The 107,815-nt window shown below is 43.3% G+C and overlaps 9 protein-coding genes and 1 non-coding gene across 12 annotated transcripts; 5 read left to right on the top strand and 5 right to left on the bottom strand.

Moving 5' to 3' along the window:
• Window positions 1–4,536: 4,536 nt before the first annotated feature.
• Window positions 4,537–19,147, top strand: LOC106604697 (matrix metalloproteinase-17). The gene is made up of 12 exons (XM_014199618.3): window positions 4,537–4,615; window positions 7,636–7,999; window positions 8,533–8,665; window positions 8,856–9,009; window positions 9,109–9,217; window positions 9,351–9,528; window positions 9,816–9,992; window positions 10,089–10,185; window positions 10,343–10,416; window positions 10,732–10,881; window positions 17,940–18,200; window positions 18,673–19,147. The coding sequence occupies exons 2-12, from the start codon at window positions 7,841–7,843 to the stop codon at window positions 19,041–19,043; spliced, it is 1,863 nt and encodes a 620-aa protein (XP_014055093.1). The 5' UTR covers window positions 4,537–4,615; window positions 7,636–7,840; the 3' UTR covers window positions 19,044–19,147.
• A 651-nt stretch (window positions 19,148–19,798) lies between these two features.
• LOC106604696 (saxitoxin and tetrodotoxin-binding protein 2) lies at window positions 19,799–21,651 on the top strand. Its single transcript, XM_014199617.3, has 6 exons — window positions 19,799–20,051; window positions 20,304–20,446; window positions 20,588–20,652; window positions 20,749–20,859; window positions 21,099–21,203; window positions 21,531–21,651. The coding sequence occupies exons 1-6, from the start codon at window positions 19,935–19,937 to the stop codon at window positions 21,599–21,601; spliced, it is 612 nt and encodes a 203-aa protein (XP_014055092.3). The 5' UTR covers window positions 19,799–19,934; the 3' UTR covers window positions 21,602–21,651.
• A 1,965-nt stretch (window positions 21,652–23,616) lies between these two features.
• LOC106604694 (alpha-1,3-mannosyl-glycoprotein 4-beta-N-acetylglucosaminyltransferase B) lies at window positions 23,617–48,266 on the top strand. Its single transcript, XM_082975163.1, has 15 exons — window positions 23,617–23,957; window positions 31,633–31,791; window positions 34,551–34,682; window positions 34,975–35,108; window positions 38,029–38,075; window positions 38,238–38,351; window positions 38,512–38,587; window positions 38,683–38,797; window positions 39,533–39,663; window positions 39,823–39,930; window positions 40,128–40,321; window positions 41,449–41,527; window positions 46,301–46,376; window positions 46,796–46,908; window positions 47,493–48,266. The coding sequence occupies exons 1-15, from the start codon at window positions 23,873–23,875 to the stop codon at window positions 47,508–47,510; spliced, it is 1,581 nt and encodes a 526-aa protein (XP_082831289.1). The 5' UTR covers window positions 23,617–23,872; the 3' UTR covers window positions 47,511–48,266.
• An 887-nt stretch (window positions 48,267–49,153) lies between these two features.
• On the bottom strand, window positions 49,154–51,861 carry LOC106604695 (short coiled-coil protein B). Its single transcript, XM_014199616.3, has 4 exons — window positions 51,711–51,861; window positions 50,471–50,542; window positions 50,298–50,378; window positions 49,154–50,201 (listed from the first exon to the last, which is right to left on the bottom strand). The coding sequence occupies exons 2-4, from the start codon at window positions 50,487–50,489 to the stop codon at window positions 50,059–50,061; spliced, it is 243 nt and encodes an 80-aa protein (XP_014055091.1). The 5' UTR covers window positions 50,490–50,542; window positions 51,711–51,861; the 3' UTR covers window positions 49,154–50,058.
• A 425-nt stretch (window positions 51,862–52,286) lies between these two features.
• On the bottom strand, window positions 52,287–53,282 carry mgst2 (microsomal glutathione S-transferase 2). Its single transcript, NM_001141459.1, is given in 5 exon segments — window positions 52,287–52,514; window positions 52,613–52,694; window positions 52,786–52,856; window positions 52,944–53,043; window positions 53,200–53,282. Coding segments are annotated over 5 exon segments (441 nt in total). The 5' UTR covers window positions 53,261–53,282; the 3' UTR covers window positions 52,287–52,387.
• Window positions 53,283–59,068: 5,786 nt separating this feature from the next.
• setd7 (SET domain containing 7, histone lysine methyltransferase) lies at window positions 59,069–67,766 on the top strand. Its single transcript, XM_014199612.3, has 8 exons — window positions 59,069–59,237; window positions 60,746–60,875; window positions 60,992–61,193; window positions 61,364–61,553; window positions 61,646–61,727; window positions 63,297–63,414; window positions 65,724–65,881; window positions 66,469–67,766. The coding sequence occupies exons 1-8, from the start codon at window positions 59,126–59,128 to the stop codon at window positions 66,656–66,658; spliced, it is 1,182 nt and encodes a 393-aa protein (XP_014055087.1). The 5' UTR covers window positions 59,069–59,125; the 3' UTR covers window positions 66,659–67,766.
• Window positions 67,767–68,035: 269 nt separating this feature from the next.
• Window positions 68,036–73,637, top strand: zgc:113425 (uncharacterized). 2 transcript variants are annotated; one of them, XM_014199611.3, is made up of 6 exons: window positions 68,036–68,416; window positions 68,556–68,615; window positions 68,774–68,905; window positions 72,583–72,729; window positions 72,861–72,921; window positions 73,065–73,637. In XM_014199611.3, exons 1-6 carry the CDS (start codon window positions 68,252–68,254, stop codon window positions 73,166–73,168), a joined length of 669 nt encoding a protein of 222 aa, XP_014055086.1. In that variant the 5' UTR covers window positions 68,036–68,251; the 3' UTR covers window positions 73,169–73,637. The 2 variants fall into 2 exon arrangements, with proteins under 2 accessions (XP_014055086.1, XP_014055085.1); XM_014199610.3 differs by having other exon boundaries at window positions 68,037–68,416; window positions 73,062–73,637.
• A 1,717-nt stretch (window positions 73,638–75,354) lies between these two features.
• On the bottom strand, window positions 75,355–76,899 carry rab33b (RAB33B, member RAS oncogene family). The gene is made up of 2 exons (NM_001146637.1): window positions 76,414–76,899; window positions 75,355–76,015 (listed from the first exon to the last, which is right to left on the bottom strand). The coding sequence occupies exons 1-2, from the start codon at window positions 76,642–76,644 to the stop codon at window positions 75,515–75,517; spliced, it is 732 nt and encodes a 243-aa protein (NP_001140109.1). The 5' UTR covers window positions 76,645–76,899; the 3' UTR covers window positions 75,355–75,514.
• A 5,966-nt stretch (window positions 76,900–82,865) lies between these two features.
• LOC106604691 (N-alpha-acetyltransferase 15, NatA auxiliary subunit) lies at window positions 82,866–96,562 on the bottom strand. Of its 2 annotated transcripts, none has more exons than XM_014199608.3 (20): window positions 96,055–96,562; window positions 91,062–91,146; window positions 90,733–90,837; window positions 90,187–90,344; window positions 89,978–90,112; window positions 89,572–89,725; window positions 89,343–89,462; window positions 89,070–89,165; window positions 88,809–88,915; window positions 88,623–88,695; window positions 88,377–88,546; window positions 88,105–88,257; window positions 87,879–88,007; window positions 87,391–87,604; window positions 87,050–87,243; window positions 86,699–86,807; window positions 86,507–86,605; window positions 84,900–85,100; window positions 84,684–84,781; window positions 82,866–84,020 (listed from the first exon to the last, which is right to left on the bottom strand). In XM_014199608.3, the coding sequence occupies exons 1-20, from the start codon at window positions 96,106–96,108 to the stop codon at window positions 83,811–83,813; spliced, it is 2,664 nt and encodes an 887-aa protein (XP_014055083.1). In that variant the 5' UTR covers window positions 96,109–96,562; the 3' UTR covers window positions 82,866–83,810. The 2 variants fall into 2 exon arrangements, with proteins under 2 accessions (XP_014055083.1, XP_014055084.1); XM_014199609.3 differs by having other exon boundaries at window positions 84,957–85,100; window positions 96,055–96,558.
• On the bottom strand, window positions 86,879–87,014 carry LOC123743265 (small nucleolar RNA SNORA18). Its single transcript, XR_006770073.1, has one exon. It is a non-coding gene; the product is annotated as a small nucleolar RNA SNORA18 (small nucleolar RNA).
• Window positions 96,563–107,815: the final 11,253 nt, after the last annotated feature.

Here is a 107,815-nt window from a genome sequence, read left to right as displayed (position 1 = left end):
GGAGTTGGCCTCACTTGATGCCAGTTACTGTAAGTCTAATGCCAGTTGTCCTAGACATGATATCAGTCTTTTTCAGCACTGAGTTTCCAGACTGTTTGCCAGTGTACCATACTAGTTTTACTTTAATTTAATTAAAGAGCCTCTACAGTGAAAAATGAAATCAATCAGATTGTGTCAGTTGATGATCTGGTGATTTCAACAACCTTCCCAACCCTGTTCTTGTCATTTGAGCATACTGGCATCATGCAATGAACACCTTCTAGAACTATAGGTATGTGACAGCATGTTACAATTAGCGCAGTGAGATCTTTAATTTTTTTAATTAAGATTATTATTATTAAAAAATGTTTTGTCATAATGGCACCGAAGGAGATGGCCGCCGTTTTTTTACGATCCCATAACCAATTGTGCTATTGTTCACGTTATTTGTAAGTTATTTTGTACATAATGTTTCTACCACCGTGTCTTATGACCGAAAACAGCTTCTTGATATCAGGGCAGCGATTACTCACCCCGTACTGGAGGAATTCTTCTTCTTCAACGAGTCGGACGGGAGGGATTTACTCCAGACACCCGACAAGGCCCACATCCCCGTTATTCGTAGGAGGAAAAGATGGAGATATCGTGGACGACGGTCCGGGTGCCTTGCAAGGATTCGTCGCCGAGAGGGTAATCTACCTTTACCATCGGTCCAATTAGCCAACATACAATCAATCAATAAAAAAATAGACGAACTACGAGCACGTTTATCCTACCAACGGGACATTAAAAACTGTAATATCTTATGTTTCACTGAGTCGTGGCTGAACGACGACATGATTAACATACAGCTGGCGGGTTTAAGCTTTTTTGGCAGGATAGAACAGTGATCTCTGGTAAGACAAGGGGCGGAGGGCCTATGTATATTTGTAAACAACAGCTGTTGCACGAAATCCAAGGAAGTCTCCAGGTTTTGCTCGCCTGAGGTAGAGTATCTCATGATAAGCTGTAGAACACAGTATTTACCAAGAGAGTTTACATCTATATTTTTCATAGCTGTCTATATACCACCACAGACCAATGCTGGCACTAAGACTGCACTCAATGAGCTGTATACCAGGACGTGTACTCTGAGCATGCCCTGACCAACTGGCCATTAGCAAACAGAAAAAACGCTCCATTACTTCTATGCTTGCTTCGAGGCAAGTAACACTGAAACATGCATGAGAGGACCAGCTGTTCCGGACGACTGTGTGATCACGCTCTCCGTAGCCGATGTGAGTAAGACCTTTAAGCAGGTCAACATTCACAAGGCCGCAGGGCCAGACGGATTACCAGGACGTGTACTCTGAGCATGCCCTGACCAACTGGCAAGTGTCTTCACTGACATTTTCAACCTGTCCCTGGCTGTGTCTGTAATACCAACATGAAGTGCTTTGAAAGGCTGGTCATGGCTCACATCAACAGAAACCCTAGACTCACTCCAATTTGCATACAGCCCCAACAGATCCACAGATGATGCAATCTCTATTGCACTCAACACTGCCCTTTCCCACCTGGACAAAAGGAACGCCTATTTGAGAATGATATTCATTGACTACAGCTCAGCGTTCAACACCATAGTGCCCTCAAAGCTAATCACTAAGTTAAGGACCCTGAGACTAAACACCTCCCTCTGCAAGTGGATCCTGGACTTCCTGATGGGCCACCCCCAGGTGGTAAGGGTAGGGAACAACACATCCGCCACGCTGATCCTCAACACAGGGGCCCCTCAGGGGTGCATGCTCAGTCCCCTCCTGTACTCCCTGTTCACTCATGACTGCATGGCTAGGCACGACTCCAACACCATCATCAAGTTTGCCAATGATACAACAGTGGTAGGTCTGATCACCGACAACGATGAAACAGCCTATAGGGAGGAGGTCATTATTGTGGACTACAGGAAAAGGAGGACCGAGCACGCCCCCATTCTCATCGACGGGGCTGTAGTGGAACAGGTTGAGAGCTTCAAGTTCCTTGGTGTCCACATCACCAACAAAATATCATGGTCCAAACACACTAAGACAGTCGTGAAGAGGGCACGACAAAGCCTATTCCCCCTCAGGTGACTGAAAAGATTTGGCATGGGTCCTCAGATCCTCAAAAGGTTCTACAGCTGCACCATTGAGAGCATCCTGACTGGTTGCATCATGGTATGGCAACTGCTCATCCTCTGACTGCAAGGCACTACAGAGGGTAGTGCGTATGGCCCAGTACATCACTGGGGCCAAGCTTCCTGCCATCCAGGACCTCTATATCAGGCGGTGTTAGAGGAAGGCCCTAGAAATTGTCAAAGACTCCAGCCACCCTAGTCATAGACTGTTCTCTCTGGTACCGCACGGCAAGCGGTACCGGAGCGCTAAGTCGAGGTCCAAAAGGCTTCTTAATAGCTTCTACCCCAAGCCATAAGACTCCTGAACAACTAATCAAAGGGCTACCCAGACCCCTCTTTTACGCTGCTGCTACTCTCTGTTTATAATCTATACATAGTCACTTTAACTCTACCTACATGTACATATTACCTCAATTACCTCGACTAACCGGTGCCCCCGCACCTTGGCTCTGTACCAGTACCGCATGTATATAGCTTCGCTTGTTATTTTTCTGCTGCTGTTTAATTATTTGTTACTTTTATTTTCTATTTTCTACTCATCTATTTTTTACTTAACACTTATTTTTATTTTTGTAAAGCATTGTTGGTTAAGGGCTTGTAAATAAGCATTTCACTGTAAGGCCTTCTACACCTGTTGTATTCGGCGCATGTGACAAATACAATTTGATCTGAACTCATGTATCCTCCATGTTCGATAGTGTAAAAAAACAGGACATCTGAAAGATGTCAGTTGTGAGGTATGCTACATGTTGAGTGAAAAACAAAAACTACATGCAATGCTGAGTGCCCAAAAAGTGTCTCAGTTGCCTAGGGAGCCACAAGTTCAGCCCCACAATTGGGGCATTCGCAGATTCCCAGACACACAACCCCATTCACACATTAAACCTTATACCCCCTTGCCTGTTTCAGGGGTCCAAAAATACAGCCTCCATGAATTGACCATCTCCCCCTTCAGCACATCACCTTTGACCCCGCCCAACCACCACATACACCTATGGTCGGCCCCGTTGTCAAGACAGCAGGGTGAACTATTTTACTATATTTTTTTAGTTTGGCAGCCAACTCTATAGATTAAAGGAATTTGAATATTGTCAGTGGAGTTAAACCACAGACTAATGGGGTGACGTTGGGGATGTTGTGTTGAGTGGTTGAGGTTCAGAATGAGGGGTTTAAACAAAGAGTGGTGGTGATAATTTTGCTGTTCGATCTGCATTTTATCCCTTTTTGTCTCTGCTTTGACAGGTTATGGTAAAAAATCAGGGGGATCAAGTTTCCTTGTAAAAAAAAGGAAGTCCTATCTATGCATGTTTTTTCCATCATACCTTTTCCCATGAGATAGAGAGAATGAATGAGAAAGAGAGAGACGGTGCATCTCTACTGGTGCATCTGGAAAAGTACTCTGTTCTCTAGCCGTCCTCTCCTGCATTGTCACTTAGATTTGCTTACTTTCGTCTACTTTGTAGCTCAGTTGGTAGAGCATGGTGCTTGTAATGCCACGGTAGTGGGTTTGATTCCTGGAACACCCATATGCGTGCATGCATGACTGTAAGTCGCTTTGGATAAAAGCGTCTGGTATATATTATTTCTCTCTTACTGTTTGGTGATTGTCTTTGGAATTGTCTGTCTTAATCAGTATTATTTCCAGAAGGAGGTCAGTTGGCTTCAATAATACCCCTGTAGAGGGCAAGAGAGAGTGAGTGAGAGAGAAATAGAGAGACAGAGAGCCAACGAGCGAAATAGAGAGCTAGATCTGTTCAAATCTTTGTCTTTAATTTTTTTAATCCTGTCGTTAAGAGGATTTCAGCAAAATGTTACTAACCCCCCCCCCCACACACACAGTCAAACATGTGGACACACACACACACACACACACACACACACACACACACACACACACACACACACACACACACACACACACACACACACACACACACACACACACACAATCTACGCTGCCTCATTCTCACTAATCCAACAGGGAGAGGCTTTAGTTACACATACAATACATTTTTATACGCAGTGCCAAACATGTTTCTGAGCCTAATTGTTTTATTTTAAAAACATGGATTCATTCAGAATGTGGTTTTCATATTGAACTTGCTATAGGCTACGTAGGAACTTCTCACCATTGATTAGGAGCTGAACAGTTGGAAAGCACTGGCAGCCATATGGTGTGAGTGAGTGATAGAGAGAGCAAGGGAAACTGTCAATCTTCTTACGGGATGGAAAGAGGCTTTATCTCCATTGATACACACCACACGTACAAACACACGCACGCAGATTTTGATGTAGGGGTGGTGGGGGCTGTATAGAGGAAACTATTGTGAGAGCTCAGAAACATGAAGGGGGGGGGGGGGGGGGGGTCGGGTTAGCATGAGGGATGAGAGAGGGACACATCTGCTCAGATTGAGTGCGAGTGAGAGAACAGAGAGTGCGAGAGATCAGCGAAAGAAGGACATAAAAGTCAGGGAAGAAGAGCTGGTAAGCATAGGATAAACTGCATTTTATCTTGTTTTGTCTAATGCTGCTCTGTCAATCATTAACTGTCATATGTGTGTACACACTTTGTTTCTGTGTATGCACTAGTTTGTTATGTTTCCAGTATCGGTGTACAGATGTATTTAGCTTTAACTGGTATTATATGTTTCGCACCCTCTCTTCATTGGTAGATTAGCAGTATGTATATTAGCACGTACAGTATATTCTTTTTAGCTAATGTGTTTCTCTGCCATATTGTCTGACAGAGGGTGTTAGAACCATTTGTGCGTGATGCACATGCACTGAACCAGATGTTGGGTCCAGGTCCAGAGTGCGTGTTTAGAACCCAACATAATTAAAGAATCCATTCATTAACAACAATTGAGCCTCACTGCACTTTCATGACTCAACCATCACATGCCACCCTCTTACTGTACCCCTCCCTTATTTTCTTATTTTCTTTCTTTTTTTCTTTCTGTACAGCCTACCTTCTCTCTGTATTTCTCTCTCTCATCCCTTTATTATCTCCCTTCATCCTTGAAACAAAGGCCGAAACACCACAGCTTTTATTTCCTCCCTTTCTCCTTCTATCTGTCCCTTGAGAAAAGGACTGAACCCCCATTCCACTTTGTCTCATTACTTTACAACTGTCCTCCACCATCCCTATATCCCTCCATCCATCCCTCCCTCTTTGCCCCCCTTCTTTACTAAATGACAACAGCTAATTTAATTAAAGCACCACATTCTTCTCAGCCCCCCTTACACCCACCCCCATCCCATCCACTTTCCCTCTGCATTTAAATCCAGTGTCTTATTGTACACACTAACACAACCCTCCCCTACTTATTTTATGTTAAATGTTCTTCCATCTCCTGATTAGCTATTTCTTGATTCATCTGCCTATTGAACATGTACAGTTAAAGTCGGAAGTTTACATGCACTTAGGTTGGAGTCATTATAACTCGTTTTTCAACCACTCCACAAATTTCTTCATGACACAAGAAATGTTTCCAACAATTGTTTACAGACAGATTATTTCACTTATAATTCACTGTATCACAATTCCAGCGGGTCAGAAGTTTACATACACTAAGTTGACTGTGCCTTTAAACAGCTTGGAAAATTCCAGAAAATTCCAGAAAATTCTGTCATGGCTTTAGAAGCTTCTGATAGGCTAATTGACATAATTTGAGTCAATTGGAGGTGTACCTGTGGACATATTTCAAGGCCTACCTTCAAACTCAATGCCTCTTTGCTTGACATCATGGGGAAATCAAAAGAAATCAGCCAAGACCTCAGAAAAACAATTGTAGACCTCCACAAGTCTGGTTCATCCTTGGGAGCAATTTCCAAACGCCTGAAGGTACCATGTTCCTCTGTACAAACAATAGTACGCAAGTATAAACACCATGGGACCACGCAGCCGTCATACCGCTCAGGAAGGAGATGCCTTCTGTCTCCTAGAGATGAACGTACTTTGGTGCGAAAGTGCAAATCAATCCCAGAACAACAGCAAAGGACCTTGTGAATATGCTGGAGGAAACAGGTACAAAGTATCTATAGCCACAGTAAAACGAGTCCTATATCGACATAACCTGAAAGGCCGCTCAGCAAGGAAGAAGCCACTGCTCCAAAACCGCCATAAAAAAACAGACTACTGTTTGCAACTGCACATGGGGACAAAGATCATACTTTTTGGAGAAATGTCCTCTGTTCTGATGAAACAAAAATAGAACTGTTTGGCCATAATGACCATCGTTATGTTTGGAGGAAAAAGGGGGAGGCTTGCAAGCCGAAGAACACCATCCCAACCGTGAAGCATGGTGGTGGCAGCATCATGTTGTGGGGGTGCTTTGCTGCAGGAGGGACTGGTGCACTTCACAAAATGATGGCATCATGAGGTAGGAAAATTATGTGGATATATTGAAGCAACCTCTCAAGACATCAGTCAGGAAGTTAAAGCTTGGTCGCAAATGGGTCTTCCAAATGGACAATGACCCCAAGCATACTTCTAAAGTTGTGGCAAAATGGCTTAAGGACAACAAAGTCAAGGTATTGGAGTGGCCATCACAAAGCCCTGACCTCAATCCTATAGAAAATTGTTGGCAGAACTGAAAAAGTGTGTGTGTGTGTGTGTGTGTGTGTGTGTGTGTGTGTGTGTGTGTGTGTGTGTGTGTGTGTGTGTGTGTGTGTGTGTGTGTGTGTGTGTGTGTGTGTGTGTGTGTGTGTGTGTGTGTGTGTGTGTGTGTGTGTGTGTGAGGAAGGAGGCCTAAAAACCTGACTCAGTTACACCAGCTCTGTCCGGAGGAATGGGCCAAAATTCACCCAACTGATTGTGGGAATCTTGTGGAAGGCTACCCAAAACATTTCACCCAAGTTAAACAATTTAAAGGCAATGCTACCAAATACTAATTGAGTGTATGTAAACTTCTGACCCACTGGGAATGTGATTAAATAAATAAAAGCTCAAATAAATCATTCTCTCTACTGTTATTCTGACATTTCACATTCTTAAAATAAAGTGGTGATCCTAACTGACCTAAGACAGGGAATTTTTAGGATTAAAGGTCAGGAATTGTGAAAAACTGAGTTTAAATGTATTTGGCTAAGGTGTATGTAAACATCTGACTTCAACTGTATGTAGCCTCCATCTCCTGACTATCTTCATTGACATTTTCATTCATCATTATTTTCAGTATAGTATTTTATCTTTGCATTATTTAGGCTACATATTTCAATTTTCTCAATGATAATGGAGATTTACTCACTTTTATGCTGAGTAAAAAACTAGGCTATACAGGTTTGTTGCGATACAGTGCTGGGCTATTATGATAATGTATATACCTCTGCATGTTTAAAGGATTTGCGACATATAGTGCAAAGGCCAAGCTTTGTAAAGCCATTTAAAGACTTTAACATAAAGTGTGTAATGTAATGACAGCATGATCAGAGATAGCATGAAAGTTTTCGTTGGCAACAACAGCAGAAAACTAACATGTAAACCGGTGCTCTCCCATCTCCAGAGCGTTTTACCAGCAGTGTCAATACGTCCCGAGAAGCACTGGTCCTGTCACAGCTTATCTTCACTCCTCACATCAACTCGACCATGAAGGACGGATGACACTTCGGAGACCCGGACCCCTCGTCTGGATGAACTGACCTAAGGCGATAAATGTTCACTCCAATTTTGTTTTGCGAGTTTCATTGGAATATGCGAGCGCCAGCGGGATGAAGGCAGCAGCGTGGAGTTTTCTCCTGCTGTGCGCGTGCACGCAAACCGTGTCCGTGGCCGGGGTCCAAGGCTCGACAGTTGCCCCAACGAATACAACAGCATCCACCTCCTCTGCTCCTGTTACCCCCACTGACGACCAAAGCACTGGACTGGTGGTGAGGAAAAATGCGGAGGCGTATAATACCCTACGGCTATTTTATTATTCATCCAGCATGGATTATTTATTTCAGCAAGTTGCTATCATTTATGATGGCCTTTGAAGTGAAAATAGTTTACAAAAAAAGAGTGAAATAGTGAAGAGAAAAAAATATGAATACAAATTCACTACCAAAGTGATAAATCATATGCCCTTATCTGATTTTGTATCATACATTTTTTCACTTGACATCGTTGCCTGCAAGGCCAGAGTGTTGAGCAAGCCTATATGTTTTATTGTGAAACTGGGCTCGCATGGACATGGAGATGTACCTTCACAGGATTAGTCTAGATACTGTACATAGACACACTTTGAGGAGCAGTCAAACTCTGATTTTCACTTATCTAATCTTCACTTAGCTTAGTGATCTCTTTACCCTCTCAAAACGTCCACTTCAGCTACTCTACATATGTCTCGAAGCAGCACAAATAACGTTTTAGGACTGACCTACTATAATGCCTCTCAATGCAATGCCTCTGTTTCCTGTCCCAGGATTGGCTGACCAGGTATGGCTACCTCCCGCCCTCAGACCCCTCTACTGGACAGCTACAGGCCTGGACAGCTGTCACTCATGCTGTTAGAGCCATGCAGAGGTTCGCAGGCCTCGAGGATACAGGAGTTGCAGGTGAGAAAATAGACATAGGGTTGGGAAAATTAGGTTGATTATATCCATCCTCTCTGTGTTGCTCTCTCTCTCACACCTCCGTCTCTGTCTCTTTTTCTCTCCCTCTCTCTCTCTCTCCCCCTCTCCCTCTCTCCTTCACTCCTGTGTTACTGACCTATTGTTGACCTCCTCTCTCTCTGTCCTCTCTCAGATGAGGAGACACTTGCTCTGATGCGAGCCCCACGATGTTCACTGCCAGATGAAGGGGAGGAGCCAAAACCACTGGCCAATCAGCTCCAGGAGGGGCAGAGCCTGAGGAGAAAGAGGGCTGTGACCACATGGACACGAAGGAACATCAACTGGAGGTTCATTAGACTACTGCTCACTATTCCTCCTTCATCTCTGTATCTCACTAATCAACCCATTGTCACTTTCACTCTCAATACCTCTCTAATTCTCCTTAGGTTGCGTTCATACCCCACCTCCTCCTCCCTCTCCCGTGAGACGATTCGCTCCCTGGTGTTTTACGCCCTGAGGGTGTGGGCTGACCCAACCCCACTGGAGTTCCACGAGGTCAGTCTCTTTCCCTGGGTGTGTTAGTTGAATAGAAAGATTACCCTCTCTCTCTCTCTCTCTCTCTCTCTCTCTCTCTCTCTCTCTCTCTCTCTCTCTCTCTGACCTCACTTCCTGTTTCTCCTGTTACCAGGTGGGAGGCTCAGAAGGGGCAGACATGCAGGTGGACTTCCTCCACGGTTTCCATGGTGACGGATACCCCTTCGATGGGGCAGGGGGAGCTGTTGGCCACGCCTTTTTCCCCTCTGACCCTGCTAGAGCGGGCGGAGTACACCTGGATGCTGAGGAGGAGTGGGCGTTCCGCCAGCCAGGTGAGTGACAACAAAAAGACCCAGAGACAGCAGAGAGAGGTACTGGGGGATTCAAGGGCCCGATTCCAAATCAAACAGTAGATCTGAAAGTTAAGGATAGGTAATCGTATTACACTGATAGCCCTCTGGTAAGGTAGGTGGAATTTAAGTTTGAGTCTCCACTGAGGTTCACAATAGAAATGGGTTTAGATGTAAGTTTTCAATTTGGAGAATGTTATGGATGCAGTCAACACACTACTAACAACCGCCCTAACCTGAACCAACCCCCATCCCCCGCATCACCCCAGCCTCTGAGGGTACTGACCTGTTCACGGTCCTGGTGCATGAGTTTGGCCATGCCCTGGGTTTGTCCCACTCGTCTGCCAGGCGCTCTGTGATGAGACCCTACTACCAGAGCCCCGTAGGAGATCCTCTACACTACCGCCTGGGCCCCCACGACCTGGAGCACATCACCAGGCTCTACGGTCAGTCACTGTGTGTGTGTGCGTGTGTGTGTGTGTCTGTGTGTGTGTACATGTGTGTGTGTGATTGGTTCTGAAACGACGGTGTTGTGTTTGCAGGTAATAGAAATCATCTCATGGTCACAGACGTTCCCCGGTTGGCTCCTGAACCTCAGCTGCGGCATCGCGACAGGCACGGACACCGACACAGACACAGGTACTGACACTTCAGACACAAGGACACAGACAGGGAAACAAAAGAGGAGAAGGGTTAGCCACTCAACAAATAATACTCTCTCGGCCTTCCCTCCCTCCATCCCTCCCTCCCTCCATTTCACTCCTGCCCTCTCTGCTGCTCGCTCCTTCTCTTTCAGACATTCTGTAGACCGCTGTAACACTAGCTTTGATGCAGTGGCCAACATTAGGGGAGAGACGTTCTTCTTTAAAGGTGAGTGTGGTGTAGGTAGGCTGCCTGTTGGTTGGGTTCTGCTGTGACTATTGTCCCCAGGTTCCCTCATTATTCTACTGGCATCATCGCCCCCCGGTGGATATATCCACGATTACAGGGCTGTGTGCTGAACTCCTCTCTGTCTCACCTCTTTTCATCTTTCCTTCACCCCATCGTCCTTTCTCTCGTTCCACCTTTCCTACTGTGCCTTCCTCCTCTCTGTTCCTCACCTCGCTCCCGCCCTCCTTCACCTTCTACATTTTTTTTCTTCCCTTTCTCATCTGTCACCTCCTGACCAACCTCCCTCTCTGGCAGGGCTGAGTATGTGGCGGGTCAGTACTGGGGGGCTGGTGTCGGGCCGGGGGGCCTCGGTGAGGAGGCTGTGGGGGGGTCTGCCCCCTAACCTGCCCCCTCTGCAGGCTGTGTTGGAGAGACACTCGGACCACGCCATCATCTTCATCACTGGTAGGTAACCTCTGACCCCAGCCACCCCACACACTAGACCTCCACACAGATAGCTCTGGGTAGAAGTTGCCCTAAGCCACAGATCTAGGATCAGTATTCCATCCCCGACTCCTAACCTTAACCATTTAGAAGGGAAATTATAAACTGACCTTAGATTAGTCTGATTCTTCTACTCCACATAGCATCACAATGCATCAGTGACACATTATGAACAGAGGAGAATTAGTGCTACTCAACTGACTAAACTGTTAAAGTTTCTCGATTGCTTGAAAACATTAAATACATTACACAAAATCAACTACCTCCATCAAAACATACAGCCTGTTATGTCATGAAAAGTTATTCATTGAAAAGTCTACACCTGCATTGCTTGCAGTTTGGGGTTTTAGGCTGGGTTTCTGTACAGCACTTTGAGATATCAGCTGATGTAAGAAGGGCTTTATAAATACTTTTGATTGATTATTTCAAACAATCGTTGCACAATGGCCCAATAAATACTGACTACAACACATCCTAACATGTTTTTTTTTTACATGGAAAGTGACTGAGAACACATTCTCATTTACAGCAATGACTTGGGGAATAGTTACAGAGGAGAGGAGGATGAATGAGCCAATTGTAAACTGGGGATGATTAAGTGAACATGATTTTGAGGGCCAGATTGGGAATTTAGCCAGGACACCAGGGTTAACACCCCTACTCTTATGATAAGTGCCATGGGATCTTTAGTGACCACAGAGAGTCCAGACACCCATTTAACATCCCATCCGAAAGATACCACCCTACACAGGGCAATGTCCCCAATCAATGCCCCGGGGGATTGGGATATTTTTTTAATCCAGAGGAAACAGTGCCTCCTACTGGCCCTCCAACACCACTTCCAGCAGCATCTGATATCCCATTCAGGGACTGACCAGGACCAACCCTGCTTAGCTTCAGATGCAAGCCAGCAGTGGGTCACAGGGTGGTATGCTGCTGGCCAGTGGTTAACCCTCTTTTGTAGGTCTGTGACATTGGTTGATACTATAATTATAGTATGCACCATAAAAGGTAAGTAAACATATTATCACAGCATGGGCTGTATTCTTTTTTCCTAAAAAGGATTTTACCAAAGATGACCAACTGTAAAGTAGATGCAGGGAGTCAGGAAACAAGTGCAGTTAGTGAATTTAATTACGAAGAACATGGAACGATACAAAACAAAGGAAGCGTTAAACATGGAAACATAAACAATACTGCCTGAGGGGTGAATACGATGGAGTGCTTGATAAAGGGTGAGTAATCAGGGGAGTGATGAAGTCCAGGTGTGTCTGATGATAAAGCACAGAAATGTGTAATGATGGGTTGCCAGGACCGGTGGTTAGTAGACCGGCGACGTCGAGTGTTGGAGAGGGGGAGTAGTAGAAACAAAGTAGAAACAATGTCACTCAAGAACATGAATATCCAGAAACAAACAGCTTTATTTTACCTTTTTTCATTTTAACTGAGAGCTGAACTATCTTGCTTTATGGGCCCCTTTACCGCTCCTTTGTCCTTGCCCTCAGCCTCTTACTTGGTCCATGCTTGCATTCAGCTACTCAGAGGTAACCTCTTTAATACATGAATAAGGACTGATTGCAGATTGAACAATTGTGCAAAGAAGGTTTGCACCCGTGCAGAAGAGGTGCACATTCATGGGAGTAATTTGTATCAGCTGTGACCAAATGTTTTAATTTTTGACCAAATGTTTGTCATTATTTACTGAACTGAGTTTTGCGTCTTTTGTAGAGAGTTGTGTTTGTGTTTACTGTTTTGCAAAAATGTGCTTAGCTTTTGCAATGTGAAAGCAATGAGAAATGACTTACTGGAGAATACTGTTGTGCTCATTAGGTTATGATGGAGATCAAATCAAATGTTTCTTTATTTTATTTCGTTTTATTTTTTGATTTCACCTTTATTTAACCAGGTAGGCTAGTTGAGAACAAGTTCTCATTTACAACTGCGACCTGGCCAAGATAAAGCAAAGCAGTGTGTCACAAACAACAACACAGAGTTACACATGGAATAAACAAACATACAGTCAATAATACAATAGAAAAAGTCTATGTACAGTGTGTGCAAATGAGGTAGGATAAGGGAGGTAAGGCAATAACCTGTTATGGATAGGGGGCAGTATTTTCACGGCCGGATAAAAAACGTACCCGATTTAATCTGTTTATTACTCCTGCCCAGAAACTAGAATATGCATATAATTGTTTGATTTGGATAGAAAACACCCTAGTTTCTAAAACTGTTTGAATGGTGTCTGTGAGTATAACAGAACTCATATGGCAGGCCAAAACCTGAGAAGATTCCAAACAGGAAGTGCCCTCTCTGACCATTTCTTGGCCTTCTTTATTCTCTTTATTGAAAACAGAGGATCTCTGCTGTAACGTGACACTTTCTAAGGCTCCCATAGGCTCTCAGAAGGCGCCAGAACGTTGAATGATGACTTTGCAGTCCATGGCTGAAAAACAGTAGCGCATTTGGATAGTGGTCGATCTGAGAACAATGAGACGGGCGCGCGGTGTACGTGAAGAGTCCATTTAACTTTTTTAGTCTTTGAACGAAAACAACGACTCCCGGTCGGAATATTATCGCTATTTTACGAGAAAAATCGCATAAAAATTGATTTTAAACAGCGTTTGACATGCTTCGAAGTACGGTAATGGAATATTTTGAATTTTTTTGTCACGATATGAGCCGGCGCGTCACCCTTCGTTATCCTTCGGATAGTGTCTTGAACGCACGAACAAAACACCGCTATTTGGATATAACTATGGATTATTTGGAACCAAACCAACATTTGTTGTTGAAGTAGAAGTCCTGGGAGTGCATTCCGACGAAGAACAGCAAAGGTAATCCAATTTTTCTTATAGTAAATCTGAGTTTGGTGAGTACCAAACTTGGTGGGTGTCAAAATAGCTAGCCTGTGATGGCCGGGCTATCTACGCAGAATATTGCAAAATGTGCTTTCACCGAAAAGCTATTTTAAAATCGGACACCGCGATTGCATAAAGGAGTTCTGTATCTATAATTCTTAAAATAATTGTTATGTTTTTTGTGAACGTTTATCGTGAGTAATTTAGTAAATTCACCGGAAGTGTTCGGTGGGAATGCTAGTTCTGAACGTCACATACTAATGTAAAAAGCTGGTTTTTGATATAAATATGAACTTGATTGAACAAAACATGCATCTATTGTATAACATAATGTCCTAGGAGTGTCATCTGATGAAGATCATCAAAGGTTAGTGCTGCATTTAGCTGTGGTTTTCGTTTTTGTGACATTATATGCTAGCTTGAAAAATGGGTGTCTGATTATTTCTGGCTGGGTACTCTCCTGACATAATCTAATGTTTTGCTTTCCTTGTAAAGCCTTTTTGAAATCAGACAGTGTGGTTAGATAAAGGAGAGTCTTGTCTTTAAAATGTTGTAAAATAGTCATATGTTTGAAAAATTTCGGAAGTTTCGGAGGTTTTCGGATTTTCGAGGAGTTTGTATTTCGCGCCACGCCCTATCATTGGATATTGGAGCGGTGTTCCGCTAGCGGAACGTCTAGATGTAAGAAGATAAATAGGCCATGGTGTCGAAATAATTACAATATAGCAATTAAACACTGGAGTGATAGATGTGCAGAAGATGAGTGTCCAAGTAGAGATACTCGGGTGCAAAGGAGCAAAATAAATAACAGTATGGGAATGAGGTAGTTGGATGGGCTATGTACAGGTGCAGTGATCTGTGAGCTGCTCTGACAGCTGGTGCTTAAAGTTAGGGAGAGAGATATGAGTCTCCAGCTTCAGTGATTTTTGCAGTTCGTTCCAGTCATTGGCAGCAGAGAATGGGAAGGAAAGGCGGCCAAAGGAGGAATTGGCCTTGGGGGTGACCAGTGAAATATCCTGTTAGGGCTAGGGGGCAGTATTGACACGGCTGGATAAAAAACATACCCGATTTAATCTGGTTACCACTCCTACCCAGTAACTAGAATATGCATATACTTATTACATATGGATAGAAAACACCCTAAAGTTTCTAAAACTGTTTGAATGGTGTCTGTGAGTATAACAGAACTCAAATGGCAGGTCAAAACCTGAGAGATTCCTTTACAGGAAGTGGCCTGTCTGACCATTTCTTGAACTTCTTTTCCATCTCTATCTTTTACTAAGGATCTCTGCTCTAACGTGATACTTCCCACGTCGTCCATAGGCGCTCAGAGCCCGGGAAAAAACAGAATGTCGTCATTCCAGCCCCAGGCTGAAACACATTATCGCCTTTCTCAAGTGGCCGATCAAGGGACTCTGGGCTTATGCGCGTGACCCGACCACCCCCGCCTTTGTGATTTTTTCCTCTGTTTGCCGAAAAGGAGATTCCCTGTCGGAATATTATCGCTTTTCTACGAGAAAAATGGCGTAAAAATTGATTTTAAACAGCGGTTGACATGCTTCGAAGTACGGTAATGGAATATTTAGAATTTTATTGTCACGAATTGCGCCATGCGCGCGACACTTCTTTACCATTTCGGATAGTGTCTGGAACGCACGAACAAAACGCCGCTATTCGGATATAACGATGGATTATTTTGGACCAAACCAACATTTGTTATTGAAGTAGCAGTCCTGGGTGTGCATTCTGACGAAGACAACAAAAGGTAATGAAACTTTTATAATAGTAAATATGATTATGGTGAGTGCTAAACTTGCCGGGTGTCTAAATAGCGAGCCCGTGATGCCTGGGCTATGTACTTAGAATATTGCAAAATGTGCTTTCACCAAAAAGCTATTTTAAAATCGGACATATCGAGTGCATAGAGGAGGTCTGTATCTATAATTCTTAAAATAATTGTTATGCTTTTTGTGAACGTTTATCGTGAGTAATTTAGTAAAATGTTAGCGAATTCCCCGGAAGTTTGCGGGGGGTATGCTAGTTCTGAACGTCACATGCTAATGTAAAAAGCTGGTTTTTGATGTAAATATGAACTTGATTGAACAAAACATGCATGTATTGTATAACATAATGTCCTAGGGTTGTCATCTGATGAAGATCATCAAAGGTGAGTGCTGCATTTAGCTGTCTTCTGGGTTTTGGTGACATTATATGCTGGCTTGAAAAATGGGTGTCTGATTATTTCTGGCTTGGTACTCTGCTGACATAATCTAATGTTTTGCTTTCATTGTAAAGCCTTTTTGAAATCGGACAGTGTGGTTAGATTAATGAGAGTCTTGTCTTTAAATAGCTGTAAAATAGTCATATGTTTGAGAAATTGAAGTAATAGGATTTTTAAGGTTTTGAAAATCGCGCCACAGGCTGCAAGTGGCTGTTACGTAGGTGGGACGAATTCGTCCCACCTAGCCCAGAGAGGATATACCTGCTGGAGCGCGTGCTACGGGTGAGTGCTGCTATGGTGACAGTGAGCTGAGATAAGGAGGAGCTTTACCTAGCAAAGTCTTGCAGATGATCTGGAGCCAGTGGGTTTGGCGACGAATATGAAGCGAGGGCCAGCCAACGAGAGCATACAGGTCGCAGTGGTGGGTAGTATATGGGGTTTGGTGACAAAACGGATGGCACTGTGATAGACTGCATCCAATTTGCTGAGTAGAGTGTTGGAGGCTATTTTGTAAATGACATCACCGAAGTCAAGGATCGGTAGGATAGTCAGTTTTACGAGGGTATGTTTGGCAGCATGAGTGAAGGCTGCTTTGTTGCGAAATAGGAAGCGATTCTAGATTTGATTTTGGATTGGAGATGCTTAATGTGAGTCTGGAAGGAGAGTTTACAGTCTAGCCAGACACCTAGGTATTTGTAGTTGTCCACATATTCTAAGTCAGAACCGTCCAGAGTAGTGATGCTGGACGGGCGGGCAGGTGCGGGGAGCAATCGGTTAAAGAGCATGCATTTAGTTTTACTTGCATTTAAGAGCAGTTGGAGGCCACTGAAGGAATGGAGGTTAGTTAACACAGTGTCCAAAGAAGGAAGTATACAGAATGGTGTCATCTGCGTAGAGGTGGCTCAGAGAATCACCAGCAGCAAGAGCGACATCATTGATGTATACAGAGAAGAGAGTCGGCCCGAGAATTGAACCCTGTGGCACCCCCATAGAGACTGCCAGAGGTCCGGACAACAGGCCCTCCGATTTGACACACTGAACTCTATCTGAGAAGTAGTTGGTGAACCAGGCGAGGCAGTCATTTGAGAAACCAAGGCTGTTGAGTCTGCGCCGAATACAATAGGTGTAGACCTTAGTCACAGTGAAATGCTTACTTATGAGCCCCTAACCAACAATGCAGTTAAAATATATATGAGTAAGAATAAGAAATAGAAGTAACAAAAGAGAGCAGCATTAAAATAACTATAGCGAGACTATACACAGGGCCGTACCGGTACAGAGACAATGTGTGGGGGCACTGGTTAGTTGAGGTAATATGTACATGTAGGTAGAGTTATTAAAGTGACTATGCATAGATGTTAACAACAGAGAGTAGCAGCGGTGTAAAATAGGGTAGGGGGGGGTCAATGCAAATGGTCTGGGTAGCCATTTGATTAGATGTTCAGGAGTCTTATGGCTTGGGGGTAGAAGCTGTTCAGAAGCCTCTTGGATCTAAACTTGGCACTCCGGTACCGCTTGCCGTGCGGTAGCAAAGAGAACAGTCTATGATTAGGGTGGCTGGAGTCTTTGACATTTTTTAGGGCCTTTGACACCGCCTGGTGTAGAGGTCCTGGATGGTCAGGTCTCTGACCTTTTCCCTATAGGCTGTCTCGTTGTTGTCGGTGATCAGGCCTACCACTGTTGTGTCATCGGCAAACTTAATGATCGTGTTGGAGTCATGCCTGGCCATGCAGGACTGAGCACGACACCCCTGAGGGGCCCCTGTGTTGAGGTTCAGCGTGGGGGATGTGTTGTCATTAAAAGTGTCTTAGCAATCTAGAAAAACGAACATGATTCTAGTTTCTCTCTCCGCCCATATTCATATAACCTTATGAATTGTAAACCAAACCTGAAGCTTGAGAAGACTCTTTATTGCCTCTTTCTGTTTTGTGTTTTAGAATCCCAGTTTTGGCTGTTCAATGACCTCTCTCTCCAGGAGGGCTACCCCCGCCCCCTCTCAGCGCTGAGGAAAGGGGGCGAGACAGAGGGAAAGGGAGGAGAGGAAGGAGAGGAGGAGCAGGGCCTGATGTGGGACCCAGAGGAAGGACCAATGTGGGGGGACATTGGAAAAGGGGAAGCAGGAGGAGAGGAAGAAGAGAGTGAGACCTGGACCGAGCTCATCAGAGGAGGAGTGAACGGGATTACGACAGAGAGAGACGGTGAGTGTGAGAGAGAGAGAGAGAGAGAGATGAATGAGGAAAACAGAGACTGTGAGATTCTATGAGACTGACTGTGAAAGATTATGTGAGACACCTCACAATACCTCACAATACTGTACATGTGTGAATGTATGTAAAAAAATTATATATTTTTTTATTAGGCCCCATGCTATATCACTTCCAGACATGGGTTCAAATACATGTGTATTTGAGTATTTATTTGATGTATATTTTAGTATTTTCAAATGCACAGCCCAAACAAGTACTTTTATTTTAATATTTTAATGGTTATTTGTAAAAACCAAATAGTATACCAAAATGTATTTCAAAGTATTTCAAAATACTTATTTCAAATACTATTTTGAAATACCTGGTTTGTATTTGAGTCAGTGTATTAATAAAGGTTATCAGAATACTTGTTTTGAAATGTATTGAAAAGTAATTGAAATACCAGGTCTGATCCCTTCCTCAGGCTCCATCTACCTCTTCAAAGAAGATTCATATTGGAAGTTCCCCTACCCAGCCTCTGTCCCAGAGGTAGGATACCCTCGATCCCTGGCCACCGATTGGTTGGACTGCCCTCACCCCTCCGCACCTGTCCTAGACAACTTCTCTCGCTCTCTGTCTCCCCCTACTGGACGACAGGAGCTCCGCGAGAGGGGGAAGGAGGAGAGGGGGGGAGAAGAGAGGGGAGGCCAGAGCGGCCATGGCCTAGACACAGACAGAGAGGGACAGCAGCACTGGCCCTGCACTTGCCTGAATGGAGCAAAAGTTAGCAGCGTGAGCATGACTTCGTTCATATGTGCCCTGCTGTTGACTCTCCTCTCCCTGATAACTGTGTGATGTTAGGCTACGTCCCAATACTCTCGACGGCGTCCTCATCTCACCCCCTTCTACCCCATGGCTACGTCCCAATACTCAACAATGGCCTCCCCCTTTCTCTCCCCCCCCCCCCCCCCCCCCCCCATTCCCTCCAGGTTGTGGCTGCTGTTGTCTATGGTGCTAGGCCCTTTCTCACCTTCCACTATGACAAAGTTTGCCATGCACCCTTACAATCCATTCCACATACCTACCCTTAGGGCTGTGATATATGGGTTGGGTTAGGAGAAGGTGGGAATTTGGGACACAACCAAGAAGTCCCTACACCCCAAAGGAGGAATGTTTGTCCTGGACATTTCAGATGAATTATGAACAGTTATCTGCTGCTGGTCTACCTCTTTGTCTGTCTGTGAAATGTATCCCTTAGCACCTTGTTGTACAGCCTACACTTGATGATTTCAGAACATTTTATCTGACCAAATAAAATAAAACAACTCTGTTGCCTTCAGTTTTCATTGTTAAACCATAAACGCAGATGACTCATTTATATTTTGATACTAATAGCAATAAACGTCACCATTAGGTTCGTAGTCACCGTCAAAATGTGCCTCTTGGGGTGCTGCCCTATAAGTCCTTGACCAAACCAAACAAACTATAAATAATTAATAGTTGTAGAGGTCCAGTGGTTTAATCTTGCTGTCACTGGGGCAGTTTTGGAATTTCCCTGCACCCTAGCATTCAACCACATGCCGATTTGGGTAACTTCAGTATTACGTAACTTGGGGAGAAACATTATTTTAATACACTCTACATCTTACCTCTGTATAAATTGGTGTTTCAGCTCATTGACAACCAAGGCTTCATTCTTGCTAAGAACTTACTTCTCTGAAGGCTCAGTTTACCTTGATCTACACGATGTGTGTCCTCTACTTGGCCCCTCTCCTTGCTCTGTTGTCAGTGGGAACAGCAGTACCGGCACCAAAGGATTGTGGACATCTGGTGAAACTGCTCGCACCGGAAGACCAACATAATGTGAGTACATCGCCTATCTATAGAGTGGACCTCAATAGAGGCCCACAGTGGTATTGGGGTATGTTAGAAATAGTGATGATTTCCAATATGTGAACTGTGTTCTATTGACTCTAATGGAATTTAAAAGGCATTTGACTCCAACTTATAGGCAGAATAGATCCTCTGCCCTCAAGCACTATGCTTCACAGACAAATAGTGCTATAAAACGGAAATGTGTGAAATTAAATAACAGACAAATACATTTTCCCACAGGTCTTTGGGAAGTGGATCTTCATCGAGGGTTTCTCGGACCATGAGATGTTCAACGCAATATTGAGAAAGACCAACAGCTCATGGATTGAAATCCTTCCCACTTCACACACCGAGACGGTCCTTTTGAACCAGGGAAACTTGATGTAAGTGATAGTAACTCTCTACAGCCTTGTCTCTAACCACTTGTCATGTGTCGTTAGACACAGTTGCTATGCTATGTGAATAGACATTCTACAGCTCTAAGAAAAATATCTTTCTAATGATTATCTCATTTCCTCTGCCAGTGATGGAAAATGTCTTGGCTCCTCTGTCAACATGACCTTTTCCAAAAACATTTTGCAAATCTCACGTAAGTCAAACATTATTGACTGGCAGGCCATCCATGATCTGATAGAAAAAATGCTGTTAAATTACTGTGAGTTACTGTGTTTTTTTTCATACATAGAGAATAATGTAACTTCCACTGTACGCTTCCTACTATCCTGCCCTGACTGTCTCGTCATGGACTTCAATAGCACCATGGACGAAGTGCACATCCGATCTCTCTATATCTTTGGTAGGTGTGTGTGTGTGTGTGTGTGTGTGTGTGTGGTGTGTGTGTGTGTGTGTGTGTGTGTGTGTGTGTGTGTGTGTGTGTGTGTGTGTGTGTGTGTGTGTGTGTGTGTGTGTGTGTGTGGTGTGTGTGTGTTTTAGATCCCTCCAATGGCCAGAACCAACATTTACCCAACAAAAATGTGGAAACCTTGGTCAATCAAGTCATGGAATCAACCAGTTTCTTTCTTCTTCTATTTCCAGGGAAGACCAGCACACTGCTGGAGGCAGAGCTGAAACAGTTCCGGAAGCAAGCAGAATGCCTCCAGTATCCTCAGCCTGCACAGTATTCCTATGATGGAGTTACAGGTCATTATTAACCTACTCATCAAAAGAACACCAGGCAACATTTAGTATTATGGTGGTAGGGTTGAAGAAAAATATCTAAAAAAGATATACTGTATATTTAAAATAATATATATATTTACCAAAAAATATATATAGGGGATTGGAAATTATGCAGACAATTACATTGATAGAAGCCACATTCTCTCTGCAATATTAAAGCTTAAAAAAAGGTTAGTATTCATTTATGTTGTCATTCATCAGTTTAGAATAGATCCCTGTTGGCTGAGTCCTGTGTTAATTTAAACCTTGTCCAAGTTCTCATTAACGTCTCCTCTCTCCTCTCTGCAGAGTTTTGCGCTGAGAAAAAGGAGAGCTCACACATTGTTGCGTCACAAGATGAAAAGGATGGTTCACAGTGATATGGCTACTGAGGATGGAATGGTTGCATTAATAAAATGGTGTACTCTCATACTGACTGCTTGTTTTGAAATGCATCGTCATCCATAAACACACTAAAGCACGCACACAAACAGGCAGACACACACTCCCTGTTCTACCTCCTTAAATATGTAATATATCATCAGGGACCAGGGTGAACAACACCGGACTCATCACACTTTCCTGAGGAGTACCATTGTCAACTTCAAACCACATTGACAATTCTGACCCCACCCTCACCCATATGACTCGATCAAACAGGAAGTCCATGATCCAGTTATACAGACGTCCCCCAATGAACGCCAGGGTTGGTCATTTACCTGTCTTATATCAGCTCACTTGTGCTGAGGTGGTAGGGCTGGAAGTATTCAAGGTGTGTCCTTAAAAACCAATGTACCAATTTCAATCAGCACTACTGGTGATATTAAAGACGCACCAAAAGCTGGTCTCAGTGTCACCTCTGACCATAGAGGGCCCTCGGGGTTCTCTATGGTGTAATAGGTCAGAGCGTGACTAGGGGGGGTTTCTAGTTATTATAGTTCTATGTTGGTGTGTGAGTATGGTTCCCAATTGGAGGCAGCTGAATATCGTTGCCTCTAATTGGGGATCATACTTAGTGTGTCCCTTTTTCCCACCTGCGTGGTGGGATATTGTTTGTATGATTGCCTATGTGCACTACGTATTGCACGTTCGTTAATTCTTAGTTTTTTTGAAGTTTCAAGTAATAAATATGTGGAACTCTACTCACGCTGCGCCTTGGTCCTATTATTTATATAACGATCGTGACACTCAGTGGTAACGCAATAGGTTATGGCATCGACTTTGCCAGCAGAGGCGCACAGTATCCTAATCAGTAGCCTATAACCAATACTCGATTAAAATATCACACGCAGCAACAACAAAAAAAGCCAACAGACAGTTTTTTTCTTTATATTGAACATTATTTTTCTCCATGCAGCTTGTGTGGACTCATTGGGCCTACGTGTTTGTTATAACTAGGCCTATTGTAGGACTGTATACTATTCAGTACATGAATAGGACAAACACCCATGCGCATCTCCAAGGCATTCTTAACTCAAATACTTCTGCTAAGTATCAGAACTCAGGATAAGACCCAGATGCAGACAGCTAGAATCACAGATGTTTATTGACTGAAACAGGGGGCAGGCAAAAGACAGGTGGAGGGTAGGCCGAGGTCCGTAATCCTTGGCAGAGTCAGTAAGGCACAGAATGGCAGGCAGGCTCGGGGGCAGGCAGAGGTTCGTAATCGGGTCAGAGTCAGGCAGGTACAGAACGGCAGGCAGGCTCGGGATCAGGGCAGGCAGAATGGTCAGAACCGGGGAAACTAGGAAACAGAAACTTGAGAAAATAGGAAGACTGGAAAGCACACTGGTAAGACAAGACGAACTGGCAAGAGACAAACAGCGAACACAGGTATAAATGCACAGGGGATAATGGGGAAGATGGGCGACACCTGGAGGGGGGTGGAGACAAGCACAAAGACAGATGAAACCGATCAGGGTGTGACACTAGGTTGAACTCAAATTCAAATCGAGAGACTGAAAAATAGCTTCTATCTCAAGGCTATCAGACTGTAAAACAGCCATCACTAACACAGAGAGGCTGCTGCCTACAAACAGACTTGAAATCATTGGCCACTTTAATAAATTATCACTAATTATCACTTAATAACGCCACTTTAACAATGTTTACATATCTTGCATTACTCATCCCATATGTATATACTCTATTTCATACCATCTATTCCATCCCTTTACTTAGATTTGTGTGTATTAGGTAGTTGTTGTGGAATTGATAGATTACTTGTTAGATATTGCTGCACTGTCGGAACTACATGTCCAAGCATTTCGCTACACTCGCAATAACATCTGCTAACCATGTGTATGTGACCAATCGAATTTGATTTGATTTTGAAATCACGCAGTTCAACAATTGCCCAATAGGTGGGGTTGAGACCGCGCTGAGACAGGCGCACCTCAACTGTCGCATCACCTTTTCAAGGAAATGTTGTAGGCTAACCAGGGGTTGTCATGTATGTCAATCTATTTTATGAAGAGATAAGGAAGTGACTTTCAGGCTTTTCATCATAGGATGTCCTTGGCGCTGTCATGGAGTAAACGCGAGAAGAACCTGAGTGGACTATCACCTGTGAATTAATTTGAACGGCAGCACTGTTTTCAGCATAAACCGAAGTCAGACGGAAGTTTTCTATTGACAGTTGGAGAGATGAGATGAGGCTCACCCATATAAAACTTGGATGTATTCTGGCTTGTGCTTTTCTCTCTCTAACCTGGTTTACCGCTCATAATGGAAATGGTAAGGTGTCGCACGTCACACTATTCTGTTTACATTATGATGTATTAGGCTACAAACTTTTTTCAAAAGGTAAAACCTTGTACATTACTGAATTCACTTTTCTATTGTTTTCAAATGGTAATACTGGAAGCTAAATACGTGATAAATTTAAAATTATAAACTGAGTGGTTCGAGCCCTGAATGCTGAATAGTTGACAGCCGTGGTACGACAAAACATTTATTTTTACTGCTCCAATTACGTTGGTAACCAGTTGTGGTATATGGCCAATATACCACGGCTAAGGGCTGTGTCCAGGCACTCCGCGATGCATTGTGCATAAGAACAGTCCTTAGGCGTGGTATTTCGGCCATATACCACACCCCCTCATGTTTTATTTCTTAATTATACAATGGGTGGGTCTAATCCGAATGCTGATTGGTTAAAACTGCATTCCAGCCGGTGTCTATTCCACAAGTTACCACTGGCTAAAGCTATGAAGTTGAAATGCCTATTTACTCTGTTCCATCTGACTGCGCAATCCGCTGTCTCATCAGCCCAGCTAGGCAATATAAAGAGCATCTAGACATTATCTCACATTTCTTTTAGACTAACATTTAGTTAACAACAGCAGAGATTAATATAAACCTTGCTGTCAGTCTCTCTGGACATTTGCAACATTGTTTCAATATTCAAATTCGATCTCCAGGATGAGCCTGATAGGCAGGCAGCGTTTCTTAGCCAATCGAAATCATAAATTGTCTGGCATCATTTTTATGGATAAATACAAAGAAATGTAAATTGAAAAAAGGTCAAACGAAAGAAGTGCAGCTAGTTTGCAGTCTTTTCAGCTTCAGTTTGAAGTGATTGTGTTAGCTGTGTTGTTGGCTAGCTCCTCTGAAAACAGTGTCCTGACGAGTGAGCACATTTTCTATGCCAAGAAAAATTGCCCCTCATCAAATCAAATTTTATCGGTCCCATACATGTGTTTAGCAGATGTTATTGCGGGTGTAGCGAAATGCTAGTGCTTCTAGTTCCGACAGTGCAGCAATTTCTAACAAGTAATATCTAACAATTTCACAACAATTATCTAATACACACAAATCTAAGTAAAGGAATGTAATTAAGAATATATAAATACATGGATGAGCAATGTCAGAGTGGCATAGACTAAGATACAGTAGAATAGTATAGAATACAGTATATACATATTAGAAGAGTAATGCAGGATATGTAAACATTATTAAAGTGAATAGTGTTCTATTATTAAAGTGGCCAGAGATTTCAAGTCTGTGTATGTAGGCAGAAGCCTCTCTGTGCTAGTGATGGCTATTTAACAGTCTGATGGCCTTGAGATAGAAGCTGTTTTTCAGTCTCTCGGTCCCAGCTTTGATGCACCTGTACTGACCTCGTCTTCTGGATGATAGCGGGGTGAACAGGCAGTGGCTCGGGTGATTGTTGTCCCTTGATGATCTTTTTGGCCTTCCTGTGACATCGGGTGCTGTAGGTGTCCTGGAGGGCAGGTAATTTGCCCCCGGTGATGTGTTGTGCAGACCACACCCCTCTCTGGAGAGTCCTGCGGTTGTGGGCAGTGCAGTTGCCATACCAGGCGGGATACAGCCCGACAGGATGCTCTCAATTGTGCATCTGTAAAAGTCTGTGAGGGTTTTAGGTGACAAGCCAAATTTCTTTCTTTCCACCTTCTCCACTGCTGTCTCGTCGATGGGGGGGGGGGGGGGGGGGGGGGGTGCTCCCTCTGCTATTTCCTGAAGTCAATGATCATCTCCTTTGTTTTGTTTACGTTGAGTGAGAGGTTATTTTCCTGACATCACACTCCCAGAGCCCTAGCTCATTGTTATGGATGTATCCAAATAAATGTCACTAGAAAACAGCTAAAACTAATGCAAAATCAGCTACTTTGCTGTTATTCTCGCTGGACTTTTTGACGTGACTGTAAGTTAGCCGTCGTTGGCTTGTTAACAAGCAAGGGATAAGAACGTTGCCAGCCAGTATGAGACTGAATGACTGGGTCGCTTCTCTGGCAACCAAACCAATAGAACGAACGACCAGCCGGCTTGAGTAGCAACCCTAGATTTTTGTCGGGACTATATCTTGTGGAAGGATGAAATAGTATGAATAAATAACATTTTTATGAAAATATGTAAATCATTATTTGAATGTTGGTAAGCCATTGTATGAAAGTGATAATGCCCTCGAAGCCGTTGTTTGGAGGATATATTGGCACGGTTTGCCAATATAACAACACCCGTGCCAATATATCCACCAAACACCGGCTTCTCGGGCATTATCACTTAATTGTAAATTGGGTCGTTCAAGTCCTCAATGCTGATTGGCTGACAGCCATGGTAAATCAGAACGTATACCACGGGTATGACAAAACATTTATTTTTACCACTCTAATTACCTTGGTATCCAGTTTATAATAGCAATAAGGCACCTTGGGTAGTTTGTGGTATATGGCCAATATACCGCGGCTAAGTGCTGTGTCCCGGCACTCCTTATTGCGTTGTGCATAAGAACAGCCCTTAGCCGTGGTATATTAGCCATATACCACACCTCCTCGGGCCTTATTGCTTAGTTATATTGAATCATATAGGTCTACCTAGAATTTGAATGGTTCTCATCTAGATGTATTGCCATGATTCTGCAACACCAGGCGCCGCGTTTATAAACATTGTATAAGTACAAAATATACCCCAAAATGTGCGTGCGCAAGTTTTAATGCAAAAGTTGGCATTTATTTAAAAATATATTTTGATGTGAGAATGTGCTCACCACCCTGCAAACCTTAGACCATGTATAAGCACATCTGTTAGTGATTGTAATAATTTTTGTATTGCAAGCTGGCAAGTAAATAAAAAAATAAATAAAAAAACGAAAAACATATATTAACAATGCAGCCATTAGTGAGAAAAGCGACACTCTGTTTTTTATTTTTGGAATATAAAATAATTAGACATAGGAATCTTTTTTTCTATTTTATTTTCATAACCAATGCAGAATATATTCTCACCTTTTCTGGCCATGATATTCCCCAAGGACCCATACAACAAATAACCATGCACATCTCTCATTTAATTGGACCTAGTAGCCTGGTACAGTGCCTTGCGAAAGTATTCGGCCCCCTTGAACTTTTCGACCTTTTGCCACATTTCAGGCTTCAAACATAAAGATATAAAACTGTATTTTTTTGTGAAGAATCAACAACAAGTGGGACACAATCATGAAGTGGGACGAAATTTATTGGATATTTCAAACTTTTTTAACAAATAAAAAACTGAAAAATTGGGCGTGCAAAATTATTCAGCCCCTTTACTTTCAGTGCAGCAAACTCTCTCCAGAAGTTCAGTGAGGATCTCTGAATGATTCAATGTTGACCTAAATGACTAATGATGATAAATAGAAATCCACCTGTGTGTAATCAAGTCTCCGTATAAATGCACCTGCTCTGTGATAGTCTCAGAGGTCCGTTTAAAGCGCAGAGAGCATCATGAAGAACAAGGAACACACCAGGCAGGTCCGAGATACTGTTGTGGAGAAGTTTAAAGCCGGATTTGGATACAAAAATATTTCCCAAGCTTTAAACATCTCAAGGAGCACTGTGCAAGCGATAATATTGAAATGGAAGGAGTATCAGACCACTGCAAATCTACGAAGACCCGGCCGTCCCTCTAAACTTTCAGCTCATACAAGGAGAAGACTGATCAGAGATGCAAACAAGAGGCCCATGATCACTCTGGATGAACTGCAGAGATCTACAGCTGAGGTGGGAGACTCTGTCCATAGGACAACAATCAGTCGTATACTGTACAAATCTGGCCTTTATGGAAGAGTGGCAAGAAGAAAGCCATTTCTTAAAGATATCCATAAAAAGTGTCATTTAAAGTTTGCCACTAGCCACCTGGGAGACACACCAAACATGTGGAAGAAGGTGCTCTGGTCAGATGAAACCAAAATCGAACTTTTTGGCAACAATGCAAAACGTTATGTTTGGCGTAAAAGCAACACAGCCCATCACCCTGAACACACCATCCCCACTGTCAAACATGGTGGTGGCAGCATCATGGTTTGGGCCTGCTTTTCTTCAGCAGGGGCAGGGAAGATGGTTAAAATTGATGGGAAGATGGATGGAGCCAAATACAGGACCATTCTGGAAGAAAACCTGATGGAGTCTGCAAAAGACCTGAGACTGGGACGGAGATTTGTCTTCCAACAAGACAATGATCCAAAACATAAAGCAAAATCTACAATGGAATGGTTCACAAATAAACATATCCAGGTGTTAGAATGGCCAAGTCAAAGTCCAGACCTGAATCCAATCGAGAATCTGTGGAAAGAACTGAAAACTGCTGTTCACAAACGCTCTCCATCCAACCTCACTGAGCTCGAGCTGTTTTGCAAGGAGGAATGGGCAAAAATGTCAGTCTCTCGATGTGCAAAACTGATAGAGACATACCCCAAGCGACTTACAGCTGTAATCGCAGCAAAAGGTGGCGCTACAAAGTATTAATTTAAGGGGGCTGAATAATTTTGCACGGCCAATTTTTCAGTTTTTTATTTGTTAAAAAAGTTTGAAATATCCAATAAATTTCGTCCCACTTCATGATTGTGTCCCACTTGTTGTTGATTCTTCACAAAAAATTACAGTTTTATATCTTTATGTTTGAAGCCTGAAATGTGGCAAAAGGTCGAAAAGTTCAAGGGGGCCGAATACTTTCACAAGGCACTGTAAATAGATAGGCTATATGTATTTCAAGTTTTGCAATATCATAGGCAGCAGGGTTTATAATACCGGTATAACAGTCTAATTTAAGAGCTGATATATTATATGTATCAAGCAAACTATTTACCAAGAGAGTTTTCATCTAGATTTTTCCTAGTTGTCTATTTACCACCACAAACCGATGCTGGCACTAAGACCGCATTCAACAAGCTGTAAAGGCCATAAGCAAACAAGAAAATGCACATCCAGAGGCGGCGCGTCTCTTGGCCGGTGATTTTAATGCAGGGAAACTGAAATCCGTTACCAGTATTTCACCTGTGCAACTAGAGGCGACAAAATTATAGATCACCTTTACTCCACACACAGAAATGCATACAAGGCTCTCCCTTTGGCAAATCTGACCATAGCTTTATCCTCCTGATTCCAGTTTACAAGCAACAACTCAAAAAGGAAGTACCAGTGACGGAAGTGGTCCGATGATGTTAAGCTACAGGACTGTTATGTTCCGGGATTCATCCGGTAACATTGAGGCGTTTGCCACATCATTCACCGGCTTCTTTCATAAGTGCTTTGACGACGTCTTCCCCACAGTGACCATACGTTTATATCCCAACAAGAAGCCATGGATTACAGGCTATATCCACACTGAGCTATTGGCTAAAACTGCAGCTTTCAAGGAGTGGACACTTATGCGGAAGCTTAGAAGGAATCCCTCTACGACCTCCGACAAGCCATCAAACAGGCAAAGTGGCAATACAGGACAAAGGTGGACTCCTACTACACCGGCTCTGACACTCGGTGGATGTGCGCAAGTGAAATGCCTTGTATGCTCGCTTCAAGGCAAGCAACACTGAACCATTGTTTACGAGGACGCATACTTGCATGCGCTGACCAGCTGGAAAGTGTCTTCACTGACCTTTTCAACCTCTCCCTGACCCAGTCTGTAATACCTACGTGTTTCAAGCAGACCACCATAGTCCCTGTGCCCAAGATAACCTGTCTAAATGACTATCGCCCAATAGCACTCACATCTGTAGCCATAAAATGCTTTGAAAGGCTGGTCACAGCTCACATCAACACCATCATCTCAGACACCCTGAACCCACTCCAATTTGCATAACACCCCAACAGATCCACAGATGACACAATCTCCATTGCTCGCCTCACTGCCCTCTCCCACTTGGACAAGAGGAACACTTATGTGAGAATGTTGTTCATCGACTACAGCTCTGCGTTCAACACCATAGTGCCCTCCAAGCTCATCACTAAGCTCAGGACTTTGGGACTGAACACCTCCCTCGGCAGCTGGATCCTGGACTTCTTTACGGGCCTCCCCGATGTGGTGAGGGTAGGCAGCAACACATCTTCCACGTTGACCCTCAACGGGGGCCCCTCAGAGGTGTGTGTTTAGTCCCCTTCTGTACACCCTGTTCACCCATGACTGCGTGGCTGCGCACAACTCCAACACCATCATTAAATTTGCTGACGGCACAACGGTTGTAGGCCTGATCACTGACAATGATGAGACGGCCTATAGGGAGGAATTTAGTGATGTGGCAGTGTGGTGCCAGGACAACAAATGCTCCCTCAACGTCAGCAAGACAAAGGAGCTGATTGTGGACTACAGGAAATGGAGGTCCGAGCACAACCCTATCCACATCGACAGGGCTGTAGTGGAGCGGGTAGAGAGCTTCAAGTTCCCCCGTGTCCACATCACTTAGAAATGAACATGGTCCATACAACACAGTCATGAAGAAGGCACGACAAATTCTTCTTCCCCCTCTGGGCTGAAATAAATTGGCATGGGCCCTCAGATCCTTTTGACTGGCTGCATCACCGCTTGTTATGGCAACTGCAAGGCACCCGACCGTAAGGCGCTACAGAGGGTAGTGCGTACGGCCCAGTACATCACTGGTGCCTGAGCTCCCTGCCATCCAGGACATCTATACCAGGTGGTGTCAAAGGAAGGCACTAAAAATTGTCAAAGACTCCAGCCATCCAAGTCAGACTTTTCTCGCTGCCACCACATGGCAAGTGGTACTGATGCACCAAGTCTGGAACCAACAGGACCCTGAACAGCTTCTACCCCCAAGCCATCAGACTGCTAAATAGTTAACCAAATAGCTGCCTGAATTTGCACTAACTCTTTAGACTCATCACATATGCTGCTGCTACTGTTTATTATCAACCCTGTTGCCTAGTCACTTTACTCCTACCTATATGTAAATATCTACCTCAATTACCTCTTACCCATACACATCGACCCGGTCCTTGAACCATGTGTACTGTATAGCCAAGTTATCGTTACTCATTGTGTATTTATTCCTTGTGTTATTATTTCTCCATTATTTTTCTATTTCTCTCTGCATTGTTGGGAAGGACCTGTAAGTTAGCATTTGACTGTTAGTCTACACCTGTTGTTTACGAAGCATGTGACATACAATTTCACAGATTTTGATTCAATGACTTAAAAACCACTAGCGTGTGAGTTCCTTGTTGTCTGGGGAACACCATTCCTTTTCTGCTTCAGACAAGTAACCCAGTAACTAAAACACAGGGTTTGTTCTTTGAGGAACTATTTGGTATGAATGGGGTTGTCATGGAAATCACAGCAGTGGAACGGGACTATGGGAAGATTAGCCTATACCTTTTGCTGTCCTGCACCCAACTACTCAATATATTTGCAAATGTAATGTCAATGGAGCTTTTTCAAATACATACTTTCAAACATTGACTTGTAACTGTTATACTCTCTCTATCTCTTCTTATCTCTTTCTGTCACGCAACTGTATGGGTGCGTGTGTGTGTGTGTGTGTGTGTGTGTGTGTGTGTGTGTGTGTGTGTGTGTGTGTGTGTGTGTGTGTGTGTGTGTGTGTGTGTGTGTGTGTGTGTGTGTGTGTGTGTGTGTGTGTGTGTGCCTGTCGGTATGTGTACACGCGTGTGTGTATGTGTAGATGAGGATGAACCCCCCCACCACCCAGATATGATCCAGCTGTATGAACGTCTGCTGGCTGCAGAGTTCAGGGGGGAGCTGCTGTCCAGGGAGCTCAGCAGTGTTCTGACCAGCCTGAGGAACCTCACCACACCTAACAAGTCCTCCACTAATACCCCAGGTGAGGGGACAGAGTTATCATGTTATCATCAGTGTACAGTCGCATCGCAGGTGATAGTACAGCCATTCCACCGGGCACGCACAGGTTGAATCAACGTTGTTTCCACGTCATTTTAATTAAATGACGTTGAACCAACAGAATATACAGTACCAGGCAAAAGTTTGGACACACCTACTCATTCCATGGTTTTTCTTTATATTTACTATTTTCTACATTGTAGAATAATAGTGAAGACATCAAAACTATGAAATAACACATATGAAATCATGTAGTAACCAAAAAAGTGTTAAAGAAATCAAATTTCTTTTTAGATTCTTCTTGCCATTTTCTCAACCAGCTTTTTTATGTATTTATTTTGTTTTTTATTTAACCTTTTATTTAATTACGGAAGTCAGTTAAGAACAAATTCTTATTTACAATGACGGCCTACCAAAAGGCAAAAGGCCTCCTGCGGGGACGGGGGCCTGGGATTCAAAAAATAAATACAACAATTTAACAAGGCAGCAACACATGACAACACAGCATGGTAGAAACACAACATGACAACAACATGGTAGCAACACAACATGGTAGCAGCACAAAAACATGGTACAAACATTATTGGGCAAAGTCAACAGAACAAAGGTCAAGAAGGTGGAGACAACAATACATCATACAAAGCAGCCACCACTGTCAGTAAGAGTGTCCATGATTGAGTCTTTGAATGAAGAGATTGAGATAAAACTGTCCAGTTTGAGTGCTCGTTGCAGCTCGTTCCAGTCGCTAGCTGCAGCGAACTGAAAATACGAGCGACCCAGAGATGTGTGTGCTTTGGGGAACTTTAACAGAATGTGACTGGCAGAACGGGTGTTGTATGTGGAGAATGAGGGCTGCATTAGATATCTCAGATAGGCGGGAGTGAGACCTAAGAGGGTTTTATAAATAAGCATCATCCAGTGGGTCTTGCGACGGGTATACAGAGATTACCAGTTTACAGAGGAGTATAGAGTGCAGTGATGTGTCCTATAAGGAGCATTGGTGGCAAATCTGATGGCCGAATGGTAAAGAATATCTAGCCTCTCGAGAGCACCCTTACCTGCCGATCTATAAATTATATCTCCGTAATCTAGCATGGGTAGGATGGTCATCTGAATCAGGGTTAGTTTGGCAGCTGGGGTGAAAGAGGAGCGATTACGATAGAGGAAACCAAGTCTAGATTTAATATGTGCTGAGAGAAGGACAGTGCATCCTCTAGCCATCCCAAGTACTTGTATGTGGTGACTACCTGAAGCTCTAAACCCTCAGAGGTAGCAATAACACCTGTGGGAAGAGGGGCATTCCTCTTACCAAACCACATGACCTTTATTTTGGAGGTGTTCAGAACAAGGTTAAGGGTAGAGAAAGCTTGTTGGACACTAAGAAAGCTTTGTTGTAGAGCATTTAACACAAAATCAGGGGAGGGGCCAGCTGAGTATAAGACTGTATCATCTGCATATAAATGGATGAGAGAGCTTCCTACTGCCTGAGCTATGTTGTTGATGTAAATTGAGAAGAGCATGGGGCCTAGGATTGAGCCTTGGGGTACTCCCTTGGTGACAGGCAGTGGCTGAGACAGCAGATTTTCTGACTTTATACACTGCACTCTTTGAGAGGGGTAGTTAGCAAACCAGGCCAAAGACCCCTCAGACACCAATACTCCTTAGCCGGCCCACAAGAATTGAATGGTTCATGCGGTAGTCACCTGGAATGCATTTCAATTAGCAGGTGTGCCTTGTTAAAAGTTAAATTGTGGAATTTCTTTTCTTCTTGAGCCAGTCAGTTGTGTTGTGACAAAGTAGGGTTGGTATACAGAAGATGGCCCTATTTTGTAAAAGGCCATATTATGGCAAGAACAGCTCAAATAAGCTAAGAGAAACAACAGTCCCTCATTACTTTTAGACATGAAGGTCAGTCAATCCGGAAAATTTCAAGAACTTTGAAGGTTTCTTCAAGTGCAGTCACATAAAGCAAGAAGCGCTATGATGAAGCTGGCTTTCATGAGGACCGCCACAGGAAAGGAAGACCGGGTTATCAAATTTGACCACAATGTCTGACCCAATGCCTCTCACGTTGGGGGTCTTTTAAAGACCATACGTGGGGGATATTTAGGTCAGTGTCAAAAATATACCAGTGCTTTCTGATAATGTTCTTAAATATATTCCCCAATGGTGAATTCCAAGAGCTCTTCCTGAGTCCCTGTATAGATCAGGAAAATATCATCCAAATATATCCGAATGAGGAGAATATTGGGGAGAAATGGGTTACGGTCTGGATTCAGCACCACCTGTACCACAAGCATTCCTAGATACAGGTTAGCATAATTAGGAGCCATAGTGCTCCCCATCGCTGTCCCTTTGGTCTGGAAGAAAAAGTCTCCTCTGAAGAGAAAATAGTTGGAGGTTAGTACCAGTTCAGTCCACAATACAATTGGTGCGAGGGAGAGCATTAAGGGGACGTTCATTAAGGTAGAACTTGAGGGCCTTAGATCTTAATGGATACATGCTTTTGATCAATGATGGTATCTTCCCGATTTCTCGTTGTCTCTCTCTCTCTCTCACCCCCTCTCTCACCCCCTCTCGCTGAACTTTTGAGAAGTCAAGATAAAACTGTAAGCAGTGTCAACAAAGCTAAATGAATTACCTCTCTCCACACTAAGTACTGCTGTAATATAAAGGATTGATTGTTTTATGTCTGACCGTTACTTGTGTGTTTGGTTTGGTTTCTGGTGGCATGGAGTGTAGAAGGACTGATAAAGAGAAATCTCAGTCTGCTGTCCTCCAGACTGCCCAACGCCTACCTCTACCTGCCCCACCTACGGGACCACCCAGACAGCCTGATTCCTAACGTGGTCCTGGGACAAGGCCGAACTGGAGGTGAGCGACGAGTCATGTAAAAATGTCTCTGGGTAAACGTGTCCTCTTTGACAAACCAGAGGGCTGTTAAAGTGAAAGGCTACAAAGCTTGGTGTGGTTTGCTAGTGTCAGTCTGTACTGTAGCCCGCAGCCTGTAACCCCTATCCTGCCACCTCACCCACCCTGCACAGTGTTGACTTTATTCCAGTGAATAGTTTACTTTAGTGTGTGTGTGTGTGTGTGTGTGTGTGTGTGTGTGTGTGTGTGTGTGTGTGTGTGTGTGTGTGTGTGTGCGTGTGTGTGTGTGTGTCAGTGTCCCTGGTATTGGGGATCCCTACAGTGAAGCGTCAGAAGCAGAGCTACCTGGTTAGCACCCTGAACTCCCTCCTCTACGACCTTTCACCTTCTGAACGGAACGACACCGTCATCATCATCTTTGTTGCCGAGGTAACCTGCTCAGATACCCTGATAGGGGCGTATAGAAACACATGGGATGGTCTTAGCCAATCAAACTGCTTTTAAAACAAAACACTTGACAGTAACAGTAGGCCCACATCATGTCACTTAAAGTGTCTTTTTTAGATGGGAATCATAAAAATAATTTACTTTTTAGATGGGGTAATGTAGCTTGAGGTGGGAAGACTACGGTCTGGTCTCTGCCTCGGGTCAAATCGACCTATTGTTATTAACGCAGAGTATCGACTGATTATGATGAAAAAAATGTAGTGATTCATTTTCAAGGAAAGACCTGCTAAACCTGTTGTGTGACTGTGCCTTTCAGAGGCCTAGGTACAGTATGTATGTTATAACACTACACACCTAAACTACAGGAATGGACGAGCACATTACGAGAAATGCCTGTTCTAGATTTCCAGTTAAGTAACTCATTCTAAAGACCTCAGATCAAACTATATAGCCCAAAACCATATGTCTATCTAAGCACATGGCTCTTATATAGCCCTCAAATTCAAATTTGTACTTTGAAGCCCGTTGCAGTGCTTTTTTCCATTATTTTTCTAATCAGGGACTGATTTAGACTTGGCACACCAATTCATTACCAGGTTGAACGGAAGACCAGCAGTAGTCTGGAACTCGTAGGGTAGGATTTGAATACTTCTGGTATATAGTATGCGCAAAAAATAAATAAGAGTCTTGCTAGCCAGGACACATTCATTTTCACAATTTCACTAAAATCATTCAAATCAATAAATCATAGCACGTTTTTGGGCTCATTCAGTAGTTTTTGCCTGATTTAGGTCTAATCATGTTGAAAAATATTGTTAATAGTACCATTTATATTCCTAAAACACAAGTAGAAAAGTCTACTGTTGCTGCTTCCTGTCGTCATGTATTTTTGTATGTTAAAACACCCATTTTTAATGTCCAAGTTTATAATCAATATTTTGAAATAAGTGATATGATGATATGTTGAAGACGGATACATACAAATTACTCCCTATACACACCTGTCACACTTGTGTTCAGATTGCTTGTATTTTGCTAAATTAGTACCATAACTGCCCAGGCATCGACATTTACCATGAGGTCACTCCAGACTGAAATCTACTGTAATCAATAGCGTGCGCAGATTTAATCTCTCACATCGATATTGTATGGAAATCAATGGAACCAGGACAATTCGCTGCCGTTTCATGTGTCATTGGCCATCTTCTGAAAGACAAACCACAACGAAGTTGCGTATACTACATAAACAGTATATACCTGTCGATACATAAACCTGTAGTAGCCATTTGTCAACTCATGTCCTTGTGGGACAGTGTTTACAGTAGATATGGCCAATACGAAAAAGGACACACTTTTGACTGGATAATTTTTAACAAATCATCTCTCCACAGGAAGTTCTAAATAGTGACAGGGATTGGCTCTCATTTGAGTGATAGCTTGACTGTCAAATCCATGTATTTGTTTGTGGCTAGTGGCTTTTATAAAGAGAGCACCCGAATTTCCCTTGCCATTTTAAAAAAACGTTTATTTAACTAGGCAAGTCAGTTAAAAACAAATTCTTATTTTCAATGACAGCCTTGGAACAGTGGGTTAACTGCCTTGTTCAAGGGCAGAACGACAGCTTTGTACATTGTCAGCTCGGGGATTCGAACTTGCAACCTTTCGGTTACTAGCCCAATGCTCTAACCACTAGGCTACCCTGCTGCCCCTTTTGAGCTAAGTCCTGTGATGGACAGGTGTGTATGATAAAATCAACAGTACCAAACCAAAGATATGAATCTGTTTTAATGCAATCAATTTACTGTGCCTTTAGAAAGTATTTTCATACCCCTTGAATTTTTTACATTTTGTTGTGTTACATCCTGAATTTAAAATGGATTCATTTCAGATTCTGTGTCACTGGCCTAGACACAATTTAATTAAAAATGAAAAGCTGAAATGTCTTCAGTCAATAAGTATTCAACCCTTTTGTTATGGCAAGTCTAAATATGGTCAGGAGTACAAATTGCTTAACAAGTCACATAATAAGTTGCATGGCCTCACTCTGTGGATTAATAGTGTTTAACATTAAGTTTTAAATGACTACCTCATCTCTGTACCGCACACATACAATTATCTTTAAGGTCCTTCAGTCGTGCAGTGAATTTCAAACATGGATTCAACCACAAAGACCAGGGAGGTTTTCCAATGCCTTGCAAAGTAGAGCACCAATTGTTAGATGGGTGATTAAAAATGTAAAAAAGCAGACATTGAGTTTCCCTTTGAGCATGGTGAAGTTATTAATAACACTTTGGATGATGTATCAATACACCCAGTCACTACAAAGATACAGGCGTCCTTCCTAACACAGTTGCCAGCGAGGAAGAAAACCTCTCATGGATTTCACCATAAGGCCAATGGTGACTGTGATTGGAGAAAACTGAGGATGGATAACCAACATTGTAGTTACTCCACGATACTAACCTAAATGAGTGAAAAGGAGGAAGCCTGTACAGAATCAAAATATTCCAAAGCATGCATCCTGTTTGCAATAAGGCACTAAAGTAAAACTGCAAACCATTGATTCTACTGCACACACCCCTCTAGTAACATTACCTCATGTTTCATCTACATTGATTCTAATGCACACACACACACCCCTCTAGTAACATTACCTCATGTTTCATCTACATTGATTCTACTGCACACACACACCCCTCTAGTAACATTACCTCATGTTTCATCTACACTGATTCTACTGCACACACACACCCCTCTAGTAACATTACCTCATGTTTCATCTACATTGATTCTACTGCACACACACACCCCTCTAGTAACATTACCTCATGTTTCAGGTTTGCTTTCACTGGATTCCCCCTTCTCTCATTTATTCCCCCTTCTCTCTGTATCTTTATTTCAGACGGATGCAGAATACGTCAACAGTGTAGCAGAACTCCTAGAGAAGAAGTGAGAAGTTTTGGTAGTTTGTGATTGTAATTTGACTGTTGTTGGCTATGTTTTGTACTTTAAAAATGTTTTGCTGTGTTTTTTGTAGTTTGACTGTGTTTTGTAGTTGGTCTGTTTCTTCACGGTGTTTTGTAGTTTACCTGTGGTTGTGTGTGGCTGTAGTTTTCCTAAGGATGTGCACTCAGGCCTGTTGGAGGTAGTGTCCCCTTCTCAGTACTTCTACCCCAACTTCAGCAGACTCAGGGAAACCTTCGGAGACTCCAAGGAGAGAGTCAAGTGAGAAACGGACTCATGCACAACCCAACACAGTCCAACACATACAGACACGTGGTCTTACAATCATGGAAAAAAAAATAAAAATGAAATCGAAGTCTAACACGTCACATCATGTGCACCTGCAGTAAGTGGTTTGGGTTGTGGTTGTGGTTGTTTTCAGATGGCGCACAAAGCAGAACTTGGATTATAGCTTCCTGATGCTCTACGCCCAGGAGAAGGGAACCTATTATGTACAGGTGGGGTCAGAGTTCCATCTCTCTGATTGGCCAGTCAGTCTGAAATCATATTAATTTATTAACACATCCTCATAAAAAAAAAATTGTGTTGTCAGTTGGAGGATGACATCGTGGCTAATCCTGGTTACTCTCAGACCATGAAAACATACGTCAGAAAGCTGGCCACCGATGACTGGATGTTCCTGGAGTTCTCTCAGCTCGGCTTCATCGGTGAGTCTATGCTCTTCTGTGAAAGTGTCTGTTCTCAGGGCTTCTGGAAAAGGAGGGCGTAGTTAGTAGTAAGGCAACTGTGGGAACTAAAGCAGATGAACACACAATTTATTTATTACCTTTATTTAATGAGGGAAGTTACTGAGAAAAACACACACTAACAGATGGGAGTATGTACACGTGTATGTGGATAAAATACACTCATGACTCTCCTTTCCGGGACAGATACAAGGCCCTCTCTTCGGCAAATCAGGTCACACACACCACCTGCTCCTCCCCACTTATAGGCAGAAACTTAATCAGGAAACACCCATGGTAAGGACTGTTCATCGTTGGTCTGACCAATCGGAATCTATGCTTCAAGACCGTTTTGATCACGCGGACTGGGAAGTGTACCGGGTCACCTCTGGGAATAGTATTGACGTATACACTGACTTAGTGACCGGGTTCATCAGGAAGTGCATAGAGGATGTTGTTCCTACTGTGACCATTATAACTTGGATAGATGACAGCATGTTCCTACTGTGACGATTAGAACAAAAACAGTGGATAGATGGCAGCATTCACACAAAACATTAAAAACCGCGAATCACCGCTTTTAACCACTGCAAGGTGACTGGGAACATGGACTTGTACAAACAGACCGGCTATGACCTCACTTTGGTTATTCTCCTCACAATGTCTTAAGTCATTTTACTTTATTTATTGTGTGTGTGTGTTTTATATCTTTATCAGGCAAGATGTTCCGAGCCCGTGATCTACCAATGATAGCAGAATTCTTTCTGATGTTCTACAAAGACAAGCCCATTGATTGGCTGTTGGACCACATCCTGTGGGTGAAGGCTTGTAACCCAGAAAAAGATGCTGTGAGTTGTGCACAACAAAAGAAAGTATTTTGCTCAAGAGAATAAAATGAAAGGGATTATAAAATGTAGAGTCCAAACTCGTCAAACTTCAGTTTGTGAGTGAACTATTCCTTTATTCAATTGACAGTTGATGGGTTTTCCATATTTTGTCCCGTCCAGAAAGACTGCAACCTGCAGAAGGGCCTGCTCAAGCTGAGATATAAACCCTCTCTGTTTCAACATGTAGGCCTTCACTCCTCTCTGCCTGGGAAGCTACAGAAACTGAAAGTAAGCACTTTCTCCCTCTCTCTCTCTCTCTGAACCCTTCTCTCTCTCTCTCTCTCTCTCTCTCTCTCTCTCTCTCTCCGCGCTCTCTCTCTCTCTCTCCCCCTCCCTCCCTCTTGTTCTACCCCCTCTCTGGTGTGTGTTTGTGCAGGATAAAGACATATAGTGGAAGTTATAATTAAAGTGTCTGTTTTGTCCAGGATAAGGACTTTGGAAAGGTGCCACTGTTCACTGCCCACACTAACCCTCCTGCAAGGCTGAGCAGTAGTCTGAAGCACTACCAGCAGCACACCCTGGAGAGGGCCTACAAGGGCGAGGACTTCTTCTGGGGCTTGACCCCTACCGCCAAGGACTTCATACTGCTCAGCTTCCCACAGCCACGCACTGTCACCCGGTCAGTAGACACCACAGGTCCACAGGTTGCCGGTGACACCTCAATTGGGGAGGACGGGCTCATAATAATGGCTGGAATGGTATCGAACAAATGAAACATGTTTTCCATGTGGTTGATATCACTCCGTTCCAGCCATTATTATGAGCTATCCTCCCCTCCGCAGCCTCCTGTGTTGGACACACACACACACACACACACACACACACACACACCCCCCCCGGAATTAGAACTCCAACCACAGGTCACATTTGAAATATTGCCTACTTGACGCTGACTCCAGTTCCATCTGTGTACCTGCTTGTATAAAGGTTGTTGAACAGACTTTGTGGGTTGTCACTGTGGTTTCCCACTTGTCACAGTCATTATCAACATGGAATCCAGATGGTCATGTTTGCCCTGCCCTAATACCACAGAGCAATGTTGTTTCCTAACCCTCTAGACTAACACGTTTGGCCGTGTGTGATCGTCATCAACACACTGTGATTAGACACACAGTGAGTATCTTCATGAGCATGTTCAAAGGCAGCAGCATACCACCCTGTATCCCAGCGCTGGCTTGCTTCTGAAGCTAAGCAGGGTTGGTCCTGGTCAGTCCCTGGATGGGAGACCTGATGCTGCTGGAAGTGGTGTTGGAAGGCCAGTAAGAGGTACCCTTTCCTCTGGTCTAAAAAAAAAAGAATCCCAGGGCAGTGATGGGAGACATTGCCCTGTGTAGGGTGCTGTCTTTTGGATGGGATGTTAAATGGGTGTCTGGACTCTCTGTGGTCACTAAAGATTCCATGGCACTTATCATAAGAGTAGGGGTGTTAACCCTGGTGTCCTGGCTAAATTCCCAATCTGGCTCTCAAAATCATGTTCACTTAATCATCCCCAGTTTACAATGGCTCATTCATCTCCCCTGTAACTATTCCCCAGGTTGTTGCCGTAAATGAGAATGTGTTCTCAGTTAATTTACCTGGTAAAATAAGGGATAAATAAAACAATAGAGATTAAGGTAATGACTTGACATTTAAAAGGGGCGACTTAGCGTAAAGCTCTCCACTTCATTGTGATGATTTAAAGCATGAGAGGGATATTCTCCGTTGGCCAAACCAACTGGTAATAAATAGGTGATTCTGTCTCTCCAGGTACCTGTTTCGCAGTGGAAACATCGAGAGCAACGGAGACCAGTTTTATAACACCACCGTGGCGGTGCTCCCTAGTGATGTGAGTGCCACGGAGGTCACACTAACTGCCAACAGTGTTTGTGTGTGTGCGCGAGTGTGTGTCATGGAGCTGGTCTAAGAGACTCTGGCTCCCAGATGTTAGGTCCTGGAGACTAAGTAACAAGGTGATGGGAAACGCCAACCACAACATGCTATCTGCTAACACGCTGATGGCCTGTGTGTGTAAACGGAATATCCAGGTGAACAAAAAGGAGAGCAGTCATTGATAAAATTCAGTACGACACTCCCAGAACAGAAGCATAGAAAATGTCTAAGAGCCTCTTGGAGACAGGCCCTTTATATCCTAATCAGACTGTACCAGAATGTTCTGTAAACATCAGCCCGGGAGGCTGCTACAGAATCACACAGTGTTCATAGTGTCATCAATAGAATAATAATCAGTGTGTCCTTAGTGCCTTCAGTAGCTCTGATGTCAATCACTACCCACAGATATGAGAACAAACCATAACGCTCAGTAACTAGTCTAGGCACCGTCAACCCACACACAAACAGTGTCACAAATAGAGCATAGGAAATCATGTATAAAAGTGCTAAGCACTGTGTTAATTACTCTTAACTGAATGTGAACTTTATTCATCTTAAATATTCCCATTAGTAATCTTAATGTAAACCTATGCAATCGCCGTATGCCTTTGGAGGGCAATATACACTAATGCTAGTAGATACAGGTTGTGTCACAAAGGGCTAGGGTTATATTGGATTTGTTCCATAGACCTCTGTTCACATTGTGGTTGTGTGGCTATTTCAGTTGAAAGTATGCTAATTCAATGACTGTACTCCCTAGAACTTTGTCTTTCTTAATGGTTGTTTTCCATAGAACTATGCAATTGTTGCAGATCTAGTCCATATTTCAGTGATTATGGACATTGATTTTGCATTCTCAAGCTCTGCTGAATGTGATCTGAGATAGTGAAGAAAATACATTGTAACCAATGTTCCCTCTAATCTTTTTCAGCACCGAGCAAATTTCAGGTCTGCTCAGCGCAAATGTGAAAATTGTGAAAATTCAGTGCAACATCCAGCGCGCGTTTACTATGAACACTGAGGCTCTACCCGCTTTAAGTTAGTTTTAACAGTTGTCAAGTAGGCTACTGTGACTATTTGATCATAATGTAGGCCTATCAGAGTGGCCTACCATCAAAAACAATTTGTTCTACAATTTTAACATGGAAATAGCTGTTCGATCATTCAGCCTACAGTAGTGGCTAATGTGTGGTGTTCAATGTAGGCCTACATTCAATGAGACTTAAAAAAAAACATGCAGGTCTTGACATCCTTCAGACAAGGTGACTGAACATGTTGTTGTGTTGTTTGATGCAAGAAACCACTTTACAAAATAAAATGCATTATTATTCCCATAGCATTATTACAGAGAATCAGAGAAATTATGCTACCCTCTGCCTATTGGCTTATTCAAGCCTGTTTGAAAATACAACACTGCCCCTTTAAGACCAAAAAAACGCTCTTTATCTGACTCGCTTTTCAAAGATGTCTAGAAATGTACACGTTTTGGGCACTAGTAGAAAGCAGTTACTCCCCTATTGCTGACTACAAATTATCTATAACTGGGCTAATAACTCACTAACTATCAAAGGATATGAACAAAATGTGCACGACCGCTCATGCTGTAAACACAGTCCAGTTCAAAGTAAATGGCACAGATCCATTTATGGCAATGGTCTAATTGCATATAGGCCTACTGCAACTCTGATTTGTTTATTCCACACCGGTCTGTGTAGAGTACAGGCTGAGTAGTGCGTGTCAATGCAATAGAATCCTACTCCGATGTGTTCTGCCTATAACAAAATCTTTTGAATAGTTAGGTTTGTTTCGGTATGTTACATTGAAAGTGGCTAATATTGCGTTGATTCGATCACAATTGCCACAGTAAAAGGAAACATTAATAGTGTTAACAGGGAAAACTCTAGAACATTGGTCACCAACCTTTTCTGAGTCAAGATCACTTTGAATAAAAATGCAAGCTGAGATCTACCGCTCTTTTTTTTAACATTACTTAAAAAAATATAAGCCTATGCAGCATTATCCGTACAGTAGCAATGAGGTTTGTGCAGTAAGCTTTAGGCACAATACATTATCACCGCATATTGGCTTTGCTTGAATTGTCCTGCCAATGCATTGTTGTTCGGGACATTTAAAAAAATATATATTTCAAAACTTAAGGTAGGCTACAGTATATGATCACACTGGTAATAGATTTGTTGTTGTATTACTTGTGAAGCACAGCTGAGTGAGCATACATTTAAATAATTTGCTTTTTATTTTAATGTGCTGATGGTGCCTCAATCTGATGGTCAGTCTCAGCGGAGGTAGAGAGCAGCAGACTGAGGGTTCGGCTCTCAACATTCCTCCGCTCTCCCTTTCCTCCACTGACACTGACCAAAAAGGGACACTGTCTTCCAGCTGATGGCAAAACTCGAGTCACACCGCATTATTTCTGCCTCATGCACAAATTCATGTTGTTACTAATAATAACAACGCTAATAATAACTAATAATAACAACAACGCAAGCCTATAGGTACACTTTCCTATTCATTTATTACTGCTGCAGTGCTTGTTGTAGCGCTGAGTGGAAATAGCAAGAACACTCATTTTATGGCTTATAAAAGTGTTAACTAGAAATTGTTGACAGTGCTGAGTAAGAACTTAAACATGAACTCAGTCATAAAAACAGCATCTCTTAGCTGTGTTCGTTGACAGTCTCTCTCTAGTCAGGGTTTAAAACGTTTTGAAATCTCACTGTATCAACTTTACTGTAGCTTTCTTTTATGCCTGCTACGTTACTGCAGACAGACATAGTCATCTGAGCCATCCGATTGGCCAGAGGTACAGTGCCTTGCAAAAGTATTCATCCCCCTTGCCGTTTTTCCTATTTTGCTGCATTCAACCAGTAATTTAAATTGATTTTTATTTGGATTTCATATGATGGACATACACAAAATAGTCCAAATTGGTGAAGTGAAATTTAAAAAATAACTTGTTTCAAAAAATTCAAAAAGGAAAGGTGGTGCGTGCATATGTATTCACCCCCTTTGCTATGAAGCCCCTAAATAAGATCTGGTGCAACCAATTACCTTCAGAAGTCACATAATTAGTTAAATAAAGTCCACCTGTGTGCAATCTAAGTGTCACATGATCTGTCACATGATCTCAGTACATATACACCTGTTCTGAAAGGCCCCAGAGTCTGCAACACCACTAAGCAAGCGGCACCATGAAGACCAAGGAGCTCTCCAAGTCAGGGACAAAGTTGTGGAGAAGTACAGATCAGGGTTGGGTTATAAAAAAATATCAGAAACTTTGAACATCCCACAGAGCACCATTAAATCCATTATTAAAAAATGGAAAGAATATGGCACCACAACAAACCTGCCAAGAGAGGACCGCCCACCAAAACCGGGTAAGGAGGGCATTAATCAGAGAGGCAACAAAGAGACCAAAGATAACCCCGAAGGAGCTGCAAAGCTCCTCAGCGGAGATTGGAGTATCTGTCCATAAGACCACTTTAAGCCGTACACTCCACCGAGCTGGGCTTTATGGAAGAGTGGCCAGAGAAAAGCCATTGCTTAAAGAAAAAAATAAGCAAACACGTTTGGTGTTCGCCAAATATATGAAGGTACTCTGGTCAGATAATACTAAAATTGAGCTCTTTGGCCATCAAGGAAAATGCTATGTCTGGCGCAAACCTGACCCCTCTCATCACCCCGAGAACCTTATCCCTATGGGGATGTTTTTCATCAGCAGGGACTGGGAAACTGGTCAGAATTGAAGGAATGATGGATGACGCTAAATACAGGGAAATTCTTGAGGAAAACCCTTCCAAAGATTTGAGACTGGGACGGAGGTTCACCTTCCATCAGGACAATGACCCTAAGCATACTGCTAAAGCAACACTCAAGTGGTTTAAGGGGAAACATTTAAATGTCTTGGAATGGCCTAGTCAAAGCCCAGACCTCAGTCCAATTGAGAATCTGTGGTATGACTTAAAGATTGCTGTACACCAGCGGAACCCATCCAACTTGAAGGAGCTGGAGCAGTTTTGCTTGAAGAATGGTCAAAAATCCCAGTGGCTGGATTTGCCAAGCTAATAAAGACATACCCCAAGAGACTTGCAGCTGTAATTGCTGCAAAAGGTGTCTCTACAAAGTATTGACTTTTGGGGGGGGTGAATAGTTAAGCACGCTCAAGTTCTCAGTTTTTTTGTCTTATTTCTTTTTTGTTTCACATAAATAGAACAAAGTGGAGGGGGGATCTGTACACCCCCCCCCCCCCTTTTTTTTTTTTTAATTCCAGGTTGTAAGGCAACAAAATATGAAAAATACCAAGGGGGTGAATACTTTCGCAAGCCACTAACTCAATAGTGCACTTGATTTGCTTTCTGGGCCCACCGGGAAGGCAGAGTTCAGACACATGAAATAGTTCAAAATGGAAACAGTTTGCCTACCTGGTGCGCAGGGCAGCTGAATCGGGTGCACCTATCACCAACAGCCCGAGACGAAAAAAACAAAATAAGAACATAAGGCTTTATCGTTGAGTTTTTTACAGAATTGTTTGTCGATCGACCGGTTGGTGACCACTGCTCTTGAAAGTTGAGTGAAGTTCAATCTCGTGCTTCTCTCTGTGGGCTGATAGTCTCGAGGGAACTGTGCAGCAATCTCTGGGCTACTGCAAGCGTGCGCAGTTTAGAGGGAACATTTATTATAACATGGTGTAACATGTGTTTTTCCTCTCCAGAGCTCAGTGAGAGACAGACTGGTGGGTGGCCAGTCTCCTCAATACAAAGGATCTTATGGAGGCTTCATAGTGATTGGTACATGAGTTTCAATATTCTATATCATTACTAGAACAGGAGTTTTTACTGAACATATGACGTGACCAGGAAAAACTATTTAGGGACCAGAATAAGGGGAAAAACTCCCATCTCATATTATTACCCAAACACATGTCAGAGGCAGACACAGCTCCATCAAAGTGTTGTTCTGTGTATCAGGATGATTCTGAATCATAGAAATACAATGGCTAGAATGATCACTCCCCTTCAAGTCAAGGTACCATGATGTGTGGATCAGCAGCCATAATGAGTGTACCAACGGGCTATGTCCCACTGTGGGCTGTTTTGTACATGACTGGTTATACTGTTATAATATACTGTATATTCTGCCAGGTTGTTCAGAATAATGCTACATTCAGGTAACTGATATGTTTTAAATGTTTGAGTCATGTTTGTAGGTTGTTTTGTGGATGGAGTGGCTGAGGGACAGATAGACGCACAGATGCAGCCCATCTCTGCATTACGTCTACTGGTACATAGCGACTCTGACATGTGGGTCCTGCTCAGCGAGGTGAGCTGTGTGGTGTGTGTGTGTGTCTGTGTGTATGTCTGTGCTCGTGCGTGTGAGGAAGTGACAGGAAATAGTTGTTTTATTAGTCAGTCTCAATGATTGAATAGATGTAACGGTGTTTTGAAACCGCTTCTAGGTGCTCCACTGAAAGAGGAAGAGGACTTGTTTCACTAGAAAAACATGTCACATTCCTACCTAGTTCCCTCTCTAAACTTAGAGGCGACTCTGTGAACTTATTCACAATAACAATAAGTGTCCTTGGTACCTTCAGTAGCTCTGACGTCAACCGCTATCAACAGATATGAGAACAAACCATTACATTCAGTAACTAGTCTAGTGACCACCCGTACACAAATGAGTGTCACCAGTAGAGCATGGGAAATCACGTGTATTACAGAATGGGAAAACATAAATATGTTAAGCATTCATTATGTTCATTAGTAATAACTTGGGGGGGATTAGGGATGCGTACAAGAGTGTGTCTGTACTTATGTAATGAGTGATGACAGTTTGAATTGAACACACTGCAGGATTACATCAGCTAAGGTTTGGTTAACGCTCATGCTTCTCTCTCTGTCTGTCAGATATTTATTCAACTTTAAGGGAGAAACTTTGGAGGGCATGCGCTGCTCGCCTGTAACTCCACACCTGGATGAACAGTGACCTCTATTGGACATAGACAGTCAATGCAGTTCCTCCAATCACCTCACCTGCTACTGTATGGAAGCACACACACACACACACACACACTGTGGATGTTCTCTTTATGCACAACGGAGAATTGTTCAACCTTTGACTATAATGTGAATCTGGAGGAGAAAGTATGTTTTTCTGTTGCTAAATGAGTTTGTCAATCAACTTGAGCACTTCTACATTTGTGGAAGACTTTATACTGGGCACCAGCTTTCAGCTGTGGCTTTAGTCTCAGTTCTCTAGAGGGAAAACATGATTAACATGTACAGGGCTATGATAGTGTAAGAACGATAGGTTTAGTGAGAGGTGAATGGATTGATACCCTCGGTGAGTAATGGATGCAATGTACTGTGTTGTGTGTAAGAAAAAATATGGACCGATGCAATTGTTTGTATTAGTGTATTATTGACACTGTTTGAGCAAGTGTGCGTGAGTTCATGTCTCTGGCCAAAATGCTGTAGATCAGGTTCATTCCTCAAGTAGCTTTTTTGCCATGTGGATTTCTATGTAAATCTTCTGTTGTGTTTCTGGTACTGAACTGCTAGTTTCAATGGGGATCACTGGAGAGCAGCCACTCCACATGTATATACAGTACATATGTGTTACTATGTGCTGTAAATAAAGAACAAACATGAAAGCATTCTTGAATGTGTATAACAATTGAACTGCTTGGCAAATTCAATTTTTTTCCCAACCCTTACAGTAGATAGAAAACACAGGTTACCTCTACTCTCTACAAACAAGAACATTGTCTGACATTACAGTACTTATATTCACAGATGTGACCAAGTTGATGAGTAGCATTTGCTCAGTCAGGTCACTGCTAATGTTCCCCAGCAGGGGGCACTACTACTGCACAAGTCTAGCAGCTGGGTCAACTCAACAATCACTTCTATGGAGAATATATGGGGAGATTCTTAATTGGGTTTTCCTCTCCTCCGGATTTGAAAACACATCCCAGTTAGCCGGTGGGAGAATACATCCGTGTATCATCGGCTGGAGGAGGCAATCAAGGAGAAGGGCAAACTCCTCCTTTCGCCTTTTAACGAAGACACTCCTACATACGGCGACCACTAATCAGTTTCCATCTCACGGAGGACTGAGGATTCAAGGAGGACAGACTTGTTCCAAATTGAGAATCTCCCAGAGAAATTCCTCTTATCCAATTCAATGGATTGACCTTAAAAAGGGAATGACCTTCAATCTAAGGATTTGTATGTCAACTGAATATCAGGCTACAACAGGCCCCAGCAGAGTGTGCCAGAATTTGAAATATAATGTTAACTATAAGAACATGTTCCAGATTGTTGTGAGATACTAAGCCTTGTTAGCTGCTGACGTACAATACCTTTACATTTCAACAGATAGATTTACAGCATGACCTCACAATGAGATGCAGAATGTCAAAACTCAAAAGGTGGCTGTGCCTCATTTGTCCATCCGGGCACCCTTAGAGCCCCTGTGGAAGGGTGGAAGATGGAGATATAGTTTAGTGAGAGAGGACTATGAAGAGACTACACCAGGGGAGAGGAATACCACCACAGACACTCAATCAAAAGGGCAAATAAAAACGTTTTATTAAAACAAATGTATTTGAAAAGAGCAACATAACGGTCAAATGTACACATCGGCGACGCAATGCAAACACGGCAGGTTTAGGGTGACTTCCTCTGGATCACAAATGCAATGAATTAACTTTATCCACCAGTGACACATATTAGCAAGCCCCAAATGATTAATTCAATTACAATATATATGAGATAATACAAGGGCTGAGTTCTGCTTTAAGAAATTGTTTGAGGAAAACTTGGGCATTGGAGAGAAGTAATCATCATTGCAATTGAGCATAGATCTAAAACCATAGTCTAATAATATTGATGACTAACAATATTAAAACATGACAATCTAAATTAAATGATTTAGCCTTAGGGTTTGAAAATTTCAGTAAATTTCAGTAAAATTCCCTGGTTTTCCAGAAAAAGATTAAGCAGGAAATCTGGGAATACTCCAACCGGAATTAATGGAAAACCTGAGAATTTGGGGAAAGTTAACAGAATTTTGCAACCCAAACTACAAGGCAATCTGAAATGATACAGTTCCCTTGTCTCTTCCTCCAGGTGAGGTTATGTGTAGTAACAGATAATAAACGTATACACCACAAAATAACATCATTTCGGATACAACAACTGTGCAACAATGACAGAAATACTGTAACAAATACAAAAGGGAAAAAGTAACCCAACATAAAAATTGAAAATTGAGCTTCATTGAAAAAATCTTAAAGGTGGCAAAGTGAGGGAAGGGTCTAGGGTTGTCATGATGACAAAGGCATAAACTGTACCAGCTGTAGTTCGGGGGCAGTTATGGAGTGGTATATGGGTTATGAGGGATTTGGTTGAAGGTAGAGGGGGCCAGGGGAGGTGGGTTGGTTGGGGGGGGGGGTTCCTAGTTGGTCTCTTACTTTCGTTTGCTCTTGGTGTCAGTGGTCTGGAACACGCTGGAGGCAGACATGAGGTTCTCGATATACTGACCCAAAACCTGGTTCTCAGACTTCAACTTCAGGTTCTCCTCCTTCACTGCGTCCACACGCGACGACAGGTCTGACAATGACAACAATGATTTTCAAGGAACTGCAATAACTAACATTATTTACTGCTGCTTTCGCCCGTCTGTCTGCACACATCCAGCTGTCTCACCTTCTAGAGTGTGCTGAAGCTCCAACACCTGGTTTATAAGCCTTGTCTTTTCTTCCAGCTCAGCCTGATTCTCCATGTCACCTACAAACACACACACACAGTGAATTTATTTGCAAACACGTCCACAGGAATCACATGCTGCTGGCATTGCACATTTCCCAGAAGTCTCTTACCGTCCCCATCGGAGCTCATGGCGAAGTACTCGTCTTCCTTTTTGGAATGCAGGGCTGCGACTTACAAGGACACTGGAAGTGGACAACAAAAAATGTGAAGGAATGGGACGCAAGGCAAGGGTCAATGACCCCATGACTGACCTCTTCAACTCTATTATGTAGTTCAGAAAAGTAGAGGTTTGTGACAACATGGCGCCTGCATGTGTGGTTTGATTAATAACAGTTTTAGGATTGATTGACTTGCTGTAAATGATTCAATACAATCAATTCAACAGTCTCTACTGGTAGGCCTGCATTTGATGGCACTGTTCCCCCACTGCTCTGTTCAATTTGCCAGCCAAGTGGTACACTTCCACTTGTGATTAAGTTAGTTGTAGGCAACATTTCAACATTTCCCTTCAGCGGCTTTAAAGGGGCAATCTTGGGATTGCTACATCAATTTGGGGATTTTAAAATGTAATGATATAGCTATACCCTTTAACTATTGGACGGTCAGTCCTTGCATTACATTTACATTTTAGTAATTTAGCAGATGCTCTTATCCAGAGTGAGTGCATACATTGATGCTTCTTTCGTACTGGTCCCCATGAGAATCGAACCCTCAACCCCAGTGTTGCAAGAGCCATGCTCTACCAACTGTGCCAATGATATCATGGATGGACAGTCCTTGCATAGCTCCGTCTCTGAATATGAGAGTGGTTACATTTAACCAGCCTCATCCCTCAGCTGTTTACCAAAACAGTGGCGGGGACATGATTTGTTGTTGTTTGAACTGCAGATGTCTCCTTTAATTTCTTTACATAATATACACTTGCTGCCTACAAGACTATTAACGTTACCCTATTATTACCCTAGCTTTGAACAGAGAACGAGATATCTAGGTAACGTTAACTTAGCAAGAATAGTAGCTAGCTAGCGTTAGCTAAAGAATGGTCTTTCGTCTACACGCAATCACAAAAAGCTAATTTAGAAACACTTGTCCACCCAAATGTGTTATGCTACCGGTAATGTTATAAATCATGTTCCTCTACCAGCGTCCAGGCTAAGCATCAAAGTTAGCCACGTTACCAGGCTAGCTAGCCGGTTAGATAATCTTATTAGCTACGCCGACAGAGGCCAGCTGGCGAAACAATAACAAACCCTGACATACCTCTCTTATTTGCTACCCAGAACAATACTTTCTACAAAACTATTAAAACAGCACAAGTCGACATTGACACAAAATATGTTACTTACTTACCCTCAAAGACCAAGAAAATTATTGAATGTTGTTCTGAAATGGAAAATGACAGGTAAAATACAACAATCCTGTTCAATGTGTCTAGCACCTCATTCGTGTGATGACGTGCAACGTGTGTCCGCTGGGGGATGACGTAAGACTGATTATTAAAACCAGAGCATAATTGAGCTACAGTAGATACTAATGTCTTTGCATTTTGTTGTTACAAAGTTACGCTTCGAACACACCAACAGTGTAATTGCGCACAATAAATAGTATGCAGCATCATCTGGATATGTATGCAACAAAAGTTCAACATTCACCTTCTGCTACCATTTCTGTCAAGCGGTCTTCGCATACAGTTTGAGCATACTTCGATAAATCCAATGTATGCACCACACCGAATGCACTGAAACTGCCTCTGCAATGCAATGGTGCAAGGCAAACGCAGCGTTTCATTGGAAATGAATGTGATTCTGGTGTACCAAAATGCCATAACACTGTCGGTGTGTTCGAAGCGTTATAATATTTGCTATTGCTCTGCTTTGACTAGACAGTTTGACACAGACTGGAAAAAGCATGGTCAAACACTTTTTTGTAAAATATTTGATTTTATTTAGGAGTTTCACAATTATATAGCACAAAACAGAAATGTCACCACCATGGCATTTTCCCCATCCATTTGTTAATATTCATTGCTAATGTGTTACCATCATAGAAACTATTTTGTAAAAGTATTCAAGGAAAATACCATGAAGAATACCGATGGTGCTGAGCACAGACAAGCAGAATAAGGCACCCAAAGTCAGGTAAAACCCAGGCAACCTAGAAATACAAAGAAAGCTGCATTAGAGTCCAGTTCACATATTCATTAACAGGTATGGTACAGATTAAGCCATGTTCACTTTTTCAAGCAATCCTACCTTTTTTCAGTGGACATGACGTATCCATTGAAATACATGTGTCGAGCCACCATATACACAACACCTCCGAGAACAGCAAGCACTAGGAAGACACAAATGTACAGTATGTAAGGGTATTTTATGGAGCAAAATGTTAGGAATGCTCTAAAACATTCTCGGACATACAGAATTACCTTCACTGCAGAGCAGTCCAGAAGTCCACAGCACCACTAGGAAGACTGGGTACAACTCAACATTGTTCTGACTAGGGATGCAATAGGACACACACACATCAGCATTGAGATGCAGACACAACATTTAATCTAAAATCAATGAAGTTTAGAAATCTTACTGTGCCCGGAATGTTCTCTCAAACTCCGGTGGTCCAGTGACAGTGGGTGGTATGATCTTGTGTGTCATTCTCGCCAGCCCCACCCGTCTCGCCAGGTACCCTAAAGAAGATGCCCCAACAACACTTCAATCTTACAAACTCAAAATTATATTTACACAGTGTGGGCCTTCATGGTTCTGTTCCCATAAGCAGGGTCATAGATATCCGTATTGTCAACCATATTACAGTGTAAGGCCTGAAAGTTTAGTTTGCTTACCAATTTGAAGGGCAGAAAACAGAGACACGGCAGCTAGCAGAACGGGTATTTCTGTAGTCATGATTTTAGTATAGTTTTAGCCTAAGAGAGATACGGTTTGCCCACTGTTATAACTCCAGGTTGGTTTGCGTAACTTCCTTAGGTAAAGTCAAGTCACACCCATTGTCAACAAGTATGTTCTTGTTTTAGGAATGCCCCAGAGCTACATTTCTATAACCCGCCCATAATATTGAGGAGAGGTTGTTTTAGGAAGCTGGGTGAAAACAGGTGGATGTCCACTTCTGATAGAAAAAATAAAAATATAGTAGACCTATATACAGTACAGGTCAAATGTTTGGACACACCTACTTATTCAAGGGTTTTTCTTTATTTTTACTATTTTCTACATTGCAGTTTAATAGTGAAGACATCAAAACTATGAAATAACACATATTAAATCATGTAGTGACCAAAAGAAAGTGTTAAACAAATCTAAATATATGTTATATTTGAGATTCTTCAAAGTAGCCACCCTTTGCCTTGATGACAGCTTTGCACAGTCTCACTGGTTCTGTACATGATGTATAATATTCAGTATTATATACAGTATGCAATGCTATAGTCATTCAGTGTAGTAGGCTATATTGTCAGAAGAACTTGGATAATGTTGGAGGTGACATGATGACCTCACTGTGATTTGATGTCCTTTAGATCTTTGCCCAGTGACCCCACTGCATGCTTTGGTTGTATAGGGATCGATATCGGTGATGTCAGAGCATCTTAAATCCAACGTCTGCATTGCCGTGCAGAATTTGCAGTGATACAGCCCTGCAGAAGTCAGGGCATTCATACTTCCTGCGCTTTGCAGAGCAGTACAGAGCTGTGTGATGGAAGTTGTCAGGGAAGTGAGTTTGTGTTTATACAGGACCTCTCGCCCCCACCTACCATCAACCAATCATGTCAATGCCGCACTATAAAGCGGACCTCCGCATTGTTACAAAATTTGAGAGGCGCACGGCGATACGGTACGGCGGTATGGTTCATTGGACTCTATGTAACTGGAAACCAGATATCCTGAGGCTGAATGTATTGTAGCTGGGGATTTTAACAAAGCTAATCTGAAAACAAGGCTCCCTAAATGTTATCAGCATATTGAATGCGCGACCCGGGCTGGAAGAATTCTGGATCAATCCTTGCTACTCTAACTTCCGCGACGTATACAAAGCCCTCCCTCGCCCTCCTTCGGCAAATCTGACCACGACTCCATTTTGTTGCTCCCAGCCTATAGACAGAAACTAAAACAGCAAACGTCCGTGCTCAGGTCTGTTCAACGCTGGTCCGACCAATCTGATTCCACGCTTCAAGATTGCTTTGATCACTTGGACTGGGATATGTTCCGGATAGCCTCAGACAACAATATTGATTTATACGCTGATTCGGTGAGCGAGTTTATTAGCAAGTGCATCAGTGATGTTGTACCCACGGTGACTATTAAAACCTTCCCCAACCAGAAACTGTGGATTGATGGCAGCATTCGCGCAAAACTGAAAGCGTGAACCACTGCTTTTAATCATGGCAAGGCGACCGGAAACATTACCAAATACAAACAGTGTAGCTATTCTCTCCGCAAGGCAATCAAACAAGCTAAGCGTCAGTATAGAGACAAAGTAGAGTCGCAATTCAACTGACCTCAGACACGAGACGTATGTGGCAGGGTCTACAGTCAATCACGGATTACAAAAAGAAAACCAGCCCCGTCGCGGACACCGACGTCTTTCTCCCAGACAAACTAAACAACTTATTTTCTCGCTTTGAGGACAATAAAGTGCCACTGACATGGCCCACTACCAAAACCTGTGGGCTCTCCTTCACCGCAGCCAATGTGAGTAAAACATTTAAACGTGTTAACCCTCGCAAAGCTGCCGGCCCAGACAGCATCCCTAGCCGCGTCCTCAGAGCATGCACAGACCAGCTGGCTGAAGTGTTTACGGACATATTCAATCTCTCTCTATCCCAGTCTACTGTCCCCACATGCTTCAAGATGTCCACCATTGTTCCTGCACCCAAGAAAGAAAAGGTATCTGAACTAAATGACTATCGCCCCATAGCACTCACTTCTGTCATCATGAAGTGCTTTGAGAGACTAGTCAAGGATCATATCACCTCTACCTTACCTGACACCCTAGACCCACTTCAATTTTATTTCCGCCCCAATAGATTCACAGACAATGCAATTGCCATCGCACTGCAAACCGTCCTATCCCATCTGGACAAGAGGAATACCTATGTAAGAAAGCTGTTCATTGACTATAGCTCAGCATTAAACTCCATAGTACCTTCCAAGCGCATCATTAAGCTTGAGGCCCTGGGTCTGAACATCGCCCTGTGCAACTGGGTCCTGGACTTCCTGACGGGCCACCCCCAGGTGATGAAGGTAGGAAAAAACACCTCCACTTCGCTGATACTCAACAATGGGGATGCACGCTCAGCCCTTCCTGTACTCCCTGTTTAGCCATGACTGCGTGGCCTCGAAAGCCTCCAACTCAATCATTAAGTTTGCAGATGACACAACAGTAGTAGGCCTGATTACCAACAATGATGAGACAGCCTACAGGGAGGAGGTGAGGGCCCTGGGAGTGTGGTGCCAGGAAAATAACATCTCACTCAACGTCAACAAAACAAAGGAGTTGATCATGGACTTCAGGAAACAGTAGCGGGAGCACCCCCCTATCCACATCGACAGGACTGTAGTGGAGAAGGTGAAAAGCTTCAAGTTCCTCGACGTACATATCACTGACAAACTGAACTGATCCACCCACACAGATAGTGAGGTGAAGAAGGCGCAACAGCGCCTCTTCAATCTCAGGAGGCTGAATAAATTTGGCTTGGCACCTAAAACCCTCACAAACGTTTACAGATGTATAATTGAGAGCATCCTGTCGGGCTGTATCACTGCCTGATATGGAAACTCCACAACCGCAGGGCTCTCCAGGGGGTGGTGCGGTCTGCCCAACGCATCACCGGTGGCAAACTACCTGCCCTCCAGGACACCTACAGCACCCGATGTCACAGGAAGGCCAAAAATATCATCAAGGACAACAACCACCCGAGCCACTGCCTGTTCACCCCGTTATCATCCAGAAGGAAAGGTCAGTACAGGTGCATCAAAGCTGGGACTGAGAGACAGAAAAACAGCTTCTATCTCAAGGCCATCAGTCTGTTAAATTCTGTTAAATAGCCATCACTAGCAGATTAGAGGCTGCTGCCCTATATACATAGACTTGGAATCACTGGCCACTTTAATAATGGAACACTAGTCACTTTAATAATGTTTACATGTTTTGCATTACGCATCTCATATGTATACACTGTCTTCTATCCTATTCTACTGTATCTAAGTCTATGCTCCTCTGACATTGCTCGCCCAATATTTATATATTCTTAATTCCATTCCTTTACTTTAGATTTTTGTGTATTGTTCTATATTTCTGTTAGATATTACTGCACTGTTAGAGCTAGAAACACAAGCATTTCGATACACCCGCAATAACTACTAAACGCGTGTATGTGACAAATATTATTTGATTTGGGTTTGATTTGATTTGAGAGTCTGAATACTAATGTAAATGTAATATTTAATAAATATATATATTTTCAAAAATGTCTAAACCTGGTTTTTCTTTGTCATTATGGGGTTTTGTGTGTGTATATTGAGGGGGGGAAAAGAATGTAATCTATTTTAGAATAAGGCTGTAACAAAATGTGGAAAAAGTCAAGGGGTCAGAGTACAGTCGTGGCCAAAAGTTTTGAGAATGACACAAATATTCATTTTCAAAGTCTGCTGCTTCAGTTTGTATGATGGCAATATGCCTATACTCCAGAATGTTATGAAGAGTGATCAGATGAATTGCAATTAATTGCAAAGTCCCTCTTTGCCATGCAAATGAACTAAATCCCCCCAAAAACATTTCCACTGCATTTCAGCCCTGCCACAAAAGGACCAGCTGACATCATGTCAGTGATTCTCTCGTTAACACAGGTGTGAGTGTTGACGAGGACAAGGCTGGAGATCACTCTGTCATGCAGATTGAGTTCGAATAACAGACTGGAAGCTTCAAAAGGAGGGTGGTGCTTGGAATCATTGTTCTTCCTCTGTCAACCATGGTTACCTGCAAGGAAACACGTGCCGTCATCATTGCTTTGCACAAAAATGGCTTCACAGGCAAGGATATTGCTGCCAGTAAGATTGCACCTAAATCAACCATTTATCGGATCATCAAGAACTTCAAGGAGAGCGGTTCAATTGATGTGAAGATGGCTTCAGGGCGCCCAAGAAAGTCCAGCATGCGCCAGGACCGTCTCCTAAAGTTGATTCAACTGCGGGATCGGGGCACCACCAGTACAGAGCTTGGTCAGGAATGGCAGCAGGCAGGTGTGAGTGCATCTGCACGCACAGTGAGGCGAAGACTTTTGGAGGATGGCCTGGTGTCAAGAAGGGCAGCAAAGAAGCCACTTCTCTCCAGGAAAAACATCAGGGGCAGACTGATATTCTGCAAAAGGTACAGGGATTGGACTGCTGAGGACTGGGGTAAAGTAATTTTCTCTGATGAATCCCCTTTCCAATTGTTTGGGGCATCTGGAAAAAGCTTGTCCGGAGAAGACAAGGTGAGCGCTACCATCAGTCCTGTGTCATGCCAACAGTAAAGCATCCTGAGACCATTCATGTGTGGGGTTGCTTCTCAGCCAAGGGAGTGGGCTCACTCACAATTTTGCCTAAAAACACAGTCATGATTAAAGAATGGTACCAACACATCCTCCGAGAGCAACTTCTCCCAACCATCCAGGAACAGTTTGGTGATGAACAATGCCTTTTCCAGCATGATGGAGCACCTTGCCATAAGGCAAAAGTGATAACTAAGTGACTCGGGGAACAAAACATAGATGTTTTGGGTCCATGGCCAGGAAACTCCCCAGACCTTAGTCCCATTGAGAACTTGTGGTCAATCCTCAAAAGGCGGGTGGACAAACAAAAACCCACAAATTCTGACAAACTCCAAGCATTTATTATGCAAGAATAGGCTGCCATCAGTCAGGATGTGGCCCAGAAGTGAATTGACAGCATGCCAGGGCGGATTGCAGAGGACTTGAAAAAGAAGGGTCAACTTTGCAAATATTGACTCTTTGCATCAACTTCATGTAATTGTCAATAATAGCCTTTGACATTTATGAAATGCTTGTAATTATACTTCAGTATTCTATAGTAACATCTGACAAAAATATCTAAAGACACTGAAGCAGCAAACTTTGTGAAAATTAATATTTGTGTCATTCTCAAAACTTTTGGCCATGACTGCACTTTACGAATGCACTGGGATGTAGACAGGAGGAGTATTTATATATCAGCTGAGACAAAATGCTGCAATTGTGCTGGTGAACATCCACCCGAATTTCTGAAGTGTCCTGTTAGGGAGAAGGAGATGGAGGTGGCAAGAATAAGGGCTGTCTAGAATGTCTCCCATCCGTAGGCATTGAGAAGAGTGGAAGAAAGGCATGAAGTTGAAGACGTAATGGTAGTAGGAGTCGAGCCACAATATGATGTTCCTTGTCAACAGAGGGATCCTGACATGTTCCATGTTAAGAAGGTGAACTTTGTAGCGTTTACTTTGGTTATCAACTGCACAGAGCAAACGAGAGACAATCGGAGAAAATTGGCATGATTGTGAGTGCAATTGAGCGTTTTTGGGGACTTGGGAACTTTTCTGAAGAGGCATTACAAGGAATCTTGTTGATGAATGCTCCGTCTCCCCGCAATGTAATATATTATTTTTGTTTTCTTTCAATACCCGGTACAGTAGGTGGCGGCAATACACCTATAGGTGTATTCTGCTTAACACTTTAAAGAAGAAGAAGAAGAAGAAAAGAGCTGAGGGAAGCAGTGTAGTGATAGATGAAGTGCAGAATATTACAAAACCGACCGCCACACGTCAATTCTCTGCGCGTGCCATCCACGGCAAGGGCCACTATGGACAGCGATGATGATATGGAAGAAGTCGTTGAAGGTACGGAAAAGGCTGGAAAACGCATATGCGTCGTTTTTTTGTGTATTTGTTACATATTTTCCGTTAAATTCTCCGCATAATATATGGTGAACAAATTGATATTATGGTTTTTGACAGGGGTTGCGGGCCCGTCGCGCCCGGGACTTTATTTCCGATGGAAGCCCACAATTCGGGCGAGCGAGGCAGCAGTAGGGACACAAAAATGGGCTGATGTGCTTTGACACTCTTGAGTTAAAATGCAGTTAGAAAAATTATTACATTGTATACGTAGGCTAGGTCGATACGTGTGCCAAAATTGTAGACTTGACCTAAAGTTTGTCATATTAGGTGCTGTGCTAAATCCGTGGCACTTTATTAACCGTAGGCCTACTTTATTTTACATCACACAATTGTTACTTTTAGAACTTATTTTTGTTATTCACAGCCAACATGTGTTGACGCAGTAACATTGTTTTTAGGGAATATCAGGGGTAATATGATATTCATAGGGTCGGACGACCGTGTGCGTGCGAGTTCTTGTACATGTTGACAATTCCATATGTAGCTGCTGGCACCTGGTTACTTACATTTTGTTTAGGGTTGAGTTAAACTAAAATAATTAAATACAGCAGACAACCATTAGATTCGGCTGCAACACCCTCAGAACCAACTAGTCTTAAAGCTCCCACTCCATGGCCCAAATAGTAATTAATATCAGTTAATGTGGTCCTGATAGCTCGCATAAAAAGGTGTTCGGGGGGCATAGGCTACTCATTCAGTTAAAATGATCACAAGAGCAGAGAAAGGCCAGTGCATTTCGCAACCCACACATTATTTACTGCACACACTCTATGTAATTGTTTGAAACCTGGACGTTTTACCAAATTAATAAGGCATGTCTTACCTTGCTTCATGGTAGCCTAGCCAAAATCCGACCATAGTAACGTTGAGGGAATTATTACTCGTATGACATTGAAACCAGCATTTCTCTTGGTTTACAAATCAACATTTCTTTCACCAGCCAGAGGCACAAACCTAGTCATATTATATGACTAGGATTGTGCCTTTGGTTGATGAAAATGTTGCTTTGGAAACCAAGCGAAGCAAGGTATAGTATTACCAACCCTGAAGTGGTGCTGCCATAGCACACAAGTGGTCAAGTTGCCTGAATATTATCAGACCTTGATCTGGATCAGTACAGCAAGCACAGTAAAGGGTGCATTTATCATCTGGACTCAGTTTTTCAAAAGTTATCTGGACATTTTTGCCTATTGGATAGGATTAAATGCATAGGAATAGAACAGGTGTCCCCATTCAAGTCGATGAGTCGTCCATTCTATTCATTCTATGCATTTAATCCTATCCGATAACTTTTGAAAAACTGGGCCCAAATACAGTGAATTGGCAATAATGCAGACTCCTAAATGTATGGTTCTATTTCTGAGATGATTTGTAGCAATGGAGACTGTTGAACTCCAGTGTAAACTGTCTTGTGCCTCTGTACAATCCTGATGTGTGTGCGTATCCAGGCCCTCTGGATGAGGATGACCAGCCTCACGGGTTCTGTACAGTCACCTTCTCCTCCAGTGATCGCTTTGAAGGACATTTTACACATGGAGAAAAGAATGGGAAGGGCAAGTTCTTCTTTTTCGATGGCAGGTATGATAGAAAAGCATACACAGTCCACGTGTGACTGATCTCACTCGCTCAATCAGGCTCTTATCAAGCTACGTTGCCTTGCCTTAATTAACCCTCTCCCTTCCTCCCCTCCACAGTACCTTGGAGGGGTTCTATGTGGACGATGCGTTACAGGGTCAGGGGGTATACTCGTACGAGGATGGAGGGGTCCTCCGTGGGACCTATATGGATGGGGACCTCAACGGCCCTGCACAGGAGTTTGACTCTGAGGGCCGGCTGATGTTTGAAGGCCAGTACAAAGACAACAGCCGCTGTGGGGAGTGTTGGATCTACTACCCTGTGAGTCATCATACTCACCTGTAACTTGTTATGTTACGCTACACAAGTTACATTGATGTTATAGGGAGTAGGACCTACCACTAAAGTTGGTTGCTCTTCCATATTCGATAATGAAGAATGAATTGATTGAACACTCTAATTGCTGTCTGTCTGTGTGTGTGTGTGTCCAGGACCGTGGCAGTGTATTTGGGCAGGTGAACGAGGATGGCGAGATGACCGGTAAAGCGGTGGCGTATGTTTACCCTGATGGCCAAACGGCTCTCTACGGGAGCTTCGTGGAGGGGGAGCTGATCGAGGCTCGACTCGCCGCCCTGGTTTCCATGGAGACCGCCAGACCACACTTTGATGTTTCATCTGACAGTAAGTGACATGACACACAGCACAAGTAAACTGGTAATCAAATATAATGCTATATGGTTTCTAAAATTTCAGCATTTCCTGTTCTTTCTTAGGCCCTGTGTACTCCTATGATAAATCCACTTCCACCTGTATCGCTACCCACACTCTCCTTCCAGACCCCTATGAAAGCAAAAGGTAAGTACAGTGCATCCAGAAAGTATTCAAACCCCTTGACTTTTTCCACATTTTGTTACGTTACAGCCTTATTCTAAAATGTATTAAATAAATAAAAAGTCCTCATCAATCTACACAATACCCCACAATGACAAAGTGAAAACAGTTTTTTTAATTTATTTTATTTTTGCAAATCTATATGAAAAAAAAAAAAATACTTATTTACATAAGTATTCAGACCCTTTGCTATGAGATTTGAAATTGAGCTCAGGTGCATCCTGTTTCCATTGATCATCCTTGATGTTTCTACAACTTGATTGGAGTCCACCTGTGGTAAATTCAATTAATTTGATATGATTTGGAAAGGCACACACCTGTCTATATAAGCTCCCACAGTTGACAGTGCATGTCAATACAAAAACCAAGCCACGAGGTCGAAGGAATTGTCCATAAAGCTCCGAGACCGGATCATGTCAAGGCACAGATCTGGGGAAGGGAAGCAAAAATTGTCTGCAGCATTGAAGGTCCCCAAGAACACATTGGCCTCCATCATTCTTAAATGGAAGAAGTTTGGAGCCACCAAGACTCTTCCTAGAGCTGGCCGCCTGGCCAAACTGAACAATCGAGGGAGAAGAGCCTTGGTCAGGGAGGTGACCAAGAACTCGAAGGTCACTCTGACAGAGCTCCAGAGTTCCTCTTTGGAGATGGGAGAACCTTCCAGAAGGACAACCATCTCTGCAGCACTCCACCAATTAGGCCTTTTATGGTAGAGTGGCCAGACGGAAGCCACTCCTCAGTAAAAGGAACATGACAGCTCGCTTGGAGTTTGCCAAAAGGCACCTAAAGGACTCTCAGACCATGAGAAACAAGATTCTCTGGTCTGATGAAACCAAAAATTGAAATCCTTGGCCTGAATGCCAAGCGTTACGTCTGGAGGAAACCTGGCACCATCCCTACGGTGAAGCGTAGCGGTGACAACATCATGCTGTGGGGATGTTTTTCAACGCCAAGGACTGGGAGACTAGTCAGGCTCGAGGGAAAGATTAACAGAGAAAAGTACAGAGAGATCCTTGATGAAAACCTGCTCCAGAGCGCTCAGGACCTCAGACTGGGCCGACGGTTCACCTTCCAACAGGACAACAACCTTAAGCAAAAAGCCAAGACAACGCAGGAGTGGCTCCAAGACAAGTCTCTGAATGTCCTTGAGGGGCCCAGCCAGAGCCTGGACTTTCTCTCATTCTTCTTTGGAGAGACCTGAAAATAGCTGTGCTGCGATGCTCCTCATCCAACCTGGCAGAGATTGAGAGGATCTTCAGAGAAGAATGGGAGAAACTCCCCAAATACAGGTGTGCCAAGCTTGTAGCGTCATATCCAAGGAGACTCTAGGCTGTAATCAATGACAAAGGTGCTTCAACAAAGTACTGAGTAAAGGGTCTGTATACTTATGTAAATGTGGTATTTCCGTTTTCCATTTTTAATACATTTTGTTTTTGCATAGTCGAAGGTAAACCCATAGGATATGTCTATCGCATAAAAGGGAGAAGCTGATCTGAATTCAGTTTTGCTGTTTCATTCCCTGTTGTGTCACAGGGTATTTGTGGCAGACTCACTGATCTCAGGAGCAGGAGAAGGCTTGTTCGCCAAGATGGATGTTGAGGCCAATGTTGTAATGGCCTTTTACAATGGAGTACGCATCACACACTCAGAGGTAAGAGGGAGACAGAGCTGTTTGTGTGTCAAATCGAATGTTACTTGTCACGTGCTTTGTAAACAACAGGTGTAGACCAACAGTGAAATGCTTACTTACGGGCCCTTCCCAACAATGTAGATAGGGGGGAAAAATGGAGAGAAAGAATAACACAAGGAAATAATAGACAATGAGTAATGATAACTTGGCTATATACATGGGGTACCAGTACCAAGTCAATGTGCAGGGGTACAAGGTAATTGAGATAGATATGTAGAGTGGTTCCTCCTTTAAAAGTTGCGAGCGTACACCGTGGGACTTAAGTAATTTGTGGTTTAGTACGGTACCCTGCGTCACCACTTCATTGCTCCAGACAAGGGGGAGTTGGAGCACTGATTATGCTTTTGGGTCCTACAGTTTCTCTGACAATGAATGGGTGACACAAACCTAAATAGAAACTGATAATTGTGCACGACTTCAGTATTACTTACTAAAACTGTTGTTACACTAAGGTTTATATTCTTTAATTTTGTTAGAATTAGAATTATTTTGCTCTTACTGTAGGCCACTCCCGACCGGTGACGTTGTACAGCGCCTGAGTGGCGCAGCGGTCTAATGCAAGCTGTGTTGCTACAGATGCTGGTTCAATACCCGTGCCAGCCTCGACTGGGAGACCCATGAGATGACTGTAGGTTTTTGGTTTCTCTCCCTCTAAAAACAGAAATAAATAATTCTAAATAACAAACTGGCTTTATTTACGAGTTAGTAACAATGTCTCACCCCATGCCCAAGAATGGCCTTTTTCTCGCTCATTTTAGGTTATTTGAAAATGAAATAATCTCCAAAATATTTAAGGGGCATTGCACTAATAATGGCACTGACTAGGGAAAGGTTCCCGCTGTTCTGTTCTTAGTGCCAGTCTGCACGTTCAAACTAAAACCATGTAACTAATAAGGTCATCTTTATGCTTTCATTAATAAAATAATGATAAAAATACTCTGGCATTTTGAAGATGTTTATTTAGTTATGTATCCATAACGATTTACTATGGGAATAAATATCACTGAATTGCAGAAATATCCTCATCCTCTATATGTAATTATTGGCGGAGAGTCACGTCATATATTTCAATAAACTGTAGGCCTACCGTAGAAGACATGAGTCTCACTAGTGTTGAGTAATGTGCTGTTAAAAGTGGCGTAGGTCTTATTTATTTAAAGAGCATATTGACGTTAGAAGCAATAGCCTACAACTATTTTAGTACCGTTTTGCGCTGCTCTGAGACAAGCATGGGGACTGAGAATTATTTTTCACTGAATCTCCGTTTGGGTGTTGGTTAGACTAGAATTATAAAATTAGGGTGTAGAAATGTTATGCTCTTAGTGTAACATTTATTTAACTAGGCAAGTCGGTTAAGAACAAAATCTTATTTACACGGACAACCTACTCATTCCTCCCCGTCGGAGAATTGAACCCTGGTCTCCCACGCGCGTGCCCTGCCCGCACGACACGGATTCTTTAGCTAAATAGCCCAGTAATATACTCCTGACCGTCACATTGTACAGCGCCATATTTTCCGTTCCATCCTAGAGGGTTTTTCTTGGAATAGAAACACCGTAATATTAATTAAGCACGTACCAGTCAAACGTTTGGACACACCTACTCAATCCAGGGTTTTTCTTTATTTTTACTATTTTCTACATTGTAGAATAATAGTGAAGACATCACAACTATGAAATAACACATATGGAATCAGTTAAGAACAAATGATTATTTACAAGGACAGCCTACTCCTTCCTCCCCGTCGGGGAATTGAACCCCTGTCTCCCGCGTGTCCGCATTCTCTACTCAAAGATGCCTTCTGGTGGTCAAACTAGCACCAACTAGCATAAATGGTACCAGTGGTTCACACTTAAATAATGTGCCATAGAATTCTGTGGCACCATGCAAGCTGCACCGTGGCACGCTGCAACTTTTAAAGGAGGAACCACTGTAGGTAGGGGTAAAGTGACTAGGCAACAGAATAGAAAATAAACAATAGCAGCAGTGTATGTGATGAGTCAAAATAGTTCATGCAAATATGGTCAATGCAGATAGTCTGGCTAGCTATTTGGTTAACTATTTACGTGTGTGTGTGTTCATGCAAAACCAGCTTAAGCTCTAGGCGATGTGTTATGTATAATTTTCACAAGGTATGAGCAATAATCAATCACATGGCAAACCAAATACTGTGTATATAGATGTCTGTGCTAAACAAAACTTAATTTTCAAATTAAATACTTGTTTTTTTTGTTGTTGTTGTTTGTGGCGTTGCCAACGATGCTTCCCAGGTAGACACTAGGGATTGGTCCCTGAACGGGAATACCATCTCCCTGGATGAGGACACGGTGATCGATGTTCCCCAGCCCTTCCACCAGATGGACAGATACTGTGCTTCGCTGGGACACAAGGCCAACCACTCCTTCACCCCAAACTGCAAATACGACCCGTGAGAATAATCCAAGCATAGCAGGAACAAATATGACCCAACTTGAGAGTAACATGATGTTCAGGAGGGTACAATGTTCTGAAGAGTAAAGATGGAAATGTAATGTATTCTAGGGTTAGACGGTATGCAGATTTTCATACCATTTCTGTACCAGACCGGGGTATACAGTGTTACTGAAAGTGCACACAAGGTGTGTTTTTAATAATAAAAAATAATAATTAAATGCAACAAACAATTTAGGCAACAGGGATCTTGAGATTGAATGTCTGCTGTAACCATGAAGCTTGATCTTTACATCTAACCACTTAGCTAGTAAGGTAGCAAACCAAATTCATAGCTGGAGCCCTGTGCTGGATAGATTGTATTTCTTAGTTATACTTATAATTAAAAACAGTGGCGTAGCATGCAGCCCCCGCGAGGCGTGGGTGCCCCAAACCCCCTCCCCCATTTTTTTACAATTTTTTTACAGTATTGAAAATCATACCGTTGGTATAAACTATATATATCGTCCGAGCCTAATGTGTTCTATTCCAGCATATGTTCCATTATTAAAAACACGTCTGTCTGTTGTTCATTTGTTTTCTCAGATTCGTCCACCCTCGTTTTGGACCCATCAAGTGCGTCCGCACCCTGCGGGCGGTGCAGAGGGATGAGGAGCTGACTGTTGCTTATGGTTACGACCACGAGCCATCGGGGAAGAGCGGTCCGGAAGCACCAGACTGGTACAAACAGGAACTGCAGGCCTTCCAGCAAAGACAGGCTACCAACGGGCAGTAAAACAAAACGCATTACTACTCCACTCAATCTACCCAAACAACTACTACAATTAAGCATCTACTACTCCAGTCGTATAACTGCTACCCACCGCCCTGCCCTTTGCACAGGAGCAATAAGTCCCAAAATGTAAAAAATTAAATGTATTCAAAATACTGACCCGGTTGGGGGAACTTTCCAGACCTGAACTAATGTTACCCAAACACCCTCTACCTTAACAGTTCCCTCAATGAAGCCCTGCTTCAACCTCCACCTACTCATTAATAACTGCCCTCCTCTAGACTGAACCCCTCTGCCTGAGCCCCCAGTCTTGCTACGGCTGCTCCTTGAGGACAAATGGCACACTCTTTCCAAACATTGAAGGATTGTTCCAGAGCTTGGCATCACAGGTGGAAGGTGTGATATGTCGCTTTGTACGGTATAGGAATGGGACACTGCTGTACGTGGGTGAGGATGTTATGGTGCTATGGAGATCAGCACTAACCCGGCCACACTTGCACTTAAACACAGGAACCTATGGTTCACGTCAAGAGACCAATCAGATGTAATGTACAAGGTTTACTGCTGTATTTGCTGCTTTGTGAGTCTTGTTCTCCCCAGCCTGTCTTTTATACAACCTATGGACATGAACTGGTATGTGGAGTGTCCTTGATATTAATTTGGTAATTGTGTTGAAGTTAGACCCCTATTCCTTTTACTCTGCTGTGACAGGGTGTGTACTGGCTGTTTAAACCTTGTTCCTGTGTGAATCTGAATAGGTTTCATGGCATTGCCAAATAATTTCCCCAACATCATCTGAATATAGTATAAATCAGGATCTAAATGGCCACTTACAGTAAATTGACATGGTTGGCCTTCTAACCTTATTTTGACATGCATTAAATACTAACCAATGATGTCTATAGTTCATTAGTTTACATTCATTTATCAACACTTTTCTCACCTTTTGGTTTGTGTTATTGTCAACTCTGCACATGATTCAGACCAATAAGTGAGCTCAACTTTGGAGACTGCTTCTCTTTTGGATAAAAAGGTAAACTGTGATGGAAATAGCAACGGTAAACTCGTAAGTAGCCCAGACTAAACACAAATAAAGACAACATGAACCATCCCACTGTGACTTGCAAAGATTTCTTTATTCTAACGTGCTAGTTTAAACAAAGATTATGTGTAAATTATTCATTTATTGATTAATCTCTATTGGCAATAGTTTAGTATTCAAAACCAGATTTGTGTTAGCTCATGAAACGCAACATCACGAGAAGGAACTATCTCCTACCTACCAGAATGATGGCAGAGAAGGGGTTAAATATTTGCATTGTATTTCTTTGCTGTGCACCTGCGCGTGGGCGGGTTAATGGTTAACGCGCTGAAGTTCACCTGTCGTGCGTGAGTCAACAGAAACCAACACAACAGCCCGGAAGAAAGTCAATGAGCGGCAGGGTGAATGGACAGTTGACCGATTTAACAAAAGTATAATCAATTATAAAAATTTTGCAGTGAGAGAACTTATTGTGGAAGTCGGACTGGGTGTTTTTCTGTCAACTCGATAGGATAAAGGACTTTGGAAGCGCCAAAGTGAAAGTGCGTTGTGAGATGGACCGCTACCGGTATTTCATCTTTAACCAGCGCAGTGTCGTAGTTCTGGGCATTCTGCAGGTAGCATGTGCGGCGCTGTGCTTGGTGTGCGGATTCATTGATGCGTTTTTTCGGAAAAACACCACACTCAGTGAAACTAGGGCACCCGTGTGGGCGGGTTTGGTGAGTATGAGTGTATTTTCATATAAACCGATTTAATGATTCATCAAAATATAGAGGATGACACTGGACTATATTGATTTTGTGGTGACACGTTGGACTGTGCCTGTTTGTCGTCATTCATAATGACTTCCTCCAATAGATTATGGCCTGCCCAGGTGCGCTGGCGCTCTTGGCTTCCCAAAGGAAAAACCCAGTATTGGTAAGTGTGATAAAGGTAGCCTTGGCTTGATGCTACGTTCCTCCTATTGAATTATAATTAAATCACACCAAACATGACTGTTAATTTTGTCTGACTGAATGCCACAAAGGTGACAAATAATGTTAAATCCTCTAATAGCGTGGTTTGACCCTGTTCAGGTGAATGTAATGATCGTGGTCTCGGTGTGCTCCTGTGTTTCCGTGGTGATGGTGTCAGGTTACGCATGCCTAACTTTGACCTATGGCGAGAATGACAACGAGGTGTTCCACCATCACAACAACCTTGAAGTGGTAATACCCGACCCCACCACAAACGATCAACACAACGATCTCTTTCACACACAGCCCCAAGTCTGGTCTGTGTGTCAGTTAGTTTCTGTCACAAAGGATTTAGTCTGGTATATCCAACCTGGTCTCACAGCATTTTGTATAATTCTGTACGTAAATCCGAGGCAATCTATTTTAGCCAAACTCAACGGCAGAAAGAATCAAAGATTCGACCGCTGGTTGAACTGTAAATATCACAGATAGGAGCTTAGTTATCAGTGTCTTTGTTAATATGTCTTGTTCAAAAAAAGAAAAGTTGACCCTGAAAACCGTATTTTCAAAGACGAGTGGACGGAACAGTATTTATTCATTTTCCCCGCAACTAGCACAAAGCCAATGTGCCTGATATGCAGTGAGTCCGTAGCTCTCGTGAAAAGTGCCAATGTTAAGCGCCATTATGACACCAGACATAGTAAATTCGATCAGACGTATACCCTGAACACAGAGGTGAGAACAAAACAAGATGAACCAACTCAAATCCCAATAGGAGAGGTCCACCAAAGTCCTTGTCAATTCCCTGACAGCCCAACAACGTGCAATGGAGTGTTCACTGAGGATAGCTTGAGTTTTGGGAAAACACAAACTATTTTCAGATGCTGAGATGGTAGAAGAATGCATGTGTGAAGTTGCTGACACCTTGCTTGAAGGTCAACAAAAAGATGAGCTCAGGGAAAAGATCAAACAGATCCCACTGTCAGATTCCACAGCAATGAGGACAACTGGAATATTAGCTGAAGATTTAACTTCACAAATTGATGAGGCCATTCAGAATGCACCATGCATTTCATTAGCTGTGGATGAATCAACAGATGACAATGATAATACCCAGCTTCTGGTGTTTGTCAGATTTTATAACGAAACAAAGAAGGAAGTCTGTGAGAAACTGTTGGGCTTAACAAATCCAGACACACACAAACAGAGTGAGAGGACATCCATGAGGTCATCAAAGGGATGCTGACAAAAATGGGGAAAGGTCTGTGGTCTCCATCAGCACAGATGGCACTCCAGCCATGATAGGAAGAGGGAGGGGACTGGTTGCATGTTTGAAAGAGGACCACCCTGACCTGAAATATCACCACATCATTCATCAATCTGTCCAGTGTGCCAGTCTGGGAAAAGAGTGTTCTGAGGTCATGACAACGATGATGAAACTGATAAACCTTTTTGAGAGCAACATCATTCCTACAACACCACTTTCTATGAGGCATTCTGACAGAGGCCGATGCCAGTTTTGATGATTACTACTGCACAACAATGTCAGATGGTTCAGCAAAGGCAGGGTTTTGGAAGGCTTTTAGGCCATTCAGGAGGAAATCAAACCTTTCTTATCAGAGCAAAAGAGTGACATGGCAACTCAGTTTTTGGAAGATGAGAAAATTGAAACAGTTGGATTTTTGACAGACATCAAATCAAATGTATTTGTCACATACACATGGTTAGCAGGTGTTAATGCAAGTGTAGCGAAATGCTTGTGCTTCAAGTTCCGACCATGCAGTAATATCTAACAAGTAATATAACCTAACAATTTCACAACAACTACCTTATATACACAAGTATAAAGGAATGAATACGAATATGTAAATAAAAATATATAAATGAGTGATGGCCGAACGACATAGGCAAGATGCAGTAGATGGTATAGAGTACAGTATATACATATGAGATGAGTAATGTAGGGTATGAAAACATATAAAGTGGCATTGTTTAAAGTGGCTAGTGATACATTTAATTACATCAAGATGGCAAGATGCAGTAGATGGTATAGCATACAGTATATACATATGAGATGAGTAATGTAGGGTATGTAAACATTATATAATATGAAGTGGCTAGTGATAAATTGATTACATCAATTTTCCCATTATTAAAGTGGCTGGAGTTGAGTCAGTATGTTGGCAGCAGCCACTCAATGTTAGTGATGGCTGTTTAACAGTCTGATGGCCTTGAGATCGAAGCTGTTTTTCAGTCTCTCGGTCCCCGCTTTGATGCACCTGTACTGACCTCACCTTCTGGATGATAGCGGGGTGAACAGGCCGTGGCTCGGGTGGTTGTTGTCCTTGATGATCTTTTTGGCCTTCCTTTGACATCAGGTGCTGTAGGTGTCCTGGAGGGCACATTACATCACACCTTAATTAACTGAATGTTAAGCTACAGGGACAGGACAACACAGTGTCTGCTATGATAACAGCAGTCTGTGCTTTCCAGAAGAAATTGGAGCTTTTCAAGAATGACCTCCAGGGAGAACTTGTCCACTTTCCCAATCTTCTGGTGCAAACGCAGGGAGACAAAGATGTTCCCAACCGTGTTGATCGCATCCAGAAGCTGATGTATAACTTCAAGGCTTGCTTTGATAACTTTACTGTTGGATGAGAACTGCTGCTGCTCATTCAGAACCCCTTCTCAGTCACAAATGTGACAAAGTTGTCAGAAGAAGCAAAACAGATCTTTAAATGGGTAGATGTTGCATCACTGCAAATGGGGTCGATTGAGCTGCAAGAAAATGTGGCTTTGAAGGAACAGACTGGTGATTGTGACCCTGTCACATTCTGGGGAAAGATGGTGCCAGCAGCTGATGTCCCTGTTGTCAAGAAACTGGCACTATACATCCTGACCATGTTTGGCTCCACATACAGCTGTGACTCAGCCTTCTCCACAATTAAGTTTATTAAAAACAAATACTGCACCAGGCTTCCCAATGAACACTTGCACCAGTGTCTCAGAGTTTCTCTCACATCATTTGCACCAAAGTTCAAAGCAGATTATTTTTGTTAAAATCTCCTTTGTTCTCCAGAAAACATGCACTTTATTTAATTTAAAAAAAACATTTAATTCAAGGCCCATGTACAATGGTTCAAATAGTAGTTGAGTAACCCTGCTCTATTTAGTATGATATGTTACGTTTTGTCTGGTGTTTATTAATTTGTGGATGTCCATCACCCATTTCGTATGATATGTTACGAATTTGCCAAAAGTATTATGTTACGAATTTCAGCTAGGTGGCTAACGTTAGCTAGCTCGCTAGGTTAGGGTTAAGTTTATGTAACCAGTGTGAAATGGCTAGCTAGTTAGCGGGGTGTGTGCTAATAGCGTTTCAATCGGTGACGTCACTCACTCAGACCTTGAAGTAGTTGTTTCTCTTGCTCTGCAAGGGTCGCGGCTTTTGTGGAGCGATGGGTAACGGTGCTTCGAGGGTGACTGTTGTCGATGTGTGCAGAGGGTCCCTGGTTCGAGGAGAGGGACGGAAGCAATACTGTTACATTTAGAAGTTAGGTTAAAGGGTTAGAGGAAGGGTTAGCTAACATGCTAGGTAGTTGCAAAGTAACAAAGTAGTAAGTAGTTGAAAAGTTGCTAAAATGCTGAAGTTGGATTGCTAGACGTTCGCGTTGTACATTTGCCTTAAGTAACCATCTAAAAATCGAGAATGTCAGATTTACTTACGTAATAATACCAAATGCTCTGAGACCAGGTTGGTATATCTGACACTTCCTCCCTGATAGCCTGGGGATGAGGTTACAAAGGATTTGACTAAAGCAGAAAGTACTCTCTCTAAATCCTAAGGAGGTACCTAAATACCCTTCTTACACCCCAAACACATCTTGGATGGTTCATCAATAATGTGTGTTTCTCTGACTGCTCTACAGAGGTTTATGCTGAGCCGGATGGTGAAAGGGGCCAATGCCACCATACTGTTGGTCTGTATCGTCAGCCTGGTCCTCTCCTCTCTCATCGCCTTTGTAGGCTGTCGCAGTCTGCCCCTCTGTGGCTGCTATGATGGCCTCACTGGCCTGGTAAGAACATGTAGTAGTGCTAAACTACACTAAACCATTTCACAGCACTAGATAATCATACCTGCTAATCATGTAGTTAGTTGTCTGCCTAATCCTCCCATGTTTTCAGACTGTGTATGTGTGTGTTTCAGGAGATACTGGTCCCTCAGTATGACCCCAGCCCACAGACCGAGCTTGTGTGTACATGGCAAGGTAAGTTATCTAGGTGAGTGAGGAAGAGGGAAAGCTAGGTGGTCGAGCTCTGGCCAGTCTTAGGCTGAGAGTTTGCTACTGTATGTTGAGACACTTGTTTGGTATTGACCGTTAAGTGATACAGTTGCTCTCTCCCCCAGCAGGTAGCGAAGACAGTGTGTTAAACTCTCCAGTGAACTTCAGCGACAGATGTCCTGAGGAAGAGGAAGCGCCCTCCAAACTCCCCCCCTACAGCAGACTCACCTGAGAGGAATCCTCTAGACCAGTGGTTACCTAACCTAACCTTGTGAAAGGGGACTTCACAAGGTTAGGATGAAAACCAGCAGACCCAGCTATAGAGGATTGTTATGTTGTAGTGAGTAGCTAGCTATATTATTGTCCACTAGCATTTCACCAGAGAACCAAGAGGCAGAATAACAGATGCAATATACCACACATTTAATCTGCCATTTCCAAATAGATTTGTCTTTTTTACCACTTATTACCCATCTACTTGTATGTGTAAATCCCAGTGTAATATACACATACTTAGTGTAAATATGCCTTTTTTTATGAATTTGCCAAAGTATCAGCTTGGAAGTGCCTTGTGGTATCCCGTGACGGTTGACATGTACATGGTCCTTCTGTGAGGCTGCTCACGTTTGGATTGTTGCCCTGTTTTATAGGTGATTTTATATGCCATGTTATATTCAACTAAATAAATCTTCTGTAATGTTTTATTTGATCTTTCTTTAAGCGCCCCGTACCACAGACATGTTTTCCTGAAATAACAATGCCTTGAAATGTACCGAATGCTTTATTGTAAGGCTACACATAACATTTGTAATGAAATCCATAAATCATTGCAAGGCTTCACTCCCTTTTTTTTTGTTCCCAAAAGTTCAGACCTGATGTGTTCAGTCTCTCGCCGCAATAAATGGCGCCTTTCTCAAACATACTTATCGGGGCACTTGAAAAGAGCTGTCACGCAGTACACATACCTCTGTATCAAAAAGCCCAAATAAAATGAACTTAAATGTATGAACTGCAGAGAGCACCAACACATTACAAAACAACACTAAAGACCATATGAAAGTAAAACAAGAGTGCAAGGCAATTGATAAAGCCTACCATTTTCTGTGTCTAGTGTTGTAGACCAATCTAAGCGCAACAGGTCAGAGTGAATATTAATCTTGTAATTAATTTCTAACTGTATCCTGAGAAAAGGCCATCTATCTGAGCCCACAGTACGTTGGAGCAGCTGATTAACGTGATGTGGCATGTGTTCTACTGGCTACAGTCATTTTATGACAAGACTTACTGGTAATCTGACATACAGTACATAAACACAGTCACAAGTCTTAATTAGAGGGTCATTTCACTGGTGGGTTTTCATTGCAACTGTCCCATGTTTAAACAAGCAGAGGGGTGTATTAAAAAGCAGGATCAAGGAGTTAGCTAGCTAACTTGCCTAGATATTCTGAAATAATGTTAGAAAGATAATCTTGAAATGTGCCTGGTCTAAATGACTCAACAACCAAAACTATCTTAGTTTAGCTTTCTTAATTAACAAAAAGCAAATTATGTTTTCAAAAAAAAATCATAGTTAGCTGGCTAATTCATTGATCCTGATTTGTAGTATATCCCTCAGGTGCGTTAGCTAAGCTTAATAGGCAATAACACAGGTGCTGTTCTTTATACTCTTTTTGACACATTTTACAGACTTGTTGTAAAGATGCATTGATAGCAGTCATCCAATTAGTATGACGTTACATCCTGCAAAAAAAAAATGTCTACAAATTTTGGGGGGTCCAATTCGTACAGATTTGTTGTGCTTAAGATCCCAGACTGCATCTTTAACCAAAGCAGATTATGAAGAGGTAATGATGACAACTTTTGCCCCACATCAACAATGATATCATCAGGAGTGAGTGGTAAAGCGCAGCATCACGTTGTGTTTCACTCACAGTACTTTACTGCACATTTCTCTGATGTTATGCCACACGTCTTTCTCTCAGTCACACACGTAAAGCTGAAACTCACACACTTGCGATGGACCACAGGACCGGCTGTGATCCAAACACACACAAAGCAATGATGGCGATAGTAAAGGCATTTTGGATGACAACACACTAGGGTAGAGTGGATTGAATACGTGTGTGGTTAGAAATGTATTTTTTGTATTTTGTAATAGTTGTTTTATAGATGTGACATATGTAAGACATGCTGCATAATATAACGTTGCTTAGGAAACCATTTTATAGCTGTCTGCTTTATGCAGGGGCACAATTATAAACCCTATGGATGAGAATTTTGGTACAGAAACGCCTGAGTGATGTGCACTGATATGGCCTGCTGTAAACTATGAGGTATGTGTGCATTATTCCTACATGTAAATTGAGTATGTTGTACATCAACCAGGCAAACTCACAGTATTCTAGCTCAAACACAGTTCAGTGGAACCAGTCAACAAGTTTAATTTCAAACAAGTTCCCTTTTGATCTTTTTCTTTCCCATATCACAGATGTTTACGTTATATGATAATAGTCCTTCCTTTATCTCCCCTAACCTCCCTCTCTTGCTTCCCCCAATGCTATCTCTCACCCCTCCTCTCTCAGCAGCTGCAGGTCCAGCTCACCTTCTCCTCGCCCTCGTCCCTCCCCCTTATCAGGGTTACCGTGTCCCCACCTAACACCCCCCTGGGCAGCTGGCTAAGTATCAGAGGCTTCTGGGACTTCAGCTTGTGGGCCACCGTCATGAAGATGGCCTCCACGTGATCGCTGCTCCCCCGGATACTGTCACCGCTGCCGTCGCTGCTGGGGTTCTTGGCGGACGTCTCGAAGAGGGGCATAGAGTGGGCGTCGGCAAACTGCTGGGCCAAGTCCGTGCCCACCTGGACAGAGTTCTGCAGGTCACACTTGTTGCCCACCAGGATCCGCGGGACCTCCTGGCCCAGGGCGTGCTGCTTACACTCCTCGATCCAGGTCGGGAGGCTGCGGAAGCTGGCGGCGCTGGTCACGTCGTACACGAACACCACAGCATGCACGTTACGGTAGTAGTGCTGCACCATGCTCTTACGGAAACGCTCCTGGCCCGCCGTGTCCCATAGCTGGACCTGCAGAGGGAACGAGAGAGAGGGAGAAAGACAGTAAAAAATATAATGACACCTAACAGCTCCTTGGATGTATTGAAAGTCCTCAAAAACTGAAACACAGTAGCTAAACCTAATGTCCAGTGTGAAGGTGCTAGAGGATAAACTCAACTGTAATATGTGTATGATTCTACAGAGAGCAGTCGGTGCACCAGACAGATAGCTAGTTCTCTCTGCTGCCACTGCCCTTGAGATCAAAGATATAGACGTATGAAATTGATGCCACAACAACCCCCCCCCCCACCCCTCCCCCATGTGTATGAGGTAGCCTGCCTGCATTCATGCCCATGGTGTTAATATTGTGCGGTTTTAGAATAATCCAAACAAAAATGTTGCATGTTTTATGTCAACTATCAATTAACCTTGATTGTCTCGCCGTCAATCTCGATAAGTTTCTCCCGAAAGTCCACCCCGATCGTGGCCTCGGTTTTCTCCGGAAACTTGCCCGCACAGAATCGGTAGGTGAGGCAGGTCTTGCCCACCCCGGAGTCCCCAATCACTATGATCTTGAAAATCCGTGTCCGTGGTGGCGGAAGATGAGACGATACAGTCAGCGAACTGGTGAATTCCATCGACGACTCCACACTTGCCATATTGATTAGTTATTAATTATCGAGGGTATACTAGCTAGCTAACTGCCTAGCTAACCAACAGAGCTGTTGTGGCTTGCAAAACTGCCCCTCCAAATGCTAGCTGGATGGGCTGTTAAAATTAGACAAGGAATCTCGGCCAATACAAATGCAACTGGACATTCGTGACAAATCTGTGAGCTCCAAATATAAATGTATGACCATGCATTCGTTTTGTACTGACAATTTCACGTTGCTAGCTAACGCAATCTTTTAACTCCCTCCCTGCCCTATGTTAGATATAAAGTCACGTACAATGTTGACAGAAAACAAGACTCTCGCGAGAGGGAACCAAGAAAGTGAAAGCCTTTCTTGATTGGATCATATTCGACACAATGGGCGTTGCTTACAACACCAGCCCGCCTCCCTACCAAGCCCAGTCAAACACTAAAATAAGCATTACATGAGTGAGAATAAATAAATGAACTACAGTACTAAATATTTATTCAATTAACATGAAATAATAATAGTTATTCAGATGTTTGAAAATATATAAAAGTGTGAAATCCTGTTCATGTTTCAGAAAGTGTCTTTTAAGCTCAATTTCAAACAAACAATGTGTCTGGCCAAACAGTGGTCAGTGCTCCTTACCAAAGTCATCTCCTGTAGTGAAAAAGGCATCAACATGTCCATGAGTAATCATTCCCTCCTATTACAGTTAGAAAAAAGGTTATAAATGACAACATCTTTATTGTCATGACTGGTGAAAGTTCACTAATTTCCACTCTGTCCTTGTTTTGATTGATGTTGAGTTGCAGTGACTTTTTGATCCATGTAAACTTGTGTTTGTAACATTATTATCTACAGACAGACAGTAACCAACTAGACATATTCAAGCAGAGAGTACAGTACTTCGTATACGCACTATCATATCCCAGTTGAGTGATTTCTTTGCATAGACCCATGAATTGAAGCATGTTATTACACAAGTAATAACTCTATAGCCGACAGGCCCCTATAAGCATTGGGCTGGTGCTGGAGCCCCCCAGGGTTGAAGGCTGAGTATCTCCCTACAGGAACTGGTCTCAAGATTTTATGAAGAGGTCAACAAGGCAGGACACAAAGCATTAATACATATTCCAAAGTCATATTTGTATTTGCTAGGCCCACTTGTCGACCAACTAAGTGATCACAAAAAATATACAGTATGTCAACCTAATCTGATACGGTGTCTTTCTGTCATGTCTTCAGAAAGTATTCATCCCCTTTGACTTATTCCACATTTTGTTGTGTTACAGCCTGAATTCAAAATGTAATGAGTAAAACAATTTCTCACCCATCTACTCACAATACCCCATAATGACAATGTGAAAACATGTTTTTAGAAATGTTTGCAAATGAATTAAAAGTTAAATACAGAAATATCTCATTAACATAAGTATAAGCAACTGCCGTGTAGATTTGGCCTTGTGTTTTAGGTTATTGTCCTGCTGAAAGGTGAATTCATCTCCTAGTGTCTGGTGGAAAGCAGACTGAACCAGGCTTTCCTCTAGGATTTTGCCTTTGCTTTGCTCCATTCCGTTTATTTAGTATCCTGAAATACTCCCCAGTCCTTAACGATTACAAGCATACCCATAACATGATGCAGCCACGACTAAGTTTGATGTATTGGATTTGCCCCAAACATAACACACAAGAAAAAAAAAGTTAATTGCTTTGCCGCATTTCTTTTGCAGTATTACTTTAAGTGGCTTGTTGCAAACAGGATGCATGTTTTGGAATATTTTTATTCTGTACAGGCTTCCTTTTCACTCTGTCAATTAGGTTAGTATTGTTGAGTAACTACAATGTTGTTTATCTATCCTCAGTTTCCTCCTATCACTAAAATTAAACTTTGTAACTGTTTTAAAGTCACCATTGGCCTCATGGTGAAATCCCTAAGCGGTTTCCTTCCTCTCCGGCAACTGAGTTAGGAAGGACGCCTGTAGCTTTGTAGTGACTGGGTGTATTGATACACCATCCAAAGTGTAATTAATAACTTCACCATGCCCAAAGGGATATTCATTGTCTGCTTCTTTTTTTGTCATCTACCAATAGGTGCCCTTCTTTGCTAGGCATTGGAAAACCTCCCTGGTCTTTGTGGTTGAATTTGTGTTTGAAATTCACTGCTCGACTGAGGGTCCTTACAGATAATTACATGTGTGGGGTACAGAAATTAGGTAGTCATTAAAAAATCATGTTAAACACAATTATTGCACACAGAGTGAGTCAATGCAACGTATAATGTGACTTGTTAAGCACATTTTTACTTCTAACCTTATTTAGCCTTGCCATAACAAAGGAGTTAAATACTTATTGACTCAAATATGTCAACTTTGACATTATGGGGTTTTGTGTGTAGGTCAATGACAAAATATCTCAATTAAATCCATTTTAAATTCAGGCTGTAACAAAACAAAATGTGGAAAAAGTCAAGGGGTGAAATTACTTTCTGAAGGCACTGTATGAGATCATGGATCACTCGCTGGACTCAACTGTGGGATCTGGGATTACACAGCCTCCTTTGTCAACAAGTTCGGTAAGTAACTATGATCACTCAGTGAAATCAAACACACTGAGTGTACAAAACATTAGGAACACCTTCCTAATATTGAGTTGTACCCCCTTTTGCCCTCTGAACAGCCTCAATTCTTCAGGGCATGGACTCTACAAGTTGTCGAAAGCGTTCCACAGCCCATGTTGACTCCAATTCTTCCCACAGTTGTGTAAAATTGGCTGGATGTCCTTTGGGTGGTCGACCATTCTTGATACACACAGGAAACTGTTGAGCGTGAAAAACCCAGCAGTGTTGCAGTTCTTGACACACTGAAACCGGTGCCCCTGGCACCTTCTACCATACCCCTTTCAAAGGCACTTAAATATTTTGTCTTGCCCATTCACTCTCTGAATGGCACATATACACAATCCATGTCTCAGTTGTCTCAAGGCTTAAAAATCCTTCTTTAACCTGTCTCCTCCCCTTCATCTACCCTGATTGAAGTGGATTTAACAAGTGCCATGAATAAGGGATCATAGCTTCACCTGGATGCAACTGGTCAGTCTATGTCATGGAAAGAGCAGGTGTTCCTAATGTTTTGTACACTCAGTGTACACTATATATACAAAAGTATGTGGACGCCACTTCAAATTAGTGGATTCGGCTATTTCAGTCACAGCCGTTGCTGACGGGTGCATAAAATCAAGCACACAGCCATGCAATCTCCATTGACAAACAGTATAATGGCCTTACTGAAGAGCTCAGTGGCTTTCAACATGGCACCGTCATAGGATGCCATCTTTCCAACAAGTCAGTTTGTCAAATTTCTGCCCTGGTCAACTGTAAGTGATGTTCTTGTGAAGTGGGAAAATCGTCTGTCTTCGGTTGCAACACTCACTACCGAGTTCCAAACTGCCTCTGGAAGCAACGTCAGCACAAGAACTGTTCGTCGGGAGCTTCATGAAATGGGTTTCCATGGCCAAGCAGCCCCACACAAGCCTAAGATCACCATGCGCAATACCAAGCGTTGGCTGGTGTGGTGTAAAGCTCACCACCACTGGACTCTAGAGCAAGTGGAAATGCGTTCTCTGGAGTGATGTATCACGCTTCACCATCTGGCAGTCCGACGGACGAATCTGGGTTTGTCAGATGCCAGGAGAACGCTACCTGCCCAAATGCATAATGACAACTGTAAAGTTTGGTGGAGGATGAATAATGGTCTGGGGCTGTTTTTCATGGTTCAGGCTAGGCCCTTTAGTTCCAGTGAAGGGAAATCTTAACTCTACTGCGTACAATGACATTCTAGACCATTCTGTGCTTCCAACTTTGTGGCAACAGTTTGGGGAAAACCCTTTCCTGTTTCAGTATTACAATGCCCCCGTGCACAAAGCGAGGTCCACACAGAATTGGTTTGTCGAGATCGGTGTGGAAGAACTTGACTGGCCTCCACAGAGCCCTGACCTCAACCCCATCGAACACCTTTGGAATGAATTGAAACACCAACTGCGAGCCAGGCCTAATCGCCCAACATCAATGCCCGACCTCACTAATGCTCTTGAATGGAAGCAAGTCCCCGCAGCAATGTTCAAACATCTAGTGGAAAGCCTTCCCAGAAGAGTGGAGGCTGTTGTAACAGCAAAGAGGTGACCAACTCCATATTAATGCCCATGTTTTTGGAATGAGATGTTTGACGAGCAGGTGTCCACATACTTTTGGTCATGTAGTGTATTTTCCATGGAAACTAAGGGTTTGCATGGGACTACAAAATGTATGTATTCTGGCAATGTTAGAGCAGACAACTTTCAGATTTCAATCTTTCAACCAAAAGTGTTGTTTTTTAGATTGTGACCATTCTGTCCCAAACCACTCAGTTTAGCCTTCTTATTATAAAACTGAATGCACCAATTGTCTTAACATGGGTAATCTCTTAGGGCATATCGTGCTCCATCACTAAACTACTAGTTTACAAAAAGCCGTATGATTCTCTCCTAGATGACCAGTTAGTACGTCAACACGGAGAAGCTATTCCAGACGTGTCATCGTAGAGGAGCCCTGGCTACTGGGGGAATGTCAGCCCTGCTGCTGCCACAGGACAAGGACCCCTATAGAGCAGCCTTGGTAAACATAACCAAGACCTATTCTACACAGTCATTTCAGACTGAAGTTACTGGAGATCAAAGCTGGTGTTGATGGCTTCATGGTGCATGACCTAGGCTTGATAGAGCCCATGCAGAAAGTAAGTCCTTGATGTTGGACTTATTGAGCTGTTGTGCACAAGCTATACCTTTCAAGGAACTGTTGTCCTTCTCACTTGTCAGTCTCACACTATCACTCCCCACTCTTTCTCGCCCACTTCCTCCTCAGCTCTTCCAGCTACATACTCAGGGTGACAACCAGATGAACCTGCTTAGAGATGACCTCCTGGTTACCGCTGACGAGCTGCTCTGTATTCCAGCGGTTAGTTACTCAATAACATTGTGCTACTGTATATTTGTACTACACAATGCTATACATTTCTTTGGAATACAATTCCACATCTCATGTACTGTACTGCTCAAAACGTTATTCTAGGGTGGAGTAACCCTGACCAGCTTGAAGTATATCGCTGTAGGAATCCTGTTCATAGACGCTTGGCTCACAGTTGAGAATTCAAGGGTATGCATCATCCTGATGAACCATCATACTTATTTGGAACGGATATGTGATTGAGTAATGTTTATGTAATGTTCTATGGTTCTCCCCTAGGCAGAGGTCACTTTTTCTACAGGGGACAGGTGGAGGATTCTGCCATTGCAGAGTCCATGGTCCATTTCATCAAAGATATGTGTAGTGTTTTGTGTCCAGGTGTGGCAGTGGATCTGCCATCAAACACAGCTGGAGGATGATGGGAGGGTGGTGACAAGCTCCCTCACGACGCCAGGACAGTGGAGTCAATCCCCACCTTCCGGAGACACCTGAAACCCCACCTCTTTAAGGAATACCTGGGATAGGATAAAGTAATCCTTCTAACCCCCCCCCCCCCCCAAAAAAAAATATATAGATGTACTATTGTAAATTGGTTGTTCCACTGGATATCATAAGGTGAATGCACCAATTTGTAAGTCGCTCTGGATAAGAGCGTCTGCTAAATGACGTAAATGTGACCTGGGATCTGGTGACAAAGCTGACCCAGGAGGTCATGGGGAAGCTGAGGGGTGTCACACGTCAGGTAGGAGTAAGACAAGCGCTTGAGGTTTCCAAAATGACTTCGAACTCCTTTAACGTTCCACCATCCTAGAAATGTCTTCTGCCGTTCACTCGACTCTTCCTCCTCTAGGGAGGGACAGCTGTTGTTGACGGGTGCAGCCATGTTCCTAGAGGTGGTCGGGAAGAGAGGTTTCCCAGAGTTCCTCACCACCGACCTCAACTCGGACAACACCATCCTCACAAGCCAGAAGGTAGCAGGGTGGGGCAGTAGGGGACATGCTCACCACTCTCCCATCATCCTCCAGATGGGTTTGTAGGCAGTTATTGTAAATAAGAATTGTTCTTAACTGACTTACCTAGCTAAACAAAGGTTCACTTAAAATACACCCCTCATAGTTCGTACACCTACATGCATATACGAAAAAAGTGTTCCTCTTGAAGATCACTCAAATTATTTTGTCTTTCTTGGCAATTGGAATGCCGATCCTGAATCCTACAAAAAAATACAAACTTCTGCAGGAAAAACAATCAGGAAATATATTTTTATTTAACTTTAGTTTTATTGAGAACTCCTTGGTGTTAGATTGGCGTGGTCTATGTGCAGAATTCAGTATGATTGAGAAAAAGGCTCCCCCCCCAAAAAAAAATCTTTCAAAAAAAGGGGATAACTTGGATTAAGCCTTTTTTCAACCAACAAACAAATAAAAACCCAGAACAAACATTTGTTTTATCATTATGAAGTGGTTTTACGGGACTTTCACATGGGTAAAACTAGAAAGGAAAATACTGAGCGGAAAAGAAAATGAAAACCGATAACTCTGCACGTCAGTCATACAGCAGTCCAGGTGAGCTTTGAGTTCTGTGTCCCTGCATTCAGATCAGCTGTGTCCTGTCCCCTCCTGGAGGCCACGCCGGGAACTACCGCTGCGCCCCCTTGTGGCCGAGCAGAGGACTGCTTGAGCTCAGTAACTGAGTGCATCGCTCCTACGCCTCCCCCGGGAAATAAGTGATGTCTCCTTTTAAAAGTTCCGCCTTTCTTTATTGGCACACGCCAGCCCACAAGTACAACCACAATCCTCCATCACCACCACTACAATTGATATCTTTCAACTTTTGCAAACTTTTTTATTCTTTGTCATTTTTAATATATAAATTACCTTTAAAAACGTGAGAAGCAGATGCACATACAGGAGAAATACAGGCGTGAAAACACAGGAGTAAAAACCTGACTTAACGGCAGCCACCCTAACCACTCTTCTCATACCGTTTAATTTGTTTCAGTTAAAGTATAGAGTTGTCAACAGGGTTTAAAAAAAGTAAAATAGGCATTAGTTTTTTTCCTCCTCTTCCCTCTGCGGCTCTCAGTCCAGGTCAGTGCACTGCAGGGGGCATTCACGAACAAACAACCGTAGCTGGGGTTTTGTCAGACTGCCGACCGGCAGCGGGTGTGCTCCTCTACTCCCTCCTCTCACATGTCATTTGCCATGTCGTCGTGCTCGCCGGCTGACAGGTCTCCGTTGGCGTTGATGGTGGAGGCGTTGTCCTCGTAACCAGGGGGCATGAAGGCCAAGGTGTGGGGGTACAGCTTGTTACATGCAGCGCGGTACACCTCCGCTGCCTTTTGCTGCCCGTCGCCCAGATTTCCATCACGCAGTGCCTCCAGCACCTCTGTGCAGATCTGACAGGAAAGACAAGATAGGGTGTCTGCTTAGACTCGGGTCACACCACATTCACAATTGTTCCTTGCCTTCGTTTTTCCGAATACTGTTTCAGGCATAGATGTGGTAGAGGTCAATGGAACTCGACCAAAACAATGGAAAATGCCATGGAAACGTTTGGGGTAAATATGCCGTGGGGGAAAGAGCCCAAATCTCCATTTCTCCCCAGCAAAATTAGCCTATGTTGAGGTAAAAATCTGAGTAAAATGCTTGTATGGATGTCAACCGCAATACATGTTCATGTCATCGTAACCAATCAACTGCATTACAGTTAAAAACAACCACTGACTACCACCACTGACACCTGTATGCTAGCTATTCAACCAGTTTATACGAACGGGAGCTAGCATTTAGCAGTCACTTCTTGTCAACCTGAAAAGGGACAACTTATAAATGTTATGCAGCGAAAACAGCCAAATCAGACTTCAGAAACCACATTGTGGGTCTGTCAGTCATGACAGATTTGACAAATATCCACTATGCTAGATCAGATTTGTTGAATGTGCACCAATCCGGCATCCTATCCCCCCCGGTCTACGTTCCATTGACCGCTTTACCTCATCTATGGGACTACCATGCCAAAGGTACTTGTTAAAATAAAAGTGCAGTGAGTAAGCGCTCACCGTGATGCCTCTCCCATTGAGGGATTCATCCAGCGCTGTAGCCAGCTCAGAGGCCATCTTGTCCGAGGACGGGTCCAGATAGAACATCATCTTAGCAGCTGCAGGGGGACAACATGGTACTGATCAGTCAAGAGTTCACACTGTGTCTGAGTGGTAATGGTACAGTCTCATGTGGGCAGAGTTGGGAGTGTTGGCTCAGGTAGTGTGTGTACGTACCAGCCACACGGTGTGGTATAGAGTTGGAGTGTTGGCTCAGGTAGTGTGTGTACGTACCAGCCACACGGTGTGGTATAGAGTTGGAGTGTTGGCTCAGGTAGTTCTTGTTGAAGCTCTGTGGGTTGCTCTCCCCAAACAGCCGCGATATCTCCTGCTTCAAAACAGTCCGCACAGCCTCTGGTAGGTCCTTACTGTCTGACACTGAGGAACACACCCGTTACAGTGGTCACCAATCGGAGTCAAGATCACTTTCGCAGTCAAAAAGCAAGCTGAGATCTACCACTCAGATACATTTTTTTATATTTTTTAAAACGACTTACATTTTTTTTAACATTAACCTAATAAAAAGAGTTCTTTAACAATGAGGTTTGTACAGTAGGCCTAATACATTATCACAGCATATTGGCTATATGCCTGGTCTATTGTTGTTCTCAGACCAGATTATATTTCAAAACAAGCTTTGATAAGAAAATAGATTAATTTAACCTTTATTTAACTAGGCAAGTCAGTTAAGAACAAATTCTTATTTAGAATGACGGCCTACACAGGCCAAACCCGGACAACACTGGGCCAATTGTGCGCCACCCTATGGGACTCCCAATCACGGCCAGTTGTGATACAGCCTGGAATCGAACCAGGGTGTCTGTAGTGACACCTCAAGCACTGAGATGCAGTGCCTTAGACCGCTGCGCCACTTGGGAGATCAGTTGGTATAGCACTTGCGAGGCACAGCTGAGCATAAATTGAAATTTGCTTTTTTACTTTACTGTACCGATGGTACCTGCATCTAAGGGTCATGCTGCTGTCAAGACAACAGGGGGGGGGAAAAAATTATATATATTTTTAAAAAGAGGTCAAATCATGACGTCAATAGTCTTCAGGTCGTAGGTCTAGAAATATGTCAGTTTCCGAGTTGGATAACCGTTCAAAACTATTTTTCCCCAGTCAGATCTCAGTGTCCAGGTGCGCACCAGGTAAACAAAGGGTTCCCATTTTAAACCATTTCATTTTTCTGAAAAGACAAACTCCTCAACTACCTGGCGGAATCAATTACACCTACCTCCAACAGCACAACACAAATACATGCCTCGGTCACACCGACAGCGTTGTTGCGCAAATTGCTACGCATCATCATCTGGATGTGTGCAACAAAAGTTCAACATTCACCTTCTGCTACCATTTCTGTCAAGCCATGTACGCATACAGTTTAGGGCATACGTTCAATAAATGCAACGTATGAACCACACAGAACGCACTGCAACTAGCTCTTCTAGCAACGCCGCAAGGCAAACGCAGCGTTCCATTGGAAATTAATGTACCTCTGGTGAACAAGGAGTAAAAAAAAAATACATAAAGAGCGCAAGCCGTTATCGTTGGCTTTTCTACAGAAATGTTTTGCGATCCACTAGGAATGCCTCGATCGACCGGTTGGTGACCACTGCATTACAGCATAGAATCAGAACGTGGTAGAGATCTTTGTAGCAGAACAGACAACTATTCCAGTAACAATTCAACAAAAGGGTTCAGAGACAGATGGAGTTGTGGGTAATGACAAGGCCCCTCAGCCTGGCCGTGTGACAGGTGGCAGAAGCCCTACTCTACTGTACCTCCTTTGAAGAAGCGCACTAGACACTGGTGCAGCCAAGGGTGGGAGGGCTCCATGGAGAACGCTCTCTTCACTGACTGCAACATCAGCAGGTACTTCTCTACGAGAGGGAAAGAGACTTTTTGTTTTTCACTGACAAAAGGTACCGGATTCTTTGTGTGTCAGAATGTCAATCAGCGTCTTGTTCCTTTACCTTTCCTGAAGTAGATCTCGAAGGCCAGGAGGTGTGTCTCAATCTTGTTCTTCACCAGGTTTTTCAGGGGGGTTAAAAACTTCACTGCCTCCTCGAGTGGGTTCTCCACCTACAGGGGGAAGAAAACAAATGGGTCTTATTCCAAACAAACCACTCAGTCTCCTAACTGGTGTAATTTCACCATGTTCTGCAGTGATATCCCACAAGGCTAATGGTAGTAGCCATGAGGGTAAAGCGTTAAACCACAGGTTTGTTCTTTGAGACATTTCCAACGACTAGGGCTCACTGTGAGGAGTCTGCCGGGATAGGCCTCAGTCATTCCTTCATCTTCTACAGGCTACACACACGCACCTTGGCTAGTTTGTCTGGTATGAGCTCCTCCTTGGGTCCTCCGATCTCCTCGTCGTCGTCCTCTTTCTTCTTCTTCTGGTTCTTCAGCTGTTTCTCCTTCTCGGCGTTCTTCTTCTCCTCCTCTAGTTGGGCTTTCTTCTGGGCTCGTCTCTGCTTGTTCCTCAGCTTCTTCAGCTCTTTGTCATTCAGGTTCTCTGTGGGACACACGGGGTCACTTAGAGATCACGACTACACCAAACCAAAAAAACAAAACATTGTAGGAAACATCAAATTAGTGATAATCAAACAAGCGGCGGTTTGGGGTCTCGCAGACAGACTCCCTCACTGGCGCACACACGTACCGGCGTCGGCCTGGTGTTCCTTGTTGTCGTCGGTGAGTGGGTTGTCGTGCAGGCCGAGGTAGATCTGGATGGCGGTGCGGGCAGCTTTGTAGTAGAAGGGGTGCATGCGCAGCACGTCCTCCAGCTTGAGCAGGTCCACGTAGGATCGCAGCGTCATCTTCCTCATGCAGTACGTGTGGAAGTCAAACTGGTCGTCCGTGATCTCCACAAAATGCTGATGGGACACAGAACAGAGATGGTTTATGATGAAATCCAAACAGAGCAGACCTGCACTGCCACTGAGCCATCTATACAGGTTTAACCCTCAGTGAATCTGCATGACCATCTCTAAAAACAGGGACCACATTGCTCTTTTTAATTTCTGACTTTTTATTTGAGCACATTTTAAGGGGGAGGAAATCTAACTTACTAATCACCTTCATGATAAAAAAAAATAAAATAAAGTAATAATAATAAGTGCCTTCTCCCCCCCAGGTTAGAAAACGTACCCTCTCGATCTCATGGCACTTCTTGAGAGCGTCTCCAAACTTGTTCATGGACTTGTAGGCCAGAGCACATTCTGTCTGGTACCACATACACTGCATCTCATTGAGATTCTCTACTGCCGACGCACCCTCCTGAAACACAGACCGATAGCACCACACACACAAAGGGTTTTAAGGCAACACGCATCATGTTCAGTCTACACAGACAGCTTAACACACACTGACTGACCCGTGTGAACTTTGAGCACATCTCCTCAGCCTCTTTGACCAGGCCGGCCTTCAACATGTACTTGGCACATTTTGAGTTGATGAAGCGGTCAGCAGTGTCCAGAGCCTGGGCCTCATCCATCCACCTGGCTGCTTCCTTTATGTTACCTGCATGCTAAAGACACGAAGATGGAGAGTAATAGTATAAAAATCAACAGAGAAGAAGAGCGCTATAATCACGTTGAGTCACACTAAATGCTGACCATGATGGCAGCTCTAGAAAGTGTGTGTTACCTTGTATATCTTGGCCTTGATGAGGAACAGTTCTATGAGCGTGGGTGTGCTCTCGATGGCTGTGTTGATGTAGTCCAGGGCTAGCGTCTGCTGGCCCACGTGGTCAAAGTGCTGCGCCAGGAAATACTGGACCCACAGTAGAGTGGTGGGGGGCTCCTCCTTACCACCATCTACACATAGACACAATGACATTCTATTAGCACCCCGATTAGATTTCATAACACATGAAAACCTGATGGCACTCACCATTTTGATTGAACATTCGACAGCTTTTCAAACACGTCTCGTATCCAACCACTAATTCTTCAACGATTGACACCTACACGGATGGGAACAAGGATACGCAGGATTACCCAGACTTCTCAGCCCAGGGCAGGCATGTTATTTCAGTGACTTGCTGGAGCCTATGGAATGGCGGTGGTTCTCCCTCACCTTTTCCTTGTCGTGATACAGGGACTTCAGAGTGGTGAAGACGGGCGGACAGCCTTTACTGAAGTTGGTCCTCAGATAGCAGTCCAGACATTCACGGAACTTCTCACCTGAAAAGAAAAGTGAACGGAGCTCATCGACACCCCATTCTCTAGCGTTCCACAAACCACACGTTTCAACACGCTTGTGTCTACCCACCGTCGTCTTGAAAGGTCCTCATTCCAGGGATAATTACACAGTAATGATAATGGCAGGCTTATGTACCTGTGAGGAAGGTGAGAGGCAGCCTCCGGGGAACCAGTCCTTTGGGATACTTCACCCACGCCTCCTCATAGAGCTTCTGCCTCTCCTCTATGCTAACTGGGGACACACAACAAGCCAACAGTCAGAGCATGGCATTTATACGCAAATTCAATTCTGGTCACAAAATCTACCAAATACATTAGTCAATGTAGTGAGATGACTCATGCTACAGAGGGGACTGGTGAGAGGGTCCAGTGGGAATGGGGTGGGTAGCAGTGGGGGCTCAAAGGTGACCTGGTTTCAGTGCTTTCTCCAGACCCTGGTAGTAGGCCCAGTTCTCAGGGTTCCTCTCCTGGAGTTGTCGGTAGACTTCTGTGGCCTCCTCCGAGCGATCTAGCTGCAGCAGTAGCTCTCCTGCAGGGATAGACAGGATCACATGAATCATGTTTGATCTATACACATCTCTTCCCCCCCAGATGCAAACACTCAACACACACGCATATTTTCACTCTCCCCCACACACCTCTGGTCTCCTCCACAGCAAGCTTGTCACAGATCTGTTTCTCATAGGTTATGAGGTGCTCAAGTGCTTCCTTGAACAGCCCCGCCTCCCTGAGCACCTGGTTCTGGTACAGCAGCAGCTCACTGTACTCGTAGTCCACTTTGTCCGGCGACGTCTGAAACACAGCACCACCACATTTACTGAAACAGGCAGAGTGACCAATCAGATTTGCTGATACAGGTAGGGAGACGAATGAGATTCACTAATACCTAGCCAATAAATAAATTACTGATAGACAAGTGAATCAGGTGTACTGACCCAGGTAGGGTGACCAATCAGAATAATTGACAGACCAGTGCTACAGGAACACCACAGAGTAATCAATGAGACTTCTTAGACTCAAAAAGAGAGGTCAAGCCAAGCTCACCTGTTGTGTTTTGCGGAACTCTTCGACGATCTTGGCGGCCATCTCAAAGTCCTCCAGCAGGTGGTAGGCCACGGCGTAGCCAATCCAGGAGGCTCTCTGCGCTGGACGCAGCTGCAGGAGCTGATAGCGGGTCTCCTGCAGAGAGAGAGACAAAATTACACCCAAAGCAAGAGAGAACACTTGAGAGGAGACTCTCTCCCGGTCCTCACCCTGTAGCCCTCCAGGTCTCTCATCTGGATTTGGAGCAGTGAAAGGTCCCTGAGGATCTGCAGGTTGTCTTTGTCCCACTTCAGAGCGTTGCGGTAGCACTTGATGGCCTCGTCGTACTTCTTATCCGACCGCTGCAGCAGACCGTACACATGCCAGCCTGGGAGAGGAAGGGTTAAGGAGGCAAAACAGACATACCCCCAGAGAAACAAAATCCCTCGCAAAAAAAAAAAAAAACAATTTGGAGGACTGAAAGAGCATGGGAACAGAGAGAACATAATACTCATGGTGACAAATCAAAACAGTGGACCCTGTATTAATGCAACAAGGCCTAGACTATTAGCCTTAACAGTAACAATCAGAGCCAATCTAGCCCTCTCCCATTCCCTGTCTGGATTACGTGGGGTAGACATGGCACAGTAAGGGCTTGCGGGATGGAGTAGAAAGTTTGGGCTTATTATGATGTGGAGCCTTTGGTGAATGTCCTCACGCCTGAGTAGGAACTTCATAGGAAACCTCACCTCATTAGCCCTAGTATAGAAGGATACAGACATGGCTCTTGAGGTCGTTGCGCAGGCCTCGTCTCACCAGCTCATACGCATCCTCCTTCTTCCCCAGGCAGTTCAGGGTCAGGCCTTTCATCGCCAGTGTCTCTGAGGGACAGATTGAGAGAGGAATTAGTGTTAGTCACAGCCTAAACACTACACCAGAAGAGGATTTACCATCACTCATGTTCTAAACTGAGTAAAGGATAAGAAAAATGTCCATGGTCACCCAGTTCGGATATCAAACCTGGACCAGACAGTTGTTGAGTCATTTCGTTCTTTCCGACTACTGAAAGACAAGTGAGAGTAGCAGCTGTTGAAGCGGGCCTCACCTCCATGCTCTGTGAACTTTGGGTTGGAGAGGATCTGTTTGCAGAATTTGAGTCCATTTCTGTACTGCTTGTGCTCGTAGCATCTCTGCAACAGGGGAGAGGTGTTGTCATCAAGGTTTTTGTAAAGCTTGTTCTTAGAGTTCTGATCTGAGGAACCCCCCAAATATATGGTTACAAAAATGTACGCAAATATTCTAGAGGGGTTGACAGTACTTTTACTTTACCTTCTATAACGGTATTTGAATGTTTGGTTTGTTAAATGTGATACACCGTGTGTAATGTCCATTTTTATAGTTTACTTCGCTACCCGAGTCATCTCTCTCTCTCCCCCCACAGACATAGGCCCACCCACTGTCACTCAAGGAGCACATTTGTTGTTGCTTGACCACGAGACACTTTTGTTCAGTTTGTATGGTCAATGCAGCACATGCAACAATGTTGATGACAACGATGTTGTTTCCACTGATCTTAATATAAATCCACAAGCGTTCTATAATTACAGTATTAGTTTGTGTTTCTTACATCTGCAAACAGCTAGTTTGTATTTTCTTAGCAAGTTATGCTAAATCGTGTTAGCCACTACAGCTAATCGCTAGTTAGCTAGCTAATAATAGCTTAATAAAAGTACTGAGTCAGAGCAAACATAGCTAGCTAATACAGTCCGATACCAGTATTGGTGGAGGCTTAAATCAGCATGTTGTTTGTGCAACAGTATCTTCTAAATCAAAGAGGAATAGGCAAAGCATAAATATGTTGGCTATATGAATAAAGATTTAATGTAGGCAAAGATTATAGGGTCCCCTAGGAAACACTGGTCACTTTGGTTCCTACCCTGTCACAATAACTCATCCATGGCATTTTTCACTCGTCATATCATACACTATTCAAAGTGCCCACAATTATTTATATTCTAACTATAGAATTATAAACATTCTATTGCCATGATTCCAAAAGTTCACCCAACTATTTTGATCTAAATCGCAACATTTGATTAAAAATAAGGCCTCGTATTTTTTGCCCATATTGCGGCAGTGTGAAAATGATCTTAAATGAGTGCAGGAAATGCAGAAATGGATGGAAATGCAGGAAATTATTTTAGGTTGAGGTTGAATTGAACAGTATAAACCAATCAGAATGGAGAAAGACCCATTGAAATCATTTAGAATATATGTGTTGCCACCCTAGGTTCACGCAACACAAAGAAAATGTACAACTTTCATTACCGTAATCAAAAACAAAATACTGTCAATTTTGAAAAATACCATATAAGATATGATATTTCGGCCATATCACCCAGCCCTAGTTGACTGTCTATATAGGGTTGTGCATGAACACTTGCAGGTAGGTTGTCTGGTGATAATATCCAGAAAACAAGCACAGTAGTAAGTCACAACCCCAATACAGTAAGACGTCTCTTAATTGAGTCTGAAACAAAAATCAGCTAGCCTTTGTGGGAATGTATGGTCAGATGGGTGTTGATATGCAGTGATTAGAGAATCGGTCAGAGATTCCCATCTGCCTGGGTCAGCGGTGACCTATCATCCCTGTAACCAGCCTGCCAGCTCCCCACACAAAGCTAATGCCCGGGAATCCCCACTGGCATAGGGAGAGGGCAGTGGCTCCGATAGAACTAGGGAGTGCTCAACACAGCAACTAAAACAAACGTTTTCATAATGTTAAACAGAAAGAGTGGGAACAGAATTCACATCTACGCAAAACATGACACTCATGGTGAGCATTTAACAGGGAAACTAGTTCCGCCCACCATCACCTTAAGAGCTTCCTCAAACAGCAGTGGCTATTCTCATATGCAGAGTAAAATTATGCAAGGATCTAGCCGACTAAACGTAACTATTTACAATGGAGTAGAGGCGACTAGTGTGGGCGGACTCTAACACCGACTCGATTTTTGGCTGAAATAGCCAAATCCACGAATTTGAAGGGGTGTCCACATACTTATGTGTATATATAGATCTACTGAAGATATTTCTTCAGTGTTTGCTCTGTTAAAAAAAGACTACTGATGCAAATCAAACGTCTCTTTACCATATGATCTTTGCTAGACGATTAAAATCAACCCGCGATTTATGATGGAGTTGAGCGGCGACTAACGTGGGCGGACTCGAACGTCAAGTTCACATTGTTAAAAAAAAAATTAAAATACTGATTTCAGCACCCCAAGAATAGCCCGCAGTTACACAGAACAATGTAGTTTGTAATTGCGGGCTATTCTTGGGGTGCTGAAACCAGTTGTTTTTAACAAAAATTTGATTTTATGTGAAGTTCAAGATCGAGTCCGCCCACACTAGTCGCCGCTCAACTCCATCAAAAATCGCGGGTTGATTTTAATCGTCTAGCAAAGATCATATGGTAAAGAGACGTTTGATTTGCAGGGGTCTTTTTTTAACAGAGCAAACACTGAAGAAATATCTTCAGTAGGTCTATATACACACACACAGTAGTATGTGGACACCCCTCCATTTCAACCAAAAATTGCACAACCAGCCATGCAATCGCTATACAGAGAAACAATGGCAGTAGAATGGTCTTACTGAAAAGCTCAGTGACTTTCAACATGGCACCGTCATAGGATGCCACTTTTCCAACAAGTCAGTTAGTCAAATGTCTGCCCTGGTCAACTGTAAGTGCTGTTATTGTGAAGTGGAAACATCTAGGAGCAACAACAGCTCAGCGGCGAATGGGACCGCTGAGTGCTTAAGTGCGTAAAAATGGACTGTCCTCGGTTGCAACACTCACTACCAAGTTCCAAACTGCCTCTGGAAGCAACGTCAGCACAAGAACTGTTCGTCGGGAGCTTCATGAAATGAGTTTCCATGGCCAAGCAGCCGCACACAAGCTAAGATCACCATGCACAATGCCAAGTGTGCCTGGAGTAGTGTAAAGCTCGCCATCATTGGACTCTGGGGCAATGGAAACGCATTCTCTAGAGTGAAGAATCACACTTCCCCATCTGGCAGTCCGACAGACGAATCTGGGTTTGGCGGATGCCAGGAGAATGCTACCTGCCCGAATGCATAGTGACAACTGTAAAGTTTGGTGAAGGAGGAATAATGATCTGGGGTTGCTTTTCATGGTTTGGGCTATGCCCCTTAGTCCAGGGAAGGGAAATCTTAATGCTACAGCATACAATTACATTATTTTACCTCTTTTTCCTCCCTAAATTTGGTGATATCCAATTGTGATCCAATAACAATCATCTCTGCAACTCCCGAACTGGCTCGGGAGAGGCGAAGGTCGAGTCATGCGTCCTCCGAAACATGACCTGCCAAACAGCGCTTCTTTAACACCCGCCTGCTTAACCCGGATGCCAGCTGCACCAATGTGTCGGCGGAAACACTGTTCAACTGACAACAGAGGTCAGCCTGCAGGGGCCTGGCCCGCGACAAGGAGTCGCTAGAGCGCAATAAGCCAAGCAAAGCCCCCCCCCCCCGGGCCAAACCACCTCATAACCCGGACGATGCTGGGCCAATTGTGTGCCGCCCTATGGGACTCCCAGTCACGGCCAGTTGTGGGATCGAACCCGGGTCTGTAGTGATGCCTCAAGCACTGCGATTCAGTGCCTTAGACCTCTGTGCCACTCGGGAGGCATACAATGACATTCTAGATGATTCTGTGCTTCCTACTTTTTGGCAACAGTTTGGGGAAGGCCCTTTCCTGTTTCAGCATGTGCCCCCGTGCACAAAGCGAGGTCCATAAAGAACTGGTTTGTCGAGATCGGTGTGGAAGAACTTGACTGGCCTGCACAAAGCCCTGACTTCAACCCCATCGAACACATTTGGGATAAATTGAGATGCCAACTGCAAGCCAGGCTTAAATTGCCCAACATCAGTGCCCGACCTCACCAATGCTCTTGAATGGAAGCAAGTCCCCGCAGCAATGTTCCAACATCTAGTGGAAAGTAACAGCAAAGGGGGGACCAAATCCATTAATATTAATGCCCATGATTTTGGAATGAGATGTTCGACATGCAGGTGTCCACATACTTTATTAATGTAGTGTACTGAAATAAATATTATAGTAGTCGTATGAAAAAAAGATGTTTGTAACCAACAGGTTCACACTGTAGGCGTGGGTTATTTGAATTTGCAGGCCCTAAGAGATGGCGAGCTAATTACACCACCTAACTGGATAATAATAACTACAACAATTGTTCAACACCATGCCCAGAAATAGGACGAACGTGTGAATGGTACTCAATATTCAGCAGAGAAAGTCGACTAAATGTGTGCAATTCGTTGGCATCATAGGACGCAAACTGTATAATTAGTCCCCATCTGATCTGTGGTTCAGCAAAGCGTGAGTGACAGCTAGTTGGCTGGCTAGCTAGCAAGGTTTTGTTAGCTAGCTAACTCTAGTAGCTGTACAATCAGTGGCAAATGATTGCATTAGCTAACACACCCAGGTTTGCAGTAATATAATTGGGGACATCATGCAAATACGTTGTGCATGTGAAATGTAACGCGTACATGGTTACAGATAATCGTGTTGCTAAAATGCTGAGTAATGACGAAACACCTGTGCTTTTGGACGTAGAATGAGTTTGCAGATAGCTAGTTCGCGTAACTAGCTAACTTATCTAGCCGTAGCTAGCAAGCTAGCTAAGTATTTGCCAGCCGTGTTTTTGAGTCATGCATTTATTTTAAACTATCACCCAACAACAAACTGGGACTCCACACACGCCAAAGTTACCTAGCTATAAGCCATGTTGCATGTTACCGGTTGCAAACAAACTGCTAACTAGCAGGCTAATGACAACCTGGCAGGCCATTTCGAGTGCCTCGAAACATGTTAGCCCACGAGTTAGCTAAAGTTAACGTTCGTTGAGCAGGCGATGGAAGGAACAGCAGATGTCAGCTAAAGACGACATGATTGCATGCTGTTTTATTACAAGCAACGCTACTCGAATCAAATCTTTAACGTTATAGTTACTTGAAATGGATTTAGCTAGCGACAGCTAGGCACTTAACGTTACCAATATTCTCTTGAAGAGAGCATTCTCCTTCGGCGGTAGAGTAATTGAGGGCATTCTGTAAACTGGCTACTCTTCTGTAGCTTCAAGCATGAATCGACGTTTCCTCTCTCTCCCCTCTCGGTCTTTTTGAGGCAAAGTTCCCGGAGTTGTCTTGCTCTATTTCGGGCTCTTCTTCCTCACGTGGTGACAGCCAAGGCCCCCTTTAGACCAAAATGGCCGAATACCTTCTCCCCCGGGTCAAGCTGTTCTCCGCGTCTGCGTGCGTGCTGTGCAAAATGTTCGAAATGAAAAGTTGCAAATGTAACCAATCAATCAAAGACAGTTACAGAAGGGGAACGTGTTATAAAGTATAGTGCATCGCTTCGGCAATAGACGTGATGTAAAATGGATTCTTTACTGATAAGGCTGCATTGCACTTTCAGCCCTTTTCTTAACTCCAGCCTTGGATTCTGGAAAGGTACCTTCATATATAGTCAGTCAATGAGCGGTATATTGCACTTAGCCAAAAGAAACCGACTCTCCTTAATGTATCTATCCAGAGTCGGATCGGTGCTATGCCGGGTAAGGTGGTCAGCCAGAGCCCAGCGCGATATATGGCTGGGAAAACGTACCTCAATCCAGGGATAGAATACATAGTTGTACTCATAATCATCCCGAAATGATTAAAGGTAAATCTAGAAGATTGAAATACTGCTGTTTTTATTTTATTAAACTGACGATTTCGCTAGCATAGCCGCGGGAGGTAGGGGTGGTGAGGGTGCAGCAGCACCCCCTGAAAAATCTTAATAGAAAATATATATATACTAAACAAAAGTAGTGCATTAGGCCTTTACTAGTATTAGTAGACTGATATAGATGTATGTATTGTGGGAAACAGCCCCAAAAAAATCAGCATCTCTGCTTTGTCTAACAGGGTAGTTGTATAATTAAGAACAGTATCTTGCCAGATTCAATAGTTGGAATTGTAAGAGTTGTTGCCCTGTCCCTTTCTCTGGGATTGTCATTCTAATGGAATCCAGAAATAACAAAACCCTGACCTTAAACAGGTGCAAAGTTATGAGCAAAAAGCATCCACAAAACATAGAATTTTATATTTTTCTTGATCAAATAACATGGAAAACAACCACTTTTTGTGCAGTATTAATTTACCACCCTTACAAACCACTTCATATAAAATGTACATGACTGTATTGTACACAACCAAAAGTATATTGACACCTGCTCGTCGACATCTCATTCCAAAATCATGGGCATTAATATGGAGTTGGTCCCCCCTTTGCTGCTATAACAGCCTCCAATCTTCTGGGAAGGCTTTCCACTAGATGTTGGGACATTGCTGCTGGGACATGCTTCTATTCAACCACAAGAGAATTAGTGAGGTCAGGCACTGATGTTGGGCGATTAGGCCTGGCTCGCAGTCGCCATTCCAATTCATCCCAAAGGTGTTCGATGGGGTTGAGGTCAGGGCACTGTGCAGGCTAGTCAAGTTCTTCCACACCGATCTCGACAAACCATTCCTGTATGGACCTCGCTTTGTGGACGGGGGCATTGGCATGCTGAAACAGGAAAGGGCCTTCCACTGCTCCAGAGTCCAATGGCGGTGAGCTTTACAGCACTTCAGCCGACACTTGGCATTGCGCATGGTGATCTTACACGGTGCCTAAACCGGATGCGTCGCAAAATAAATGTACACATACATGTTATTCAATCATTGCACCTACACTGCTCACGCACGCCAACGATCGTCTGCGTTGCCAGGCGCTAAAATAGAAGTTGCTTCTATTTGTGACTTAGAACATGATGCAAGTCCTGCCTCTCCCATCTCCTCATTGGCTTTTAGAAGCATATACCCACGTGCCATCTCCTCATTGGTTATACCTACGTGGGTGATTGAAAGATGAACTGAGGTTGTTTGTGGTAATACACCTTATTATGAAAGTTAGTTGCCAATCACCATATAAAGTCCAAAGAAGAAAAAGCCTGGAAGGAGGACAGATGACTAGAAACGATTTGGTTGACCATTTTATGTGTGGATTAATTGTCGGAGTAGAGGACCTTGTGCATTTCAGATAAAATAACAACTCAATGTTTATATCCCAGGACAAATTAGCTAGAAACTGCAAGCTAGCTAGCTAAATTGCCATAATTGTTTAATGCTTTTCGACCTGTCCCCAAATGAATATAATTGGTGCAGAGTTTGTTTTGATATATCAATCTACGTGTCGTGATCGTGTTTGGTGTGGGGGGGACAAAATCAATTTGAGGACGCACGCGCATGTAAACCAATTTTATGAGGCTCACAACGAACAGTTCTTGTACGGACATTGCTCCCAGAGGCAGTTTGGAACTCGTGAGTGTGTTGCAACTGAGGACAGACGATTTTTACGCGCTTCAGCAGTCCCATTCTGTGAGCTTGTGTGGCCTACCACTTTGAGGCTGAGCCTTTGTTGTTCCTAGACCTTTCCATTTCACAATAACAGCATTTACAGTTCACCGGAGCAGCTCTAGCATTGCAGAAATTTGACTGACTGACTTCTTGGGAAGGTGGCATCCTATGACGGTGTCACGTTGAAAGTCACTGAGCTCATCAGTAAGGCCATTCTACTGCCAATGTTTGTCTATGGAGATTGCATAGCTGTGTGCTCGATTTTATACGTCTGCAGCAACAGGTGTGGCTGAAATAGCCGAATCCACTACACTGAACAAAAATAAACGCCACATGCAATCATTTCAAAGATTTTCATGAGTTACATTTCATGTAAGGAAATCAGTCAATTAAAATAAATAAATAAATTAGGTCCTAATCTATGACTGGGAAGATATGCATCTGTTGGTCACAGATACCTTAAAAAAAGTGGTAGGGTTGTGGATCAGAAAACCAGTCAGTATCTCATGCCTCATGCAGCACGACACATCTCCTTCGCATAGAGTTGTTCTGTGGAATGTTGTCCCACTCCTCTTCAATACCTGTGCGAAGTTGCTGGATATTGGCAGGAATTGGAACACACTGTCGTACACGTCGATCCAGAGCATCCCAAACAGGCTCAATGGGTGACATGTCTGGTGTGTATACAGGCCATGGAAGAACTGAAACATTTTCAGCTTCCAGGAATTGTGTACAGATCCTTGCGACATGGGGCCGTGCATTATCATGCTGAAACATGAGGTGATGGTAGCGGAGGAATGGCATGATAATGGGCCTCAGGATCTCATCACGGTATCTCTTTGCATTCAAATTGCCATCGATAAAATGCAATTGTATTTGTTGTCCGTAGCTTATGCCTGCCCATACCATAACCCCACCGCCACCATGGGGCACTCTGTTCACAACATTGACATCAGCAAACCGCTCACCCACATGACGCCATACATGTGGTCTGTGGTTGTGAGGCCAGTTGGACGTACTGCCAAATTCTCTAAAACGACATTGGAGGCAGCTTATGGTAGAGAAATTAACATTCAGTTCTCTGACAACAGCTCTGGTGGACATTCCTACAGTCAGCTTGCCAATTGCACGCTCCCACAAAACTTGAGACATCTGTGGCATTGTGTTATGTGACAAAACTGCACATTTGAGAATGGCCTTTTACTGTCCCCAGCACAAGGTGCTGTGTAATGATCATGCAGATCATGCAGTTTAATCAGCTTCTTGATATGACACACTTGTCAGGTGGATGTATTATATTGGCAAAGGAGAAATGCTCACTAACAGGGATGTAAACAAATTTGTGCACAAAAATTGAGAAAAATACGCTTTTTGAGCATATGGAAAATTTCTGGGATCTTTTATTTCAACTCATGAAACATGGACCAACATGTTGCATTTATATTTTTGTTCAGTATAATTTGAAGGGGTGTCCACATACTTTTGTATAAATAGTGTACATAGGCTGGTCATCTAGGTTTGCACCTGTAGACTTTCCATCACCATGAAAAAAAACAATGCACAACACAGTAATTGAGTAAATTGAGACATCAAGTAGTTTGTGACGAAGTGGCTCAGTTGGTAGAGCATGGTGCTTGCAATGCTAGGGTTGTGGTTTCGATTCACACCAGACCAGTATGAAAATGTATGCAATCACTACTGAGTAAGTTACTCTGGATAAGAGTGTCTACTAAAATGGAAAAGGAATGCATAGACCATTTAAGTTCACACATAAGTTGCATTTGCAAAGTATTTCAAGAAACTAGAAAATATATCAATCAAGTATTTTTATATTCCACAAGGATTATAAGATTAACTGTTTCCCCTTTACATCTGTAAGAACATTTCACGGCCCCTTGACCATTGGCTCTCAAAGTTTTCCGTTGCTCCATGCGACGCAACTTGGGTCAAAATCTGTTTCTTGCTTTGCTCTTAGGAACAGGACACCATTGAAAGGAGTGATTTCTGGGGTAGTGATAAGTGTGGAGGTGGAGCAATTGAAGTTGAAAATTCCTGGTGTTTGTGATGCCCGCGTTTTGGTGCGATGGTGAGCATGGTGAAACAGAGGAGTCACTGTCAGTCCTTTTGAGTTTTGAGTCAGTCTTTACCCAACATGTTCATGTTAGGATATATCATTTATCCTTTGAGCGTTTGTGGTGAATCCACTGTGCTGTTTCAGGTGCAATGTTTATGGTCATGTCACAGCAGTGTGTAGGACGAAGATTCCAAGATGTGGGAAGAGTGCAGGAGGGCATGGGATAGAGGATTGTGTAGCTTTGGTGGATAAAGTTGTGTCAACTGTAGGGGTGCACATGTTGCTTGGGAGAATTCATCGGCAGGTAGGTAACCCACCTCTACCATCCGTTCTATTTGCCAATGTGCAATCACTGGAGAATAAACTGGATGAGCTCCGTTTGAGACTATCCTACCAGCGAGACATTAAAAACTGTAATATCTTATGTTTCACTAAGTCGGGGCTGACTACGACATGGATAATATACAGTTGTCTGGATTTTCTGTGCATTGGCAGGACAGAACAGCTACGTTCGGCAAGATAAGGGGTGGTGGTGTATATCTATTTGTCAATAACAGCTGGTGTGCGATGTCCAATATTAAGGAAGTCTTGAGGTATTGCTTGCCTGAGGTTCAGTACCTCATGATAAGCTGTAGACCACACTATCTACCAAGAGAGTTTATCTATATTTTTCTTAGCCGTCTATTTACCACCACAAACCGATGCTGGCACTAAGACCGCATACCTGATTTCTACCAGCATGTCATGTGCAACCAGAGGAAAAAAAAACTCTAAACCTCCTTTACTCCACACACGGAGATGCATACAAATCTCTCCCTCAGCCTCCATTTGGCAAATCTGACCATAATTCTATCCTCCTGAATCCTGCTTATAAGCAAAAACTAAAGCAGGAAGTACCAGTGACTTGCTTAATACGGAAGTGGTCAGGTGACGTGGATGCTATGCTACAGGACTGTTTTGCTAGCACAGAATGGAATATGTTCCGGGATTCATCCAATGGCATTGAGGAATATACCACCTCAGTCACCGGCTTCATCAATAAGTGCAACAACAAAGTTGTCCCCACAGTGACCGTACGTACATATCCCAACCAGAAGTCATGGATTACAGGCAACATCCGCACAGAGCTAAATGCTAGAGCTGCCGCTTTCAAGGAGCAGGACACTAATCCGGACGCTTATAAGAAATCCCGCTATGCCCTCAGACAAAACAAAAACAGGCAAAACATCAATACAGGACTAAGATTGAATCCTACTACACCGGCTCTGACGCTCGTCGGATGTGGAAGGGCTTGCAAACTATTACGGGACTACAAAGAGAAACCCAGTCACGAGCTGACCAGTGACGCAAGCCTACCTGACGGATTAAATGCCTTTTATGCTCGCTTCAAGGCAAGCAACACTGAAGCATGCATGAGAGCACCAGCTGTTCCGGACAACTATGTGATCACACTCTCCGTAGCCGATGTGAGCAAGACCTTTAAACATGTCAACATTCACAAGGCTGCAGGGCCAGACGGATTACCAGGACGTGTACTCAGAACATGCGCGGACCAACTGGTAAGTGTCTTCACTGACATTTTCAACCTCTCCCTGACCGAGTCTGTAATACCTACATGTTTCAAGCAGACCACCATAGTCCCTGTGCCCAAGAAAGCGAAGATAACCTGCCTAAATGACTACCGCTCCGTAGCACTCACGTCGGTAGCCATGAAGTGCTTTGAAAGGCTGGTCATGGCTCACATCAACTCCAACAACACGGAAACCCTAGATCCACTCCAATTTGCATACCACCCCAACAGATCCACAGATGATGCAATCTCAATCGCACTCCACACTGCCCTTTCTCACCTGGACAAAAGGAACACCTGTGGGAGAATGCTGTTCATTGACTACAGCTCAACACCATAGTGCCCACAAAGCTCATCAATAAGCTAAGGACCCTGGGACTGGGACAACACATCTGCCACACTGATCCTCAACACTGGGGCCCCTCAGGGGTGCGTGTATAGTCTCCTCCTGTACTTCCTGTTCACCCACGACTGCGTGGCCAAGCACAACTCTAACACCATCATTAAGTTTGCTGACGACAAAGGTGGTACAGTAGGCCTGATCACTGACAATGATGAGGCAGCCTATAGGGAGGAGGTCAGAGATCTGGCAGTTTGGTGCCAGGACAACAACCTCTCCCTCAACATGAGCAAGAAAAAGGAGATGATCGTGGACTACAGGAAAAGGAGGGCCGAACACACCCCCATTCACATCGACAGGGCTGTAGTGGAGCGGGTCGAGAGTTTCAAGTTCCTTGGTGTCCACATTACCAACAAACTTTCATGCTCCAAACACACCAAGAATGTCGTGAAGAGGGCACGACAATGCCTTTTCCCCCTCAGGAGGCTGAAAAGATTTGGCATGGGTCCCCAGATCCTCAAAAAGTTTTACAGGTGCACCATCGAGAGCATCCTGACCGGTTGCATCACCATCTGGTATGGCAACTGCTCGGCATCCGACCATAAGGCGCTACAAAGGGTAGTGTGTACGGCCCAGTACATCACTTGGGCCAAGCGTCCTGCCATCCAGGACCTATATACTGGGCGGTGTCAGAGGAAGGCCCAAAAATTGTCAAAGACTCCAGTCACCCAAGTCATAGACGGTTCTCTCTGCTACCGCACGGCAAGCGGTACCAGAGCGCCAAGTCTAGGTCCAAAAGGCTCCTTAAAACCTCTCTGGGGTATGTGGGACGCTATTCAACAGCCAGTGAAATAGCAGGGCACCAAATTCAAAACAACAAAAATCTCATAATTCAAATTTCTCAAACATACAACTATTATATCCCATTTTAAAGATACACTACTCGTTAATCCAACCACATTGTCCGATTTCAAAAAGGCTTTCCCGCGAAAGCATAACATTAGATTATGTTAGGACAGCGCCTAGACAAGAAAAAACACAGACATTTTCCAAGCAAGGAGAGGCGTCACAAAAACCAGAAATACAGCTAAAATTAATCACTAACCTTTGATGATCTTCATCAGATGGCACTCATAGGACTTCATGTTACACAATACATGTATGTTTTGCTCGATAAAGTTCATATTTATATCCAAAAACCCCATTTTACATTGGCGTGTAATGTTCAGAAATGTTTTGCCTCCCAAAACTTCCGGTGAATGAGCACATCAATTTACAGAAATACTCATCATAAACGCTGATAAAATATTAAACTGTTATTCAAAGAATTATAGATACACTTCTCCTTAATGCAACCGCTGTGTCAGATTTCAAAAAAGCTTTACGGCGAAAGCAAACTTTGCAATGATCTGAGTACAGCGCTCAGATATCAAAACAAGCCATACAGATACCCGCCATTTTGGAGTCAACAGAAATTACAAAAATTACATTATAAATATTCACTTACCTTTGATGATCTTCATCGGAATGCACTCCCAGGAATCCCAGTTCCAGAATAAACGTTCGTTTTGTTCGATAAAGTTCATCTTTATGTCCAAATACCTCCATTTTGTTCACGCGTTCAGTCAAGTAATCCAAATCCACTGTGCTCGCGCAGTGAGTTCAGACGAAAAGTCAAAAAAGTTATATTACAGTTCATGGAAACATGTCAAACGATGTATAGAATCAATCTTTAGGATGTTTTTATCATAAATCGTCCATAATATTCCAACCGGACGATTCCTTTGTCTTCAGAAGTGCGCGAGATTGAGCTCATGTCATTTTCTCAGTCATCTGACTCCATATGCTCTTATTCTCTCCCCATTCACAGTAGAAGCATGAAACAACGTTCTAAAGACTGTTGACATCTAGTGGATGGCTTAGGAAGTGCAAAATGACCCCATTGACACTGTGTATGAGATAGGCAATCACTTGAAAAACTACAAACCTCAGATTTCCATACTTCCTGGTTGGATTTGTTCTCAGGTTTTTGCCTGCCATATGAGTTCTGTTATACTCACAGACATCCTTCAAACAGTTTTAGAAACTTCAGAGCCTTCTGGGCCTGAGTAGCAGGCAGATTACTACGGGCACGCTTTTCATCCGGATGTCAAAATACTGCCCCCTACTCCGATGAAGTTAACAGCTTCTATCCCCAAGCCATAAGACTGCTGGCCACCCGGACTATTTACATTGACACCCCCCCCACCTCTTTGTTTTTACACTGCTGCTACTCGCTGTTTATTATCAATGCCTAGTCACTTTACCCCTACCTACATGTACAAATTACCTCGACTAATCTGTACCCCCACACATTGACTCGGTACCAACCCCCGTATATAGCCTCGTTATTGTTTTTCATTGTTACTTTTTATTACACTTTTTACTTAAGTTTATTTAGTAAATATTTTCTTAACTCTATTTCTTGAACCGCATTGTTGGTTAAGGGCTTGTAAGTAAGCGTTTCATGGTATTCGGCACCAGTGACAAATACAATTTGATTTGTTTGCTGTCACTCACAATTTACCATAAGGTGTACAAAAAAATACCAAACAAAATTTGTAACTAGTACTTAAGTAGTTTTCTAACCGGATACTTATTTACTCTTACCTGCCTCGTTTCTTAAGAGGGCTACTTTTACATTTTATAAATTACAATCTATGAAACAGTACTTTTTCTTAAGTACATATTTTTTGTATTCTACAATTTTTTTGCGAACTACAATTCCGACACTGTATTTGAACATTTTAGAAATGTCAATCATTGCTTGCGAAACGGGTTTCCAAACATATGCTGATATTCCCCTTATCTTTCGTATCAGCGAGAAAGAATCTTTCAAATAAAGATACACTTACTGTAGCAGTTTTGCGCAGATCCATTTACATTTATATTTACGTCATTTAGCAGACGCTCTTATCCAGAGCCATATGCTGTATGCCTCCAGTTGACAAACTACATTTCCTCCCCAGTTACGATTGCACACGTGTTCGGCATGCTAGACAGCTAATTAGCACAGGTGGCTGCCTATGTCTTCCATAAACAAGCGCTGTTCAGTGGCAACCCGTTCAGTGCAGGTGGGGCATTCAGTGCAGGTGGAGCATTTAGCAAAAATAAATAAATACAAAATATACTGCTGAAAAAAATAAAGGGAACACTTAAACAACACAATGTAACTCCAAGTCAATCACACTTCTGTGAAATCAAACTGTCCACTTAGGAAGCAACACTGATTGACAATAAATTTCACATGCTGTTGTGCAAATGGAATAGACAACAGGTGGAAATTATAGGCAATTAGCAAGACACCCCCAATAAAGGAGTGGTTCTGCAGGTGGTGACCATAGACCACTTCTCAGTTCCTATGCTTCCTGGCTGATGTTTTGGTCACTTTTGAATGGTGCTTTCACTCTAGTGGTAGCATGAGACGGAGTCTACAACCCACACAAGTTGCTCAGGTAGTGCAGCTCATCCAGGATGGCACATCAATGCGAGCTGTGGCAAGAAGGTTTGCTGTGTCTGTCAGCATAGTGTCCAGAGCATGGAGGCGCTACCAGGAGACAGGCCAGTACATCAGGAGACGTGGAGGAAGCCGTAGGAGGGCAACAACCCAGCAGCAGGACCGCTACCTCCGCCTTTGTGCAAGGAGGAGCAGGAGGAGCACTGCCAGAGCCCTGCAAAATGACCTCCAGCAGGCCACAAATGTGAATGTGTCTGCTCAAACGGTCAGAAACAGACTCCATGAGGGTGGTATGAGGGCCCGACGTCCACAGGTGGGGGTTGTGCTTACAGCCCAACACCGTGTTGGACGTTTGGCAATTGCCATAGAACACCAAGTTGGCAAATTCGCCACTGGCGCCATGTGCTCTTCACAGATGAAAGCAGGTTCACACTGAGCACATGTGAAAGACGTGACAGAGCCTGGAGACGCCGTGGAGAACGTTCTGCTGCCTGCAACATCCTCCAGCATGACCGGTTTGGCGGTGGGTCAGTCATGGTGTGGGATGGCATTTCTTTGGGGGGCCGCACAGCCCTCCATGTGCTCGCCAGAGGTAGCCTGACTGCCATTAGGTACCGAGATGAGATCCTCAGACCCCTTGTGAGACCATATGCTGGTGCGGTTGGCCCTGGGTTCCTCCTAATGCAAGACAATGCTAGACCTCATGTGGCTGGAGTGTGTCAGCAGTTCCTGCAAGAGGAAGGCATTGATGCTATGGACTGGCCCGCCCGTTCCCCAGACCTGAATCCAATTGAGCACATCTGGGACATCATGTCTCGCTCCATCCACCAACGCCACGTTGCACCACAGACTGTCCAGGAGTTGGCGGATGCTTTAGTCCAGGTCTGGGAGGAGATCCCTCAGGAGACCATCCGCCACCTCATCAGGAGCATGCCCAGGCGTTGTAGGGAGGTCATACAGGCACGTGGAGGCCACACACACTACTGAGCCTCATTTTGACTTGTTTTAAGGACATTACATCAAAGTTGGATCAGCCTGTAGTGTGGTTTTCCACTTTAATTTTGAGCGTGACTCCAAATCCAGACCTCCATGGGTTGATAAATTGGATTTCCATGTATTATTTTTGTGTGATTTTGTTGTCAGCACATTCAACTATGTAAAGAAAAAAGTATTTAATAAGATTATTTCATTCATTCAGATCTAGGATGTGTTATTTTAGTGTTCCCTTTATTTTTTTCAGCAGTGTAAAAATACATTTTTTGGGGGAGGGGGGGGGCTTGCCTGTTTTGCTTGTTATTTTGGCATTAATACGTGTCACATATCAGTTTACAAACAATGTAAAAATATATATATCATTGAGTTAATAAAGCCACATACAAACATGGTCTCTTTTTTGTTTTCTTGAGTAAGTCAGCTCCAAAATGCAGGTGTTTCAGCCTAACTCTTTCTGTGGTGGTGGGGCAAGCCAGCAGAAAATACAGAGCATTACTCCGTGATTGGATCAGTGTTCTGTCACTCAGGGGGACACTACTTCACCGCCAAGTTTAAGGGTAGAGCTAAAAAATTCAAGCCTCTTGGTTGCTGCCATAGAGTTAGAAGTGCCCATCCAAGAAGGCTCAAGGTCATTGGCCACAGATAAAATGACATCAAATCACGTTATATCTACAGTAGCGTTGATTGGACTGATCATGTCAACATCATATTTTCCAAATCTTAGCTAGCAGTCATCATCATGAATCAAGTCGACAATCTACTGGAAAATCTTTTTTAATCCTTGTCATATGAAGATAAATGATAGATAAAATGTATCGATGCTCATCGGCCATTGGACATAAACATTACACAACAAGTTGGAATTCGCAAATTCAGCAATGAGTGGTTTGGAAGGAAGCAGT

Source organism: Salmo salar, chromosome 05, assembly GCF_965601325.2.
Source record: "Salmo salar chromosome 05, fSalSal1, whole genome shotgun sequence".
Lineage (NCBI taxonomy): Eukaryota > Metazoa > Chordata > Actinopteri > Salmoniformes > Salmonidae > Salmo > Salmo salar.
Note: the sequence above shows the minus strand (reverse complement) of the source record. Positions and strands in the feature narration are given on the sequence as shown.

Coding starts and splice junctions, on each gene's coding strand:
- LOC106604695 (XM_014199616.3), bottom strand. Junction 50,202..50,297: donor GCTTCAGCACACTCTAGAAG/GTGAGACAGCTG, acceptor TGTCATTGTCAG/ACCTGTCGTCGCGTGTGGAC.
- rab33b (NM_001146637.1), bottom strand. CDS start 76,644: ATGGCAAGTGTGGAGTCGTCGATGGAATTCACCAGTTCGCTGACTGTA. Junction 76,016..76,413: donor TTGACGGCGAGACAATCAAG/GTTAATTGATAG, acceptor TTCCCTCTGCAG/GTCCAGCTATGGGACACGGC.
- LOC106604696 (XM_014199617.3), top strand. CDS start 19,935: ATGTGTGTCCTCTACTTGGCCCCTCTCCTTGCTCTGTTGTCAGTGGGA. Junction 20,447..20,587: donor TTGAACCAGGGAAACTTGAT/GTAAGTGATAGT, acceptor TTCCTCTGCCAG/TGATGGAAAATGTCTTGGCT. Junction 20,860..21,098: donor CCGATCTCTCTATATCTTTG/GTAGGTGTGTGT, acceptor TTCTATTTCCAG/GGAAGACCAGCACACTGCTG.
- LOC106604691 (XM_014199608.3), bottom strand. CDS start 96,108: ATGCCCTCAATTACTCTACCGCCGAAGGAGAATGCTCTCTTCAAGAGA. Junction 89,726..89,977: donor AGTTCCGCAAAACACAACAG/GTGAGCTTGGCT, acceptor GCTGTGTTTCAG/ACGTCGCCGGACAAAGTGGA. Junction 85,101..86,506: donor AGTGCGCTTCTTCAAAGGAG/GTACAGTAGAGT, acceptor TGTGTTCCTCAG/TGTCAGACAGTAAGGACCTA.
- setd7 (XM_014199612.3), top strand. CDS start 59,126: ATGAAGTGCAGAATATTACAAAACCGACCGCCACACGTCAATTCTCTG. Junction 60,876..60,991: donor TTCTTCTTTTTCGATGGCAG/GTATGATAGAAA, acceptor TCCCCTCCACAG/TACCTTGGAGGGGTTCTATG. Junction 61,194..61,363: donor AGTGTTGGATCTACTACCCT/GTGAGTCATCAT, acceptor GTGTGTGTCCAG/GACCGTGGCAGTGTATTTGG.
- LOC106604694 (XM_082975163.1), top strand. CDS start 23,873: ATGAGGCTCACCCATATAAAACTTGGATGTATTCTGGCTTGTGCTTTT. Junction 23,958..31,632: donor TACCGCTCATAATGGAAATG/GTAAGGTGTCGC, acceptor GTGTATGTGTAG/ATGAGGATGAACCCCCCCAC. Junction 38,798..39,532: donor CTCTCAGCTCGGCTTCATCG/GTGAGTCTATGC, acceptor TATCTTTATCAG/GCAAGATGTTCCGAGCCCGT.
- LOC106604697 (XM_014199618.3), top strand. CDS start 7,841: ATGAAGGCAGCAGCGTGGAGTTTTCTCCTGCTGTGCGCGTGCACGCAA. Junction 10,882..17,939: donor CGCCATCATCTTCATCACTG/GTAGGTAACCTC, acceptor TTTGTGTTTTAG/AATCCCAGTTTTGGCTGTTC. Junction 18,201..18,672: donor GATTACGACAGAGAGAGACG/GTGAGTGTGAGA, acceptor TCCCTTCCTCAG/GCTCCATCTACCTCTTCAAA.
- zgc:113425 (XM_014199610.3), top strand. CDS start 68,252: ATGGACCGCTACCGGTATTTCATCTTTAACCAGCGCAGTGTCGTAGTT. Junction 68,906..72,582: donor ATCACAACAACCTTGAAGTG/GTAATACCCGAC, acceptor ACTGCTCTACAG/AGGTTTATGCTGAGCCGGAT. Junction 72,730..72,860: donor ATGATGGCCTCACTGGCCTG/GTAAGAACATGT, acceptor TGTGTGTTTCAG/GAGATACTGGTCCCTCAGTA.